At 47.5% G+C, this 128,644-nt stretch overlaps 5 protein-coding genes and 1 long non-coding RNA gene across 13 annotated transcripts; 3 read left to right on the plus strand and 3 right to left on the minus strand.

The window, feature by feature from the left end:
* Window positions 1-5,229: 5,229 nt before the first annotated feature.
* Window positions 5,230-36,562, minus strand: LOC144098819 (SRSF protein kinase 3-like). Of its 3 annotated transcripts, XM_077631708.1 has the most exons (14): window positions 36,507-36,562; window positions 36,317-36,401; window positions 33,106-33,209; window positions 31,485-31,593; window positions 28,527-28,614; window positions 28,339-28,426; window positions 27,601-27,707; window positions 25,512-25,674; window positions 24,642-24,950; window positions 20,980-21,183; window positions 20,406-20,500; window positions 17,534-17,641; window positions 16,995-17,157; window positions 5,230-7,805 (listed from the first exon to the last, which is right to left on the minus strand). In XM_077631708.1, the coding sequence occupies exons 1-14, from the start codon at window positions 36,529-36,531 to the stop codon at window positions 7,468-7,470; spliced, it is 1,986 nt and encodes a 661-aa protein (XP_077487834.1). In that variant the 5' UTR covers window positions 36,532-36,562; the 3' UTR covers window positions 5,230-7,467. The 3 variants fall into 3 exon arrangements, with proteins under 3 accessions (XP_077487834.1, XP_077487835.1, XP_077487836.1); XM_077631709.1 differs by lacking the exons at window positions 36,317-36,401; window positions 36,507-36,562 and adding an exon at window positions 35,952-35,986; XM_077631710.1 differs by lacking the exons at window positions 36,317-36,401; window positions 36,507-36,562 and adding an exon at window positions 35,490-35,915.
* A 230-nt stretch (window positions 36,563-36,792) lies between these two features.
* LOC144098821 (B-cell receptor-associated protein 31) lies at window positions 36,793-46,546 on the plus strand. Of its 4 annotated transcripts, none has more exons than XM_077631711.1 (9): window positions 36,793-36,925; window positions 37,493-37,598; window positions 37,763-37,863; window positions 38,762-38,921; window positions 39,673-39,787; window positions 41,348-41,368; window positions 43,166-43,265; window positions 44,805-44,908; window positions 45,826-46,546. In XM_077631711.1, exons 2-9 carry the CDS (start codon window positions 37,507-37,509, stop codon window positions 45,868-45,870), a joined length of 738 nt encoding a protein of 245 aa, XP_077487837.1. In that variant the 5' UTR covers window positions 36,793-36,925; window positions 37,493-37,506; the 3' UTR covers window positions 45,871-46,546. The 4 variants fall into 4 exon arrangements, with proteins under 4 accessions (XP_077487837.1, XP_077487840.1, XP_077487841.1 ...); XM_077631712.1 differs by having other exon boundaries at window positions 36,850-36,868; XM_077631714.1 differs by lacking the exon at window positions 41,348-41,368.
* Window positions 46,547-51,177: 4,631 nt separating this feature from the next.
* On the minus strand, window positions 51,178-78,112 carry Ifrd1 (Interferon-related developmental regulator 1). 3 transcript variants are annotated; one of them, XM_077631717.1, is made up of 13 exons: window positions 76,977-77,174; window positions 72,235-72,366; window positions 71,409-71,496; window positions 71,228-71,308; window positions 70,065-70,266; window positions 68,609-68,662; window positions 62,429-62,589; window positions 61,508-61,616; window positions 60,744-60,875; window positions 58,129-58,257; window positions 56,157-56,246; window positions 53,035-53,150; window positions 52,867-53,004 (listed from the first exon to the last, which is right to left on the minus strand). In XM_077631717.1, exons 1-12 carry the CDS (start codon window positions 77,005-77,007, stop codon window positions 53,067-53,069), a joined length of 1,293 nt encoding a protein of 430 aa, XP_077487843.1. In that variant the 5' UTR covers window positions 77,008-77,174; the 3' UTR covers window positions 52,867-53,004; window positions 53,035-53,066. The 3 variants fall into 3 exon arrangements, with proteins under 3 accessions (XP_077487842.1, XP_077487844.1, XP_077487843.1); XM_077631716.1 differs by having other exon boundaries at window positions 51,178-53,150; window positions 76,977-78,112; XM_077631718.1 differs by having other exon boundaries at window positions 51,178-53,150; window positions 61,508-61,613.
* On the minus strand, window positions 64,243-66,099 carry LOC144096798 (uncharacterized). The gene has a single exon (XM_077629676.1). It carries the CDS (start codon window positions 66,097-66,099, stop codon window positions 64,378-64,380), a length of 1,722 nt encoding a protein of 573 aa, XP_077485802.1. The 3' UTR covers window positions 64,243-64,377.
* A 168-nt stretch (window positions 78,113-78,280) lies between the features above and the next one.
* LOC144098824 (uncharacterized) lies at window positions 78,281-85,388 on the plus strand. Its single transcript, XR_013307252.1, has 3 exons — window positions 78,281-78,556; window positions 80,799-84,426; window positions 84,612-85,388. It is a non-coding gene; the product is annotated as an uncharacterized LOC144098824 (long non-coding RNA).
* Window positions 78,554-79,993, plus strand: LOC144098823 (uncharacterized). Its single transcript, XM_077631719.1, has one exon. The coding sequence runs from the start codon at window positions 78,719-78,721 to the stop codon at window positions 79,685-79,687; it is 969 nt and encodes a 322-aa protein (XP_077487845.1). The 5' UTR covers window positions 78,554-78,718; the 3' UTR covers window positions 79,688-79,993.
* Window positions 85,389-128,644: the final 43,256 nt, after the last annotated feature.

Consider the following 128,644-nt stretch of genomic DNA (forward strand, 5'->3'; position numbering starts at 1 on the left):
ACCGATGCCATGTTTGACAGGCACAACAGAACTTGGAAGAATTGAGGCCCCGAGACCGTCGGGCACGGTTGGCACAATTCAAAACAAATTGCCATGGAGAGTCTAGAGTACTTAGCCCTGCTATTGTCACCTTTAGCCTTGGTGTTTCTCAAACACAACTGCGTCTCCTCGTCTGGGTTGACTCAGTGCAAAGAGGAGAGTGCAATAATGTTACGCCAGAACAAGGGCGGTGCTATGAGCGAAGTCTATTTGCCCCGTTCTCTAGCACCAAGGCCAGTAACATCAAAGAATGTCCGAGGAGATGTTACAGAGCATGCTGTCTCATGCGCTCACTCTTTGCTTTCCATGTCACAGTGGGCAGGCACTCAATCAACCTACATATCGGTGCCTTTTCAACTTCCATCACTAAGAAAACTACGCACCTAGGCGGCCGTAAGCTGAGACAACTGCTGTTGGATATGGCATACTATAGGGTTGCCAGGGGCACTTGTTCTGCTTTCTACTACAGTTTCCCGGGAGCTGGTGAGCAGTTACGTTTTCCCGTCTGCTTGATGGTTTTTGGTTTATGGAGGTTTAACATCCCAAAGTGACTGAGGGACACCGCAGTGAAGGGCTGCGGAAATTTCGACCACCTGTAGTTCTTTACCATGCACTGACATTGCACAATACGCGGGCTTCTAGAATTTCGTCATCGAAATTCAACCGCCTCAGCCGGGATCAAACCCGCGCCTTTCTGGTCAGCAGCCGAGTGCCATAACCACTGAGCCACCGCGGCGGCTTCAGTCTGCTTAATGCTGATTGAAAGCAGCCCCGTGCCTGTGGTGCATGTGCTACGCCATGCTGCTGGCAGCCAAATGGTTTGCTTATTGAGGAAATCGCATGTATATGCACTGCCAATGCTGGTCTGGAGATGTTTACTGCAAAAGCAGTTTGAAGAAAACGGCGCCTACCATTTCACTGCTCGTGTCATTTAGCCACAGTGCCATGCCAGCCAAGCCCAGCTGTTGTCACATATATTAAGGAGCCTAAATTAAATTTTAAAGGAAAGATGTGTGAAGAAGACAACGTGGATTAACCGAAGAATAAAGAAGATGAAGAAGAAGCATTCGGTGAGGTGGAGAGAGATGATTGGTGGAGAAGCATTCGGTGAGGTGGAGATAGATCATTGGTGGAGAAGCATTCGGTGAGGTGGAGAGAGATGATTGGTGGAGAAGAGAAGAAGACAACGACGACAAGGTTTACGTGTACTAATGCGAAGGCTATAAAAGGGCGAGTGAGAGCGAGGCACTGGGGGAACAGCAGAGAAGCGGAGGCTCCGGCGGGTCAGGGACACATCGGCTGGAAGAGAGCGACGCCGGCTACTGCTCCGGTGAGCTCGCGTTCTACGGCTTCGCATCGTGGACTTCCTGCCGTGCCTGAGCCCCTTCCGGGGAGTCAACAGAGGACGCTACCACCTGCTACGGCCAGGGGTGTTTCCAGTGCTGTCGCCATCCATCCAGGTGGTGCCCCCAACGCCAACAACACCGGCATCACATCCACGGTCGCCTGGACCGGGAGCTTATACGACGCCGCCAGCGATGCCAGCCCAAGCACGTCGAAAACCGCCTCAATGCCGGCTACCGGATTTATACGACGCCGCAGCCGCACCGAACCAACCGTGAGCACGAACGCTGACCGCTCATAGTAGAACGCTAGTAGTAGACGCTGGTAGCAGTGTGCCCGGTTCGTGTGTATTTATAGTCTGTGTTTTGTGTTAGTTTTGTTAGTTTGTGTTCTAGTGTGTGTGTCACATAGGGTGTATTAAATGTGCGTCTGTGTGTGTACACCTGTCGCCTAGTCAATTCTTTCGGTCCGAGTGTTATTCGGGGAGATTTGAGACAGCTACCAAGGACACTGAACTTGGCTAGGACCAATGTGAGGCACTCTGGCCCTAGCCAAGGTATAGCGCAGTAGTACTTGGTGTCATGACTGTGCTATCGACCCTAATATTGTGCAGAAGGGAAACTGTGCACTTGAATCAAACTGCACAGTCGCCATGGTAGCATTACCAGCTGTGCTGTCCTCTGCGTGATACAGTACCCGAGCCAGTCTCAAGTCTCATGAAAATACCCTCTCATATAAACTACACACTTGCTCGATTATTACACACTGTTGGATCTTAATCTTGAAGAGACAGCTACCTTGCGACTAGGATTTCCTTACCTTCACAATATATGCTTAATTAAAGGGACACACAGGACAAACTGAAGCTGGCTTGCATCAATACAGTATACTGTTATATGAGAGAGACCACTCTCACCAAAAACAAAGCATTTTAGAGCGAGAGCTCTATTCCTCGGGTTGCAACTTCCAATTTCAATGTGGATGAGACAATGACCTTCAATTCTTCAAACGTCAAACCGAACTTAACTGCATGGTGGTATGGCCCAAGTTATGGTATTATGACCACGTGATCATACGACTGACCATTGGGTACCTGACCTTGACGTTGACGTTTGATTTCAGACAGTGGAGACCATGCAGAACAGAGCTTTTGCTTGTATAACTAGGTTCAAGCCACCTTGAACTCTAGCCATTTTTATAAGCTGGTTTAAAACACCAAAGAACAAAATACTGGTATCACCATCACAGGCTAATTTCAGAAGTGCAGAATGGATGTGTTGACACTTTTTTTTTCTTTTGCGAATCCCAGAGCCTACGCTACACCACCATTCACTTCAAAATTGTGGCAACCTATCTTTTCCAGCAAGGATGCCAAGAGTTTGAATTGCCTGGCACAGATTTTTAAATCATGTTTTCTTGCCAATAAATGAGTCTTATGCTTCTAGACAAATGTCAATGTATCCATAAAGAGCCAGAGAAAGTCCTGTGTCCCTTCAAGATAACTGGCACAGTATCATTATCTGAAATGACCTCAAAATTTCAGGCCAATTTATTCCCCCTGCTCCATGCATTGCGCTAAGTGGCATGTAGGCAGTTCCAACATGCTGGCAAGAGAGTGCCGCTCTTCACATTACCCAAACCGTTCACTCACAAAAAAGAACTATGCTTTACAGTAAGTTCACCTTTTTGTGAGAGGTTTTCCAATACATACCACTAAACGAACACATCATATAGAAGATAGCCAGCAGTCTAGAACAATTAAGAGAACCAGTTGTTTGGCAGTTAAGGCGGGAAGCTGGTCTCAGAAAAAGAATGTTTTTTAATAAAGCCACAGTTATGAAATCTTCAGGGAACATGTACTTTTGCGTGCTGATTCAAAATATGGAATTCAATTTAATATACAACAAGTCCTTGTGCACTTAATTGTAATATGTTATGTAACTTTTTGTGGGGAGCTTTAACGAAAATCTGCTGCAGGGAACTTGCTAGAATGTATGCTGTCCGCTTGTCTTGACATAAAGCTATGCAATAAGGGTAAAATTATTATCCTGCCTATCATAGAAGTTGAGTCACAGGGTTTTGAACTTGGTGCTTCACAAACGAGAAGAAAAATCTATATTCCTGTTTCTGAAGTGACAACTTCAAAATCCTGTAACTCAACTTCTATGACAGGCACGATGATAATTTTACCTTTATTGCATAGCTTAATGTCAAGAGAAACCAATGGCATGCATTCTAGCATGTTCCTTACAGCAGAATTTCTTGAGCTCTTCACAAAAAGTTACATAACATATTGCATAAGTGCTCAAGGAATTGTTGCACATGAAATTAACAGACATATTTGGAATCAGCATGCAAAAATACATGTTCACAGAAGATTTCATCACTGTGACTTCATTAACAAAAATTTTTTTCTAAGACCCTCTTCCCCACATAAGCTGTCCCATATCACAGCAGTCCTAGCAAATCTAGTTTCAGTATTTGGTTCTTCACTCGTAGCCAGAGTTTAGCAGCATGAAAGAACTCATTGGGTTAACCCCGGATCACGTTCAGGTAGATAGGGTGAAGTGAGATCGCTTAAAAAAAAAGTTCTGTTGCATCTACACAGGTTCAAAATATTGCACAGACATTAGCCACACTAACACAAAGTTTGATATTACTTCAGTATTGAAAGGCAATAAGTTCCACGGCATTAGTCATCCAGAAGAGGACAGTTTATAACAGAGAAGTGCTTTTCAAAGATACGTACGGAGCAGTCACAAGTGAATATGGTTGTCACTTTCATGTTGCGCCTACCTGTACACAATATGAAGACATACGTTGCCTTGAGCAGCAGGTATGCCCTTCAATCTTGGGGAAACTTTTCACGTAGCCAGAAGTGTCCAGTGCTGCTCCTGCCTGTATTCATTTTTTAGTGTGTGCACAATGCCAAAGCCAGTATGTCTATTCACCTTCCATTAAGTATGGTACAGCCCATAAAGTAGAGTATAAATTTAAAATTTTTTTAAAAATGCACAGGAAAAGCATATTGTCCTAGGAAAATTTATAGCTCGAGAGGAGCATATCGGAAAATGTGACTCAAGTACAAGTACAAAGGCAATTATTGACACTTTCACATCCTATAAGGGTGACTAGGCACCTGTCAGTAAACAATGAGAAATATTTTCTGGTGCTTGCAGACTTCTATCCTGATTTTACAATGTTCTTAGCACGAAGGAACTTCGCAACATATAGAGTCCACAGATGGAAAGGGCGGAAGTAGCCAGAATTTCATCTTTGACATTCTTTTTGGATGAGTCACCCCATTGCGCTCATGCACTGCAGAGAAGCCGACCAGCGGCTCAATGCCGTTGCGCATCAATCAGCTGGTCGCATACTCCCAGGCTCGGCCCAGGAATACATCCAGGAACGAATCAACCAGAAGCAAAACAATGCAACCTTAAGAGACTTTTTGACTGCTTAGAATTTTGAGTACATGAACCAGCAACACGTTGACATCATGCTGCAGTTCGCAAAGCGGAGAAGGAGTGTTTGAATGCCCAATTGTCTTGACAAATCTAGTCGTGACAATGTACAGGCACCACTGTTTGAAAAAGCCCGGCATGGTGACAGACCTTCTACACAGCTTCTGGTGTTTTGTACTAATAGTGAAACTGACTAGGAAGCTCACCACTCTCGTCCGGGACGGGCATGCATAGGTGAGAAACGCATACAACGCGTGGGCGAATAGCAAACTTTACTATACCCACACGCATGCATGCTGCTTATGAAGAACTTCGAACAGCCCACAGTACATGCTGCAGCGGTGTTTTTTCAAGACTACGATTAATTTCACCACTCATGCTATACTCTTTGGCGAGTTTTATTAGCATAACTTAAAAAGCACTTTCGAAAAAAAAAAAGAAAAAGGAGAAGTGCAACCCGTGAACTTCTTTCGGCAGATTTTACACAACCATACAGCATACATACCTTGATACATGTCATACCAAAGCAAGAACGCCTCTGGGAATAAAAATGCACACTGGGCCCTCTCAACACGCAGCTCATTTCACAGGGGTGCACAGACGCACCAGAAGGTACACATTGCATGCGAACTACGAAATAAATGTCCAAACTATCGGGGTGACAACTACTCTCCGCATCCACTCTTGCTAATGGTGGGGCCATGCTGGTGCAGCACTCGGAGTAGGGCTGGCCAAACTTGACGCAAAAAAATAGAACACGTCTACGACAGGCTCCTGCCACCAGGAGACGCAGATCCTTGCTTCGCAACTTCACACTATTCACAAGCTGCTGCCTGGGCACAACTTCGACAGACATCACTCTGAAGTGGCCCCCATGGCAACCCTCTAGAGAGTCTTACCGCTGCACTGCTGAGATTTTACTCTGGTGGCCTTCCTCGATGGCATGCAGCAAAATGGCCTTCTGAGTTCATTTCTTGAGCTGGGGGGTCAACAGTCATTCTCAAATGGGCGAGCTGCTGACAAGCAGGCCACAAATAAATGCAACCAAAACATGACCAGTAGGACTTCTGTAGCTGAAGTAAACCGTTTTACTGGCTAGCAGCACATTCTGAAGCAGCGCAGCTAAACGAAACATACACCGACACAACTACACTGCCAATTTAAACAATCGCACAAGCACAAACGGAAAAGCAGAAAACTAAAGCCAGGATTCATTACAGTGCAATCAGAAAAGAAAACTACAGCCAGAATTCATTACAACATACTTCAAAATCCACAAAAAAAAAAATACTGAATGTCTTGTACTAAACTGTTCTTCCGGTGTAAGATAAAAATTTACCCCGTCAAGAAAAAAAAAAACGCAATTCACTTACCACTTTGCCACACGACAAGCACTTCCAGAACGCTAAGCATTTTCCTGCACACACACATGTAAGAAAACGCACCCATGCCTTTGGAAAAGCAAGTAGCCACTGCCAACAGCTGCAGTTAGGAGGAACACGGCAATGTGCAACTCATTCTAAATTCAGTACATACGAAATGGGCAGTACTTTGCACAATGCAAGACCCGATTCCTGAAATCTGTGTGTACAAAAGCCTCGGGGGCCACAAGCTATATGCCTCGACATACCTCAAGATAACTACTAGGCTTCAAGATATGTCCACTGCCCTGCAAGCTTATACACATTTCCAACACGAGAAAAGTGCAATTTTTTTTTGTGTGTGTGCATATGATAAAGTGCAGCCAAATAAAGGAGAGGAACCACTGTTTACTTTTGCACACTTGTTTGATACGAGTTAAACAAAACAATTTGCACAACACAAATGCAAAGGGAAGTCGACAGGCTAGAAAACTTTCCCAAGGACAGCTATCAGAACCCAATGCGAGCACGAAGAAAAGTCACTTGTTGCACGAATTTACATTTAATTACAGAAAAGTCAGTGACTTTTACATCTGCGCACTATGTCTGCAACAATTTTTGTGGCATGAAGAAAAAAAAGAGCCGATATGCACACCCCTGCTGCAATTTCAGCCAAAATGTTATGTGGCATGTGGGGGAAACATGTCCATTTGTCAGGCCATTTTCACTGGTTCAAGATCAAGCAGTCATACGCGAGTCATGTCACAATGGCGACAGTCATGGCCCAATTTGTCCCTCCATTTCATTTTCCAAAGCCACAGGCAGCTAAGCAATGCTGGAACATAATGGAGCAAGAGAGGAGGCCAATAGTAGAAACAAAGGATCTTGCACTTCCGGCCGGGCATTCCACAAATCCATGCCTCAAGCCGGGCGGATCTGGGCCAATCGGAGCGTGCGAGCCGACAGGAGGTGCCCAGGCTTCCTAACATGGTTGCAGATGTGCAGCACGGCACCTGCTACAAACTGCCCGAAGTGCTCTCTAAAACCTCCGCACATATCACGAAAACCAGTGCCGCCACGCCCGCCTGCCAAGCCCCATTCTACCGGTAACGTTGCAGCGCACGCCGAGGGACATCACTCCGCAGCCCAGCTCGTGACTGCCGCTGCCGCCTCCCCGCACTTGCACCCCAAGCGCAGCAGATCCTTTTTCGGAACACGCCACAACACAATGACAACGAGCGGGAGGAACAGGGGCCTTCTCAGGAGGACGACGAAGATGGCGACGACGACGGGGGCCGACACTGGTTGGACGAGGGGGTGGGGGGACGTGGCACAGCTGCCATGGGCTCGTCTCGAGAGGAGACACGGGTGACGGTGGCGTTGTTTTCTGTGCCCGCAGCAGTGGCGGTGGGCTGTGCTGCCAGCCACGGGTGACGCAGGCAGTCGGAAGCCTTGGCTCGCTGTGCCGGGTCATAGGCCAGCATGGGGAGGAGAAAGTCTGCAAACGCCTGCGCCTCAGAGGGGGTCCAGTCGTACTTCTCTGTTAGCACCTCGTAAAGGCCCCAGGGCTTCAGGTTGCTGATGTGCCTCAGTTCCCCTGCACGTCACCAAGGCCACAAAAGTTGCAGACCAAACAAAAAAGCTTCAAAACAACCTCTCTTATTGCACAGTTCGAAAAGATTAATACCACATCAGCAATGAGGCATGCCATAGTGTAGGGCTTAATGCGCAATCACCCGCTGTTCATTAATATGCACCAACATCGCGCAGTACACAGGCATTTCTGCATTTACCTTCCATCAAGCGTGGCCGCCGCGGCCAGGATTCGATCCCACAAACTTAGGCTCAACAGCTAACACCAAAGCCACTGGAGCAGCCAAGGCAAAGGCAGGTGGTCCACTTTGAAATCAGCAAGCTGATACTCAATGTGGCACCAGTGTCAAATGTTCATTTCTGCCAAAAACCAAATAAACCAGAGAGAGATTTCCTTTGGTGTGCCTTGCTGCCTACTGTGAAGTCAAAGTTAAACTCCAATAGGACAGCGAAATATCATGCCCTTTTACCCACAAAGCATTACACAAAATACTAGTAAGAAGCAACTCCAGAAGAAAGCATCTTGTCACTTTTACTAAGATGGCAAACCTAGCAGCAGGGAAAAAAACTCGGCAGAGACATTTAAAAACTGCTTACGCGTGAGACGTCGCAAACCCGCTCGCTCACTTCATGAACACAGTCTCTGCTTGCTGCGGCGTGATGCAACTCGACACCACACAGCTGGCAATTCTACCTCTGCATGGCTCTACGTAGCCGCAGCACCCTTTTCGATCTGAGCGCTAACTTCGTGGAGGCAGTCGCCGCCCTACTGTGGCCCATGCTCCCCTCCCCCAGCAGCTGCCGTACCGGGTTACATTCGGATGCGCCAACCATCTGCATGAGGCCGTTATGACCTTTGCACTCATAGATCTCTGGGAGTCCTCATACCACTCCTGGCGCAGTGGTGCAGCGGTTAAGCATGCGCCACAGCCCTGCAATGGCAGATGCTGCCACCACTGAGGTTTGTGCAATCCAAGTTGCTCTTCCCGAGCACCTACCACGTTGCATGAGGATGCTATCTTTTATGGATACCATCAAGTGTTAGAGGGGGAGGTGCGGAACGGAGTGAAATTCCTTATTTTTCGTAGTAGAACAATGAAATTTGGCACCATTATTGGGAAGTGTGCTGAATGACTAATTACAAAGTTTCATTGATATACCGTATTTACTCGAATCTAGGCCGGCCACGATTCTAAGCCGAGACCCGAAAGTTGAAGGCCACAGAAAGAAAAAAACTTACCTCGATTGTAGGCCGGCCGAAAAAACAACACTGTTTATACCTCATTATCACAATTATTTTTATGACGCGACACGACTGTTCTTACGTCGCCGCGCACGTGAAAGTGCGTGGCGCGAAACGACTGCACCATGTGTCTGCGCATAGGCGACTTGGTGTAGAGAGAGGAACTCGAGTGAGACACAGCGGGAAGCATCGTGCCTGCATGCTCTGCCGAAGCGTGATTGATGGTCCCGAGAGGGACCGTTGAAAAAAAAAAGCTGCCAAAGGAGCTTTGAGAGAAGAGGAGGAGGAGAGGCGGCGTTGGGCGAGGAGACATATGCAACGCCAGCCCGGGATCAGCCCCCGCTCATTCGTCATCATCATCGCTGACTTCTTTATCGCTGGCCTCCTCGAACAGTGCACTATCTTCACTGCCATCAAGTGCATTAGAGATGCAGCACTTGCGGAATGAGCGTGCAACCAAGCTTTCTGGGATGTCATCCCAGGCTGCAGCTATCCAAGTGGCTACAACTCCCAGTGAGGCGCGCTTTATTCGGCCTGTTGGTGTAAGCTCGCGCCGCTCTTCACTAAGCCAGTCCACGTAGTACTTGCGCAGCCGATCCTTGAAAGGCTTATTGAGGCACATATCAAGAGGCTGCAGCTGGCCTGTCATGCCGCCGGGTATGATGGCGACGTCGGTACCGGCTTCGGAAAGCGCAGCTTTTACGCCGTCAGTGAGGTGTCCACGGTAAGAATCCAGGACGAGGAGGGAACGTTTGGCCAAGAGGGCCCCTGGACGCCGCTGCCAAACCATTCTGATCCACTGCTCAACCATATCGCTCGCCATCCATCCATTTTCGTTGGCGCGGACGATCACATTTCTTGGAAACACTTCCCGAGCTGGTAGAGTCTTCCTCTTAAAAATTATATACGCCGGCAGCTTGTGGCCATCCGCCGTGCAGGCCAGCATTACAGTCATGCGCTGCTTTTCGTATCCGGCTGAGCGCACTTTCACTTCCTTGGCACCATTTTCGTTCACGGTGCACGCCACTGGCATGTCAAACCATACCGGCGTCTGGTCAGCGTTTCCCATTTGTCCTACGGCGTAGCCGTGCTCTATCCTCTTCCTTATTACGAATCGCTGAAATGAGATCAGCTTCTCTTCGAAGTCGCCCGGCAGCTTTTGACAAATGGACGTGCGACGTCGGAGGCTGAAGCCAAAGCGCTTCATGAACTTCTGCAACCAACCCCGGCTGGCTTTGAACAGTTCCCGGGGGACGCCTCGCTCTCTCGCCAGCTCTCTTGCTTTGGCTTGCAGCACTTCCGTGGTCACTGGAAGTGCCGCTGACCTCTGCGTCTCCACAAACTCGGCCAGAGCTACCTCCACTTCTGGATGGCGGCCTTTCTTGGGGCCCGTGAAAGCCGTTCTCGTTGCCGCGCAAGCAAAAATTTCGTTACGCTGCCCCCTCCAACGGCGAACATTCTTCTCATCCATGCCGAAGTCCCGCCCGGCTTGAAGATTTGACGACTGCTCTGCAGCGACTATAACTTTCCGCTTGAAGGCGGCACTATAATGGCACCGCCTGTTTGGTGCCATGGTGTTGGTGATAAAAACTACGCACGAAACTTCACTGCTGCGAATGTGCTCACGCCACCGCACGAGAACAGAACAAGGCCAAAATGGCAGCCAGTGCTCATGTGTGCTTTGATCAGTATCGGCTACGGATAGCAACGGCTACAGTGCTGTCTTTCGTTGGCGTTTTGTGGGGGCGCCACCTGCGTGCTACATTTATTCGTATTTTACGAATACGAAACCTCGAAACGAAATCCTCGAATCTAAGCCGACATAAGAGTTCTACATCTCGTTTTTTTGAAAAAACTATCGGCCGAGATTCGAATAAATACGGTATATATTTTTATTTGCACCCAACTTTCAGAAAGCCTGGCGTGACAAAAAAACACGGTAGAAGCCAATAGTTGCTTTTATATTTTAGCCGAATGAACAGTTCATGCAGTGACATTCTTAAAATATTTTCACCGCCCTCATTTTTTTTTTTACACAGGAAATTATATCTATGTTTGAAAAATTCGGTCGTTACCAAGACGCCAATTTAGCTAAACGGTAAAAAAAAAAACAAGATACAGTCAAGCCCGCATATATCGAACTCGCAAAAAAACCGGAATTAGTTCAATATATCGTGTAATTCGATATAGAACGTTTAAAGAAATTGACAATGTACGAAGCGCACCTTATCAAGAAGTATTCTCTTATTCCTAAAGACATGTACGGCGTGCATATTAGCGCGAGAAATAGTAACCGATCAACTTCTGCTTTTTCGCTTTCAAAGAATTGTTTCGCATGCACATTTCAATGTTGTCGAGTGACTGGCAACAGCCGAGTCCACAGCCTTCTATGGATGCGCAGTGGCGACGAACAACGCTCAGCGCATGAAGTGCTTCAGAACACATGGGCGGGTTGCAACTCGTTGGGTCATCGCAGTTACCGTCACCGGCGAGATCCCTAGCCAGATCGGCAACAATATCTTCGTCAGCGAGCTCTCCGGTATTCGCAACATCGTCGTCAACGGAGACAAAGTCTGTAGCTGCAGTCCCATCACAAATGCCACCTGGGAACTCTGAAAACTGTGTTAACAAATCGTCAAGCTCCTCGAGTGGTTCATCGATGTCGAGGGGCTCATCGCAACTTTCAGTTGAGCTGGCACCAGCCTCGCCCGAAGCAGAGTCCACAGTGAAGGAAACAATTTCGAATTGTTTCTTTTTTGACATCGTTCCACGATGCATTCAACATTGTTATTGCGTACAGGAGGTCAATTTTCAACTCCCGGCCAGTGCGGAGATTTAGCAATAATCGTTGCACAAGGCGCTTTCTGTAGCCTGCCTTCAGTGCACGAATGACACCTTGATCCAAAGGCTGCAGCACCGACGTTGTGTTCGGTGGCAGGAAACGAAGCTCTATGTTGCTGACGCTGACCTTACAATGGTGAGAACAATTATCAACGAGTAAGCAGACCTTTCTGCCTTTGCTTACCAGGTCGTCGTCCCAGGACTTCAGCTACTTGCCAAAAACTTCGCTTTTCATCCAAGCTTTTCGGTTGGACACGTAGGTCACCAGAAGAGAGAGTGCATTCTTCAGGCACCGCAGCAATTTGCTCTTGCCAATCTCAAGTGGTTGAAACTTGCTCGATCCATTGACGCTGGTGGCGAGCAACACCGATATTCGAGCTTTGTTAACTTTCCCGCCGTGGGACTTACAGTTGAATCCCACTACAACGAAATCGACGGGACGCGCGAGAAATTTCGTCGCGAAATTTCGCTGTCGAGAAATTAACCAAAAATCCAAGGCAATAACTCCAGCAAAACATAGTTTTATTGCCAGAAAATCTGTGAGCTTAGCCTGCTTGCGTTTCACTGCCAGCAGTGGCGTCACGCGACTCTCGCACTCTGTTAACAGCGATCCTAATAACGTCGAAGGCATCCGGTACCTGCGATGAGGCTGCCGGGACAGGTAAATCTTGAGCGGAGTCGTCTTCATGATCGGACGGCTCTTCCGACTCGCGAACACTTGTGATGATGTCTTCATCGCTTCGTTCCTCATGGACAATCACGTCCGCGTCAGTGTCGAAGGAATTGTCCAGCGCTATGTCAGCAGGGACGTTTCCAGCTTCGTGGAGCAATTTCCAAGTAACGTCAATCGCCGGAGTCAATGACGATGGTACACTTTCCGCGGCTGCAGTCGTGCTGGACGCCTTGCTGTCGACAAACCCGGCGTGCTTGAAGCAGTTTCGGATCACGCTGCACTGTGTTGCTCTCCATGCCACAGGCTTTATTTCTAAAGCCATGAAAAGATCGGCTTTCGTCTCCCTACCAGTGTCGGTGTTCAGGAGAAGCCGCTGGATCAACCTCTCCCGGTAGGAAGACTTCATGCTCCGGATGATGCCTTGGTCCAGGGGTTGAATGACTGAGGTACAGTTCGGCGGGAAGAACCTCTGCTCCACACTTGACAGCTTGACGTCGTCAATGCGGTGCACTGAACAATTGTCCAAGAGCAAACAAACCTTTCAATTCTGTCTGCTCATGTCGCGGTCAAGTGTCACCACCAAGTCAGCAAAAATGGCACGGGTCATCCACGACCGGCTGTTTGCCACGTACCTGACAGGTAGGCTTCTGTTCCCCTTGAAGCAGCGCGGTTTTGCACTTTTGCCAATAACTAACGGGGAGGCTTTTGTCAGACCTACCCCATTTGTGCACAACAGCACAGTCACTCGTTTCTTGCTATGTTTGCCTCCGTGGCAACGCTGCCCTTTAAAATCAAGCGTCTTCGCTGGCAAGATCTCGTCGTAGAGGCCCGTCTTGTCTGCGTTAAATATCAGACGGAGTGTAACTGCTCATTACGATGTTATGCCTTTCTTTAAAGCGATTCAGCCATCCTATGCTTGCCTTAAATCGTTCAGCCCTAGCAAACAAGCATAATTTAGGGCCTTCTGCTGTACAGCTTTACCGCCCAGGGGCATGTTTGTTGCTCGCGTATCGACGAGCCAAGCATAGACATCCTTGTCGAGCTCTTCATACGTTGGTTGCGTCACTTTCTTGTGCTGCGCTGAAGTGCCCGATGAAAGTGCCTTCCTAATGCTGTCCTTCAAAATAGTCTATAGCGAACTCGGCGCGATGCCAAAGTCTGCGGCAATAATTGCCTTCTTCTTCCCGCTTTCCGCTTCGGCGATAATTCTATCCTTTTCTTCTAGCGAAAAAAACTTTCGCTTCTTCGTTGGCGGCGACATGGCAGAGGCGATCGACGAGATCAGACTGCAGCGAGAGATCGACGATCTACACACACCGACACACAAGAAAATGGCGGCAAGGGCTGCGGAGAAGGCGGGGAGGGGAGGCTGGCGACTGGATTTGGATTCGTCTTTGGCCCTCGTACGGGTGGTGGCCTTTTCACGGCACCAACAAGTCCCCTCGCTGCTTCCCTATGACGAATAAACGACTCCCAACCAAATTTTTTAATAAAGAATACATGAAAATGTAATAAACATACATTCCGTGCATTATTTAGCTGCTCCAAGCCACTGCTTTAGCAGGGAATAATCTCATACAGCACCCAACTTTTGAAGAAAGGCTCGCAAAAAATTCGTAGAAGCGAATACATGCTCACAAATTAATTCGTTTTCAAGAGAATTTTAATACATTAACTCCAATGGGGATTTCACGGGGAATGAAAAATACTTCGTTGTGGCGAAAATTTCGTTGAAGCGGCATTCGTTGTGCCGGGATTCAACTGTATCATCACAACACGCCAGCTTTTTGTTGGGCAGCATTTGCCAGAACAAGGCTGTCTCATCAGCATTAAATATATCGTGGGGATGATATCTTGCCGTGATGTCGCTCCAATTTCCGTCAATCCATTTGTGCACGCTGCTGACGTCCACCGCGTGGCTTTCACCGGCGACAGACCGGCCGACAATGCTGTGGCGCTCTTTGAAGCGCTGCAGCCAACCTGAACTGCCTTTGAAGTCGGGTCTGTTCAGCATGAAAGCGAGATCCTTCGCTTCCTGCTCAATTATGGGGCCAGAAACAGGGATGTTCCGTGACCTGACATCAAGGAACCACTTGTACACTGCTGCCTCCACGTCTTCATATGCAGCCGTGCGTATGCGGCGGGCGCCGGTAGCACCAGGCCTCTTGTCCGCCTTAGCCCTAATGTTGGCCTTATTTTTCAAGACCGTACTCAGTGTGCTTCTTGGGATGCTGTATGCTGCGGCGACATCAGACTTCTTTTCTCCGCGTTCAACTCTTTTGATAATCTCTATCTTTGCGGATATTGTCAAGTTCTGCCGTGAGCCATCTCGTTAAACAGAGCGGATAAGCACCACGTTCCGAGGACGCGACTTGCCTGAACTGTGTGCAGTCGCACTTGCCACGTGGCTGTGACAGAGCGAGAGATGGGTCGAACCACTTTTTCTAGGGGGTGGATGTCTGAGGGAGGGAGAGCCGCGCCGCACACATGCAGTTGGGCTAAACCACTTTGGGGGGGGGGGGGGGGGGGGGGGGGGGGGGGGGGGTCCCGCAGCCGGCTCGGCTGCCGCGCGAGAAAGCCAACTTCTGCAGAAATTTTGCGGCGTTGAAGTTTGATATATCACGTGCGGCTGCTATTTTTGTTCGATTTAACCATGCTTTTCCTATATGTTCTCACTGTAACATTACGGTGTTCAGAAATTGTTCGATATACGGGGTAATTCGATATAAACGGGTTCGACTGTAGTTATTAAAAATATAGGAATGTCACTGCATAGAGAATTTACTAAGAAATACAGTGCAACAAATCCCATGCAAATCCCAGAAGCCATAGTTGTTCTATGCTTCCTGCAAGCAGGACCATCGGCTCAAAGCTCATTTCTAAGAAAACTGGCGCGAAAGTTTTGCAAGCACTGCAGATTTTTTAAAAAGCACCAGAGCAGTAATATTTGGCACCACTGCTGTCAGGCATCTTCTTGCACTTTCGCCTTTTTGTTTGGTGGGCTTTGGGCGCCTTCTTCAGGTGTTCTTGGTCCTTTTCTTGAGCCCTCTGGACGGCAAGGGCACCATGATGCACACCCAAGGTGGCACACATTGCCGAGTAGGCTCCTTGGCTCCCTGAACTGCAATTCACGACTGCCTCATTTACTGCCATCCCTATCGCCGAAAGCAAGGCATGCTCGTCCTTTGACAGTGCTGACCAAACTTCCGTTCAGTTGTGGACGCTGCGCGTAGGGAGTCGCGAACGCTGCATGTCTGCGCTTCTGCCGACACTGCCGACAACACTAAACGCGGCTCGAGGCGCGCCTGAATGGTGCTAAATTCGGGCGACGATTCGTCCGGTGAATCTTCAGCTATCGCACTGTAGCTCGTCGACGGCTGGGGCTCACTCACAGGCTGCGTGTCCGTGTTGCACGATGCGCCAGAAACAGCACACCGTCTTTGCCGGCATAGCCTCCAACACTGCAATCTCGGCTAACAATTCGCGGTTTTTACGCAAACGTGCAAGAGACTCCGTTGGCGCGTCTTCCGTCGACAGGGTTATCGGCATCGATGGTACAGGGCGACTGTCGGCTTCGCTGCTGGAGTAACGCGGTGCAAGATAGCGCGGCATGTTTTCGTATGTTCAGTCGGGTGCTCCGCTTTTGCTGGCCGCCGTCTTTTCCTTGCCTTAGGAGGCTTTTTTTTTTATAGCGTTGTTTATTGCCTCTGGGCATAAGGGGAGTTGGGAAGAAAAGCCGTAGGAGGCTTGCGCTTTTGTTTTCCGAAGACGTGCTTCGTCAAAATTTTTTTTACAAATGAGCGACAATTCATTACTAACTTGGGGGGACTTCAGAAATCCGGATTCTGCGTGTAAAATGAAGACTCCAGCGTGGTTTGCAAAGCAGAAAACAGCGGTCCGTTGTGGTTGCCAGCTTGCCCACTGCCACAGCAGCAACCAATAGGGAGGCGCCTTTCAGACCGGCAGCCAATTGGAGGGCCCGTGTGACCACTCCTGGCATACCCGCGCTTCATTTGTGTTTGTGCAACTGTTACAAAATGGCGACGACTGAAGAATTTAGAAACAAAACGACGGAACTTTGAGCTTTCAAACCATACTAAGATGGCGGCGCTCGGTGGCGGGAAAGACGAGATATGGCTCCGCGAACTGCGGTGATTTTGCACGATTTATAACTCTTTTCACGCCCTGCGCACTGACACATTAAATTTTTTCGGGCACTTTTAGTGCGTTTTCAGCGACACCATTTTGATACAACGTAGATTAGGTGTTGCAGACACCGAAATGAGTGGTTTCCAAAAATCGATTTTTTTCTATGATTTTCGCGATCTGATTCCCACGTCCCCCCCTTAACACAAGCACGCACGTGCACGCATGGGTTTTCAATGAGGAAGTAAGGCTTATGCCGTAAAAAAAAAAAAAGGGAGAATTATACTGACCCCGCTTGTTGAAGAACTCCCTGGAGTATCGGCCCGAAAAGGCAATGTGCCTGGGGATGTCTCCGAGGAGTTCAATGATGTGGGCGAGGTGGTCTTCGTCCCGACTGTAGTCCTCGCCGGAGTGCGGCTCGAATAGGTAGTCACCAGTGGCCAGCTCAAAAGCCTACGCAAACAATAATTCAATAACTGTATCAAGCTCAAATTACCTTTCATCATTATTTACACAATAGCTTCAATTTATGCAGTATGTCCAAGTTAGTAGGCGATTTCTCTCACTGAAGCACACACCACATTTTGCTCATACTGAAACATCAATTCAAATAAACTAGCCATTATTAGAACTTTACTGTGTCACAATGCATAAGAAGTACAATTAATCGGTTAATTCAAGAACACAAACACTGTGCCTAATTCTGCACTGTTCCTCCAGCATTAGCTTGCGCACCAAGTAGTTGAGTCAAGCAATTATGCATCCATTGCACTGACTCATTGCAAAAGGTCACCATGGACATGTACCATGTGGAAAGAAAATTGTATACCATGCAGGCTGTGCTCCAAATGTCGGCAGGTGTGCCATAGCCAGCACCCAATAGGACCTCAAGGCACCGATACTGCCGCGTCTGTATGTCCTCTGTGAAGTGATGATGCTGCGACAGGAAAGAAAAACACTCCTGTGTGGCACACTCCGCCAGATGGCAGCTGCTTACCAGACATAAGGCCATTGCTACTAGAAATAATCCTCAAACTCCTCAATCCACTATGGAATAAGACGTGCAAACTTGGCTGGGACAAAACAACAACTGATGAGAAAAGGCATGAACATGAAACCGGGCACTATGATCAGACATCAACACAAGAACCAGTATTTCAAGTCCCTTCATGTTGAAACACAAATTACTCCAGTTGGTCCCATCGACAAGTACGGCAATGAAGCTGCGAATTTTCCTGCCTCATGTTAATTCCCCACATTTTATTGCAGTCCTATATCAGCAAAGATACTTCCGATTAGAGGCACCTTTGCATGCTATAATTCCATAACAATACCCAATCAGTGCTATCAAATGCCACTAGGTGCATTAAGCTTCTTTGCAATTCCACTTGAGTCTGCTGCCCTGCAGAAAAAAAGAGTACTCGAATGTGCCCACACTTCGTCAGCTTACAAGACACGCATTGACGCAGATATATACAGTCAAATCCCGATTCAACAAAATTTACGGGACCCGCGAAAAATTTTGTTCCATGCAGAAGCTTTGTTGTCGTGAAATCGGGCCACAACATTGACAGACTGGACTGGATTGTTCGTGAACAACGTTTATTTCACAAAAATTCGTCACTCTCGGTCTTTCACCGTTTCGAAATCGGCGTTGCGGAAATTTTATTGCCACTCCGAAAATCTCAGAATTGCGTAATAAATGCACCCGCTACATTTGCTATCAAAACTAATATTTCTTTCCGAGCCCGCTTTAAAAGTGCCCTTGCTTTTGTCGTTGAAGCAGAACCTCACTTCGAAAATTGTTCGTTGTGGGGGAAAATAATTGCATTGCCTTGTATAATAGTTTTCTGGGTATATAAGTTGCGTTTCTTTTCCTGGATTTTTTGCCGGTGTGACTTTGATACAGTGAAAAACGACGTGCCACTAAGCGCCTTCTCTTGCGCTTCCCAATAACCATGTTTGAAAGAAAAACTGACGTGTAAATGGGAAAAAGAATAGAGTTATTAGAGAGTTTAGTGCAGCTCAATCCGGTACCATATTATCCACTTCCATTATCCTGTAGAAGCACACATGAGCACTGGCTGCCATTCTGACCCCATTTTCCCTTGATGGGGGCGTGGGCACGCTCCACGGCAGTGCAAGTTTTTCAAACGCGGTTTCTCACCAACATCATGGTACCATGCAAAGGTGTCATTATAGTGCTGCCTTCAAGCGAAAAGTTGTGCTTGCTGCAGAGCAGTCTTCAGAACTGCTTCGGCATGAACGCAAACAATGTTCACCATTAGAGGGGGTAGAACGATGAACTTTTTTTCTTGCGTCGCATCGAGAAGGGCTTTCACGGGCCCGAAAAAGCCTACCGTCCAGGAGTGGAATCAGCACTGGCAGAGCTTGAGAAATCGCGGAGGTGAACAGCACATCCAGTGACCACAAGTGCACCACCGCACAAGTGATAAAAGGCCAAAGCAAGACTGCTGGCAAGCGAGCGAGGCTTTGCACAGGACCAGTAAAATGCACGAGATAGCTCCAACAGGCTGTATTAAGCACGCGTAGCTAGGAGTTGCTAGCTATCTGCATCGCTGCAGCCTGGGATGACATCCTGGAAAGCGTGGTTGTGCACTCATTCCGAAAGTGCAGCATTTCGTGCACTTGATGGCACAGAAGATTATGCACCGTACGAAGAGGACAGTGATGACGAGGACGAGTAAGTGGGAGCAGGTTTGTGGAAATAAATGCCGTTTGCCACGAGCAGCAGTGCAAGGACCGAGATATCACGCTTGGAAATGTGCCATTTTCAGGAAGATTTCAGCCATAGTTTTGCCACCTATGGCCACAAAATCACTTTATAAAAGTGACTTCTGGGCTTCTTTAGGGAAGATTTTGAGGATAAGGTTAGAAAGGCTTTATATATACCAAGCCTGATGTTTTCTAAAATCCCAATTTTTAAATCGAAAGCTTTACTGGCCCAGCAGGAGCGAGCAAACTCGGCTCTGAGAAACCAGCCTTACAACAGCTGGAGTGTGACGTCACAACCACGTGACGCCACTGCCACAGCAACACATCACGAGACTTTGCAGCGCCGAGTCTTCGCCGTCGCTGTGCCGAGGCTCCACAGCCATGGAGCGGCTGTTGCCTGACCAGATGATCTAGCTGAGCCTCAGGTGGATAAAAAAAAAAACTTCTGCTGAACCTGGTTAGCATGCGAAAGCTGTGGTGTATCGGGAAAGCAGACGCGGCTTGGCGCCTGTAACGTAGCGTGCGTTCCGCACACTGGACAGCCAGCGCACCCACCCTGCCACCCTGGCAGGTGGCAGTTTAATGGTTGATCGCGAGCGAGAGGTTGGTCACCCAATGAACACTGCGGCCCATTCCATTGCTGCAGTGCCGCATCTGCCACAACCTTGTCAGCGCCAATGCATCCAGCCCACATCTCTCTCTCTCACCACCGCCCATACCTTAAAAGCAGGATTGAGGCATCCACTGACCCAGGGAGCCAGTTATGCGCCCTTCTTTTCCTCGAAATCATCTGAGTCTAGAACGTTGTCACCGCCAATGCCAATGAACACAATGCACGCCAACAGCTTTCAATTTGTATATCCTGAATTACCCGAGCAAATCCACAGCCTAATTTTTTTTTTAGATTTCCATGATTTGATTCCTGCGTACCCCCTTAAAACAACAAGAAAAAAATTGAAACTTACCACCCAGCAGGCATTTCCAAGGTCAGCTATTTTTACAGATATATTACAAACTTCATGCACAGGATCTGCCATCTTCTCTGGTGTTTTTTGGTTTTCTAGAAAGAAAAAATAAAGGGGCAACAAATTACAATGGAGAATAAGATCAGTGCTGTTTCACAACAGCTAAGCAAGCATACTGCACACGGGACGTGACCCAGTCAATACTGGGGCAAGAACATGCAAGAAGAAAAGCTTCCTGGGACAGTACAGTGTGTTACGTATGTTTCAAACTTTCGGGACCAATAGTACACCAGGAACACCTAATCACTCAAAAAACTATTGCCACTAGACACTTGGCACACTTATCATGCAGATGATTTTTACCAAGGAGCAATAGACATTTTGAGGCATGCACAGATGCCTCAAAACACACCTTGCTGCGCTTTATGGCATGTCCTACAGTAAAGTACAAATGAGCCAGTCATTTACTTCAGCCAGGGGGTTCTTGATTTCTACTACACATTTTTGCTCCACAGAAAGTGAACATTAAAAGCACATAAAAGCATGCGGAACAAAAGGAAGGAAAGCAACGAACCGGGGCAGGAGGCCACCCTGCGCAGCTGCGCAGTGGGCGTGGGTGGTGCCAGGGTGCTCTCGGACCGCTCCAAGCGGCCACTCGTGGTTGTCCGTGCTGCTCCATCGCCACGGTGACCGTTGCAGACATCACCCCCAGCTCCCGTGAGTGCCCATGAAGGGTCACCACCCTCTGCACCCCGCGTCCAGTCCAGCATCGCACCCTCTGGACATGCACACAAGGGAGAACAGAAAAAAAAATTGGTGGTGGTTTAGCTCTGGTTAAACCTGGAGCGTTGCGATAGCTACAGCGGGCCGAGTGGAACTTGCTCAGTTGAATTGCAAAGTCAGTCTTTCGCCGCCCCGTTTCGCTGGGCGTTCCTTCTTCATCTTTGCCCTACTTGACACGACACATGCGTAGAGCTGTTGCAGCCCGATTTCGCCGGCGCGCCAGCTGTTCCGCATCACGTGACGAACCACATGATGAACCACGGCGCCGCGCTACCGGCAGCTGCTCCGCACCATGTGACAGCCACGGCGCCGCCACGCTGAAGGCGCGAAATGCTACCGTAATGTAGCTATCGCTACAAAAGAAATATGCCTGTCGAAGCAAAAGGTTGGTCCATGAGCCATGTCTGCCTGCTGCGTCACATGAGCAACTGAAGTTGCAGCTGAGTCAATGGCCTTCATAGCTATACCAAGCTCACCTGTCTCCTCTGTGGAGCAGAAGTTCAGGCTCTCACACGAAAAACTGGTTTGGTTTAGGGGGTTCAACGTCCCATAGTGACTGAGGCTTACGGGACGCTGTAGTGAAGGGCTCCGGAAATTTCGACCACCTGGGGTTCTTTAGCGTGTGCACTGACATCGCACAATACACGGGCCACTAGAATTTCCCCTCCATCGAAATTCGACCGCCGCAGTCGGGATCGAACCTGCGTCTTTCGGGTCAGCAGCAGAGTGTTATAACCACTGGGCCACCGCAGCAGCCCTCACACGAAAAACTTCCGATACAAATGGTGTAACCATAATATTTTTTCTCTTGCTTAGGGAGAGGTAGGGAAGGAAGAGAGTTGAAATGTGTTACCCAATGTTTCAGGGATCAGGCATTAAAGCTTGCTGATGGGCTAGCTGGTGCAACTTGAATAGTGGATTACAGCGCGAAGAAACATGGACGAAAGGAGAACTCTCCTGCCGTCTATGTTTATTTTAAACTGTGGTCCACCATTCAAGGCTGCCTTCGCACAAGGGTAAACATTCCAGCCCAGCCACACGTCCTTACGCTAACATCAATGATTTAAAATAATAAGGTCTACTGGTGTCATATCTTTTGCAACATCAGTATCTACAGGTCCTGTATTTGCACTGGGCTCTTTTCTAAAGAGCAAGGTTGGATTCCTGAAAGCTCTTGCAACAGCATTACCTGACAATGCAGACTGCCTGCAGACTGCCACAGGGATGATGCATCAGCATACAAGAAAGTAAAGCAGGGACATGGGTCTTTCGGACTGAAAAATCATGAAAAAATACGGTAGACTTCTTTTAAGACGAATTTGCAAGGCCACGAAAATTTATTCACATTATGGTTTGGTTTATGGGGGTTTAACGTCCCAAGGCGACTCAGGTTATGAGGGACGCCGTAGTGAAGGGCTCCGAAAGTCTTGACCACCCGGGGGTGCACTGACACCACACAGTAAGTACACGAACCTCTAGAATTTTGCCTCCATCGAAACTCGACCGCCGCGGCCAGGATCGAACCTGTCTTCTGGGTCAGCAGCCGAGCACCATAACCAACTAGGCATCCTCTTTGTTAATCTTATCGGAAGTGCCCCAAAAAGGCTATGCTAGTATGCAGGCTGCTCCATCCAAATATCTGTTACATAAGAACAATGAATAAAAAAACCTTGCAGTGAGGGCATAAAATAAGCTCATGTAATCCTACTTGAATACTGCATTGGTATAGTTTCTTTTTTCACAATCTTTCTCTCCCTTCCGCAGTGAGCATTACTTGTGTTCTCGTTTTTTGCTTTTCCCAATGGCTTCAAACGCACCACAGGTGTCCAGCTGGCTAGCCACACGGTACAGGCTGGCTCTGAAAGCATGCGACTATCTTTCTCTCTCTCGTCCCACTCCTTCTTGACCGGGGCTGTTATCAAATACCATATTTACTTGCATAACTTGCACACTTTTTTCCTTAAACTAAAGCTTCAAAAGTGAGGTGAGCAAATAACGCGAAATTTTGCGAACATGTCCTAAAACACCTTACAAAGGTGATAACTCGCAATATATTATGCATATTGCCGCCTATACGTAGACTCTCACCACTTGCTGCCCAAAATAAGTTGACCAAGTAAAAGACGCATACCCCCTGCCTGCCTTGCCCCACGTTATATAGTTCCCTGCGGGAAGGACCGACAGCACGTGCGCAGCTCAAAGCAGTAAATGTGCAACGATAAAATTGATGAAATTGCAGAGCCAGCACTCAGAGACAAATGGAGATAAAAGGCGATAATACAGTGCTCCCGTATGCGGCCTAGCTGGCTAGTGGCAAGCCGAACAGCAAACAGTTCGGCAGTATGTTTTCGGCGCATGCTGGTGGTTACGTTACTGCTAGTTTGCTCTCACAACTGTTTGTCCGGGAAAGCGACTGCCTGCGCAAGCGAGCCGGGTAAACAGTGCACAGTTTGAAGCCTTGCCACTCACACCTTTCACAGTCGCACATGGCAACGCAGCCGCGTTAATCTTCCCAAGTCTGCCTTATGTGTGCATGCTGGTGGTCTGGCACAACAGGAGGGAGTACAAAATATGTTAGTAAACGTTTTTTTTTTGTTTTGTTTTTTTATATACCCTGGTAATAAATTAGGGGTGTGCAAATTACGTGAGGGTGCAAATTACTGGAGTAAATATAATATATGAGCAGGTGGGTCTCACATCTTTCAATCCACCACAGACAACGTACACGTGGCGCTAATATCTGGTCACGTCAGATCTCTGCACTGTGAAAACTCTTGCGATGTCATGCCAGCTTAACAATTGGATTCCACCTACTAACTGCGAAAGCACTGTGCAACTAGCAGGTGCCCGCATGACTTTTCATATGACGCACATATGACGCACACAGGGCAGGAGCCCTGTCTTCCCTATCCGCACCTCGAAGAACGCTTCCACTCAAGTTCACACAAATTTTTCAGAAGTGCGTACTGCATGTGGGGAACATTCTTCCAACTGAATTTTTTTCTTCTCTTACCTGCCTCGAATGCCACACATGTGTTCCCTCAGTATCATTGAGTGGAGCCACCATGGGTCACTGTCACCGCAAGTTTGTTTTAACCGAAGCCTGGTCACGCAAAACAGTTTGTGTCAAGACTGTTTCACATGCAAGTGGAATCCTTCATAATTATTGCTGCCGTGGCACAAAAACCTGTTTCGAGTGGCCGCGGTGGCTTGAGCGGCCAGAGCAATGAGGTTCCAATGAGATTTAAATTTTTCACCACACCGCTCAGTCGCTTGCAGTTGCTAAGTAGATTTTTTTTTACCAGGTCTACGAGGAACGAACCCAATGTCCTCCCACTGTTTGCCTTATCCGAGAATTTATCTTAATCGAGTTCGTCTTAATGGGAGTCCTCTGAATTTCAAAATGCAAAAACATCTTCTTGCTCCCCACCCACCCCACCAAGAGTGCTCTACCTTGAGGCGGCATGTCGGGTGGGCTGCCCAAGGAAGGGGGGCCCCCACCGTTGAGGGTGGCCCCCTCCTGCTCGCCATGGCCCCCGTCCTCATCATCCTCCTCCATGTCCAGCTCCTCCAGTTGCTGCATCTGCCGCTCAAGCAGCTCCTGCTGCCGCTTGGCCTTCTTACGCAGCTTCTTCTTCTTGTTGCGCGACATTTTGGAGGCTGCCCCACCGCCACCACCGCTGGCCGCTCCTGCGGCCCCAGCAGCCCCCGCCTCGGGCAGCAGTGTGGGCACCGTGCGCAACTCCTTTGGTGCTGTGCTCACTGCGCAAACGGAGAGGGCGCGGCTCTGCACGACGTCCAAATTCGAGATCATCATCAGAAGGAAACACTGGTTTCACAGCCATTTCAGAACAAGGTGAATTAAACTAGCCTAACCCTCTAGAACTACGCCTTTGGCAAAAATTTGAAGAACACCACTGCTGTTGCGAAGCAAGTCAGTAAGCTCCCCACTGCAGCGGTTCAGCTGATATGTTCCACCACTTTTATAACCTCCCGTTTCCTACGCTACAACTGCTTAATCCCAGCAACATGCCCATTACATGATGCAATGATTGGCACCACCCCTGAACATTTAGCACAACTATGTAGAGAAAAATTCCAGAAAATGGTATTTTTAAGCAAAAACAGGCAATAAAGCTCCAAATGCAAAAATTTATGCATTATGGCTAAGGTCACAGCTGATCATCTGCACTGGTGCTGCTTCACTTTGCACACCAGCGTAAAAGTCCCACACAACACATCTCATCTTGACCGTACACCGTCAACGCCTTTCTCCAAGCTGTCCGATACAAACAAGGCTGAGATAAAGCCGGGCAAACTCACCTAGCGAGCCGGGAAGGCGCAGACCCATCTTCTGCCACTGAGTGGCCTCGTAGGCCAGCTTGCGCACATAGGCTTCGTCCACTGCTATCAAGATGTTCTCGGGCTTTATATCCGTATGAATGATCTGGCACTTGCTGTGCAGGTACTCCAAGCCTTCTAGCACCTGTACATGTAATGCCAGAGCTAAATGCAATGTCTGCAAGCATCGCACATTCAGTGGACACATATTCGTCAAGATATGACAACAAAACAAGAGACTACATTATTGGACCCGCACGGGTCCTTTGTTTACTGTGGGCACTAAATTACTTGATCATGGCAAAGGTTCCTAGGTTACCGCAATTCCACGAAAAATCTCAGATTTTAGCATTTTCCGTGGAATTGTGTTACTTTTTTTTTTATGACACTGTGTTAACAACAGTAGGAATGATCGAACGATGGAAATATGATTAATTTAGAAGTCTCAATTTTCTTACGTCGAATCTGGTAACGAATAAAGCCCTGGTGATGCCTTGATGTGCTCGCCCATTCCCGCATCCGTTAAAGCAACTGAGCTGGTGCATCAAGCACTACGGCTCTGACATAAGAGCACTCTCCTGGCACCTCTTGAAACAAACCATATTTGTGTTTTAGAGATCACCTCGCGTTGTATTTGGAACATAGCACACAGAGTGGCTGAAATTAATCCGGAGCCCTCTGGTACTAAGGCACCTTTTTCTCTCCTCCCCCTTCCACTCTCTCCTTTATCCCTTCCCTTATGGCATGGTTCAGGCGTTTGACGATAGTGACAGTTACTGCACTTTCCCTTTCCCAATAGCCAACCATTACTACTACAGTGAAACCTCGTTACAAGAGACACTCAAGGGACCCAAGAAAGATGTCTCTTGTAACCAAAAATTCTAAAAGTATTGAGTCGGACTAGATCAGTTAATTGCACATCAGGATACAAGTGCGTTTAATCACATTCACACACATTAACTGGAAATTGTTAATGTTACTTCATTTCAACATGACTTTTAGACATTCGAGTTTGTGTCTGATGCAAAACTAAAGCGGATAAATCGTCCAACAGACCTGTCCCATGCAGACATGGCAACAGCTCTTAAGTCCGACCGGTCCGACTACCGGTGTGCAAAGCAACCGGCACCGCGGAAGCTGGGACTGAAATCCAACCCAACGTAAATTTTGGTGCAGTGAGACAATAATCGCAACCATGTGATATGTGACATCCAGCTGAGGAATGGAACAGAATCGAGTCAAGGGAAAGAGAAGTGCAGCGCATACGAGTTAGTACGATATCAGCCGCATTGTTTGAACTTATATGGGTTGTGCCTCTTCTAAATAGTGAAAAATTTACTCTAGGGACCTGAAAAATATGCCCTTAGTAACAGAGTGTCTCTTGTAACCATGTCTCTTGCACATGATGTTGTAAACATGGTGAACAAAGAACCACCCATTCCCTTAAATTCCCTTTTAACCAAGTGTCTCTTGTAACCATGCCACTTGTGTAACAATATTTTATTATTATCCCTGCACAGTTTGACCTGTTCATAAGCCATGGCCAACCCACGCAGTGCCGACAGTGAACAAGAAACTGATTCAGGTTTTTATGTGTCCTAGCCTCATGCGCGGCTGCAGTATGCATAAAAATAAATAAAAAAGATAGAAATATCTTGGTGAGCGTTTACTACTTCCACAAAAAAAAAGACAGCACGCCACATATCAGCTAACTCAGACTGCATATGGCTGCAAGAGCCAAAGCCCGGTGCCAGTACCACAACATGCCCAAAGATCCAAGGTTACCAGCGGAAGACTGATCACTTATTGCTTTCTTCACAGAAGACATCATGTCCAAAAGAAATGATGCATGAAACCAGTCAGAAATATCTGCGGAGATGCAAGCAATACATAACATCCCAGGGGGAAGCGGACAACAGCTCACTGTAATCACGATGGCCAACATTATCTTTGAAATGAAACGTTAAGTTCTGAATTCTAGCCAAGGCATGTAAACCACCCCTTCCCAGCACAAGTCTTCAACAAGTTAAAGTCACAGCATAAGTGATGATCAAATGAAGCTCCCACCTACCTGCCTAATAATGGTTCGCACATTTTGAAGTGGAATGCCCTGGTAATTTGACCGAATGATCAGCTTGAGTAGGTTGTGTCCCAGCACTTCAAAAACCATGCACATATCTGGAAAGAGGCTCGTTCAGGAAACAACTTGCAGACAGCATAAAAAATCAAAAACAAACATAAAGCTGGAATTCCACTTGGAACTGTAGCTACTACAGGCAGTCATCTGCTGCAAGACTGAACTGCACCTCAGCTTACAATGCTCCTTCTACCTTTTGCAGTGCAAGCCGAGGCAGAATAAGTTTTTGTGCAGGAAACTTGATAAACCTAGAAGCACACCGGGTTTATTTCTAAACCATGCAGTGCAGCTCATTTTGAACCATTTCAATTCTAAATCTAAGAGGTGAGATGAGCAGTCACCCTCACCCTGCTGAAGTTTAGTACTTGCAGGGATGTTTTGACCCAACTACATACATGGTTTAGAATCAGACTCCTCGGGCTGCATATTTTTGACAAGCACACCAGCTGCAAGCCAGGCACCACACCTAGTGATGCACGCACTCATTGAAAGCACCATCAAGTGTTATCATCTGGCGACATGGCCTCATGCATTAGCAGTTGCAACCCAATTGCCCATCAAAGCCGCCCATCCGACATCCAAGAACACATGCCTCCACCCTCAATTAAATCCAATATGTGAGAGACGTGAAAGCTCTAGCGTCCACAGGCAGAACAACAATATACAGGATACGGGTCCCGTTGACGCCAGAGATCTTGAAGTCGTCGAGAAGCTGCACGACTCGCTCCCTGCATGTGTCGTCTGTGTCGCTGTCTCGAACCTAGAGTGCACAGGAAAAAGGAAAGCGAAACACGAACACCAGATGAGCCACCACATCTAGTTCCTTTCATCTTCAATCGAAGAACTCCAGCAAAACTCACCGCCTTCAGAAGTTTGATCTCATCCAGGGCAGTGTCCGTGTAATGCGAGGCACTCTTGACCACCTTGAGGGCCACAAACCGCTTGCCCCTGCCAGCGTAATAGAGGTTACTGTGAGCTGCACTCATCAAAAAATGCACACATAAAAGGCTCTTTTGTTTAAATGCTTTATAACCAGCACCTGCAATCTTTTTAGCCTCAAGGAACGCAAACGGTTTCCAAAGTTCCGTATGTCACGATTTCCACCCCATTCCTGACCAAGGTGCAAACACACACACAAAAAGAGCATGCAGACACAGCCCTCAGAAAAATGGCCGAATAATGACTGCCTGTATGGTGAAGCATTTTGATACAAGCAACCGCAGTGCAACCGCAGGTAGGGGTTGAATGCAAGAATTTAGGTGCTCCGGAAACCCGAAAAGCACACCAAGCTCAAGGATTCCATGTAAAAAAACCCTACTTTAAAAAAGAACCCCCGAAATACCTGGCCAACCTTTTGTTCTGTTTCATGCAAATGGCTTCTGCTGTGTCATGATAACAGTTGCCAAGAGTATGAAAGGTGAGAGAAAAGCTTGCTCATGAGCGCATAACAATCAAAGCACGTTACAAGGGACTCAAAAACTCTCTCTCTCTCTCACACACACACATGCATGCACGCAGGCGTGCGCATACACAAAAGTCTGCTATATCTGAAGTATGCTCTACGCAACACAAGAGGAGGGCACAAGGGTAAAAGAGGCTTTTGCAATGCAAACTCACAAAGGTTTACTTGTTATTCTGAAAGGAACTCATGTTCCAGCACTTTAGATATAGCCTAGCAATCGCTACAGACTCTTTGGTTAGTATAAAAGGAGCGTTGCCGCCGTTTCACAGCAGCAGCTGGCAGCAGTTATACTTGACTAAGCGACCTGAAAGTCATTCAAGCAGGCCGAGCTTAGCCAAGTATAACTACGCATAATCTTCAACTTTCACTTTGTCTACTACGTTTAACCGTGTTAAACCTTTACTGAATTTTTTCCCCAAGAACCCGATCTGGGCTTTTTTCTTGCTGTTTCATTCACTTTTGTATTTACTTTATTTTCATAGCTTCCAGAAGTCAGTTTTTTTTATTCAATGTCCATCTCCCTCTCATGCTCCAACCTCCAAACCAAATACAAAAACGCAGAAAACTATGGTCACAACAGAAACGTTGCCCCGCATTCACGCATTCGACTGGCTGAGCTGCGCACAGAATCACGTGATGCCTCGTCTGGCTTTCAATAGTTATCTGCCGCTCCCCGCTCCGACAACATCATTACGTCGGAATTTTTTTTGTTTCCTTGCGACACAAATGGGCTCGCTGGCTGCAAAACTCCACCACAGTGCTGCCAATGCCATCAAATCGCCCAGAAAAATGCCTAATGAGACGCGCACGCGTTTATTTTGTCTTTGCTATGCTTGGCTAACATGGCGGTGCGGGCCACACTGTCAGCTGCCACATGCACAAGTGCACTTAATACGCGTTGGCGCCATGCCCCTTCCACAACACCTTGCCGGTGTTCTAAACATACCTGCACTGGCACAGCAGTGTCATGGCACGCTGCCAATTTCACCGAACCACACCGCTGCTGGCGCTCCCGTCAAAACAAACTTGTTACTGGCACTCGGCACCTTGGCGTGCTGCCAAGGTCTGTGCTGCGGATTCCGACGGCAAGAAACTAAGCAAGAACTAAGAAGAGCTAATGCTGTGAAATGAGTTTTAACAGACCAAGTACTGTGTCTGCTTTGTGCATGCCTGCCAGAAGTATATCAGAAAGGGGGACAGGCCAGTGTGGCTGCTCGCGGAATCTACAAAAGCAGCCTGCCCTGGGTTCCGCAGAGCCAGTTTGAGAACCCTTGGTTTACACGGACCTGAAGTAAGTTTTCACTGCATTTCTTTGCCATTCAGAGACATCTTCGTTAGCACCGTTGCGTTCGCCGCAGATATGTACAAAGACAACACCAAGACAACCCTCTCGATGTTGTCATGGCCCAAAATGAAAGCAAGTTTTTAATGTGATGGCATCAGGGGAACCATGAAGACAAGAACCATCTAGCGGCATCAGCGTCTGTGTGAAGCCTCCACCTGCCACGCGGCAGGTGGTGCTCAGGGGACTTCTCCCCACCTGCCAACAGTCCCTCTCTCCCCACCCATCTTCACTCTCTCCCTGCCTGTAGGGAAGAGGAGAGAGAGATGCCGAAAGAATGACTCAGCAGAAATGAAAACGACCAAGAAGAAACTCCCTCGGCCAACAACAGGCCTATGTGCAAAATATACAGCCTCCCAAATAACTATCTGTGCAAAAAATTAGACTTGTAGACTTGCGGGAGCTATTCCTTCTGGCAATGCTCGGGATGAGCAATCTGGGTCTCACAAGCCCATGGGAGCTGTGTTTGAAAAGGACACTTGCCAGCGCAGGGACACATTGCTTAAACGCTGCGCCACATTGTTGGTCGTGGTATGGACTTGCCACAAGCTATCAATGCGACATATTTTGTGTAGTTGCGTAGTCGGAATTGAAATAGAATGAGAAGTTGAATAGGTTGGGGACTGAAAGACAATGGACTCGGAAACTGGAACGGAATCAGTGGGAATGGTAGAATAAGAATGTTATTGAATTTCCTCAGCATCAATCCAATTGATAACCCCTAATGCTATTTTTACACATTTTCTGAGGAGCTGTCCACAAGGATGTCGCACACACATGCATTGTGGCACTGATACTGTTTTCACAGTAAAAGCTCTTGAACCTTCCAGCTTCCCAAGTGCCAAGAAAGAGCAACATCTGTGCACCTCACCCCTTTCCACTTCGTCGTAGTCCCTAGGGACTATGCCCACATGTCATGAACACACATACAATGCTAAAGCCACACCTGAGAAAAAAAGAAAAAAGGAGAAACAAGACCCACCACACGAAATCTTATGTGTCTGGAAAACTCACACAAGGTCCCAGCAAAGCCAGACAGTTGAGAAGTGGCCCCAGCCCAATTTTCGGACCACGTGGTATCGGCTGTGAAAAAGGTCCCCGATCTTTACTGGGTGGTAGCCCCCTGCAGCAGCAGCACCAGACAGGTTACCATCATTCGCCGCAACCCCGTGAACACTTGCTATGAGCATATTTCACAGGAAAACATGCATGTAAAGCACTGTCTTATCAAGCAAGCTATCTCTGAGAAGAACACATTGTTTAGAGATATTTTACATCCCTTTTAGCCACATGCAATACAAGTATGCCCTGACTACTCAACAAAAGGGCACACTGGCTCCTTGTTAACCTTTGTTTTGGCAGTGCATGCTAAAAAGCATTGCACACCGAAACAATACTTGCAAGGTACAACTCCATGCTCCCGTACATTTCGAATGGTAAGCACGTGGTTGCTTCACAGGGTTTCCTACTGAGCCAGCCTTTCTTACCCACAGATAAAACCTCAAAAACGGCCGCTCTCATGCACTAATTTTATGCACTTTAAAAGAGCCCCATCTGATTGAACTAATTCTGAGCCCTCCATTACGGTGTCCCTCACTGCCCATAGTGTAGGCATAGTTTGGTATGCTGTACGAAGCTTAAAGTCCCAAAGCGACTCGGGCTATGAAGGACGCCGTAGTGGCGGGCTCCAGGCAATTTTGATCGCCTAGGGTTCTTTAACGTGCACTGACATCGCAGTTTACACAAGCCTCTAGCATTTAACCTTCATAGAAATGCAACCGCCACGGCCGGGATCGAACCCGCGTCTTTCAGGTCAGCAGCCAAGCACCACCATCACCACTGAGCAACCACGGTGGCTAATATTCTAATAATCTAATATTGTAACTAATCGAACCTCAAAAATATAATCACAGGTTTGTAATTTAGTTACAGACATTACAGTCAGCCGTGTTAACAAAAACCCTAGTTGGCCACTGAGATGGCACAGACATCAGTGTTGTCAAAGTGGTGCAGCACCCAGAAATAAATTTCTACCATTCACACTATTGAATCCGTGGAGGCTTTCGTATCCCGACATGATAACCTAACGGCAATATCAAAATTAATGATCACTGAAATGATACAGCACAAACTTCCAAGCAAACAATGCAGTAATTGTAACAGGCTGACACACTAGTGCATTTGTGGGCAGGTACTTGGAACACAGCGCCTCGCCCACATGTATATGCTGAGCTCATATCCAGGTTAACCTGTCACACATGATTATTTTGCATGCAGTAGATCAGCCCATTAGGACATATACAAGAAAACATATTAGTAAATCTTGAATTCCACATCCAGCTTTCTAGTCAGCGACAACATGCCACAGCTTTTCAAACTTGTCACATTATTAAAATGCTGCAGCCCTTGCAACTAAGTGATATGAGTGTTTTAGCACACTCTGGTGCCTAAAGAAGGACAAAAAGCTGGACGCGTCGGTTAGGGTTCATATTGGAATAGCGTGATAGACAGAAAAAAAATGAGGGAAGACAAACACTGCGCACTGTTCGTCTTGCCTCATTCTTTGTGTCAATCTTTCGTGCTGTTCCAGTACGAACACTAAAGAAAGAAAAAACAGCGCCAACTGCAAATGCACCTTTGCAATAGTCCCTAGGATCTTCCTGCTCGTCATCGTCGGAACCCAAGATCTCCTCTTCTTCCTCTTCGTCCTCACCAGCATAGTCATACTGAGACTCATTCCTGTTGGCAAAGCAGAGAGTGCAAAAATGCTGTTGGTACACAGGCTGAACAATCTCCAGCAGCAATGTGGGCATGGTAACTTAATTCAAGAGTTTCTGTCTGCTGTGCAAAGATGCCGAACACAAACTTCAAAGGTGACACAAAAGAGGCATAAACAGGTTAGTGCCATACATGTAACCTAGTGACAATATTATCGCTTTGAAGCTCAAAGAAAGAAGGGGGGGGGGGGGGGGGGAGGAAATAAAATCAATGTAGCACTATAACCGGTCATGTGCAGACCTCACAAACACACTGCACAAACGGCACACATGCAGGCCATAGTTATGGGGACTAAGTTGCAAGTTATGCTAGGAAACCTTTTCCAGACAACTAAGTTGTACAAATCAGGCCACAGGCAAGGTGGCCTTTGCATGGCGGCTAAAATTCCTGCGCTCCTATGAAGGAGGCACCGAAACCATTCGAACATTCGCACAATACGAACCTCTTTAGCAAACGTCGCATAAAGTACCGCGACTAAATTTTTGAAAAAAAGAAACACTGCTCCCTAACGACGGCGGATGGATGGATGGATACGGCTGAACCCTTTAAATCGGGCGGTGGCTCGAGCCACCTAGCCATGACTTGTGAAATTTTACTCTTCTCTTGATTTTAGCCACCAATCAGATAACCTTCGCTTGGTTACTTCTACCCGCTTAAAATCTCTTTTCCCTTCACTGTCCTTAAACCCCAATGCCTTGGGAAAAATCAGCTCCGCTGCTTTCCACTGTAGGGTGAAGCGCTTCACAGAAAAGTATCAAGTGTTCAGCCATTTCCTCCTCCTCTCCTCACGCAACGCACAACGTGTCTATCTCATGGTAGCTGACTCTATACGTCTTAGTCCGCAAAACTCCAGTCCTGGCCTCAAACAACAAAGAGCTTCCCCTACAATTATCATAGATATTTTATTTGGCAATTTCCTGCTTAAAAATTCTGTATGTTCCCAGTGCTGATTTGGTCAGCGTCCCTGTTTTCCACAGAGCTCTAGTTTCTTTAACCTTTTTCTTAACCGATAATTGCTGATTTTCCCCCCTACTGCTGTCCAGATATTTGCTTGTCAATTTTCTAGTTCGCTTTTTCGTATCAACATTCCTTATATACAGGTATCTGAAAACTTCCCTAGCCTACTGCTTTTCCACCATTTTTCTCGGTCGCTCCTCAAACGCTATTGGAATTTCTCGCAGTGCGCGACGACTGCAGGAGGAACCTGGCAATAAATCATTAGCGGTCCTTCACCGGTATTAAACGAGCGGGCAGGAACGAAACCGGAGGGGGGAGCCAGATAGCGCGCACTCGCGCGGCCGGCTTCCGGCACAACCCGTCGCGATAAGCGCGGCTTCACCGCACTGCACGTCCAGAACCATCGCGCCGAGCTGCCGCCTTCGCCCGAAGTTCATCGACCACCACAAAAGCGCGAGAATTATTCGTCGCTGACCTGGGTGCCCTGTGATAGAACACGGAAGCATGTCGCACGCGCTGGAAATCCGAGCGAACACGGGCTGAGGCCGCCTTGTTCGCAAATGAAAAACAAAAGCTCGGCACGGAAACCGAAAGACGGCCGAACGGCGAGAACTTCCGTCACGAGCAAAGTACCGCGTCACTACGCTTACTTCTGCTTCTTGCCCTTAGGGTCGCGAAGTGGTGAGTGAATTCTACTCCACCGGAACGAATTGGAACGGGTAACAAAATTGAGAACCTCCGAACATATCCATCGCCGAACGCAATTGAACCCAAAGGATCAGCGTAGGATCGATCTTTTAGAAAAGGTTGCTACCTCGAGCGGTTACCTGACAGCAGTCCAGGCGCAACAGAAATCCAAATAACGGGGCGCCAAGTGACATAGCACAACCCCATGAATTACGCTCGTGCATAACACAAGCAACGCTCGTAAAAGACGCTTCCGTCAGGACGGCTCCCCGCCCCACTGACGATGCGAGCAATACGCATTTTTTCCCCGTGACGACAGTCAAATCGATTCAATCAATACAGAGCGGACCGGCTATATTAGGGTCCGACGAAAAGGCCACGCTAGCGAACAATGCCGAATGACAATAAAAGGTGACGAAAATCCGGCACACTTTCTGCGCCGCAGCGCGTTCTACGGTGGCAAACATGTCGCTGCCCGAGAAAACGAACATGGGTCGCGGCGACACAGTCGACGCCACGAAAGTACGACTCGCGAGGGCACGACCATCTAGCCACGCGTTGACTACGGGAACGAGGGAAAAACGAGCAATAATGAACCTGAGTTCATGAACCGGTGCAGGAGCGAGCATGGTCGAGTTGGATGACCGGACTGGACGTCTCTCGGCGGCCACCGGTTCGCTAGTGTCCACAGCGCGCGCGGCCCACGAAGCAACGAAAAAGAACACCGATACCGGAAAACGTGCAGCACCGATACCGCCGGTTGAGGAACGTGACGACGACGTAGAAGATGACGAAGAACGAAGTAGATCAGCAGCTATTGTTTGTCACCCGCTCACGCACGCACGGTTTCGAGCGCTTTTCTTCGCGGAAGCACGAGCACGAGCGCCAAAGGAGCGCTTCTGGGTCCTCCACCAGCAGATTTTGCGCATCCGGCCGCCAAATACTTGCGCTTGGTACCATCAAATACTCCCAGCCGGAGATCTGCTTCCTTCGTTCGTACACTAGAGCAACTCAGCCTAATTTAGGCTTACATCCAGGTAGCTGTAATACTCCACTTGCCTTTCACATCGACGCTCCATCAAGTGAGCGCACAGTCGCCGCGCACGAGGAAGTGGCATGTGATCGCTTTGAAATGTACGGGCACGTCGATGTCAACTCAGCGCGGACGCTTCGGAAGGTGATTCAAGCGCACACGCACAGTGCGCGCATCGGACGGCAGTCACAGAAGTGTCACAAAAACTTAGCGGCGGCTACGATGACGTAGCTGTGAACTTTTTCCCGTCGGTTTCGTATACTGTTAGTGGCCGTTACAATGGCGTACAGGCACGCGGCCAGAAGGGACAGGCACCCCGACAAGCGTGAGACGCTGCCAGGAGACTGGAACGCGGTAATAAAGCAGACTAAATGGAAAAGCCTAGGCCTACCGCTTCTTGTCAGATGCGTCGGAGCGACCCTTGAGCTTGGACTTGGGACCTTTGGAACGCTTCTTTTTTGCCTGGATGGCCATAACTGCGCCAGGAAAAAAATTTTGTACGTTTTGGCGCAGACCCCATGGCAAGTTGGCAAAGCATAAACTCGATAAATCCGCCGGGTTTCTCAAAAAACTGATCTTACCTTTTCGGTTCACATCGGCGTTCATCTTGCAGCGGGGGCTTACAACCGATACAAGTTTAGAATGGACTTCAACTCTAACATTATAGTTGATGCTAAAGAGGACGCTAGTAGTAAATAAAAATTTAACGATGTACATATACATTACAAAGCAGTAATTAATAAAGTTTTCGAAACGTATTTATGTTTAAAGCGTTCAATTTATTCGCATAGGTTTTTGATAAACACAAACTTAGTTTCGTTGTTAGTCACGTGATTGCGCGTGATTGCTTGCGGTTGTCCAAGCTCTGCCGTCTGCTGTGGCCACCATACCTGTTTTGGGTTGTCGGAGTGCGGGATAACGTTGAGGGACGGTCACAGAACGGGTGAGGCGGAGCAAGCGTGATTCACTATTTGCTGAGTTTCGTCTAGGTCGAGACAACGTGAGTTCCTCAGTTTAATGAACATCACGTCTAAAGCAAAGACGCCCTTAGCGTTCTGGTTCTAGTACTACAGTCGGCTGTCATATTTATGCATGCATGACCGGTTTTTGTAACATAAAATATATTTGTAGCCGCTGAAATGTTGGGCGTTTTGCCTCATAACAAATACGTAGTTCTCATGGTCAGAAGCGACAGCTTTTAGAAACGTAGAGGGGATCAACAGGTGCGAAATCAAATTGGTTGGACTTTTCTTAGCTTCGTGTTTCCTTGTTCTGCCGGTCACGCTGGGTCACATAGTTTCCTCCTATTTGTTTTATTTTAACACGTCGGTGGCTGCGTGTGGGTTTTATATACTTAGCCGATGCATTCATAAATGATAAAACCGCCTTGGGCAGCGTGTCATTTGTTAATTATCGCCAATTTATTTTGTAAGCATCAAAAGTGGGTGGGAGCTGATATGCTTAGGAATGCGTTGCATCTCCACGCTTGCAAATGCCGGCTGTCTCTCGCACAGTCTGCGGGAAGTAATTCACAGTGAAGTGAAATCTTTCTTTTCCTTGCTTCCAGAGAGGAGAAGAACAATGAGTATTCAGTGGACAATAGTAGCGGCCTTCCTTTATGCGGAAATTGCCGTAGTCCTGCTTCTTATGATCCCGTTCATTTCGCCGAGATCGTAAGTGTTCACTTTGCTGCAGCCTTCCTATGCCGAGTAGTTCCATGCTATTTTTGCATACTGGAAGATAGGATTTAAAAAACTACTGACAACGCCCTAACCTTTGATGCTCAGAAACTTATCTGTTGTACTGCTTCTTCCTTGACTCCGCCGTTCTTAACAAGATGGAACAAAATATTCAAGTCCCGGTTCTTCAAAAGTCTCGGCGCCCAAGCGGACATATACTTCACGGTCATGATAGTTGTCCTCGTCCTCTTCTTCTTTGGTAAGTCTTCAACCTGTCTTCAACGTGGCCTTGCCCATTGCCCCAGCAGTGGCAGCTGGCCTGTCACCATAAATGTGTGCCCGAGTCTTCTTGCTGCTAACTAACTCTAGCCCCAGAAGCAATGAATTTTCATGCATTTTTTAATGTTGAAACTTTAAATTTCTTGCACCATTAAAATGGTGTGTGTGTCATTGCAGCTTCTTCATCCAATTTCAAAACGCTATGAAAGCAGTGCCTCTTGGATGCTATAACAAAAATTTTGTGTTGTGGACATATTACTCTGAGCCGCCGTGGTGGCTCAGTAGTTATGGCGCTCGGCTGCTGACCCGAAAGACGCGGTTTCGATTCCGGCCGTGGCGCTCAAATTTCGATGGAGGCGAAATTCTAGAGGTCTGTGTACTGTGCGATGTCAGTGCACGTTAAAGAGCCTCAGGTCGTCAGAATTATTCGGAGGCCTCCACTACGGTATCTCTCAAAAGCCTGAGTAGTTTTGGGATGCTAAACCCCTTAAACCATAAACCAATTCAACAGGAGTTCACTGTGTTCTGAGCCATTTTTTGCAACCCTGACTCAGCCTCACTTAAAAATGCCATCACCAGGCGATTTCGCTATGAGCTGTGGACATTGACAGCTTTCTGGGCACCGATCCCCGAGGCTAGCTTACACAATCATTCACTTCGCAGTGGTGGTCACAAGTAATTTTCGATTTGGACATCACGAGTTTGAACCGAGTGTCGGGAAAAATTTTTTAATGCAATTTTCTCTGCAATAAATGTGTCTTTTGGTGCCAGCTTAGCCATAAAATCGATATTTTACAGGCAAAAATTTGATAGTGGTGCCCTTAGTGTCCCTTTAATGCAAGCTCCAAAGGAGTCCTAAGTGGCGATCTGTGTTGCAGATTCCATCCGCGAGATGCGCAAGTACGGAGCCCATCGTGACGAGGCACAGTCAGAGTACCACCACCACGGCAACCTGGACGTCGAGATGCAGCAGAGCATGAAGATGTTCCGAGCCCAGCGCAATTTTTACATTGCAGGCTTTGCACTGTTCCTGTGGCTGTAAGTTCCTTGCCTGCCAATGCAAGCTGAATTATCTCCCTTCAAATGCTGCGAATCCTCATTCCTCACCGCGTCAATGCTTGGGTACCATTGTCATTAATTAACATGAGTTTGATCCTGCCGCACATTTCCTTTACTTTATGGAATTTTCAAGGGCATAGTAACTGTCATTTGCACCTTCTTTGTGAATGCTATTCAGTTCTGTTTTTCATTGCATGTTTTCTTATTGTGTTCGTTAAAAGGTCATTGTTTGCAAAGATCTTTCACTTGCATGAGCATCTGGTGCTGGAGTATTACTGACTAATACTTAGTGTACAAGATACTGTAGATCTTGTAGGAATCTGCGGGCTCCATTTGTCATACCAACTATCCTAACTTCACGATTTAGTGGCGGAGGTTACACAAGAAGCCAAGTGGAGCACTCCTCTTGTTCATATTGTTCAGCTTATCATGCCAAAAGCCTACATCTAACATTCCTATGGTGTACACTCCTGAAGATGCTTGTCTTCTCTTGTATTTGGTTAAGATAGCTTTTTGTCCTTATTGGCATAATAAAAGCGACAGCAGCCATGAACAAGAGCCAATGCATCAGAAGGGTGGGAGGGGACTGAAGGAAATGTAGAAAAAGGCTGAAAATAATGCTTCAGAACATTCTTCAAAGAACGTGAATTTCAAACTGTTCCTTCGTTTCTGCCCTCTGGTGTTTCAAGCCAGTGACACACCCTGCTGTGACCACCTTTTTGTTCTTCAGTGTAATCCGCAGACTGATCACCCTGATCAGCGCCCAGGCTGTCCTTCTGGCTGTCAACGAAGCATCCATGAAGCAAGCACAGTCGGCCACCGAAGCTGCCCAGAATCTCTTGAAGGTTGGCTTTTTTTTTTTTTTGGTGCCTGAGCACTAGAGCTTCCACTCAACTGCTTAGCTGTGGCTGTGAGGTCCCTCTGTGTGCCCAACAGGTTGTGGGCAGTCTGCCCTTGGTGGTGCCTCTGTGTCCAGTGAGCCACTTAGGTCATGTGACCTTGTGACATCATTGCAAAGGTCCCACTGGATTGTGAGCAAACTGCCCACCCTGGCAGGTGGCAGTCCATTTAATGATTGGTCGCGAGAGGTTGCTCGGGCAGAGAAGCCAGAGTCTCGCAAGACCCATCAGTGGCAGCACCTGTCATTGTAGGGCAGTGGCACATTGTTTAACTGCTGCACCACTGCACAGGAGCGGCATGAGAATTCCCAGCGATCTATGAATGTAACATAGAGAGTGACCTATTCCGCATATATGGGCATTAACCCATTAACGCTATCGCATCATACCCTTAAGGCGGAGCTTTTAAATAGGACTAAGCACAGTGCACGGCATAGAGAGGGCTATTTTTGTTAGGAAAGCTCCAGGTGCCTTTTTTTTTTCTGGAAGTTACTCAGTTTCTTGCATAGTTTAACCTTGCTTTCTTTATCTCGAGATGTTTTGAAAGGGCTGACTGCCACCAAGCTCACTGCAGTGCTGCCACCAGCCAAAAAACGGTTGCGCATGTATGTAATATATATCTCCAGTGTTATTTGTGTATATTTTTTAAAACAACCATACTGTTTTGCACCATAGTTCTAACGAAACAGTGTGCACCTCAGTTAATGTCACTTCCGTTATTGCCTAATCAGCTGGCAGTTGTTTGCATCTGTATTGACAGGGTTTTCAGATGTCAACTGGAAAGAGACATTTCTATATCAAAAAGTTGCATTTTAAATTGTATTTCTCAGCTGCACAGCCGGGCATGCGTTCATCGGATCAAGGAGCTTTCAATTGCCGCACGAAAGAAAAAAAAAATGGTTAATAGCAGCCAGTACGCTGTCCCTTTAAGGTATCTTTTGTGTCACTACCACTAACGTGCTTTTAGTGTTGCACAAGCAAGGTGGAAACAAACTAAGTGCCCAAAATGAGACAAAGCAAGTCGATGACACTTGGCGTCATTGTCAGCATAACGGACTTGTATCGGAGTGGCGGGACAAAAAAAAAATTCCAACCTCAACTCCAAATTTGTGAACAACAGAATCGCGAAAGGTACCTATCCAGCTTCTGGCCCTTCAGTAAATGTGTAGGGAAGCATACCGTACAGTGGAGCGCTTGATGCAACGTCTTAGGAATGTTTTGCTGTTAGATGAAGCCGTGGTCTCACTGGTTCCTTCTTTTAAAAGCAACATCTACACATGTGCGGTCAGGATTGACAATGTCCATATCACTTTGCTCAGTCATGCTAACTATAACAAATGATAAAACCAAGATGCGCTGAACAGTGTAAGGAGGGTTGGGCATCGCAGTGCACGTGGCTTCTCAGTTCATGCCATGGCTTGCATCGTGGTTCCTTTGCTTGTATTTATTTATTTTTTAAATTAAAGTTGGGAACACTGCTTGCATCAGGTCTTGCATATTTTACAGCGGCGTGCTGATGAAAGTGAAGTAAGTACTAACTGTCTTGCTGATTCTGCATGGTGGTTTGGATGCGGTAGTCTCTGACTGATACTTATAGTGCTCTCACTTTTGGTTGTCATCATCATGTGCACATGTACATTCGTAGCTTGTTATAGCAAACAGGCAAAATATCGCAACGTTGTTTGATATAGCCGAAACTCATAATATAAAATTTTGTCAAAAATGCACTCAAGAGTGGCGCAGCTTTGAAGAAGTGGCAACTCGGGTGATCCTTGCTAGAGAAACGGGAATACTTTCCCCGAAGTTTGCACCCCATTTCTTGGAAACTCCAGAGGCCACAAAAAAATATATATATAGGTTGGCTTCTCCGCACGGCGTGCAACGACGACAGGTTATGAGCCAGCTAGAATGACTTCTGTGCATCGCAGCCGTGTCACGTGTAAAATAATATGTCAGAGCCAAATCTATTGCCATTTTCATCACCTTTATGACAGCAGACTCGAGCGCAGGATGGTGGCACCAGTACTGTGCAGTGTGGTGAAGCCTGTAGCCTGTCTTCCAAGTGGGCACCATTATGTGCTGGGGAGATGGGTATATCCATTTTGTGGAAAACTGTGTTCGATGTATAATGTAAAAGTTCAATGTTTGTTAAAATATTTAGGAAGTTTTCGATATAGCCAGTAATTTGTAATATCTGTGTTTTATTGAGGTTCGCAGTGTGAGCTCCCCTTCATGCCAGCCCCGTCTTCAACAAATGGTTTTGTTTACCGAGGCAGAGCGTTTGCAGCTGGGAGGTCTGCATTCACAGAACCATCATAAGGGTAGACTTCTGCATTGAATAAATCACTCAGTATAAGTGTATTTGCAAAGTTAAAAAACAAAGGTATAAGAAATCCTACGCCCTCGTGAAAAAGTGGGAGCACTAGCTAAGTCTGGCGGAATGAGTGACAAGCACAATTACCTTACTGTATTGTTTTGCACTCTTTTGTCACACTATGCATGTTGTTCTGTGTTTCAGGGATTAGTGTTGTGATGTGTGTGTTCAGCCCATCATCGGGAAATTCTTTTGCACAGAATATGTTTGCGTTGTGGTCATTGGTTTTACTATAGCATCCTTTTTCATTTAGTGGGGCGTGCATAAATGAGGGAACTTTCTTATAGGATTCCAAAGAGTCCTCAATGATTTTTGGATATAAATTGCCATAGGTGTAGCATCCATGGTTCAAAGAGTAATTAATGAAGATTAAATTTTCCTGTACGTCTTTCACCTGTGGTGTCGACTTAGTGTCTGGGACCACAGCCTGCTGAACCAAAAGTTCGTAGACTTAATCCTAGCTGCGGTGGCCACATTTTGATGAAAGCAGAATTCTAAAACACCAAGGTGCTGAGATCTCGGTGAATTTCAGAGCATCATGTTGCACCATGTTTCAGAGAAAAGTTGCGGTCTGGCTTGGTAGGATCTATTTATAAATTAAAAATCAGTCTTTTGCGGTTTTCTTTTTGCTTTCAGCATTGTACTGTTAGCTCATAAGTGTTGTACTGATTTTTAATTTCTTTATTATGGAACAAGCAAAGATTCCAGTCTAAATTAACTGTAGGCTGCACAGCTTGTCTGTGGATATGGATCATTTATGGAGTTGACCGTGAAATTGACCTTGAGAAATTGGGGTTCAGCTTCTGCCCCATTTTTTTTTTCAATGCAGTGTATGAATGTGGAAGGATATATAGTTATCCAGCTGTCACCTTGGTTTTGTTAAACTTTTGTAGAATTTTACTCTACGTGTGGACACCATTATTTTCCTCGCTCTGTTTGTCTCTCCTTAGAAGAGTGATAACTCGAAGCAGAACGCAGGCAATGTCAAGACTGAAACCCTGGAGAAGCAGGTTGAGGAGCTGAAGACTGAGCTGGAAAAGGCCCGTAAAGGTAACATTGCTGCACAGTACGTCGGCAGAACCAGCCGCAAATTGTGCACCTTAGAGCTCTCTAGGAAAAAGGAGAGAAAAAAAATATGCTGCTTTGTATTGCGAGTAGACTATAAAGTCCTTTCTCCATGGTCATTCAGATATGCTGTGAATAGCCATGCCACTACAGCAGCAACCTTACTGATGCCTGGTTTGGTTTGGTATTGATTGTTCGTGTAGTAGTGATTGGCTTCTCTGGGAACTGCTTCTGAAAATTCCGGTCTTTCGTTGCTGTGAAAGTTGTGTGACTGCAACGGGCATACGCTGTTGGCACATACCATTGCATTAGTGTTTGCCTGGTTTTGTCACTCACACTGTATTATTTTCTGTATTATTTTCTTTTTTTTTCTGCTTCTCCTCTTTTGATCATAAAGCATGCATTTTCAAGTTTAATGTCACAGTTATCTGTTGGCACTGTTTGTTTTTTTCGCAGGTATCTGCACAATTTTCACAGAAGTTGCACGCCTCTTCATTAGAACTTGGAGCACTAGCCTTGTACCATTAGGAGGCAAATGAAATCAGTTGAACCTGCATATATCAAACTCGGAAAAAAGAACTCCTATGATTTTGGCATAAAGTGCACTAATTCGATATTTATTTTATTTTATTTAAGTACCCTAAGGGCCGGGCTGGGCATTACATATGGGGGGAAAGCAAATAACAAAAATGCACAAGGGTTCACTGCATACTAATACAAATAGAGGAAAAACAAGAATCAAAGAACAAAGCGTAAATTATCAAACTGGGTCGGTGTTATACATGGTGGGCATGGTGAAGTGTGCAGTAAACAAAAATATGTACATATACAACGCAAAGCACAGGTACAAGGCGGCACTTCGTGACAACGCGGGCACAACTGGCGCAATGCGCTAAAAGCGCATATTCTGGTTGGCTGGGTACGCATCCGCTTCCTACGTCATGTAAAATCTGTCTCATCATTGGTCTGCGCGCACTGCACAGCACCATATCACCCGCAAGTTCGTGCAGGAAAGCTAACCTTCGGAGATGTGCAGAGGGAAAGCCAGCTTGGAGTCAACTGGTATTGCCCGAAGTTTGACCAATCCATCGGATGTGACGGCTAATCTTTGTACAATATAGCCATACATTTTCGTATACATTCTTATTGTAGTTTTACAGTGCTTAGAAATTATTCGATATAAGGGATAATTCGATCGCACAGATTGATATAATCGGGTTTGATTGTAGTTCTACAGTTTCAAACTTCTTTTGGCCTTCCATAGGTTTTCTTTATTTAGGCTGAATGCCTTTGAGTTATGCACTGTGCGATCACTTAAAAAAAATGCAAATACGCATGTGATATGCTGGGTGAAACTTCTGCTGAAATGCATTGTTGCCGATTGCCCATAGAAGCCCCCCTCCCCCCCCCCCCCCCCCCCCCCCTGTATTCTATCAAGGCTGCTTTCTTCTTCCTGTTCTTTCTATTCATTGAAGCTCACCTACATAACGTGGATAACCTAAGAGCATTTTTGCATCCCTGCAGATGTGGCCCACCTGACCAAAGATCGGGATGCCGTGAAGAATCAGGCAGAGAACTTGAGCAAGGAGTATGAACGACTCTGTGAGGAGCACTCCAAGGCACAGCAGGTACAGGTTGCTCTATAGGTACACCGTGGCAGGTTCAACGGACTCACTCTGTGCATCATGAGTCTAGTTCGCAGCAGCAAAACATTAAGGTGTCATCAGTTAATTCTTAACATGTCAGAGTGTCCCTTTACCTCTGAACATGAAATATTGCAGTTAATACTTGTCTGGACACAAAAAAAAAATGTGAAGGTGTGTGTACTTAGTTGTATTTGCATTGGTCTATGTCATTGGAATTCATATTTATGTTACTCATGATATAAGTGGGCATGCGCCTGTCAGCTGTGGTGCTGATTGGCTTTTGTGCAAGTGACATGTACTGTTGTTTGGCATTGCAGACTGTGGTTAAAAGCATCCACTGAACTGTTTTGACCATTGTTTTGAGCTTGATGTCCATGATGATTAAGGACATCAAGCCTCGAATATTCAATAATATCCTTTGCATCTTGATGCATCTACTGCGGAACTGTGGTTGCAACGTTTCTTTACGTGCTAGTTTTGGTTTTATTAACAGCAGTTCACTTGTTGCAACTGTTATTGTTGTATGGGTTTTCGTGAAGCGAGGACGTAGTTCGTTTTGGCAAATTAATGCTACCTCTGGTTGCTAGGACAATTCAAGTTGTTGCCTGCAAACATTGGACAAATGTTGTTTCAGGGTCATGGTGAAAAGAGAAAATTTTATTCTATTTCCCGATATACGAGAGAAAACTTTGTCATTTAATCTTAGATATAAACATTCCTGAATCATCCAGTAAGATGCACCTTTCATCTCCTCTTCCAATGTCAAGAACAAGGCTGAGGTTCCTGTATTAAAACTTTTTATGCCGCGATGTTTGTTGGTCGAAATTGCACTAGTAGTTTATTAGTTCACATTCATTTCCTCTTGCTCCTTTCATATTTGCTCTCAATTTTGTTCCCAGGCGGTGGCTGCAAGCGGTGAGCCATCAAACAAGAAGGACAACTAGGAAACGGCAAGAATCATGTTAAACCAGCGAGACTCGCTGCTCGAATGAAAATTGTGCCCACCCTCGTATTTCTTCCTTGCACCGAAAATCCGTTCCAAGAGAGAGAGAGCATGCTGAAAACCCAATGTTTGAACTTGGAAGTGTGTGCATGTGTTGTGTGCTAGTTTTACCGTTACTGCGCTTTTAAGTGGCAGTCTCCCCGTGTTTTGATGGTTGTTTGGCATTACATTTGCACTGTGGTTGCAGGGAGTGAGCGATTAATTTTATTTGATTACATTGCACATTGTACAATAATGTCCTCGGTTTTTTTTATATATATATATATGGTATATATACATATAGCAAGGCTACTTTATCAGCTCGCCAGCCTCATTTTTGTATTTGTATTAACAAATATGGTGAATCCATCATTCAAATACAGTGTCTGTAACACTACTATTCTCAGCAAGTTGCACTGTATTGGGGCTTGCTATTTCCCAAGACATCTGCATGTACGTTACTCTCCTAACGCCAAGACTAGTGCAACTTCAAGCCTATGTTTCCAGACACTACTGTACCGAATAATGGTGGACTTAAAAATGCTGTTTTTATGTAATGTGCAAAAATGTTTTGTTGCCCGCTTTTCCTTGGCAAGTTTCATTTTTGTTCTGAATCGAATAAAAATCTGTTCACTCTGCTTGCTTAGCATTTTTATTCAGCCCTACTTACCTTATTGGGATGGGCGCACATTGTCGGCATGGAATGCGAGCCCATTCAATAGCATTTTGATGGCACATATTCTTATGCAGTACAATGCCTTGCAAATGCGGTTTCCAAGTAAAACAAAAAAAGCTAGCTGGTCTTGCCACTATGCTATTTCTCCCAAGGTCCTCCGCTACCTTTCTCTTCGTCATGGAGAGGCTTATTCCTGAACTCATTTTGGGGGCTTAGTGGCCATGGCATTCAGGTGCCCAGCCAAGGGTGGCTGGATTAAATCTTGGCCATGGCAACCAAGTTGCAAAGGAGGCTAAATGCAAAGATGCCATTATTCTGTGCAATGTTGACGCACGTTAAATACCCCCAGTTAGTCTCAACCAATGCAAGCCTTCTACACTCCACAACAACTTGGCAATCAAGCCAAGGTTTCAGAGCCAAAACTCTCCTTACCTTCCTACTCAGTGAATGTTATCCCCTCATGCATTTATGATACTAGCAAATAGTCTCCATTTTGGTCAAGTTTTCAATTTTTTTTTTCGAAAACCTTGGGTTTTCATCTGTCTCATGGTGGAAAATTGTAATAAAATATGCAGTGAATATTTAGGAAATGACCCTTTTTGTGTGTGGTCGTCAAAAATTGCGAGTGAATCGTGCTATCACTGGTCTCCGGGTGCATCGCAACTTATGTGGGTTTGTGATGATGGAACACCACCGTAGTATCGCTGTGAAGGGAGATCAGAGCTTCCGCGGACTACAATGCCACATTTCTGTGCTGAAAAGCAAAAGCATAGGAGGCGAGAAATGAGGTTAACGGAGTAAACATCAAGGTTGATCTCTGCTTTCACTTTTCCTCAGATTGCTATCACTCGTATTCCTTTGACATAGCGTAACAAATGACGGTAGAACTATTTTTTGCACAAGAATCCAGAGATTTTTCTAGCTACATGAGCAATACTTTTGAAAGTTTGTAAGAAATATTTTCATGTAAATATGCATGCTTTTACTATCATTAGTACTGGGCATCTAAAATAGCTTTATTGCACAGAGCAGGGATTTGTGAACATGCAGACAAAAACCTTTTGTCTTAAATTATTGAACGCCCCGTGGACGACTTTCAAAGGGTGTTAACTGTAAGTACACAATATCAGCTAGCTTACAATAAAAAATAAATCTGAAATTTGTATAAAAAGTTTTATATCTATGCCAGATTTCGTTAAATTTCATGCATAAATAACGAATAATTTGAATTGACATGTCCCCCTTAAAGCATTATGTACTGGTAATACTCGTTAAGGCACATTTTTAACAAATTTGCATTTTCAGTGTTACAGGGTCACGCAAAACAATTTTTTTTTATTACAAGTTATTTAAGGCCGCCACGGTGGCTCAGTGGTTATGGCGCCTGGCTGCTGACCCGAAAGACGCAGGTTCAATCCCGGCCGCGAAGGTCGAATTTCCATGAAGGCAAAATTCTCGAGGCCCGTGTACTGTGCGATGTCAGTGCACGCTAAAGAACTCCAGGTGGTCGAAATTTTCGGAGCCCTTCACTACGGCGTCCCTCATAGCCCGAGTTCCTTTGGGACGTTAAACCCCAATAAAACAAAAGTTATTTAAGAGCACCACTTTCCTAGAAGCTTCCATTGATGCCGCCCACTACAAAGGCAAGAGGTCATCACCATCACAAAGCAAAAAACCGTGCAGCAAACACTGTGCGAGACAGCTGTTCTGTGGCCTAGCTATTGGCAGAATGACACAGCTACAGAGGCTATGCCCGTTCTTTTCCGTTCATTGTAAAGAAAACTTGTCACTCAGCATCACGTGGCCTCCCTCAGAGCCCACATGCAGCTGTATCCTAAATACTTTATAGGGATACTTTGCCCCTATTTCCCCATTGTATCCCCTTTTTCTCAATGGTGATGAGCCAGTCCTTTCTATGCATGCACATCTGCAGCTTTTGTACTACGTCTCGAGACGTCTAGTGCTCGACACACAACACGGTTGTCGCATGAAAAAAGTTCTACTGTGGAAGCGCCAACTTTCTGCAGGTGCCAGTAGATCACGCAGTATAATGTGGCTATAACCCTTCGCTGCACGGCATCTACAATAGTGCATGTAACTTTTAAAACTTTTTTTTAAGCGTCTAGAGTTGTTTTCATGAGGTCACCGATGTCGACATTTGAAATCCCTCCTGGACAGCATGGCAGGGCGATTTCGAGTCTAGAAAGGTCAGGTTTTCAAAAACAATAAGGATGGACATAACGAATTTCTATGGTGCGCCCAGGAAGTGCCTGTCTGGAGCTGCAAATTTTTGCTTCTCTTATGTGATGGAACATTTTATAAAGGACTCTTTCGCTGATTTTTCATTGAGAAAGCTGCTTCGGATGATACAGAAAGCAGTTCATTAGACTAATACAGTATTTGGAAAATAGGGCTGAAAAGTGTTTTGAAAGTGTGTGCTGTGCATTAATTCTTAGCGATGTTTTTGAGCCATTCATGTATTTTTGTGAAATAAGTGGTTGGAAATATAGACAAATTTCCACATTTTTTGCAACAGAACATAATGTTTGAGAGGAACAATCTACATAGCACAGTAAACATGAATGTTCAGTGCCATCACACCAAAATTCCAAGACAATGAGCAGTCTCTACATGCTACACCAGTTTATTTAACTGCCATGTCATGATAGTACCTCATGACATTACTTGCTGCCCTTGCCTACTGAAGAAGTAGAGCAGTAGTCATTCTTTGCAGTGAATGCATAAAGCTTTTACTATGCCATGTTTGAAACCACACTGCAGATTTGGTCTCACTTCTGTGTAGCATGAATGTGTTAAAACAGTGCAACAAAGTTCATAAGTAAAACTCTGCATCAACGGCTCATAATTCACAATGGCTGCATTCACAGACTAAGTGAAATAGATTAAATCACCCATGGTAAAGGTTCATAGCCAAATTTCTGTCGTTTTCAGAGCTTGCTACTCAGTACTAGACCTTTCCTACCCATAGTGACAATTGCACATAAACCGGCACAGTAACTGAAAGGATTTGGCTGCTGACAGCATAATGTAGCGGGTGTTCCAAATGTAAGAAATCTTAAATCTGGGCAACATTTTGGACAATATTTTGAGAGGACCAGGTTAACTGGAGAGATATGGGAGAGGCCTTTATCCTACAATTGGTGTATTCGGGCTGCTGATGATTCACAATTCATTCTTATTTCTTGCCGCTGTCACACCCCACCTTTGATTCTGCAGCTGTCAACCAGCGCTGCCTGGCTGAGCTGTCAATCACGTCACAGATCCCAACTACCAATAGTAAAAGGGGGAAAATGAACCGAAAAAGATATTCCTTACAAAATATGGCCCCAGGTTACTATGAAAGTTGGCACATAAGTGCATGCGGTGCGCTGAAAGACTAGTCCGGAGACTAAAATAGAATTTCTGCCTACTGGGTAAGTTCCCTTTTCATGTCAAATTTGCAAATGTGGAAGTCCAACCAAGTATATTGGTTTAGGCCGGCTGGCAAAACATAGGAGTGCACAGTGTATGGAGAAGCAAAAGGCACAATATGATCATCGTCGAGGCCCTGCACATGCACACACTGCATCTCAACAGATATAAAATTCATAAGCCTTCCACTGTACTGCGCCACTGCTTGAACACTGGCACATATCTCGCGCAACCTCTTTCATCTCCAGTTCCCTAGTGCAAAGTATCGGGCCATCTAAATATTCCTCAGACTGATCAATGCCTTTCTCTACATAAACTCCTCTCACATCCGGTGACCTTGTGTGTGGAGACTTAACACGTTGGAGCGTTCAGAATGCGAAGACCCCATTCAAGCAGTACAGGGCCTTAGCCTGTGACACCAAACCTGGCAAAAGCTTCTATGAAAAAGCACCAAAATATCATAAGCTGCACATAATACGAGGTATTTTTCCACGGAGTTTAGCAAGTCAAATTTTCACCTCGTATTAAATACAGACGCAAATAATGTTCGGCCCAAATCCAGTTTCATTTCATTACTATTCAGCGCTATCAACATCAGGCTTTCAGCAAAAGGAGCCACTACTCTAGTAGTGGTTCCAGTTGGTTTAGATTTCTACTCATTTCACCACACTGACCTTGCTACGGCCATGCTATCAGAGGCAGGACTATTGCACCTCGCATGATGTCAGGACTGCAAAAATGGTACTCAGCTGCTTTTAAAAGGAAGGTAGACATGCATGATATAGGGAGAGCCTAGAGTTACTGCTGTCGTACAGCTTAAATAGGCCTCTCCAGTCATGCTGTGCAGTTGAATTACAGGCCCTTGGACCAGCATTCCCAAGGAGATCATTGGTCGTGCTTTCAAGAAATGATATTAAACGCACTAAATGGTGTCAAATATGTGTTTCATGGAAAGATATCTCCAACAAGGGAGTCTTCAAAGAGTACACTCGATGACAATGATCATTAAAGCGCGAAATGCAGTGCAAATAAATGCAATTGGTGAGCTTTCCTCACTCGCATTATATCGCCTATCTCCAAATTGCATTTCTTAATAGTATGTGGGTATGTATTATGTGGTGTTTTATGGTACCACTACGGAAAAGGTGTAACCACGAAAAGTGATATTTTAGAGTTTATTATTGACAAGTTTTTCTTCACAAACATGTACAACATCTGATCTGCATAGCAAGGCAATGCAAGAGCATTTCATTAGCCGCCTGTGCAGACAAACAAAATGGCATTAAAACCTCTAAACAAGCGTCATTATAAGCAGTATAGTATACAACAAGCATCTTAAAAATAACAAAACAATTTTTTACTCAAACATTCTGTACACAATTAAGTCATCAGAAATAAAATGAGAGTACATGCACACACCGCAGAATATTTTCCGACGCTTCAAACTTTGTGACAGCTAATAAGACAAATTTTGTGCACAGTCATAGTCAGAACGGTTTCGTGCTTGATATGAGCACACGCATCACGCTAGCGTACTAGTACACTAGTATGCCTGGATAAGCAAGTGGTCTGGCTGATGAATTGATTGAAATGTGCCCTATTTTTGAACAACTAGCCAGATGTGCTTTGTGCGATACAAAATGCACTTTCACACTAAGCATTTGAGCTGTCTTTTGTTCGTAAATTTTTACAATGACTGTACATTCGTTGCTCCCAGAATTTTTTTTATTTTTTTACCTAGTCAATTTGAAAGATTCAAATGCATTGCATAGAATTGCAGTTTTCAAAAATAGTCGAGCTCCCCTCAAGACTAGATACACAAACAAGGAAAGATGGTATCAAAAGGTATCTCTGAACACCATGCAAAGTGTGTCCATCTTTGCTAAAGGCTCGAAAATTTACCCCCAGCCAGGAGAACAATGCAGGAAATTCAACTCTGCTACATTTCAGGCTAAGCAACCACAAACCGCTGGGGCTTTTGCTGCTTTTTGTCCTTTTATTTTTGCAAAAATATTTTAAAAGCTTCCAGCCTTAAAATATGAGTTGAGATCCTATTTATTTATTTATTTTTAATTTTAAGTGCTCCCTAATGCAAATGAGCTCATGGAAAAAATTTTGTGACTAAAATAGCACCAATGCCCTGTTGTCTTCGATGAAAAAGCTAAACAAGGTCCTTTTCCTGACGATGGAAAGGAAAAAATAATGATAAAAGGCGAGCCCACTGCAACAAAAGGAGACTTGCAAAGACACAGTTTCCTCAAGCAGGCTACACGATTCAGAAGTCTCTCGTCACTCTTAACTTCGATTGCAAACACAGTATGGTACTCTTCACAATGTGTTCCTTTCTGTACAAACAGCCAGCTGCTCTGAACAAAGCACACCTGACATGTGCATGAACTGCAGCAATGCTTACTGACTTACACTTTACGCCATCAGAGTCTATCACAGAACTACCGGCCACCTGTTAAGCCAGTCCACCACACCTTTCCCACATGTAGAATCCTTACACTTTGCCAAAAATGACATCATGACTGGCAAAAAAAAAAAAAAACTGCGTGTGTGCTTTCCTTCCTCACAATCGGCACGAACCTGTCACCGGCAATTAACATGAAACTGGGTCTTCAAACCGACACTTCTCACAAGAGTCACTACATGTGCAGAGCTAGTAACGCGGCCGCTTGTTGCTCGGACCAGACTCTCACCTTGTTAGAGCAGTGCAATGTCCGCTGTCCTAACATCTAACATGACAAGCACAGCACCATACAATGGCTCTCATTTTGCAATGCCAAACAAAAAAACTCATGCCGCAAAGGAATGCAAGAAAAAGCACGCGTCGACAATCGCTGTCAGGGAGCACTGGCCGCCGCGAGTAGAAGCCCTGAGAAAAGGGTTCATCCATATCTCGCATTTGCAGGCAATTTTGACACGCCCTCACGGGGTACGAATTTTTGTGGCTTGATAAGGGTCAGCGCCACGGAACCAATTCTGCGATGCTGCTGCTGGGAAGTCGCATTCCTCCTTTCCCACCCTCAACCCCTCCATAGCTGCCGTCAGGCATAGACGTCCGCTCTCTTGTCACGCAGCCGGTTTCGGGTCTTTGTCCGTGCACGACAACTTGCCAGGTTCACCATGTGCTGCGGCGGGAGAAAAAAAAAAAAGGACAATCGTAGCACGATTACTTGTGAAGACGGTGCTGAATCTCTAACCATCCATAAAATGCGGATGCCGGCCGACAATACCTCTAGAGCACATACAAGGCCAAATGAAGCTCATAAAACTAACTGGCTTTCACTAAAAAGTGAACGACGGAATGGTTCACTGCAACCTAACAAACATGTTAGATAAAAAAAATACAAACATGTCAGGCTAAGCTTCCAGTGCAGCTGTCTAATGCAAGGACCGATTCAAATGCCCAGGGGAAACACAAGCATTGCCTCTAAAACAGCTGTTAGCACCAGACCTCTTTGCTGACTTAGTGGCAGTACATTTACCATAAATTACCGTATGTACTCGTGTAAGGGTCGCACCCCCAAATTGGCAACTAGCAATTGGAAAAAGAAAAAAGAAAAACGTCAGCCAAAAGAATTGCTTCATGAGTACATAACTTTGTCCAGGTGATACGTTACACAGGGAGCTGACAGATAATAAGTGCCTGCGACACTCGATACGACTATGCACGTGTCGTCCCGAACACTAGTCTCTGCATGGAACCATGAGCACGCGCTGCCTTAGCGTTGCTAACTTGTCTTATGCACCCAGCATTTGCACCAAAAGGAACAAAACTTTATGCTGCATAAAAAACTAGAATGGGGAGTACCCACGCGAGTGGCGCATTTCCCTGCAAAGACGCGTTGCCCATCAGGCTCCGGCAGTACACACAGTAGTAGCACGGCGTTTGTCCATTATCGCTACGTCTAGTGTGCTTTGCATCAAAGCCACAGCGAATGCACTTTGAATCTGGTCACGGTCTACTATAAAAGGTCTAACGTTGTTACTATGGTTGTGCGAATATTCGAATGCTTCGAATATCGAAGTGAATTAATGTGGTATTTGATTCGAAGTGAACAGCAATATTCAAAAACCACAAATATTTTCGAAGTGTTTCAAGTTTTTGAACTCTGAAAAATAAGTAGCTGGATGAAGCAGTCAAAGGCCTTGTGTATATTCTGATGCTTCCGTGCGATCGCACCGCTCTGGATGTCTGCACGCATGATACACACAGCGCAGCGGCTGCATCCAGAAATTCAGCTTTCTACAGCTGCACAGTTCAGCACGTCACCGATGAGCGCGCGTGATGGAACAAAAGATGCGAAAGAGAACACACCGCAGTGGGAACTGTGCTGTGCTGGTGCACCGAAGGACCGAAAGGCGAATATGACAAAAAAGATAAGAACACAGAACTACCAACATGACCGAGGTGAGCACTCCATCAGCATTGCCTTTCGTATTTGCGGTGTCACGTGCTGCAGGACACCAACTTCGAAGCCGGCGATACCTTACTGTGTACAGCCTTCAACAGTTGAAATTAGATGAGAGGTGAACCGACAGTTATTTTAAGTAGCACAATGAGAAAGCCGGCACTGCAAAGTGCTTTCATCAGCGTTCGCTTCATACAGCATCGCCATTTTCCTGCGGTCACAATATTGGCGTAGTGGTACGCCACCCGTGCACTTCTCTGGTACATTTCCGTGTGTTTAATAAAATGAATGTACTCGCCTCAGAAAAATTTCCATTTAAACCTTCTCACCAAGGATAGGGGCACCCCACGCATTCACACAGCGGCGCATCTGGCAGTGCAACAGGGTGTGCTCGCATCTTCATGCACTTCATGCTAGCCAATGCCGACGATGCACCTCCATAAGGAGCAGCACAACGCGCAATGATGTGAGGTTGGTTTATGCAAGGACCCATCACAGAACTCGTGGGTACCACGTCCTCAGATTGCTGTACGACGGCGTGCGGCGTGCCACTTACACGATGCCGTCACTGACATCTTTCAACTTTCGTGTAACCCTACGGACGACTCAGGCCATAGCCTTATCCGGCAGCAGTACGAACGCACGATCACGCGTGCACAGTGCGGTCCCGTGACTGCATGCCATGCAAATGAGGCCGGAGAAATTGCAGCATCAGGTGCGACACGTCCGAAATTTAAGCGTCTGGTAAATCTGTGAGCAACTTTTACATTTAAAATCAGCAGCACGTAAAGAATCGCATGGTAAAAGTTTGATTATGGTGCTTAGTGCACTTTGGCTTTCTGCTGTTTGAACATTGCTCAATACAAGTTTGAAAGCATTTATTTTTATTTTGTTTAATTCTTTTTATTTCAGCTGCCTTAGTGAATTCTGCAAACCTTGTCCTTTGGCAGATGCAAACTCTTGTGAACTGCATGTTTTTTTTTTACTACTACATTTCGAATCACAAACTATTCACATCAATTCGAAAATATTCACTTCGCTTCGGATAGTATCCGAACAAAATAACTATTCACTTCGAACTGAAAGTTCATTATTCGCACATGCATACTTGTCGCCAGTCTACCATCACAGTAAAATGAACATATAATTGATATCAGCAAGGCTTTCGACAGTGAAGTGCGTGGAAAAGCAGACCAAGCGAACGCCGCCTAACACAAATGGCCACGGGTCGCACACATCATGCACCACTCCGAATGGTCGCACTGCCAGTCGAGCACCAGACCTTCAGAGGGTCTAGATCTTAACTTAAATTCACATAACGTTTGCCAATAAACTGATCTAGTGACCTGTTTTACTACCTACATGCGATTAATTTGCATCCTCATCAGGCATGCACCCTATCACCCATACATACAATGCAAAATGTATTTGAAGGATTGTCCAAAACTGTAGTAATTCATCATAAATGTGCACTGCAGCGTAAAAAAGGGACGCATATCTGGGATCTCCGCCGTAGTCAAAAATTTTACAAAAAAATGCTCGTCCCGTGTAAGGGGGCCGCACACTGTCAAAACTGCGGAAAAAATGTGCAGCCCTTGCACGAGGGTGTACTGTAATGCAGGACAGGGTTTTTGCACTGAGTGCCAAACAACCCGTGGGCGCCCTACCTCATTCACACAGAGTACCAACCAGCAAGCAGAACATTGCAAACACTTCACTTACCCGCTCAAACTTTGTCACTTTCGAAATGATGTGGTCATCAGCAGCTATGACAGGGCCCAATTCAAAAATGTCCCTCAGCAGCTCATTAGCCTGGAAAAGCAAGACATCAGGGGGGGACACTTGTCTTAAAACCAGAAAACCGAAACTGGGTTTTGACCAAAGTATGACATCACAGTTATTGTCACTTAACGTTTTGTGCACAGATTGATTGACTAGAATGGCAACTGAAAGTGACAGTTTCAACCATTATTTGTCTCAACAGATCAAAAACAAGCTCGAAATTTTTTCTCTCCAGCAAATATAGTGAATACTGAATGGCATGCAGCTACTGACCTCAAACACGAAAGTTCGCTATAGAAATTGCCCCGAGTGAGGCCGCAAAACAGGAAAATTTTATATCATTTGAACTGAAACCAAACATCGCCCGGCAACGAAATTTGGTAAAAAGATTGGAAGACCCTGGGGAACCCACCCTGGAAGTTTCAGTAAAACATATTTAGGTTAAAAAAGCTCCAGAGTTACCCTTACGAAGCACCAAGCCCGATATGACAAACTTCCTGAACACTCGCACTGTCCAGGAACTGAGTCAATGTCTAGTGCAGTGTGTGGGCCAGATATTAAACCAGCTTAGGGCTTCTCAAACTGGGCTACACAGAAACACTGGGTCCCCTGGAATGCCTTTTTGGTTCCCCGGCCACCTAAATCTGCGTGCTTCAAGCCCACCATTTCTTTTACCCACCTTACCTTGCGAATAATTGCGCTGTGATCGCTTATAACAGGCTGTTTCCCTATATACCGTATTTACTCGCATACCACCCAGCCCTGCGTATAACCCGCACCCCCAACTTTGAACTCCACAAAAAAAAAAAAAAAACTCGTGCATAACCCGCACGTTTACCTGAAAGAAAAAAAAAGTGCTAGAAAGATAGAACTGCACACTCGGTGATCATTTCGTTTTCAGAACATTTATTCAAACGACTACCACCACGTCACTGGTTATCCGATTCTCAATCGTCGCCGCTCTCACTGCTGCCATCCGAGGCTTCATCACCACTCTCAAAGAAGTAGTTGTCCTCGGAACCATCCAAGATGTTACTGATGGCACATTTCTTGAAGCTTTTAAGCACCATGCCGGCCGGTATCGCTTTTCACGCATCCACGATCCACTGGCACAGCAATGGAATATCAGGCCTTCGCACGCGGAACGCCCCGTCGGTGTGAGGGCATAAAGGCAGTCTGACATCGACTGGGCGTACAGCTGCCTCACGTGTGCCTTGCAACGGCTTGTTCAGGCACACGTTGAGTGGCTGTAGCATGGACGTCATGCCGCCAGGTATTATAACGAGGCAGGTGCAGGCCTCAGCGAGGCGAGCCTTCACCGCATCAGTGCAGCGGCCTCGGAAGGAATCCAGTATGAGCATTGACCGGCTTGGTAGCAAGGCGCTAGGCTGAACAACGCTGGCTAAGAAAACGTGGCCAATGGCGCGGGGAAGAATAAACAGACCATGTGGATTTGGCTATGCCTTTCGTTGGCCCCTCATCGGTTTGACAAGCGTCGATGACGTTAGGGATGGCGGACTACACGGGGGAGGCCGCTGCACACTGCCACATTGCCATGAAGCCGACCCCCTCCCCCCCAAAAAAAATTCGCAGATAACCCTCACCCCCACTTTTTAAATGAGTTTTTTTTTTTTCAAATTTTGGAGCGGGTTATATGCGAGTAAATACGGTACAGCCAGTCTTAAATTGATTTTGGCCATTTTTTGAGGGGCCGTAGTCTGCATGCTTCTTTACGCACTTGTTATTGATAAGCATGAAGGGAAAAAATAAAAAACGTGCAGGGTTTCTTGGCATCTTTTGAAAGCTACTGGGGTTCCCCGATGCTTAAATAAAGACTGTGAACTAGGTCACTCATACTGAAGCAACCACTATAAGATAGTGGTGAACGAACAGCCAAAGGCAGCCCACTCACAGCCAAGTGGAGGTTCATTCCCGAGCCAAGCAGCTGACAGAAGGCATCGTACTGCAGCTTGCGACTCCAGGTGTCCAGCTCGAGCACCTCACGGCCAAACTTGACAGTGATGTCCGGCGAAGTGCCTTCCTGCTTGCACGACAGAAACAGGGATGCATTGCATGGAGCATCATAACAACTCGTCTGCGCAACCAAAGCTCAACAGTAACTAATAACAATATGAGACCTGTTTCATCAGCAACATTAACAACACTGCATCAGGATCAGTTCAGCATACAGGCTAAAAGTGCAAGCTGCATGAAAAAGTAATGGTTACAGCCAAAATTCTATTTTTTCTTTATTGCTAAACCGGCAACTGAAAGTGACACTTTCGATGATTGTTTGTCTCAATAGACAGAAAAAAAAAAAGGGTCAACAACACATTAGGACAGACTTCTCTAACCTAGAGAATACCAAAACCAGACACTATCTAGTCTAAGTAGGTGCCATTCTAACATTAGTTACCTGGTTCCTTATTTCCTTGGCCACTTTCGTGCCACTATTCAACACATTCTTCCACTCTGATGCCAAGAAATCATGCTCTGTTTTACAGCAGCATCCTGATGTTACGTTCCCAAGTACTGCATTTTCCCAGCTGCTATGTTATCATGAGCCAGTCCAGTCCAAGCTCCCATAGAATCTCATGCAATACAGACTCTGCTATTATGTCGCAACCGTGGCAGCGTTCCCGTATGCTATGTTGAGAGTGTCATTTCACGATAATGCTTTCATGATAGTGCCATGATGGCATTTTGACTGGCTGTGTTTAGCGTGCACGGAAATACGACAGAGACCAGCCAAAACGGGACTGTACAGTCAGAACTTAAGTCTGCAATAAAACTCTGCCCACATCCAGGAACGCTGAATGGAACTCCTCCGTGCCAAGAAGTAGACCGTAGTTAAAGCTTTTCTTGTTATCTAAACAAAAAACTAATCAAGAGAAGAAATTATAAGCTGGAAATTTTGGTGCCTCTGGCTTGTTTTATAGAGTCAAACAATAAAAATCTGATTTTGTTTACTGTTGTAACTGGTCTGAGGCATAATACAGGACGTCGCAGACAATGGCCAGTGCTCGCAACTGCTGTTTACTCAAGTTGTATCCTTAGACTCTATCGGCACATGGCCACCACCGTGTTCAGCAGCTTGGGGCATGTTGCACTCATGCCAATGCCAAGCACACTTACGGGCGGCATGAGTGTTGTCGCAGCTGCTATGCAGTTCCATCATCACTGCAGGGCGAACGTCCCAAGGCAAGAAAAAGAAACTACAATAGAGTCACGTTCACACCAATTTCACGGGGTCACGAAAAATATTCGTATCATCCCCAAAACGAACGAAATTCCCAAGCAGAATTTAAGCAGAGCTGTTTTTGTCTGACAAGGTTTACTTACGGCCAAACGCCTACGCTGACTAGCAACATCAGCGCTGGGCTGGTTGCGTGCCGTCGCTCACTGCTCGCGGTGCGCACTGTGCGACTGGCGATCGCGGCAATGTATGGGCCGTGCGCCGACCTCACTGTTCACGATGCGCACCGTACGACTGGGAATCATGGCATCGGCAATGTACGGGCCGCGTGCCACCGCTCACTGCTCGCAACGGGTACCGTACGACTGGTGACCGCGGCATCAGCGATGTACGGGCAGCAAGTAATTGGTACTCAAGGGTGCGGTCGTGGCTTGCACATTCTTATCATATGCAGCGGGGCGGGGGGATGGTTCGTAACATCCGAATTAATGCACTCTAGCCAGGGCATTTTACGAATTCATATCATCCTGAAATAGGGCATTTTACGATTTCTTATCACCCAGAAATTTATATCAACCGGGATTGTGCATTGAGATTCTACTGTATGCCGCGGAAGACGGCAAGTGGATAGCGCTACAGTTTAGCAGGTCAGGGTCAAGGCATGTTTCCTAAAAACGCAATTTCGAGGTTGCAATAGACGAGGATTGTGTAGGAAGGCGGCTGATGCGGAACCAACACAAAAGCATGCACGCATGCCTATACTTCACCCAGTCCGTGTGCTTTCTTTGTTGCTGCCTCCCTTCCACCAACAGCTGCTCAGGCAGACTAACAGCCAACTTTTTAACGGCTTTTAATAAAAAGCACAACATAAATTTCAACCTAACCTAAGCAGCTCCGTCACAAAATTACTAAACATTTTTTTCTTTTCTGCCACATATTGGCAGCAAATTTGTCAACTTCCAGGTTCAAGAGCCCCAACAACTGCTAGTACTAACCAGGCTCAGCAAGACACAGCAAGACATGATTTATCCCATGTATATGGCTGCCTGTACTGCAAAATGTTATGAAGATACATCATAACAATGTGTACTGTAACAGCAGAAAATGAAACTTCGTTCTGTGCTTTTGTCTTGCTCCACTAATACATTACGCCAGTCTGCACCGGCATAATGTAGCAGACTTTAGCAGTAAATCGGTGCCTTCCTCCAGTGACCCCCGCCTGCTATGCACTGGACTCCCATGACTGTTACATTTCTTTATCACAACATCCCATCACAGCGTCTGTCAACACGACAAGGAATGAGCAAGGGCATGGAGCCAAGGCTGCTCACATGGACGGCCCGGTAGACATCCCGGAACGTGGAACGCTGTTGGCGGCGCTCCTTCTTGGCTCGGAATTTCTGGCTGTCGGTGGCAAGTTGTCGTAACTGGTTGCAGAGGGCATCTGGTGGTTCTTCAAAATTCTGAAAAGTTAAAGAGAGTTAGGAACTTTATAGTAGAAACAAAGCTGCAGCTTATGCAGGTCAGTGGCCTGGAAGAACTCCTGTCAGTGCTTGCAGGTATGAGACACATTGTGCCGCAACTGCAAGAAGCACCACATTTACCTGCATAGTGAATGCATCCCCCATTCTGTTTGTCAAATTTTAACTCTTTTTTAAAGTATTCAATGCACCCGACAAATTTTCATAGATGTTGGGGAAAAAAGTGCCTTCTTTAGGAAAATAACAATAACTTTTGCGAGCAGACTTGTTACAATCATTGAGTGCAGGGAGGCAATAAGCTATGCTTCAGGACAGCTTTACAAATGCCCGATGGAAATGTAAGCATACACGTAGCTTCAAAGCACCAAGAGCTCAATCGCAAAAGAATTTGGTTGACTGCTACTACAGTGCTGCTCTAAGCAAAAAAAAAAAAATGAAGTCCACACTTTGTCTACCAACAGGCATACAGCCCAATGGTTGATGCACTACCAATGCAACCATTTTTCCATGACCCTTCATGTCAGCCCAAGAGAGGCCCTTCGATATATTGAGATCCCACATTACTAGGCGACGCATGTACATTCAATGCTTGAGTAGGGGGGGGGGAAACGCACATCGTCATAGTCTCTGGCCACTTCATATATGATGGCAATCACTTCTCCAGCAGCAATGCGCAGGTCCAGGTCTGGGCTCTCCAACAGCTCTTGAAGGCGCCCCATGCTACTGCACAGTTCAAATGTAAGCCCAATAAGCACCTCCATCAAAGAAACAGACAAAAAATCATAACAAACAAGAAGCACGACATCTAAATATCCTCCAAGGGCCTGTGTCATGCATTGAATGTTTGCAATTGGGTAGCTCACAGCACAATGGAACACTGTTAAAATATATCTGCCATCAAACCAACATTCTCATCAAAGCTTTCACAGATGTTGCCTGAGGCTCAACCACCTAGAGCGGCCATAGTTCTCGTATCACAAGCACCAGGTCCGATAGTATAGCTTGGTTTTCCATTGCATAATATTTGTGGCTTCAGGAAAAAAAAAAAACAACCTCAAGCCCTACTAAATCATTTTACTCCAGTCTCGTGAGAAGTAAACCGTGAGATGCCCTCCCTAGCCCATTCCTAGATTCCTTTCACCACTTGCTGGTTTTCATGGCTTCTGTTCTCTCTTAATAGCTTTTTTTTGCAAAAAAAAAAGAACTATCCCCCACCCACCCCTTTTTTTATCCTTCCTGATCCAAGACAAGACATGAGATCCCATTCCCAACAGCACCATGAAGACATTCGACACAAAGGTCACAGCACAATGACATGACTGGATGATGAATGCGAGCACTGCCCACGCTGGTCTGGCCAACCCATAGCTCCCAGCATGCTAGCACAGTTTCAAGAGGCAGAAAGCTCCAGGGACAAAGAAGCTACAAGAGGGCTGCCCCTCCAATTAGCCCCTGAAAACCTAGAGAACATTATCTCTTAACACTTTCCACAATCTATGCAAAGAGGAAGAAAAAGGAGGGGGGGGAGCTCTCACCTTTTGGCCAGCGCCAGCAGTCTGTCCACAGGTGCCACAGTGAGCAGCAGGCCCCAGGCCAGGAGGGAAGCGCCATGAAGCACACTGGCTGGTGTGCTGCCAGTCGATGGCTTAGCCCCCGACAACGCCTGCCACAGGGACTCCATGCAGCTCTGCACCACCTGTACAAGCCAAGGTGAAACATGCACATGCTCGCGTCGGCCTGTGAGACCAGACTGCACGCCTTTGTCACACGTGTCACCACCCAGCACAAGGGTTGGATGAATGGTTTCATGCATACCTCTTTCAAGTGCGCTGAACCTTCACAAAAATCTCGCGCACTACCCCCAAAATATAAGCATATTCCCCTTCCGCTCTCAAGCTTCTCCATTCCTCAGTGAATAAAAGATCCCTCACGGCGTCACACTGCTGATCCACAGCAGACATGACAATGCTGTCAAAAAGCAAATATTTCTTGCTAGGCTTCTGTCACGACGCAGCTGGCGTACGTCGTGGTAAGGCGTGAGGACGGCCGCCGAAGGGGAGCAGGGGAACGCGCCGACAAAAGGGAAAGGCTCTCAAGGCGGCGGCGCGCGCGAGTGTCGGGAGCCTTGGCCTAAGCGAGGGGGAATGGTCCGATCAGACGCATGTGTCATAAAGGGTTTCTCTCCGCTCGTTGTGGCATTTTTCTAGTTAGCCACGGCAACTTGCTCGATGGGCCAGCGCCGGAGGCGAGCGGGTATCCGGGCACCCTAGGCCAGAGCGGCTAACAGGACGCATGTGTCGTAAATGGTTTCTCCCCCCTCGTGGCATTTTTCTAGTTAGCCACGGCAGCTTGCAGCGAGCCGTGTGTTCGATATTTTGTGCTTTTCTTTTGTGTTGCAAGGCGTGTGTTTTATATTGTGTGCTTTTCTTTTGTGTTGTGATATGCTGCATCCAAAATGTGGCGGGAAAGTCACCTATTGGCTGAGGGTGTAGTTTTGGCGGGAGGACAAGGAGATGGGTGCGCGCTAAGGAGAGCGCGGGAGGTTGGTTGGTGGCAGCCAGACAGATCGGTCGTGTGCGGCCGGTGGTGGTCCTGGGGTCGCAGAGTTGGAGAAGCGAGTTGCTTGAGCGGCGGCCGGGCGGGTTGGCCGTGTGGTGGCCGACGGTGGTCCGGAGTCGTGAGAGTGTTGGAGTTTTGCCTTTTTTTTAGTTAAAGTGGAGAGGCCGAAATCTGTCAGCATATGTAAATAAGTTTTGTAACTATTGTAATAAATAATTTTTTTGAGGGAAGCCTTCTCAAGTGCCAACGTCAGAATACCTCCACGCCTGTCTCAAACTCACCAGTCGCGAAGTACGTCCCCCGGGTCACTCACGAGACCCACCCTCTACCACTCCACGTTAAGGGGGGACACTGGTCTTAGAGCTATTTTCCTTATTTTGAAGCCTATCCTGATGAAATCATACAAATTTGTTCAGTTTTTTATGCTGGTTTCAAATATGTAATTTTTTTCTTTCGAAGTCAATTAGTCAATGAAATAATTAATTTTCATTGTTCATTAATTAGTACCTCCGTGCAGAAAAATTGGCTCTATAAAAAATTATTTCTAATGCATGGCAACGTAGTACAATGACCAGAGAGTGCAACGATCGAAGCAGTTTTTTCATTTTACCCTTATTAGCAATTTTGCAGCACTTGGAATACCATCCTTCAAGTTCTGCCTATCATGCTTCAATGAACTTTGCAAAATAAAAAAAGTTTTGAAGGTTAATTAAAGAGTTCTGCTTCGATCATTGCACTCACTGCACTTCCAGCTTTCTTTAGCAAAAAAAAAATACATCTCTGCCCATCATAGGTGCAGAGATATCGACAAACTAAAACAAGCAGGTGTCCAAAATTTGCGTTTTGAGAAAATTGAGAAAAACAAACTAGACATAATTTATTCAAAATTTCATGAAGATATATACATATTTACATTTCTTAAGGGCTAATAAGCACCAGGCATGTAGTCAGACTGCTTGGTTTGACTAGAATGGCGCTTTTTCAGTGCCTGATGCATGGTTTCAGTAGAGGCACGCTTGCGTGCAGATTCTGCTGTCCGGCGCCTGTCTTTCTCGGTCATCCTCCTGATATTATGTTGGCCAGGGTTCATACTGAGCTCGCTCAGTATTTGGAAAGATGCCTTCAGGTTTCCCGCATTGAAGCGGACAACAGCCTCTGCAACGGCTGCTTGAACTGAAAACAGTGAAGCATGTCTCTCCTTTGGTGCAAGCGACCATATCAGCGAGTGCAGGCTTTCATTATTATTTTGAGTTTTGCCACGCAAGCAACGCTGCAGTAGCTTTGGGTCTCCCAAGCGCTCATATATGGGGAAAAGTGCTTTGCACACATGTGGCGGCAAATTATACCTGTGCTTGGGAGCGGGCTCGCCCTTGGCTGCAGCAGCGTTCTGGCGGCACCATGAGTTTGGGCCTGTTGGGCACAAAGTGTGGTTCGCTGCACTATCATTTGATGTTACATGATAGTATGTCGCCATCACGGCCTTGTGCATGGCTCCAATATCTCCAGCATGGGATTTCAGGGCCCAGCTGTAATATGATGTCAACTTAGTGACAAGGTCGCCTGTTAGCTTTCCTTTGCCACTAAGGCTCTCTTTTGCATTGCCTTTATGCTTGGCAATTGCATTGCGCAGAGCCGTGCCCATTCGCTTCTGCACATGGTTCGTGCAGTCTTCTTTTTGTATTTTTATATAGCCATACACAGACGATTCTTGCAGTGCAAGAAATGTGCGGCTATCGCCATCTGAAAGGACAGTTGTGTATCTAAGGCCATGTTTTTCCCATGACCTTTCGAATAACACAAGTCCTGCCTGTACTTCCATTTCACCGGACTTTTTGTCCGTGTTTTTTTGGCACAAGTGGCTGTCACTCCATGCTTGATAGGACGGGTCGTCGTCCTTAGGCCCGCGCTCGCACCCGGCACAGAAATTGCTAAACACAACGTAATCCAGGACGAGCCCAGTAAAAAGTTCAATCACTGCACCGACACCGATGCGGGATGAATGACCCCGAGTCATCCACGAACCATCAAAAGAGACGGAAATGTTTCCGGGGTTGTCAAGGTTCAGCTCGCGGTAGAGCTGCCGAACAGAATTTGCGCTGTCCTTCAACACTTTTTCGGCTGCGCGTGTTGCTGCGGGCGTCAGCTTGCTTTTCACATAGCTCTGCCACGTTTTCGTGTGCAGGCCACGATGCGATATATTCATCGCAGCAAACACATCATTTAGCGCGGTTCGCCTATTTCCAGTACTTTGCATCGCGCGTGCAGCAAGAATGTTTACGGCAAACGGATTTATCTTTTGGCTGCCTTCCGCGCGTGGCGAGCTCCATGCCGACGCAGTGTCTCCGCAATTCACACACACGAGGGACAATTTCACCGCTAAACCATACTCGCGATTCCCTTTAGAAACGTGCACATCTCCGCCACACACTCTACACTTCACGGCACGCAACAGTTCGTTGAAGGAGTCTAAACTCACAATAGAGAAAGCACTATCGTCCGCACGGCGACCGTCTGTACCGTCAAGGGGACAGTCGTCACAGCTTCCGATGAAATCAAGCTTTTTCTTCGTCGCTGCAGTCGATTCCAGCTCCTGTAGAATTCCTTCCGCTTTTCGCTTATTTTCAAGCAAGTCCGAAGGCTGCAGCATCGTTGTGTCGCAGCGGACGCGGCCACTGTGCGTAGACGTCGCTGAGCTCGTTAGGCCTATTTCGTCCGCGGGGACTTCACTTGCCACTGGCTCCTGCACGTTCTCAGAGCATTCGGGTGACGCAGGACGTTTTCGGAAGTTGTCACCGCGTGCGGACTTCTTCTTTTTGCCGAATTTATGGCGCGAACGAAATTTATTGAGAGGCATCGTTGGACCTCGGTCTCGACTGTCAACAAAATGGCGTCTTCGACGCTTCCAACGCTGGCTCAAGCAGACGATGCATGGCGGAATCCGCCAATCGGATGGCTCGATTCAGTCACGTGTGCTCAGCAGCGAATCAGACCCAGCATTTTTTTCTTTTTTGTGGCTCTTTTTCTTGGTGGCCACTGAGGGCTTGCAGCCAGCAATGGCGGGAAATTGAAGCCTAGAGAGCGCTCTTTCAAACGAGCCCAACATGGCCGCGATCGGTACGGTGGAACGCCGGCTCCGCACGATGAAAAATGTGCCGTTTTTTCGTCTGCTCCTGCGCAAATTCAGACCGCGCGGTGATCTAAACTCAATAATACCCTGAAACTACTGACTTCTGGAAGAAGAGAACTGGTGAACTTGGAGAATAATAGCTGAAGATTCCGAAAATGCTATTTTCAGAAAATCGGTTTTTTGGCCATTTTTTGGTCTCAAAGACCCGTGTCCCCCCTTAACATCTGGATGCAACAACAACATCGCACAAGAGAGAGAGGGAAAATCAATATCGTGACTGCTTCTTTCAGGCTTCCTTCTCGGCGTCCAACTTTTTATGTTTTGCTGACCATAGTTGGCAGTCACCTGTAGCAGTACGCTTCGATACGGCATGCTACTTCACTATGTACCATACTCAAAGCACATGATGCACCGTCGTCTGGCAAAGCCAGTCTCCGAACTGCATGACAAATTCGTACCACTGTGGCTGCAAACAGCGCAAATAGAAAACAAAGGCTCACAAGAGTTTTCCTTGTGTTGACTTTTCCAATTATTTAGGTCTCTTCCATATTACCATGAACATGCACCACGGTTCAGGCAGTTCAAGCATAGCTTCACACTAGCACTCAGCATTTATCTACCTTAACTGCTTCTGAATAGTGCTTATATACAGTAAAACCTCGTATATACGTCTTTTTATTCAATAGCAGGAAAAAACGTATTATCCGGGAAAACGTACGATCAAAACTGCCTGATTTTTAGAAATGTAACTGTTGAATGAGGTAAAGAGACATTTAGTGACAATTTCACTTTATAAAAATGTCGATTGGCATTCCTTGACACAAGAGCTGAACAGATTCTACTCCAGTGCTCGCTGAATTCAGTCCGCGTTCGCGCTGTCTTTAGCGCGGCGGGAAGTTCGTAACGCATCCGGTCCGTCGACAGCAGTGACGAAAGTAACCAAAATCTCTTCCTTGTCGTTTTCGGATGCTTCGCCCCTTTGCACCCAAGTACTGTGGGAAAGCTGAGAGTCGTGTTTTTGCTTTTTAGGCTGAGTTTCCCAGACCAGGCCTGTTTGTATATAAGCGCGTCGCTGTAGTTCGTAGAAGCTTCGCCTCCTTTCCTTTATGCACTGTGAAGAAACCTCAGCGTTCTTCATCTTCATATCGTGTCACCACAGAAACGGCCGTCACGAATGCTGGCGCGCGTTTTTTTTTTTTGTTCTTGATGGTATTGCTTCGCCTCAATGTATTGAGGCATTGCACAGAAGCCATCACAGCAAGTGACCGCCACAAAAAATATGTCTCGTTCGGCCCACTTGTATGTTTGCACATGTGCGGTTGGTCAATAAATGTATTATACGGCCATAATTCGTCGAAAATTTAAACGTACTAGCCAGGAAATGGTGTTTTCCTAGAACGTATTAACCGGGAAAAATACAGTGCAACTCTGTGGGACATCTTTAATGTCCACGATTTTGAGCGTACGAACCGGGAAATCATATGAACCGGGAACGTATCAACAGGGTTTTACTGTATCTCACCATTTCTGATGCTGAAGACTTAATCACAAAACTACAAGCAAGAGCTTGCTTCAAAATTTACAGAACTCCATGCAAGTAAATTTTGCTGGCCTCTAGCAAATACCTCAAGCTCAAGAAGCATCTTAAAAATTTCCATGTAAATCAGCAAATGTGCTTCGTAATTGCTTGCAATATAATATGACACTTTCCGTATTTATTGCATGCTCATTTTTTACATTGCACGATCCAACAAGAAATGACAACTGGTCGACAGCAATGATATCTTTTGGAGCACCGAGAGGTGTGCTTATGCCAAATAGCTTTCAAAAATCTTGAGTCTCCACAGATATTATGAAACAAAACATACTGCCACAATTTCAGCGTACTTTCCACGATGTCCCTTCTGTTGTAAACCACAACACCACGCACACACATGCACGCACAGAAGAAAAGACCACACTTTCAACCTTACAACTTTCACTACTTCATCAAGCAAAAACGTCAGGTCAACAACAAAAGCTCACTCACTGGATAGTTGTCTGACTCTGCCACAAAGCAGCATAGGCCAATGGCTGTTGCGCACTGGAAGGAAGGTGAGCAGTAGAAAAAAAATGTCAAACTTCAAGGCACTTTCAGAAGGCAACCAAAGTAATGGTCTTCAAAGTTCTCATTACAGTGTCTCAAAAAAAGTGCCACTCCCACACTGTGTAGCTATCAACCCTCAAAAGCGAAGAAAAGTTTTCCTTTTAATTACATATAATTCAGCATTAATAATAACACTGAAAGGCACTGCTGAAACAAGAACTTATTTTGTGATCTTAAAGCAATAAAAGAAAAATGTATAATTTATCTTGCTCTTTTCTCATTCTCAGTTTCCTTGCTGCAAGAAATTAAGTTTCAAGCCAAACACAGCACTACCACTGCTATGGTTTACCCTTACCGAAACCAACTGGCCCATACAGTAATTTTCATCTAGAGAGGTGGGAATGAATTGGCGACCATGTTCGAAACATTTCTGTTCTGCTATTAAATCAACGTTCCCTTCTTCTAAAGATAAAGTAGAACCTTGACGATACGAATTTCACAGGGTCAAAAAAAATATTCATGTCATCCAAAACGAACAAAATTCATGGGCAGAATTCACGCGAATCTGTTTTCAGCTGACAGGTTTACTTACGGCTGTACGGGCCGCGCACCATCGCTCGTAGTGCGTACCGTAGGACTGTCGATCGCGGCATAGGTCGCACACCCCTGCTCACTGCTCGCGGTGCACATCGCAAGACTAGCAGTGGTGGCGTTGGCGATTTTTGGGCCATGCACCACCGCTCATAATGCACACCATGCGTAGGACTGGCGATCGCGGCATAGGCCGCGAAACCCCGGCTCACTGCTCACAGCACGAGACTAGCAATTGTGGCACTGGCGATGTACGGGCCACACGCCACCGCTCACTGCTCGCAGTGTACGTCGCGTGACTAGCAATTGCGGCGTAGGCAATGTACGGGCCATGCGACTGCCGATTGCAGCATCGGCAATGTACGGACAGCGAGTACTTGGTGCTCGAGGGTGCGGTCGCAGCTCGCGCGTTTGTACCATCCGCAGTGGGGCGGCGAATTGTTTGTAACATCCAAATTTCTGCACACTGCACACAATGCACTCTGGCCAGGGCGTTTTACGAATTCGTATTATCCCCTAATTCATATCAACCGGGCTTGTACTATTGAGATTCCAATGTATAATGTAATTGCGCCCATGAGATTTCACGCTGATTGGTGTTCAGAATGCAACTACTTCCAAGCCTCGCACTACTATCGATGGCAGTGAGTTGAACCTGTGCCTCTCCACAGAGTTATTTTAAGGGCCTGTACACAAACCTGAATTGTTTATGTATTTCCATTTCAAATGAAGACTTCATAAAGACAGTACTCTCAGGCATGAATTTCGAAGATGAGTGTCTTTGCTCAACCTAGACTCAAATGCATACCTTCGCTCGCACAGGCGGGGCCTGCGCTGCATCCAGGAGCAAGGTGGTCAGTGGCTGTCGCAAGGTTTGAAAAAGGCCGGCCGACTCCTCCCCTGCTCCGTAGTGGACGCAGGCCAGTGCTGCCAGCGTTGCCGACACACCCTGCTCCTCACCCCGACCCTTGCGTAGGCCACGCTCCACAAGGTCACACACTGTCGTCGGCCTGCAACAAAGACAGCAGCAGTCTTTAAGGTGAAAGCTTTATATGGCTCATAAGCAACAAAACCTGGCGACATCGTCGGCATCCAGATAAGTGGTCCAGAAAACCCCCAATGATGTAATCACCAAAGAAAAAAATTTCTTCTGAAAGTGCGGGGAATTGAATCAAGGACATTCAGAGTGCGATGTGAGCCCACAGACCATAGGCCTTGAAACCACGTTGCTTCTTGGCAAATAAAGGTGAACCTAGCGTATGCACTGCCTTACGACTATATGCTAATGAGTAGGTGTCAGTAGAAAGAAAGCAAAAACATATATGAAAAAATTAATGTTTTCGCCTTCAAAAAATGTAAGCAGTCTAAGTGCTCTCCACAATTTTTGGCCCCTTACTGAAAGAACACACTTTGTTGACTGGCAGACTACAAAATTACTCACCGAGAGCAGCTTCACAAAAAGATCATGCAGTAGCTTGCCACCGGAAAGCCACTTGGTGTGACAGCATTAATGCCGCAACCATTTGAAAATGACCAACCTGCTGTGGCATCTCAATGGCTACAGCGTTTGGCTGCTAAGCCCAAGTCGGCACAATTGAATCCCAGCCGAAGCAGCTGCAATTCATAATGCACACACATATGCCTCCTACACCTTGAATAATGTTGCAGAAAAGGTGCTGCTCAATCTTTCAACTGAGCTGAGGTGAAAGCACAGCTTGCGTGTGATAGGATTCCTTTCAGTTCTGTTGCAGTTTACTTTGGTCATTAAATTTACTTTGGCAAGCCCACGGAATCACCAATTTATGGTTGTCAAAGGTAGCGCATGAAATGTGGCCTACATGTGCTTATAGGAAATACACAAGCAGAATTTTTATGCTTACATAAGCAGGCTGAATATGGTTTCTCAATATTTCTCTTAACCTCTGAATTGGTAAAGGTCACAGCAAATGTTCAAGAACAGACTTTACCAACCTGTCGATGAGAAAGTCGTACAGATATCTGTTGGACAGAGCTTTGCGAATGGCTTCCAGGCATGAGAGGCGTCCTTTGGCACTGCAAAAATGAAACCAGAAAAACATTAAAACATTCAGTGGTTCAACAGACCTCGTGCACTCGTGCAAATCATTCATGCTGCCTGAAATGCAATAAACACCTTTTCTGAGATGTCCCATCAATGGCTTCCTTTAGTTTGTCTTCAAAATCATCGTGAAGCACACCTTCCTCCACATCAGCATCACCAACTAGGAGAAAAGAAATAGCGCAGGCGTTATAAAAAAGAGAGGCGAGGCTGCAAATACAATACACAGTGAGCTTCCTTCAAGCAATGAATAGTTACAATACCAAATCAAGTTCTTCCCAACTACAGAGTGAGGAATAGTTCACCCACGCTAAGCAGTGAAGAGTCCTGTCCAAGACTAGAACAAACACCCCAACAGCCACATCAAATATCACAAATCAGGTGCATTGTCTCATTACATATCTGTAGTCCAAACCTCCCTGCACACAGGTGGACTCAGCCGCTCAGCATACACTACACAGGTACAGAGCCCCTCCTCTTGCCTGCACTGTTGCGCTCTGCAACATTAAAGACAGTGGCATTGGTCACCATGGCCTGTTTCATGTTGACGCCATATGACATCATCATGGGAAGAAAAACGCCTCTGACATCAGCTCCCACTATCTGTAACCAACAGTTCAAAGAAAAAGTGTCCACAACTCGAACCGGGACACTTTTGCCAAACAGCACACCACATTGCACAGCTCTGGGACAACTACAACGAAATTTATTTTGCCCGCACTGTGAATTTAACAACTATTTCGAATTTCCAACAAGTTCAGCACTACACCTGCACCTTGCCAACACATCATTTCAGAGGGTTCTCAATGGCATGTCTGCTGCAGGTACTATGCGGCCACAACACTCCTGAAAGACTGCACACCACAAGCTAAGGCAGCTAAATGAATTCAGCCGAAATTACCAGTGCCGTCGCTGCCGCACCGGGACTCCGATGCACAGCTGAGCACACTGGCAGTGTCGGCATTGGACTCATCATCGCTGCTCGACGGCGCCAGGCTGGCCTCAAGCCTGGATGATCCCCGAAAGGTGCCACCTGCAACAGGGTAGAACAACGCAAATTCGACCTGCCTGAGCTCCACGGTCCTCCAACCACCTTGAGCTACACTAGCAATTTAACCCACTGTTGACCTCGACAGCTGAGGTATATTGCTTATCAATTGGCTATTTCGCAGCACAGCCTCCTTAAATAACATTAAGGAGGAATCCGAGGCTTGTTAAATAATATATGCAAGCCTAATCTCCTTTTTAACACTGAAATGTATTCGGCTTCCACCTTGCTATAATCAGACATGTAAAAGGCATTTCAGCCAGAATCGTCACTATGGCTCTGGCTGGTAACACGAGAGGTCACGAATCAAGTGATACGACTGGTGAATATAAGTTTTAAAGATGATGCTCTAGTTTTATTTTCAAAAAGGTTACCTCATTCTGATGCATACTAAGGGGCAGAAAGTAAGCAATAATGAATGCACGCTTTGTGCAAAGTCGTCCTCTGAAGGCTAACAGCTCCCACCCGGTTCAGCATGTGCCAAATCATGGTTTGGCACTGTTTGATAGATGACCTAGGGCCCCTGCGGCGATGAACACACTGCAGAGCACACTGGCCAAATTTTCACATAACTGTCATTTGCACCAGTTATGCGGCAAACATGAAATCTGCAGCCTAAAGCCCACTTTGAATCATGAACGCAACAAGTGAACTTGTTAATCACAGCAACTTTGTTAGAAGGTAAACGACACCTGCCAGCGGTACCCCAGTGTCAACCTCTATTGCCATGGAAGTGAATGTGGGATGCACGGTGAGGGGCCTCCTTTAATGGAAGTGAGAAAGCCATCCTCATTTTCACCTACTATAAACGGCTTGTTTTCACGAAGGAATAATTTGTGCGTTTTTCGTGAATCACATAACCTCGCAAAAAATTGTTCCCAAGAATAAATTGGGAAAATCGAGCGCTAAGTGGCCTTTCTTCTGTGCTTTGCAAAATTAAGTGCTCACGAAATACTAAGATTTTTCAACCTTGCCTGAATTCACGATATACTGAGCTTGCAAAAATGAGTCATTTACAATATTTAGCAGGGACCATATAAGTGCGCAACCAAGACCTCTGTACCTTCAGTAAGGTGGCCACTTGGAAAGGCAACTTTCGTCGTCTGCGGAAACTTAAAAAGCCGATGCAGTTGCCAAAAGACAGAGGTGTATAAAAAAAGGTGCTGCTGACTTGTTAAGTAATGTCAAGAGATTTTCGATGTCGCTGTGGCTAAATAAGCATAATTTCGCACAATATTCATGCGAAGCAAAGCATTTCACAGAACATAGCAGCTTCGCACAATATGTTGCCAGAATCCATTTCTACATCAGCACACTTCAGGGGAGCAGTAATTTCTGTGGTAGTCCTGCATACGCTCTAAACGAAGAAAGCACTGAGCCAACACAATTCAGGACAGCTGCATCTGGTTTTAGTACTCACCGATCAGTTCATCTGCTACTGTTTTGAATGTTTACAGGCCTAAACAGAGCTATACGGGGCTTACATAATATGGGCTGTGTATTCGTGTCTACCCTCACTAGGACAGGACGCCACACACTACACCGTTGTCCGTGCGTATTGTTTTGCAGTTTGCCAGTCACACACATACACCCACGCTCCATGCTCCAGCGTATGTTTCTACAGTTGGATGCAACTCGAGAGCAAAGCTATGAATGATCGTCACATAAGGCCCTCCAACCAATCGAATGGACTCATTTTCATGACGTCGCAGTAGATCACCTTGCATTTATGCAAGCTTCTAATGGCCAAAGCAGGTGCAAGACAGCTGACTGTGATGTCATGACAATAGGTCAGTCCAAACGGCTGGGAGGGGGAGGAGGGGCTTTTAGGGTAGTTGCTGTTTCATTCTATAGTTGTATCCAACTGTAGTGTACAGACCTTTCAGACTTCAGCTATATTAGAATAGAATAAAAAAGGGTTGTATCCTTTCTTCAAGGAATTAAGGAGTGTTCCTACTTCCCAAGGATTTAAATACCCTGAATATTTCAGGAAACCAGGAGTTCAATGATCCAATTGGCTATCCGAACGCAACTTTCCCAGAATATAATATCGATACAATAAAATGTTCAAAATGTTCATACTGGAAGAGGGAAGTTAACAGGTTTTCACAAGTCAAAAGCATGCCATTTTGGAGATATGCGCATGAATATTGCATAGCCTGAATGTTAAAAATTTGCTATTTAAACCATGCTGAAACCTGCTCGCATTGACAACTCAGTTGCATGGACCTACACTTGAGTAAATGGTTAAAACACTGCACAGCTGCTTAGTATTATTTTTCCACGTTCCTGTGTGTATGTTTTTTTGTTGTTGTTTTTTTGCCCAGGTTGTTCATGAGCCGCTATGTCTTCTATGTTGATGTTTTATGTTAATGTTTTGTTTGTAGAATAGTTGTAACATAAACCCAGTAATTTCTATTTCTGCTTGTTATTATTGACCAATGTATTATGTCTCGGCTGCTCCCCTTTTGTAATGCCCTAACCCAAGGGCCTTTAAGGGTAAATAAATGATGATGTCCAACTGAGCTGAGGAAACAGCTGCCTTGGAAACTAAAGCAATGTCTCAGTGCCTACATTTTATATATTGCTCCTTAACACTTTTTATCTCATGCACTCAGAAAGTGACAGTACAGTAACACTGGCCAAACATCTTATTCCTCTTGGGGTACATATTTCTTTTTTAAAAGAGCATCAATCTTAGGTCCTGGATTTGCTCAGATAAATTATATTTCGAGATGATCATTCCATTTGCACTCAAAAGTTTCAGCTTGAATTTCCTAATAGCAGCACTCAAAGACATGTGACGTAGAACAAAAACTAGGAGGCAAACAAAAGTTACGATGATAGTTCAGCGATACCCACTCTAGTTTACATGTAGTGCACACAGATCAGTCCAGGCTGAAGGCCTTCGAAATAAAATGTTTCTTTACCCTAATATGATTTCTGACACTTGGCTGCAGCAAACTTTGTAGGAATGGGAGGCTTACATTACAGATGGCTTGATGTCACAGAAGACTAGAGGTGAACATCTGCGCATCAGCCTCAGTTCCCTCACTACTCGTCAACCAGCAAGTTTTCACAGTGCTGACAAAATATAGTTAGCAGGCTGTGCTTTAACAGAGAGCATGCAGTTGCAGAGGTTTCTATTATGCCATTCTGTTGCATTCTGTTACCTACACTGCAAGAAAAGCTGCCACTCATCATTTTCAGAAGGCCTTATTGCTGTGGACTCCAGGTACGTTAGAGCGATAACGGAAATTCTGACACTGCACAAATGGACCTGAATTACATCTTACGCTGCCACATTGGCAATGGTTACCCTCCGCCAGCTGCAACTCAAGGAAGCTGTTTACTCTAACGGTTCCTCTGCACCTGCTTACGTCTAGAAATGTCCTGAACTATTTTTGTTGACCAGTGCACTGATTCACAACACAGCACTCCCACAGAACACCAAACTGAAGAGGAATGCTGCTTCAAATGGTGCAGTTAGAAAGTGATATGGCTAAAGTGTCTCTACTGTGCCTGTTTCTGCTGTCTGTCCTGTATTGTTACACCTAGGTCTATACATATAACACCTAGGTCACTGGTATGACATTGCGTACACTCAAAGAAACCTAGTTCCAAGCAGGTAGAACTATGCGACTCATGCTCATGGGAACAAATCTTACTGCCTCAAAAATCTTGCATTAATTTTTAAGTTTCTGCAATTCAATTGTTTTCACACACAGGTTTTACGTACAGCACAGAATGACGCATTCATAGTACGATATACTCCTGACTGAGAAGATCTGCATGTATACTAAAGTTAGTGTGAACAGGCGCGAATTCGAGCTTCGCAGTACGCATGAATAAAAAAAAAAGTAGGGTAAGGGACATGCCATCGCACACGGATGCCAAGATAACCAGAATTACAATAAAAATCTGGCCATCTGCGAAGCATTTTTTTACCTGGTTACCAGTTGCCTTCGCACACTCTACCTACATACGTCATATTACAGCGCACTTAATCGGGATGCTCAGCGTCAGCAATTAATGAATGGCTAAAACTCCAGTTCCGCGGTCGACTTTAGCAGCGGAATGAAGCACTACGTCGTCTGCAGCCGTTGAAACTTCATTACGACCGACGCCACGACAGCTTTTAAGTTCTACGGGGAAAAGGCTCGCACGACACAACGCAAGAGCGAAAGTAGCTCAGCGACCTTGAATGCACAGCTACCCGTGTTTCCACACGTTAAAGCCGTTGTCACTCGGCACTGTCTGCGCAGCCTGGACTCAAGCGATTTACCAAGCCTCACAGGACCGAAGATATGAGCGAAAATTTAACCCCGCGACACGAAAGTCGAGTCAGACTCGCCAACATATGGGAGCCACTTTCATTCAAACTCAAGCTACAAGGTCGGCTGGCACCCGCGGCGACCCGCGCGCACAGTTCAGCTCTGGAATTGAATCTGACGCTTAGGCTAGCTCAGCACTTCTTTGATTCCTGCAAATGACGAAGCGAAGACGATGGCGACAGTTAGGCGAGCGTCGTCAAACCCCGAACGTGACATAACGCTGCGTGACTAGCACTAAGATTAGGCTTGATCGCCACTTACCTCCCTTGGATTTCTTCTTTCCTTTCGGCATCCTGTCCAATATCCTAGCCTAAAGATCCTAGAAAGCCCCTTAATCAAGAAGGGCAACACACAAATATCGATCTAAATATGTAACCTTTCTCAAAGAAGCAATATTTGTTTACAAATGTGAGAGGCTGTATCCACATGGTGAGATGAACGACTGATGTGACAAATTCCGAGAACGTCCCCTATCACTTCTTTTTACATGGCGCTGCTAGTGAGACTATACATTTTTAAAGCAAACACTTTTGGTTTAAAAACAAAACTTAATACACATTACTAACATTAAGAATTTGTTTTTATTACAAATTAAAAAATTATCAAGCAAAGCTAGTCAACCGCTAGAGGACCCGGCAAGCAGCTCACGCGTCAAATGTATTCAACCCTGTCGTCCTTGTCTCATTTTACTGGCTCTGTATGTTTAGTTGTTGCGTTATTTTTATTCACACAAGCCTACCTGCCCTGCGCATCGCGCCCTAAACCTTCTGATATTCTGCTGAGCTGCACATTTGGACCTGGTAAAACATGCGGACATATTTTTTGAAGCAACCTTTAACTAGTTTACCTCACTTGGCAAAATGCGAAAGAGGGCAAGGCTTGGGCGTGTCAGTCTGCCGCCCGCAGCCCCAGGGTTTTGAGCGAAAAATGACACGCTGGCAGTGCATAATATCTCCTGGGTGGCTGACTGTGCGCACATTCCCCCTAATGGGAAGCTGATAGGTTGCACTGGATCTAAAACCGAGCAGCACCCGCTGCACTGTTCCCGCGTCATTACGTTCACATACAAGCTTTTTGTTTACCGCTCATTTCAGTTGCCTAACTTGCTGCTGGTGTTCGCAGAGGCAGCATGAGCGGCGAAGCAAAACTCTCGGCCTATGAAAACGAAAAGAAATACAGTCACCCTCGTTAAAGCATTTGGTGCCAACCGTCGCCCTACAGCACTACCGTGGCCAACACAAGCACAAAGGGACGCAAAGCACAACAAAATAGAAGTAAATATGTGGAAAAAGGACGAAACGCCAAACGCTCTGTTCAAAGCGCCAAATTCGCAGCGTCGGTTGTATTTACAACGCCTGCGTTGGCTTCGTGGCACTCACGAGGCGCGAAAGAGAAAGAAGTTCGAGTATAATAAACAACAAAAAGCAGCGCTCTCCGCCCTTTTTCTTTATTATACCGCCCCCTCGAAGAGCCCAATATATCTAGCGCTCGGTGATTGGCCGGCAAAACCTCCGTAGCGGTGACGTAACAGAGGGTATAAATACGACGTCACCCACGCAAAAAGCGTCAGTTGAACGTTTTCCACTGGCTTGGGCATGTCGCAGCAGCATTCCGCATCACGTTTTTCGTTTCTCGTGCGTTTTCTGTCAACGGACTGCTTCAAAGACAATTCACGGTGGCAGGAAGGCTGATCGGCGCCGAGGGAAGTGCCGCGTCCTTTGGATCGAACCACAGCGCTGAAGAGTGACAAAATCAGGACCGAGGTACATCGGCGAGTTTGCCATCGGCGAAGCGACTGGGATAGAGATCGGCCCGGCAACTTCACACCAAGTCACACCAAGGTGATACGCCTTTCTCTCTCGTGTTGCCTTTGTAGGTTGCTCGCGTGACCACTGCTGGATTCGCGTACCCGCTAAAGCAGCTGGTCGGAATACAGTGTGTGCATTTAGTGACCTGTCCGTTAACGCTTTGCGATCCGCTGGGAAAAATAGCGTAAGCGCCGAATGATCGCTAGCATTGCGAGTGCTCCGTCACTGCCCGCGAACGGATCGGCGGACCAACCGATGACATTAGACAAGGACATGACGGTCGCTGCCGAGCCCGTCGGAAACGAAGCGTTCCTCGTGCCCCCGGGCAAACATCGCAAGAGACGGCGCGGCAAGAAGCGCCGCCAAGGCCGCGACGATTCCGACGCCGTGCTCTCGTCGTCCGACGCGGCTAGCCCGATCAAAAGGAGTCCCACCAAGCGGCGGAAGAAGCAGGTCATGATACGTCCCCGCGAAGTGCCCAAGGCTCCGGCCAACTTCACGCAGTTCATTATCGACGACCACGAGAACTGCGCCCTGTACCAGAGCTTCGAGGCGGCGTACCCGAACGGCCAAACGGACGAAGCAGACGACACCGACTGCCGGCCAACGGATCTCGGGATGCAGACGACGCCGCTCGGTGTTTCGCAGACGGACGAGTCGGGCGAAGAGGAGCCGCTCTCGTGGTTTCCGGCCGATGACCACTACGAGTCCCTCGACTACGGCAACATGATGGAGTTTTATGAGAAGGACTTCGAGGCGGTGTACAGCAGCGCGCGCATGGACGAACTCATGCGGCTGTCTCGTTGTGAGGTGGTCGACATGTACACGGCGCTAGAGCGCCGCGCGGCCGAGCTGTACGACGAGCTGCACAGACTGGACCCGCAGAACTGTCTCGACGAGCTTCAGCGGCAGCTGCTGCGGTTGCAGGACGAGAACCAGGCGCTGCTGAAGCTGAACTCGACGCTACGCTCCGCGGCGACTTCGAGTTTGACGACGTCTTCCTCGTCCTCGGGACACGACGCGGACGACAGTGACCACTGTGGCGACCAGCGCGATGAGGAGGAGAGTGATAACGACGAGTCGGACTACAGTGGTCACGAAGAGGACAGCTGTGACGACGACGGTGTTGTTGAAGTTGTCGACGAAGACTGCAGCAGGCCCTAGTTCGCGTTTTTTTTTTCTTTTTTCTTCAGAGGGCCGCGTTCACTGTAGATACCTGCCCTGAGGGGACACCGTCAACTTTTTTTAATTTAATTTAAAGCTTTTTTTTTTGTTTGGCTGCTGCAGTTTTTTGGCAGTCAGCGGTACGCGATAGCCGCCATCGCGGTCTAGTCCTGTATATATTTTCGAGTTCCCGGCAGCGCACCCGTCACTGAAGATGCTACATCGCTCATTAAAAGAAAAAAAAATGAAGCGATAAACTCGGTGAAAAGAAAAAAAACTTGTGGACCAAATTGCCACCAAACAGCACTCGACCTTGTCTTATTTTGTTTCCAAAATTATTTCTACAAACGGAGCAAAATTTTGCCCGTTTTCTTCTCCCCTTATACACTTGGTATTTCATTCAGTTCTCTGAATTGTAGCGTTGACATCACTACCTAGATAATATAATCCAAGTACAAGGGTGCAAATCAACGTTAATGACTATTAACTAGCTTACAGTAAGCCTTAAGCATGCCGAAGCCTTGAATTTTCCCAAGGAGGTGACCACGGTGAGTCAGCAAAGCTATAGGCTCGGCGAGTTAATTGCTCGTAATACGGCATTGCGTGCCGGATATTAGGACATGAGCAACACATTCCACTGGAGGTTTCTCCGCCTTAAAGAGCACTTGAGATTTGAACACGAGGGAAGAATTTGGGGCCTTCGCATTTGTGGCGGGGTAGTATCTCGCGGGTGCAGTTTTCCTGGCAGCAACTCTTAATCAGCGTTGTCACAGAATTGTTAACCAAGGACATGTGCTTGGCCGCACGTGACTTGTACATTACGCAGCACGTTGCTGAAACCATGGCCAGGTTCGGAAAGTATGCATAGACTGCCGTTAGGAGCACTCATTGCATAGCTTTCTATAGTTCTGTGTGCCAGTAGGGTAGTAAATAGTACCCTCGACGTTTAGTTCACTTAAGCTTGAAAAGTGCGCTAACTGGTCAGTATGATGCTGTTGGTAGGTGGAAGTGTGTGCGTGTGAGAGAGCACGTGGCCGAAGTTACAAAAGTGAGAAGGCGTACTAGGGCAGTGCTGATGCCCCTCCCCCACTGCTGTCTTTGCTGCTGCCAGGTGCGGGGAGGAGGAGTGCAGCCTGGTGTGTGGGGTCCTTGCGGCGATGGCGGCGGCGGACACCAGCCCGGGGCCGGCCACAGCAGCTTCCTGCAGGGGCAGCAGGGTCACAACACTTGCTCGAGGGTCGCAACACTCGACCACGGCCCACCGCCTAAAAAGGGAAGGGGGCCTGCAACGTTCGCTTATACGCGGGGCTCTGTGGCCCCGCAGAAAAAAAAAAGAAAAAACACAATGGTGGTTGGCACAGAAAAGCACATTTTCACACACAACGCGCAACAAATTGCGTAGCGGCCCTGTTATAACATGGTTCCCTCGAGAGCAAGCAGATAGTTACCCAGGTGATATGGGCGGCTTGTGACATTCTAGCCGCTAACTTCGATACAGCCGTCAATTCCTATAATTGAGAGGAGTGCACGCAGCCATTGGCCTATTGTTCTGTTCACATTAGTTAACCATCGGCTGAGTAATACAAGTTAACTGCAAAAAAGTAAGCCAAAGACTGTGTAGGGCGAAAAAAAATGTAATGACGACGTGTAATGTATAAGCATATAACAGCACTGGTTGCTGAAAACCTGCTGTGCATCTATGCACAGCTGTTCCGCTTTTGAACGTGCACTATTGTAAGGCCATTTTAAAGCACAGCTGTGGCTGTTGTGCAGTATCCTGAATTTAGGAACGCTGCCCCCTTAAAGCTCACGTATCACGTAACGACAATACCACTCTCAAAAACACTGTGATGAATCTTGGTTAACACCTGCCTCTGGTACAGGCCTTTGGACGGGTTGGGTATCGACTCGAATGCCTATTGACTGCTGCTTTCCGGGCGGCCCGTGAAAGGCTACGATACAGTCCCTGAAAACGGCGGACTCGCAAGCAGCTGGCAACTGAGCGCGGACGAACGTTTGAGGCAAGATAAGCTCATGTGATTCACATTCACTCGTAAACAAGGAAAAATGCGGACAATGTTATGCGAGTTTTGCAAAGGTCCGATCGCAGTCGCTTCCGAAAATTCGAGGGTGCAGTTGTTGAACGGCCATGCAAAGGACAGTTTGCTAACGATTCACAAAACGTAAATTATGTAATAATTTATTTGTTAGGGTGAATTGTATGATCTGGCTATGAAAAGAGTTCGGCGTACTGATAATCGTGGAAGCGCGCAATGACCAAGTAGCAACAGCGATGAAATTCAAATACAGTTAAGGATTCATTGAATGTGCATTGAAATACACTACAAGCCTACTTGCATGTTCCGTACGCTGGAGTTATTTATATGCCGAGCAGAAGAGACAGCACGACACTGCAGTTTTTTATAACCGATACAGTTTCAACCCGTAAGATGCAGCGAAGCAGGCATGTCATATTAATGAGCGTCCGTTTATGTGCCAGATACCGACCCTCGGAGCTTTCGGCGTTAAAGAATAGTAACCGCCTGAAAATTGATCTGTCCCTGTTTCCGACTAGCAACGCAGTTGTACGCATTGGTTTGTTAGAAGGAATAAAAAAAAACGGGTCGTTGGACCTCATTCTCATTCAGTGAAAGTCGCCTCGATGGTGACACCAGCGAAGACGAGGCGCTCGCGCGATGTCCCAATCTCGTGCACGACGCTTAAAGAAAAGGCCCCATTTCGGTGGAAGTTCTCGAGTCGCTTAACTTGACGCTGAAGGCTTTCGTAACGGTTGTCTGTCGTTTCCGTTGAAAGACAATGGGTTCGGTTGAGGGTAGCCCGCTGGAAACCTAATGCCCCCGTCACGTTATGCACACACAATGGTGCGCTTCGCGGCCGGATGGTACACGGAGCCAGAAAGAGGACCCGCCTTTTGTTGCAAAGCGCTACGCGGATACTACACTACGGCGAGGCTCTCGCTACGGCGCGAGGGGGGAAAAAAAATCAAGCATTTCGCCGTCTGCTAGCTGTCGCGTCGCTGGTTCGAGGATGGGATGCTATGCCTTTTTAGGCGACGCTATGACCGCTACCACGCGAGGCTGTCTCGGGCCGAGATAAGCTTTCGTAACGTGTGTGTGTGTGTGTGTGTGTGGGAAGGATTACCGACTGCTGTGAATCTTCGGACTTCCAATGGCGTACAGTTTGTTGCGTTAAGAAAATGAAAAGGCAAATGTGTGGTTGAAGCGGCAAAGAAAGATGGGCTCGCGGTTTAAATATTATTACGTAGGAATTTCGCGGCAGCAGTCTGAGGCATAAATTGCCAGCGAGGAGGCGTTGTGTGACTAATGCGAAATATAATATGTGCGTTTTTCGAAAGATCTCTGTGTAGCATTTCGAAAGTCGGTTGCTTGATCCGATTTCAAAACGCTTTTGATGAAAACACAGAAAAGAAAGGTGTTCCGAGCGTGTGCTTCCGTAATTGGCTCCTTAGTTTTTCTTGGAATTTAAGCCATGTGCGGTAGAGCGTCACTCACTGTTCTTTTTTTACGTTTTTTTTCGTACTGCCGGAGGTATTGAAAACGACTCCAGTTTGAACTTCACGAGTTTATTACGTTATCTCAAGCCGAAGCTTCTGAGCAAACAGGCACGCACTCACAAATTAAAAAATCCGTATGACCGCGCTGCGCTTGCAACCCGTCTGATGGCGCGCGTTTCAAGTTTAAAATGTAGGCCGACGAAGATAGCAGTAAAGTATTGCGAAAGAACGGCGTACGCCTTCCTTACAAACCAGCTAATTCGTGTGTAACAGGATAGTGCATAGGAGACGGGGCAGTGATCGAGGAGGGTTCAAACGATATCGCGCAGACTGGGGTAGAGGGGGGGGGGGGGGGGGGGGTTGCGTCCGCCATGAGTGGAGTTTGGAAGCAAGGGCGTCGCGACTGGCGGGCAGGCACCGCAGCAGGGGGTCGCGCGCCGAGGAAGAAGCGGAGTCGTCGGTGGCGGAGCCGGATCGCCGCCGGCCAGAGGCGCTCGGTCGAAGTCGACGCGTTCCGCTACCTCCTGCGTTCAGTCTGCGCGGGCTTCCTGTTACAGCGTCGCGCTCAGGTTTTTGCTTGCTCGATAACCGCTTTCCGTGTTCATGGCGCCTTTTGCCGCCGCTGCCTTTCCTGGGGTTGTCGTGTACGGGGCTTGCCGCCGCTGCTTGTAATATATAGGAGCGGCGTTATAGATCACCTTGTTTTCAGCTTTTTTTTTTGTTTTCTCTCCAGTAAGTTTGGATCGAAGCTCGAATTTGCGCAGTTTGGCAGCGGTGACATTGGACCAGGAACAATCGCGAGCGAAGAAGGAGGAAAAGCAATAGACGTATGGGGGGAACAGCAGCATGAGGTCACCTTCCTCTGGTTACAATAGCAAGGTGATCCCTCGAAACAGCTGGTTAATTTTTTTTTTTTTGCGGATGCAGTGCGCTGTGGATCAGAATATTCCTGGTATATATGCAGCCTTACTCAGTATAATGGAGCTAATCCTGCGAGTCGCTAGTTTAAATGTGTTGCGATCCCTGTAGCTGGCGATTCCAAGCGAAATACTGATTTCAGTCTGGCGACGAAGGGCAGCTAATTTCGTCTCCCGACCAAAAAAAAAGATAAAATGTCTAACCTTAAATGGACTCTGCTCTTTTCAATCGAAACGCAAAGGCGCCCGTGCGCTGTGCGATGTCAGTGCACGTTAAAGATCCCCAGGTGGTCAAAATTATTCCGGAGCCTTCCACTACAGCCTCGCCGCGGTGGCTCAGTGGTTAGGGAGCTCGACTACTGATCCAGAGTTCCCGGGTTCGAACCCGACCGCGGCGGCTGCGTTTTTATGGAGGAAAAACGCCAAGGCGCCCGTGTGCTGTGCGATGTCAGTGCACGTTAAAGATCCCCAGGTGGTCGAAAATATTCCGGAGCCCTCCACTACGGCGCCTCTTTCTTTCTTCCTTCCTTTCCTTAGTCCCTCCTTTATCCCTTAGCATACGGCGCGGTTCAGGTGTCCGCCGAGGTGCGAGACAAATAAAATACTGCGCCATTTCCTTTCCCCGAACAACCACCTTTTAAGTTTAGCGTCATGTGTTGCCAGACGTGGGCCCGTGCGGGCGGAAATTTTAGCCTATTGTTCCAGATTCAGCGTTTCCAGTGTGCTCGACTTAGCGTTGTCTTTTCAAGGGGCTTTCTCGGCCGTAGTCGTCATACAAGGTCCACGCGGGCATGCGCTTGTTTCCACGGCGCTTCGGATCGTAAAATATATATGCACCTCGCAAGATATGAAAGCAACAACAATAGCAGCAAAAAGTAACCATGCGAAGTGTTTGAATATATCTTGTTCTAGCTTGAAGTTGTGCAGTTGAATATATCTTGTTCTAGCTTGAAGTTGTGCTTCTATATTTATTCATGCTAAATGACAGTTGTACCCTTTGATCGTATGTTAAGCGAAGGGAATCATCAAAAAGATTTCTCGTCACGGCATAGCGCTGTTTCTGGCAGCTGCCTCGCAAGTTGGACACGGGGTAGAGATTGCTCCCTAAGGATGAAAAATATTAAAGGCCACATTTTTGCGTTCACGCGTCAGCATGCACATGCGCGGCTGGTCGTGTTTCAATCACTTGCGGCTGCTGTTCACGCCTGCGATTCCTTATGCAGTTGAATGACCTCTCCGAATTGATATGAAAGAAAAATAAGCTGCCGGTCTGCTTCGTCGCCGAAAGCAAGCGTAAGTGTGGAATACTCCTGTTTGCGCTGCAAAGCGCTCAATTCACAACCTCGCGTTCCGACATTGACGGGTGTTAGTTGGGGTGTCATGTACTATAGCAGGCGCACCAGCAGTCTTCGAGAAAGCAGTTCAGTTCAGAATAACATTATTGTTTCATACCCCCCCCCCCCACCTGCCCTCTCCGGCACGGCACACAGGCCTCCGGGAGAGGAGTAGGGGGTTTATTTACTACTAGACTTTTAAGTGATGCTGCAGCTGCCAGTTGGGTCAGTTACTTTTGCACCCTAGAGTCTGGGCTTCTTAATTCTTCATTGCATACTCAATCATCTTCATACTTGCTTTTTTCCTGGAGCTTAGTCGCATTTTGTGATGATGTGATCCATGTTGGCCACTCCTCCGCAAAAGATGCATTTTTCTTCCTGGCTTCCATGCCCTCCATCTTGGGGAGGGGTAGTTTCCCGCCGGCAGTCCTCCATCTAGCTTGCACTCTCTGTAGCTTAGCTCCTTCTTGTGTGGAACGGGCATCCTTCTTCTATCCTCCCTTAGCTTGGCCATCCTCTCCCTTGGAGGGGAGTATTCCTCTTCCACTATCTTGTTTGCTCCATCGCAGTATAGCGCTCGTCTTGATAACACTAGACGAGCAGTTCTGTCCGCGGTTTCACTGCCTGAATCCTTCGATTAGTTGTGGCTAGCCAACAGCAAGTCGTTCTCTTCAGCTGTAATGCAGTGTATAAAGGAACGGCGAAATTCTCATAGCCTGAGTCGCTTAGGGATGCTAAACCCCATAAATAAAAACCAAACCAAATTATTACCGGATACCTCCACTACGGCACCTCTTTCTTTCACTCCCTCCTTCCTCCCTTCCCTTACGGCGCGGTTCGGGTTTCCACCACCCGCCGCGGTGGCTCAGTGGTTAGTTAGGGCGCTCGACTACTGAGCCGGAGTTCCCGGGTTCGAACCCGACCGCGGCGGCTGCGTTTTTATGGAGGAAAAACGCTATGGCGCCCGTGTGCTGTGCGATGTCAGTGCACGTTAAAGATCCCCAGGTGGTCGAAATTAATCCGGAGCCCTCCACTACGGCACCTATTTCTTCCTTTCTTCTTTCACTCCCTCCTTTATCCCTTCCCTTACGGCGCGGTTCAGGTGTCCAACGATATATGAGACAGATACTGCGCCATTTCCTTTCCCCCAAAAAACCAATTATTATTATTATTCTTTCACTCCCTTCCTTTGTCCCTTCCTTTACGGCGCGGTTCAGGTGTCCAACGATATATGAGACAAATACTGCGCCATTTCCTTCCCCCCCCCCCCCCAGAAAAAAAAACCAAAACCAATTTCCACCAAGATACCTGAGACAGTTACTGTGCCATTTCCTTCCCTCAAAAACCAATTTCAGTTTCAAGGAACGGCACCCGAGAGTATACGCTTGAAGCGCGGCTACTGCAGGTCTTGAGCTGTGTGCCGAAATTGTATATAACGTATGGTTGGTCGTAAATAAAATACCGGCGTTTGCTGGTGTCACGAAGTGCAGACAGCAGTCAGTTTAGTGATTTCGGGCCGCAGGTTTTACATTTTGTCTCTCTAGGCCATTGCCGTGCACGGGGAATTCTACGCAATCAAAAATTCACCGCCATTGGCTGCCGGAAGGGCGGAGGCGTTTCGACGCTTGAGTTCGAAAGGGAATCCGGCATAAATTTCTGAGGGCGCTAGCACTGAAAACATTACTGATTGATTGTTCGATTGACGAACGTTGTTTTCTGTTCGGGTTAAAGCAGCGCTGTGGGCTTCGACTTACTGCGTATTGAATGGTTCCGGGTTAATTTCAACCACATTATGGTTACGTACTGTGCACGGAAATCCGAGTTAGCGGGCAGTTTCATATCGCCTCCTTCGAATAGGATACCTCGTTCTAAAGAGAAATAGACTGTTTCCACTGCAAACGGAGGTTTTTTTTTTTTTGAGCTGGAAAAGAGCCATAATGGATCGCAGCTCTGTGATCTTACCGTTTGTGAAACTTCCCGTATGGCTCATATTATAAAATTGCAGTTTGATTGGGCCGAAATTTGGGGTGTTTACTAATTGTCGCGACGCCCGTGGGCACTAACGTAAACTGTCTCCAAGTTGCAAACTTTGAGAATTAACGCGCAACCGCCTGGTAACGAAATCAGTGAAACAGATGTGCAGTAGCAAAAATCCATAGATATTAAATTGAGAGGCAAAACAGAATAAAAGAGCCAGAATAAATCGGAGCTCTTTCACCTTACCAGTCGCGAAGCTTCCCGCTTGAGTAAACGTCTATTGAAGAGTACGGTGGCTTTAGTGCATGGGTGGGCCCTCAGTCCAGGGCTCCGGAGGCTTCTGGCGATGAGAAGGAGAACCCGACCGCGGCGGCTGCGTTTTTATGGAGGAAAAACGCTAAGGCGCCCGTGTGCTGTGCGATGTCAGTGCACGTTAAAGATCCCCAGGTGGTCGAAATTATTCCGGAGCCCTCCACTACGGCACCTCTTCTTCCTTTCTTCTTTCGCTCCCTCCTTTATCCCTTCCCTTGCGGCGCGGTTCAGGTGTCCAACGATATATGAGACAGATACTGCGCCATTTTCCTTTCCCCAAAATATATATATATATATATATATATATATATATATATATATATATATATATATATATATATATATATATATATATATATATATATATATATATATATAAGAAGGAGCGCCGTCTGGTCGTCGAGGCGTGCGCTGGTCAGTTTCACCTCCCATAGTTCCAGGGCCGCTTTACGCGGCTTTAGATATATGTGTTAGGGTTTGGGTGTCGACGCACCACGGACATTTGTCTTCGTAAAGTATTGGGTGTAGGCGATGTAAATAGTGTAGGTTGGGATAGGTGTTTGTCTGAAGACGCCGTAGGAGGCAGGAGTCTTCAGAGGAAAGGGAGGGATGAGGGAGCTCCGTAGAGCGTAGAGGCGTCGGGAACTTGCGCTGAAGTTTGCGGTGCCGATTGCAGCGCCATAACACACTGCCTAGCGAGAAGAGCAAGCAGTTTTAGGCAGTACCCTTAGTACTTTTCCGCGCCACCTTCAGGCGGTTTTTGGCGTGAGCCTCCGTGCTCTGTCGAAGGCGCACATGTCGTGCATCAGCTATCTGGGCTACGCCGAGAGAAGCTAGGCAATGAATGCTGTCAGCCAAACGCGGGTATCTAATCGCGCAGAATGTGTTCTCGCGTTCGCAGCGGCCCAAGCGGCTGACAAAAGCAGTCTTGAGTCACCGAATGGAACAAATTGCAGTGCCACATTGGCAGCGCAGGTTCCCCATTAAGGCGCTGGGTTTCTAGCCGGGTGGCGAAGTGGGAGGATAGGGGTATAGGGCAGGAGGGGATGGCCCCGCTCGGTGAGTGTATTCTGGAGCTAAAATGCCCGTCCTGACGTTGCCATCAATGCTCTCGTGGCCGGGGACCCAGGTGATGACGTGGTCTTGACGGAGGGCGATGTCCCAGGATGCGTAGCGCCTGTCGTGAGACACGCCCGCTTGTATACGCTCGACAGGCGGCTTGAGAGTCTGTGAATATTAGTGTTCCTGTATACGCTCGCGCAGGGCATATATAGGAACACTAGCGAATATGTGAGCGCTGTTAGCGTGGGTGTCACTCATTTTTATGGCGAGGGCGATGTCGATCGCTTCAGCGGCGGTTGGGTCTGGGGCTCGGACAGAGGCTGCCAGAAGTGGAGTGTTGGTGCTGTCACGGCAACACAAGCGAATGTCTGTAGGTGGGCATAGGAGGCGGTGTAGTTCATGGTGCGTGTGTCCCGTGGTGCTTATATTCAAAAGGGGTGGTCTGATTGGGCCGAAATTCGGGTGTTTACTAGTTGTCGCGACGCCCGTGGTCAGGAATGTAAACTGTGTCCCAATTGCAAACTTGTGAGTGTGTTGATAAACCGCCTGGCAACAAAATCAGTGAAACAAATGCAGTAGCTAAAACCCGTTGATATAACAATCCGGGAGGTGAATGAAGAGGTGAAACAAGCAATAGAGAAAAAAGTAGTAGAAAGGAGCAGCCATCGGTGCTCCTGCTGCGATGGCTGCTGGCACGGCGGCCACTTGAACGAGAAACCCGGTCGGCCGCCGCGCCGGCGCGATGATTAGGGCAGGTCAGCGAGAGGGGGAAGTGGGATCGACCGCCGCGCTCTCTGTGAACAGGGAGCGGAGCAACAACAAAAGAGAGACAGCTGGCCTTGGTTGTCGAAGAGGAAAAACGCGGCCGGGGTACAGTGTTCTAGGGGGGAGGCTTCGCCCGAGTGGGGCCGTTTTTCCACCGAGACAAATAGGAAAAAGAAAGGAAAACAAGAATCGGCGTCCGCTATTGCAGCGCTAAGGTCAAGCGCGATAGTAACTGACCGCATAACGTGCACGTCATACGGTGCTATAGGTAATAACCGGGTCGGCTGCAATGGGGGAAAAAAAAAATACGGACTTGAATGTCCGCTGCTCCTCTGCCGTGCGGGATACCGGCCGCATTGGAACTCTTGCACTTTGTTCCAAGTGCTCACTTTCAGGAAGCTGATTTCAGTTAGCGAAGATGACATTCAAGCTGCTTCGTGTTCCTTGAGGACAGAAAAAGTGTTTTGATGGATTTAAAAGGGGAAGCAAAAAAAAAATGAGTACCTGGTCGACCATCTAGTGCGACATATACAAGTCAATGCTTATTACAACGAACTCGCTTTATTAGAAGCTTGGTTTGGTTTATTGGGGTTTAACGTCCCAAAGCAACTCAGGCTATGAGGGACGCCGTAGTGAAGGGCCCCGGAAATTTCGACCACTTGCGGTTCTTTAACGTGCACTGACATCGCACAGTACACGGGCAGGCCTCTAGCATTTCGCCTCCATCGAAATGCGACCCCCGTGGCTGGGATCGAACCCGCGTCTTTCGGGTCAGCAGCCGAGCGCCATAAACACTGAGCCACCGCGGCGGCTTTATTGGAAGCCTTCTCGCCGTCTGAGATCGGGGGTATGTGACGTCAGCGCTTGTATTCATTTGCCCTTTTTTAATATTAGTAGTTTGTTAACGTCTCATAGGTTGGTTAGTTTTTGTTCGAGGCCTGGAGAAGAAAACCTTTTATGTTTGGAACGCCACTTGCGTCTTCGCATCGCACCCAGTATCTGTGAACTTACTAAGTTATGAGGAATGTCTGCCATTAATGAAGTTCTGCCAAGTTGACTTCAAGGCCTTGTTAAGAAGTGCGAGGCATGATCTTGCATATAAATGCGTCCACCATTATGCTAAACTCTCTTTAATTGACGCTTTTATGCGGGGTAAAACTGTGTAGTAAGCATGTAGTTATGTAGATACTGTCTTCGAAAAATTTATATTTGTGGGCGTACCGTGAAGAGATCGTTTAATTGTAGTGCTGATACTCGCGTAACTGCATCCGCTGAAAATTGGTTTTTGGGGAAAGGAAATGGCGCAGTATCGGTCTCACATCTCGGCGACACCTGAACCCTGTTGCCGAAAGGGAAGGGATAAAGGAGGGACTAATACGAGAAGAAAGGAAGAAAGAGGTGTCGTAGTGGGGTGCTCCGGAATAATTTCGACCACCTGGGTATCTTTAACGTGCACTGACATCGCACGGCACACGGGCGCCCGTGTGCTGTGCGATGTCAGTGCACGTTAAAGATCCCCAAGTGGTTTAAATTATTCCGGAGCCCTCCACTACGGCACGTCTTTCTTCTTTCACTCCCTCCTTTATTCCTTCCCTTACGGCGCGGTTCAGGTGTCCGCCGAGATGTGAGACAGATACTGCGCCATTTCCTTTCCCCAACAACCAATTTTTTACTTTGCAGTATGGCGCTAACGGAAACACGCGCCTGTAAGACGGTCACTAGGTATTCGGCGTGAAAACACATGGTAGTGGCGGAGGTTGCGGCGTACAACCCCTGGGCGTAGCGGCGAGGCACGTGTTGTAATACACCCGCGCAAGGGCTTGTTACGCAGTTCTCGGGGCCGCGTCAGCTCGGCGCTCGTGGAGATGCGGGCGAAAGCTCGGACAGATGAACCTTGGAAGGAGGGTCGCGTCCGCGACGTGCTCGTCTCCCGCCCCCCATAATAAAAGCGCATACGTCGTCTTCGCCCTAATCTCGGTGCGGTGCGCGTCCCCGAATTATGGGACCTGCTGCTGCTGCTTCGCTAGTCGTGGTGCGGCTCGCGTCAAGAGGTTCGTCGTTGCGGTGAAAGAACCGGGCTGGGCGCGGCGCCAGCGGCAGCATTCGAGGAGGCTTGCGCCAGAAAAACATCTCCGCGAGGGTAAGCCTAGCTCGCTGCTAGCGCCCTCCCTCCTCCTCTTGCGTTGCCCTCCTCTCCTGTCGCTCTCGTCGCGAGGCTTCTTTCCTCTCGGCTCCTCTGGCGGCTCGATGCAGGCTGGCGGCGGCTGCGGTGGTGGCCAATGAAGAATTGAAGTGCGTTCGGTCGCTGGAAGCGCACGCATGCGCACACGTCACGCGTGTAGCAAAAATGAAAATGAAAATTGGTTTCTGGGAAAAGGAAATGGCGCAGTATGTCTCATATATCGTTGGACACCCGAACCGCGGCGTAAGGGAAGGGATAAAGGAGGGAGTGAAAGAAGAAAGGGAGAGAGGACGTAGTGGAGGGCTCCGGAATAATTTCGACCACCTGGGGATCTTTAACGCGCACTGACATCCCACAGCACACGAGTGCCTTTGCGTTTCGCCTCCATCGAAACGCGGACGCCGCGGTCGAGTTCGAACACGGGTACTCCGATCAGTAGCCGAGTGCCCTACCCACCGAGCCACCGCGGCAGGTACTCGTGTAGTTAGGTCATAGTTTTAGAATGGTGCAGGTCACCTTCCGACCCAGGGGGCAGCACTTACCGGCACGGAGGGTTCGCGGCATACGACGTTTGCGTATGGCAGAATTTAAGTGGGAATTTTTCGCTGAATATCCGCTCTGGGTCATAGGTAGACCGTCGCATAATAGTCCTTCGAGCATTTGTGCGTTTCGAATCGTGTAACTCCGAGAAACATTCACCTGGAATATTTTAATCGTTCGTGTCACGTACCATGGAAGCTCTTCTATCCCATTTTTCTCTCAGCTGACATAGCCGTATATTTTTTTATCGTTGTACGTTATCGCTATCTTGTTGTCAACCGCGTTAACTGCACTGCAGGAACAAACACCGCTCTCGGTGATCTGCTATCAACCCCTGTATCGCACGCCACCGTATGTATCCTGGCAGGCTTCCTAATCTCTGCTGTCCCTGCCTGACCCTCTGCCGGCAGCGCGGCTGCGTTTTCCTTCACCTTTTACATCCTCTGTGTGTAAGGCTATGAACCTGATTGCTGGTTATCTCTTCATCAGCGCATTGCATGCTCCAGGCAAAGTCAATTACATTGTCTGAATTTCTCTTAGGATATCATAAACCCTTGATTGTTCTACAATCTACGTTTGCCCCCCCTTTTGCCTCTAAGTTTTGGTCCATAATGAGTACCTGACAGGATGCAGCTGTAGTGTAGGAACAAAATATGTACCATGCACAAAAACCAAATATCAGCAGCGTTTTGTTTTTATTCGCCAGTGCATTCATAACGACAAGACAGCGCGCTACTTGCGGGTGTACTATGAAGCTGGAATTACAAATATGTGAACTAAAATGTAAAGCCCTTCGCTTTTCTGTCTCCATTCGTGTGAGCAAATGGTCCAAGTCGTGTTTCAGAGGTAATAGGTCGTGTCTAATTCACGTAGAGCAACTTAGTACGAACGACTATCGCACCATGTAGGGATTCGATTAATTGAGAATTTGCGTTATGCTGCTGCGTACGAGCAGTCTGCTAACTCCGAAAAAGAAATAGTCATGGAACACCACCTTACTTTCTAAGCTTATGACTGGGGCTTTGCAGAACGCGTGTAGTCACACTGCGCACAGAGTAATTGGGAGAGGAGGACTTGCTACGTCGATTTCTGCTTGTGCCATCGCCGGGGCTTCGTAACGAATTCGGAATCTATTACGATCCTCAAAAAGCGAATACGGCAGCCAGCAAAAGACAGCGCGGGTACAAGTCGGCACTCCGCATTCGCAAATGCCTCAGCCGGGCAAAATGCCATATAACAGCAAACGCGGGGAGCATATTCAACGTGTCTTTGATAACGCCCGCAGTAAGCGACTTCAGACGAGATTCAAAATACGCTTGCGGCATTGCAACACCAAGCCATATTGGTGCGGCACTGCATCATGCAGTCGCCTTGTAACGGAGCACATATTCTTCCCTAACACGTAGCGCGTTGCTTTTTTGTTTGTTTGTTTGTTTTTAGTTTTTCCAGATTTATTCGACGTTGTTGTGGTCGACCCTGGTGCTTGACTTCGCGCCTGTTGCCCCTGCACGAGCCCTTCCCTCTCGCGTTTGCCGCTCTAAGTGATAATTCAAGCTCAGGCAAACCGCGCTACGTCGAGTGCTTAGTGCTTGCATATGACGTTAGGGAACGCCGGGATCAAAGTGCGCTGCCCTTCATTCTGGCGCGCTCAGCAGCAGCTGGATTCTCGCGCCTTTTGTCGCTGACGCACGCCGCTCGCTGACTGCGAATCGCGCCCCCAGGTCGCGCGTTCGACGGTGGGAGTCGCGGTGGGACCGTCGAAGGCAGTCAGGCTGAGTACAAAATGCCGCAAGGCCGCGCATAGTCGAGTCTTGTCCTCCGACGGAAAATGGAGCGCGCTCTCAACTCTGCTGGTGGGTATTCGTGGTCAAAATGCCGCGTTTATCCCACCCATATGATTCAGCGCGATTCTGCTACGCCTCGAGAACAGGAGAGGGAGGAAGAAGGTACAGGGGGGTGGGGGGGGGGGGTTGCGTTGGAGGGTTGTTAGAAGGTAGAGGGGGGGGGGGTGCCCCCCAACGTTTGTCAAAGCCGCTTTACTGCTGCTGCAGTCACCGCCACCGCTGCCGTGGATGCGTCTTTTCAGAAAGCGAACTCCCTCCTTGTTTGGTCCGTTTCGCCCTCCTCATTCGCGGCCCGACCTTCCTTCCCCTTTCAGGCTCTTGCTGGCGTTCTTTTCTTTCCGTTCTTTTTAGGCTCGCTCGCGCTTGCGTGTGGCTGCGTGGTCTGTGTGTGCGTTCGTGTTTTCGGTTCCCCTCTCTCTCTCTCTCTTTTTTCTTTATTTCTTTATCTCTTTCCTCCATCGTGCAAAGGCGGCCATGGCATGGCAGGCTCTTCAACGTTGTGGCGGCTGGACTGAGCTCGGAGAAGTTGCAAGTTGCCTGTCGGGTTGGTTCGTCCGTGGCGTGGCGGCAGAGCGGTGTGCCTCGCCGGATTTCTTTTTTTTTTTTTCTGCTGCGCCGCTCCTCTTTCCGTCGCTCTCTTTCTCTCTCTCTCTCTCCATCTCTTGTCTTTCTGGGAGCGCACGCAGCGCAGCCGACCTCGGCGTATCGGCTGTCCCCCTCTCTCTCTCCCTCCATGTTCTTGCGTGTGTTTGCTGGGGCTCTGCTCTTCCCCACGCCTCCTCCTCCTCCTCCGCTGCCTTTGCTGCTGCTGTTGGAAGCCCCGTTGCCATGCGGAGTGAGCTCGCTTCGCTCGGCGGGGCCAGCTGACCGGCGACGCGCGAGTGGATTGGTTCGTTTGCGTTATTTTTGCGTGGCCTGCTTGTTGCTTTTTGTGCGAAACGACGAACGGGGGACCCCCCTGGTAGCGTGCAACTTCGAACGGGGTTCAAACTCTTGTCCCGCCTTCGTCGCCCGTGTGGTGATGCGCCGACGAGTCGACGACAAACGAGAGTTGGCGGGGGAGGGACGGATGCGGTAATCAACAAGGTTGCAAAAGCTAGGGTGTAGGAGCGAGCTACAAAAATAGTAAAATAGGAAGAAGTGCGCATCAATTGGATTTAGAGAGCGAACCCAATGGGCACTGAACCTTCCTTGGACGTCCTGCAGACGCCCCGCAGACATCCTGAACGTCCACAGGACGTCCAAGGGAGTTTAAATTTAAGCCCATTGGGAAGGGTTCGCACGGAAGCCCTTCTAGATCGCTTTATCCAATATGACGGTCAACAAATCGCGTCAATTGGAGGAGCTCGCATTTTTTTTTTTTTTTTTTTACAGCGACTGGTGGGCGGGCGCTCCTCCTTTTTTGGGGGGAGCTCAACTTTTCAAGGGGACGCGTGGTCCCTATTTTGGAGAAGCTCAGCGGTTTGCGGCGACATGCGGTCGATATTACTTACATACGACGCGCGAATACGGTGACCTGCCATCCTCTCCCGACATTTGCTGAGCATCAGGACGGCGTAGGCGTGAACCTCAACTCCGAGCTCTTGAAACGTTGTCGCAGCGCGAATCTGCCGCTCTCGCTTTACAGCGTGTGCGTCTCAGTGTATGCGTGTGTGTCTTGGCGCAGCTGTCGGTGCGCGCGATGAGATAGGATACAAGGAGGGGCCGAGACGGAAACGCAGCAAGCGTCGACGACAGATGGTCCGCGTTTTGTTATTCCTTCCGCTGTTGTGTCTCTGGGCGTTCTCCTCCCCTTCCAAACTCCCTCCCTCTATGGAGGGTCCTTTTCTACTCATTAATTTCATTCCTTTCCGCCGCAGTCGTAATCACGTCCTACCATCCTGCGATGGGACCTCATTTGCCTTTCTTTTCAGCGCTACGCTGCGGCTTCTAGACGGAACGAGTCCGCTATCGTGCATCCTGCAGCGATGGTTTATTCATTTTTTTTTTCTTGCTCGCTGGATTCACGCCGGAGTCACGCGTTGCTCGCACGTCTAGCCGGCCTCGCGGTATGTATATTCGACGATTGGCAGCTAGGAGCGCTGCGGCGGTAGGTTACATCGTTCTCAAAGGCGTGAGCTAGACTACTGGGGCAGCGCGCATCGATTTTCGCGTCGGTGGCTCGCTTGGCCTGCGGGTTGTGGGCACTGGCATTCCGTTTGCGTCGCACTGCCCGCTTGCCTGGGTGTCCGATCGTTGCACAACCTTTGTCGGGGCCACTGACTGCCGAGTTTTCGCAGGCGTTTTTAATGCCAGAGCTGTGATGAAACAAGATTCGGCGAGATGGGCTCTCGATCGAGGGCACCGTGCAAAGGTAAGTGTCCCTTCGGTGCTCGCCTAATAGACCTCTACTTGGCGGCGCCGAAGGCAGGTTTGGCAATTAAGGGTTTCAATTATGTAGCGGACGCAGGCTTCGCATTGAGGGAGGTTAAAGGGTGGGGGGAGTTTCCGTGAAGCTGGGACTAATCTCCAGCCGCAGGCGTGGTGTTTAGGAGCTGACGTCGGCGTTGTATTTGCGATTGGGTGGTTAAAGGCACTGTTGCTTTCATCGGACAATTTGATTGCGTCCCTGGGGTGTACGCGGCCTAGGCTTCTGCTGTTCATGTATTCACTGACGAAGATTCTCTTGAGGTTCTAATCCGCGATGTTGTGTTTGCTTGCGTGGGCTGGGAAGATGAGGGGGGGGGGGGTGCAATAAAGTGATGTACGTTCATTTGGTCGGGGTGTTTGTGTCTGTGGTGTCATCACATCTATGTTTTGCGTTGTTGGATGGGAATACTTTTCTTGCTATATTTTGTTATATGCCGAGTGTTTCCGTCGCTTTGCGATACTGGTGGAACAAGGTCGGGCAAGGTCCTTGTTTATCCGGGGCCGGTTTGAGCTGGATAACTTGCGCCGTTACGACGAATGTGGTAAGTACGGTTTTCCTTTTGCATTCGGTACTCACAGCGTGCCGTTAGTTATCCTACAGTGTCAGCAGCGCCGTCAGCTTTTCGGTTTTCAAATAAAAGTAGACTGATGGTGTACTCACTTGCGTCTGTCGTTCACAGGGTTTCAGCACAGCCGTATACGGCTCGTTAAAGCGCTGCCGTTGAGAGGCTTGCCCACAGGCTCATATGCCGTACGGTCGCAGTTACCGTGTTTGCCGTATACGGCGGCGCTAAAACTCTAATGTCACCCTTTGTGTTATCTGCATTTGTGTGTATAAAAGCCGCACAGCACATGATCGAAACGCAGGACCAAATGACACTTAATTACTGAGGTGTGGCTAAAGGGATAACATCGCACGACGTGTAATAAAACACGCCAGCTGTTACCGTACTGCTAATCTTCGGTTCTTAAGAGTGTCTTTTTTTGCGCATTTCCCTTGCTTAAATATGTAAGACCGACTCGCCCAACAACGTGCGCTAGTCTCAATGGGCACTGAAGCTCCGTTGGACGTCCTGTGGATGTTTAGGACATCCATGGGACGTCCAAGAGAGTTCCAGTGTCCATTGGGTAGCTAGCTCTTAAATAAATTGTGTACCGAAATATTCCTAGCGGTGTGCTCTTTCGCCAGCGTTGTGGGGAGAAATGTATGCGAAAACGTATGTCGCCCAATGTATTATCGCGATCTATTAAAGATAAGATACGATGGAAGCGTTGTTGCCCGATGGAAACTGGGTCACATTCTACATTTGCCTTGGCAGCATTTACGAACCCTTGAGCGAGACTGTGACATACGCTGTGAACGGCGTGCTGCGTATGAAGCGACGATGGGACACCGCGTTCTTTTTTTTTCGTTGAGCCTGGATGCAAAGGATGCCAGGCGCTCTACAAAAAACCGGTAACCAGCTGACGGGACAGATAAGCAGAAAAGGCAAAAACTCTGGCGCTACGACGACAGGTCTGGGAGCGTGGGTTTCGCGTTGCCTTTATCAAAAGAATGGTTTACCTTGGGGCGGATAGACCGAGACAGTGGCAATAATTTTAGGCTCCGCTTTTTCTGTGCGACGTGAGTGTTTTATTTGATGTCCTTCGCATAGCTTTGCTGCTTTCGATGCCACCAGCTGTTGTAGTGTTACGTCAGTTCAATAAAATTCAACCTGCAATCTGCGCCACGTCTGCGTGTTGTGTGTTCTTTGTTTTCCTGTGTTTTCTTGCCGCATGCATTCGGCAGACAAGATGTAGTGACGCCATCTGCTGGAGGCTGCTTTGTAATACAGTCATTATATACGAGACACGACGCTTCGATTGGCGATATGTATATTAACGATGAGTAAATGGTTTCTCGGTCCCCTGCGCAACGCATGCATCCTGATGCTTAAGTTTGAATAAATATTCCTCACCGGGCTTAGTTTCGCGCGTTGTACACGCGGTTAATAATAGCGCAACATCGTTAATGCGATGTGCATGCACGGGCATTAATGAGTGCCGAGTCCACCGCCCGGTATAGCCCAGTCGGAGCCTTGACAGCCGAGCGCTTCGATCATCGATTGCAACAGCTGTTTGGGTCGCGTCGCATTGGGAGCATGATCTGAGCGGAGTTAGTGCATGAGAGCTCGCACGCTTTGACGCATTGAGAAGAAGCTCGTCGCAAAGGTTTCCTTCGCATGACGCAGCAAAACCGTGTTTTGTCTCGATCGCTGCGGTTCCTGCAAGATGGCTTCACGTGTTGTCTATTTCATGGAAGGACGCGAACCACTGGAGTTAGGCGGTAGCGACATCTCGATAGCTTTGCTAAGAGTTCTAGCACAGCCCAGTCGCACTAGCGTAGACTTGCGTACCGGTTGGTCCAGGACGCATTTAAAAACGTCCCGTAAACGTCTACACGCTGAGCTAAAACTGTTACCGTCGCTAGAGAACCGCTGCACGTGACAATAACAGATTTCCAAGGTGGACTGAAAGGCAGCACAATGCAAGTACTTATTTTTTTGCTCTTTTTACTCCTGCCGGTCCTGCACAAGTCCTGCCGGTCAATGCACAGTTTTTTTTTTATCATCATTATTGTGGTTATTATTATTATTGATGGCCGTGACGATGACAGATTTCCAAGGTGGATAGAAAGGCAGTGCAATGAAAGTACTTTTTTTTAGCTCTTAAATCCTGCCGACCATTGCACAAAGTTTTCTTTTTTTTTTCCTATATTATTGTGGTTATTATTATTATTGACGGCTTTTCACCTCAAACCAACGCTGTGAGGAGCGTCATTTAATGCAGTGCTTCCGATCAATTTCGACCACATGCACAGTGATCTTTAACCTGCGCCAAAATCTCGTTATACGGGCGTTTCTTCATTGCGCTGCCGTCGATATCTGGCTGGGACTCGAACCCGCGACCACTACGCCTCAGGCCGAACGGCATGACTGCTGAGCACCGGGGTTGTATACGCTGGAAGCTCTGCCGCCGGACAGGACATCTGACCTGAACTCGATATTTAGAAACAATATTTCCAATACTAGTCTTGTATACAGCTGGCTTCCACTCTCGCAGAGATGACTGATTTTTCCCGTTCGAGCGAACAATCATAAGCGCCAGTGCGTTAAAATGAATATATTACAACGACGCGACACAATAGCGGCCCACCCATGCACGTCAGTCACTTCCATTTATCAGCTGCACACATACCTACCTATACGTTTCCATTCGCCGCGGCGCGCAGTCGATGCGGAGCGTGGCACGAGAAAACATTGTTGTCAGCATGGCTGACTGCTTTTGTTTCAGGCTCGATGTTGGGACGCGGCAACATGGCGCGCAGCCAGAAGGTGTGTAAACGAAGCGTGGTTGCGTGACGCATGCAGTGACGTATGCCTCGGAAGCGCCGGTACATTACAAACACACACCCTGCCGGGCAGACCGCGTGTTTGCTTCACTAACAAGCTTGCCTCAATGGGCGTACTGCAAAATGAGGAACTCGCTTCTTTTTCTTTGACAGAGAACTTCGCGTCCAGTTTTTAGAGCGCCCAACAGGGGACTCGGAACTGGGGGTGTTGTTAGTGATCGTGCAAATTGCGATAGTTGAGGCTGGAGGGCGGGTTGAGTAGCTGTTCTTGCGATGCAGCGTGTTTTGTAGCTACGGTTGAAACTCGTTACAACGAAGCTGAAGGAGCCTGGCGATTACTTCATTATATCCGTAGCTTCGTTATAGCCCGTGTTGACCGAGCTTCCAAGGAGAATCGACATTCATTTCGTTATATCCATTACTTCGTTACAAACCGTTTCGTTATAACGAGGTTCGACTGTATATTTCGTAGCAGTTCTTCGAACAGTTTTCCACTGAGCCCCTTAATCGCGTTCTTTCGAAAGTTTGCAAAAGCTTTTCCCGGGGGTAAAAGCACGTTGCCTGTAGAGATTGAGCTCTTCTTCTTCTAAGAACAACGTTTGTGTACGTACTCCGTGCATCTTCCTGCCAAGCGAGGCAGAGCGCGTGCATGTTGTCATTTCGTACGTATGTAGGCCAACTTCTTTTTTTTTTTTAACGCTGCCGGTTCTTCCTCCCGTTTCACTCTGCTGGCCTCTAAAAGCGTGTTGTTTTTTCGTGCGTGTAGACCAATTTTTTTTCGGCGCCGAACGCGCAAGCTTGCTGCGTTTTCCGTGCAATAAAAGAGCGAGTGATACGTGGGCATTGCCTCCGTGCGTGCCCAAGAGCGTGAATTATAATTCGTCGGCCTTTTTTTCGCCACAGCGCGCGTATAAATGATGGACGCGTCACTGCTGCTGCATAAATTTCTGCCGTGGCGGGCGTATACGCGTGCGTCCATCGTGCGAATTATATATATATATATATAGCTTGCGTGTGCTTAAGCTGTGAAAAATAAGAGCGGTGCTCACACACACACACACACGCACACACACACACACACACACACACACACACACACACACACACACACACACACACACACACACACACACACACACACACACACACACACACACACACACACACACACACACGGCGAAGTTGTAGCTCGCCGAATTTAAGGGCTGCTACTTCAGAACTCTGACTTGAGAGCAAAAATAGGTGAATGCCATTTTTCTTCGTTTTTATTTTTTCTAAGCCAGCGCAGTTTTCGTTTTATCGGCTGTTTTTTTGTCATGTCTACCGACGCATTCATTCTCACGCCCAAAAGTTGCGGGCTCTAAAAGAGCAGACGACGACGAGTTAACTTCACCCATCTGAGCTTCGTCGTAACGCACGCCGAATCCAAATACGCAAGCGTTTCAGATTTACTGTTCGACCGACATGCGCTCTAGCTTTTCGGTCCGGTATCGAGCTATTGACCTCGAGCAGAGCGTTTGCAGAAGGCCCATGCATTAGCCAAAAAGCCGCATCGAGTTCCAGTCGGTCGTTCTTGCCAACACAACGCAAAAACGAGGAAGATATCGTTCTCGGGATTTCATCTATGGACACACTTTTTCATCTGTCGCTACTTGTGCAGCTTGTGTGCTTCGCGTATTTCTGATAGCATTGTGTATTTTCTGTAATATCACTGCGTATTGTTCGTTGCCAACTCTGGCCTAGTTTTTTTTTCTCCACATTTTTTTCCCCAGTTTAATGAATCTCGAAAGAGCCAGTGTTGGAGTTTGAAAACTGCGTCAGCATTCTTGCTTCGCTGCAAATCGCGTTAAAAGAAATTAAAAAATTCGCACCTAGAAAAAGCTCTACACGTAGCTCGAAGGGATGCGTGTGTGCAACATTGACTAGCTCTTTCCGTGTTGAATCCGGTTGTTTGGTGAGCTAGCAGGAAAACGCAAAGGGCTATTTTGTTCTTCGTGAGTTAAATGGATTCAGCGGTTGTATAGTCGTTCATTGTTACAATGCTGCAATGCATAAATTTGGGTAGGTCAGCATGAACGATGGGACGCGGCCTACCCAAACGGAATCGCAGCAACCGTATAGCCTTCCGGAACATGCCATTCTAAAATGCATAAAGGCAGAAAAGCAGGACAGAGATGGGAGGCAAGGTATATTCGCCAGTGTTACAACACATGCATAGGCATCTTTTTAATCGCCCTGGTCATTAGAATTGATCTTGAAGAATGGCATGACGTCTCCCGCATTCGCAGTTGATATGAAAGTCCTCCCCTCCTGCTAACTCTGCCAATATGCGAGCCCTGGCCTGAATCATGTTCTCGATCTTCGTATTTGGGAAGAGGGCCAATTTTCAGTGATTGCTACACAACCGAAACGTTATAAATAACGATATTTATTTGAGTCATGCGTAAAGACTATGTTCTTGATGTCATTTCTGATAACGTTCCTGAAAAGTTACACAAATGTCAGTGCACGTTAAAGATCCCCAGGTGGTCGAAATTATTCCGGAGCCCTCCACTACGGAACCTCTCTCTTCCTTTCTTCTTTCACTCCCTCCTTTATCCCTTCCCTTACGGCGCGGTTCAGGTGTCCAACGATGTATGAGACAGATACTGCGCCATTTCCTTTCCCCAAAAACCAATTATATAACTTAGCATTACAGATCTTTACAGCGCAAGTACTTATCTGTCACCTAGGTTATGCCCACATGCCCATGTGTGCGGCATTGGTCATTTAACGTTCATAACAAACAAATAGCGTTATTTTACCGTTTTGTGCTACCTGCGTGGAAGCGATGGCTCAGGCTACGAACAGGTGGCGCCTTCTGTTGCAAACTCCCGTGGAGCTGCTTTATTGCATTTTGCTTGCGCCAGTGAGCATCATTGCATGACTACATGCAACTATATATACTCTTGTCACACTAAAAGATGTGCGCCATTCTGGCAAGTATAAATTGAGGCGGCGTAAGCTGATCAGGAGCCGGATTCACCAAGATGGCCTCCTCAAGAAAGGACAAGAATTGACCGGTACTGTCTTGTAATACTACCTGTCATGATGTGCCGATCAGTCACAAAACTGCCCTAATATGAGCGCAGCTTCCCGAATTCGGTACAAAGCCAGCTGACGACTGTAGCTTCCACTGAACTGCACTGTTTTGAACGAGACGAGGTACACATGCTCGCTGGGCGCCAGCTTGCATGGCACGTCGTGCCATCTATCGTCATAGCAGCGTAACTAAAGCCCGCGCTCGCTTGAAGGAGGCCGTGTACCGTGTTTACCCTATTTTAATATGCGCCATTTTTTTGTGGGGGACGGAGGGGGGGGGGGGGGGGAATTGAGTTTGAAAACTGCTTACGCCTCACAATTAGTTACGAAACCGAAACCAAGCCAAGTCATTGAAAGATTGTGTTCGGGGCGCTGTGCAACGAGTTGTTGATTAATGGCACGCACCGATTCACGCTGAGCTGCAGGCTCTAGCATTCGGCAGTGGATTGAATGGCGTCATGCATGGAGTGACGGCATGCATGATAGAGGCACTATCCCATTTACTACGGATCTGCGAGGTTTCAAGAAATGTGGCAGTGAGAATCAGATAGATAGCAGAGAGGACGAAACGCTATGACGCTCAGGCAGCGAAAAAAATTAAAAGGTTGCACAAGAACGACAAGCACTGACGCTGAATCAGCAATATATGTCACAATTCAGGCTTTTGTGCAAATTTAGTTTTGTTTTCCTTTGCAAAACACCCGCGATGGCAGCTTTCCGAGTACGATAGGCACTAACCTGGATGCTGTATTAACGGTCACTTCAGATCCATGCACAATTCGTGATATCGTGGGCGTTCAGCTACTGAACAGTAGTACCCGGGTTCCAACGCGACCGCGGCAGCCACGTTTCGATGAAGGTGAAACGCAAAAGGTGCCCGTGTGCTGTGTGATGTCAGAGAGAGTTAAAAGATCCCCAGGTGGCTGAAATTATTCCGGAGACCTCCACTACGGCACTTTTTTCTTTCTTTTTCACTCCCACCTCCCTCCCTTGTGGTGGAGGCGACCGTTATTGCGTCATTTCCTTTCCTGAGAAACCAATTTTTTTCTTTTTTCGCGCACATGAAACTCAGGGGTGGCTTAGACTAAGGTAATTACGGTACGTAGCCCAAGTCAGTGGCCTGTCGTCGGGGCTCTGTGTCAGCTGGACAGGCGTTTCTGCGACTGGCTGCTTAAGGCTGATTAATCAGGTTTTCACTTGCCAAAACAAAGCTGCGATTTATATATAATGGACACCGAAGCGCAGGTTTCCCGACTGATTCGATCCCGCGAGGTTCTTAAGCGTACACCAAAATCTGAACGCACTGGAGTTCTCGAGTTTCGCTTCCAAAAAGTCGAAAGTGCGAACTCCTTCCTGCTCAGCAGCTGAACTCCATAGGCAAAGAGACACCGCGGCACGTGCTTGTTAAAGATGGAACATCTATAGAAGTGCGGAATATCTGGACAGTCATCGCACTTACGTTTCATGCATATTAAGGCGCCGTTACATAGTTATACTGTGTGGACATGTTTCTTTTCGCGGCGGACTGTGACAAAAAAGAGAAAAGTTATAATACATAGGTTAGTATATAGGTAGTTCCTAACAGAGAAGGCTCAAGTGGCACCAGTACCGTCTTTGCACGTACACAACGTATACCGCACGGCGAAGGGGTGCCCTTACCTCTCCGACGTGCCCAGGTTTCAAACAGGACGTCGTTTCAGGCATTAATATATACGCGACGCATTTCTGGTGCGAAGTGCGCTTTTCTCTTTCTTTTTTGCTTACGTCATCGCCTACTAGTTCACCGGTATGTTCCGCCTCCATATCAACCACCTAGTCACCATGAAGCCTTGGACAGATGGAAAGGTCGCAGTACGCTGTAATGTAAGGCCTTTGTCAAAGGTACAGAGCCCCAAGAGGTTCGCTTCTAAGCCGTGTAATAGGGTTCTTGTAGCAACCGTGGACTTCCTAACTATCAGGGGGATGAGGACGAGGGTTCATGCCATCTAGCAACCGATACAGCAAGGCCCAGAAGCAAGCCCCTTGGACTGTATACTTTCGACAAAGGCTGTACATGTATTTTAGCGAGAGAAAAGCTTGCGCGTTAGTAGTGCCGTGTTTGCCCGCCTTTAGCGCACTGCTTATGGAAGGACGAACTCGCGCATGCATGCGGGGCTTCCGACAGCTGGAGAATCGGATTATTTCCCTGCAGTACACGACGTAGCTTCTATACGTAGCATGTCGCTCGATGAGCGCGCTAAATGGCAAATGCGTGCCCTTTTACTATTTATCTTCCTGCTGAGCCGAGCGCTGTCTAGATCGACCGTTCACGCGCTATTGAGCGCCTTGGCGGGCACGAAATTGCTCCTGTATTGTGTCGGACGCGTTGTGAAGGAAGGAGGTTATTGAGAACCAAGGCGATTTTTAATAAAACCACACAACGACACTGATGTAGCTATGCAGTTTCACAGGCAAGAGGTTGCTGACCATGACATGGCGGCTAATGCCGTACAAGACCTCTGATGGCTGACAATCGCCGTTGTCGTACGAGAAATGCTCCGTTCAAGCCAGGTTCTTGAAACAAGAGACAAAAGGTTCGTAACATTTGTTTAAGCTCACATTGTATAATTCCTTCTTTACGAGATTGGCAACGCTTTCTTCTTCCATCCCTTCTGTTTTCGGAAATAAAGATTTATTTATTTATTTATTTATTTATTTATTTATTTATTTATTTATTTATTTATTTATTTATTGTATTTTCTCGTCTTGCCGAGACACACGAAGCTGGCAGGATGAACCTGCCGCAAATGTAGGGGGAATATGGTGATATAGTCGAGCCTCTCTGTAACGAAACGGTTTACAACGCAATAATAGATATAACGAAGGATTGACGATTCCCCTTGGAAACTCGGTCAACGCGGGCTATAACGAAGTCACGGCTATAACGAAGTAATTATCGGGCCCCTTCAACTTCGTTATAACGAGGTTCAACTGTATGAAATAAGCGCAGTCGGGGGGAATTGGCGGCAAGGGGGAATAGATGCCAAATTTAACCAGGTTTTTCACTGCGGTTATGCTTGCGTTGCAAGACAGCAAGCTTCGCGGAGGAAGAGAATTTCCCTTGCTTCGCTGTTCCCGGTGCTCGTTTATATTACTTTACGCCGCCAGGCAGCGCCTTAAAGGAGTCATTACTTCTCGTCGGTTTCAATATTTAAGAGGCGGAAATCACCGGCCCTCCCCTCCCCTCCCTTTCTCTTTCTCCCTCCTTCTCACCATCTTCTGCCGCGGCGCTCGCTCGCTCGCTGCTCCATCGATTTCGCAGCGAGGCTCATTGTCCGCGGAGAAGGCGAGAGGCCGAGCCTGTTTACTTGCCGACAACGTTGCCCTGAGCGCTGCGACTGCTGCGCGATGTGTGGTCGCTGCCGCAGCCTTTCTCGACAATGGGACGTGATTATGGGGACACGCCGTCGCATGGCGCGCCTTTGTGTGCTTAGGGTGAGAGGTGACGTTTTGAAATGAGCGAAACTGAGGAGATGTCATAGCTGTCCGTCGCTGTCATTTTTTGCCTTGGCACCGCCGAAGGACAGAGAGAAATAGAATCAGTTAGGCTTCGCTTTTAATCCCCATTTCCTTTATGACCTGTTTGATACCGTCATTTTCTGCCAGGTCGAAATTGAAGTACTTCAGTTGAACTTCGTTATAAAGAAGTTATAACGGCGATTACTTCGTTATAGCCCGGGCTTACCGAGCTTCCAAGGGGAAATCATCATTCCTTCGTCATATGCATTATATCGTTATAAACCGTTTCTTTGTAACTAGGTTCGAATGTATTACGTTCTATCTCTATATCCCTGTAGCTCACCCAACATTTCTTTTTTTTTTTTTTTGGGGGGGGGGGGGGGGGGGGGTAGGGGGTTAAATGAAACTCAGTGTTGTTTTTGCATGCAAAACCTCTCTGTGAGGGAGAGGGGAAAGAGTGGTCGCCTTGTCTTTTCCCTCGAGCCTTTTTTTGCATGCGAAAACAACACAGAGCATGCCTCATAATTCGTCTACCCCCACCTCCCCACCCCCAAGTCAACCGTCATTTTGCTACAAACCTCCTGCCTGTGAGACCTCGCCTCGCTATGGTCGCATCGTGACGTTATCGAAACTATACATAAAGCGCCCTGTCCACGAAGGAAATATATTTTCGGTAAAACAACGAAGAAAAATACTGCACGACGTATAACCCACTTTGATATTTCCTATCTTGCTCTCCAACACATCTCCTCAAAAACGGAGCATATAAGAGGCGTAGTCAGTTCAAAATTATGCGTGTGCGTTTTTTGAAAGCAATGTGACATAAAGAAGTCCGATAAAAATGACCTTGCTTGAAAAGCGAGCTCTCATATTCACATAAATAAGGAAACCGCTGAAGGTAAGAGAAAATAAAGTAAGAAAGAGGGAAAGTACAAAAGAAAGAAAGACTGAAGGATAAACTTTATTTTGGCGGAGTCCTAAGCAGGGGCCCATTTATGGGGGGACGGGGGAAGTTTTCCCCTCCGACCGAGAAACTTTACAGAGGAAGAGCATGCTGAACCCCATTTTTTTTTTTCACCGAAAAAAAATACCCATGATATACATAGTTCAAATGGGACCGCCCCTTCCAGGAGTGATCCATAAATTCACCCCTGTGACAGGGTTGGGGTGAGGTGCTAAGAAACCGTTGACGGCTGGAAGCGACTGATACGTACGCTGAAACGTTATGCAACCCGACAGCTCTAAACTGACAGCCAAGTAAACACGCTTCCGGAGAAGCCCGTGCAAGGCGGGTACCAGCGTCACTGCCACGATGTCTCGCTCGGGTTTGTGCGACCTCTCAAATTTCCTTCTTTTTTTTTGTAATCCATCTAGATTCCAACAGCTGCTGCGTCATTAGCGCGTTTCTCGATAGTCGTCTAAAAGCACACACGGCACATCTTAGTGATCTTACTACATCAGCCACCAGGTACAGCTGGCGGTACTTATTTAACACTTCTCTTTTTTCAGAAATATTCCATGCGTACACAGGGGCTAAGAGCTGCTATAAACAGCTTATAGAGGCTCAAGAGACAGCTTACGAATCTCATCAACACAACAAAAGAAATGTACAGTTTGATACTGCTACCAGCAATCGATACGACAACTGAAAAAAAAAAAGAAGTTTCACATGCCTATTTGCAGTTAATATAATTTAGTTCGAACATACGTAAATGCGCAGTTAGGAAAACAAGAAGGCCATACCCATGGGGAGCACACCACCCTGCATAAACATAACATAACGGTATTAAACATACATTGCAGGCTATTCGATGCATATATATAAGACGACATAGGTGACATTTATTGCAGGCTGACGAAATACCTGTTTATTTCGTGATTGTCGTGAACTGTCCACTATTGATTACGCACAGATGCTGAATTAATACGTGCATTATGGCAAATAGCAACCGTAATTTAAAATTCTAATAAAATTGCAATCCCTGTTACATATTTATAATTGCAATTTATAACTGCTGCGGAATATAGAAATATATGAAAAGATCGGCAAGGTGAGTTGGTGACGGTACTCCATGGCTACAGCACGACGAATGGGGCATGGAAGAAAGGAACACGCTGGGACCACACCGCAGAGTTGCTATGGCAGCAAACACCGGACAACAGATCCACTCCGCTGAGAACGTGTGTTTCCCTGTAAACGTCAGGCAAGTACCGAGCCTGGGGTCCAAGTTTGCGGCCGAGCCAAAGCAATCCAGACCGGAACTCTTGGCCACGGTGAGGCAAGTCTCTCGGCAGGCCGACAAAACTGAGCCGGAACGGTGCTTATCCGAAGGTGCAGACGTATTGACGAGGTACGGGTGTTCCGGCAAGAAGCTACCGCTGCAGATGACGGTTAGGTGGCTGAAAGAAACAAACAGCACTGTGTTGTGCCTCTGCATGTTCCTTTCTTCTATGCCCCGTTCGTCGCGATGTCGTCAAGGAATATGAAAAGCGAAATTCATACGAGGGAAGTTTCTCATCTGAATGCGGGAAGCACCTTATTTTAAGATAAATGTCGCATTCGAGCGCAGTGATAAAAGCCCTGGCAGCCCGTCGTTGGCCGTGAAAACATTCTTCGCTCATTCTTTAAGACATAGGAGAAAAAATTACAGATTTTTAACGCCGCTAAGCCGAGTATGACGTTCGAAGACTCTCGATTTCGAATTAGCTCGAGTATTGCCTAAACATTGCCTTACATTGTCTTCCAAGACAATTTCTTTTAAACTTTCGTATCACGTGACCTTCCCCAAGCCACACCGTGTCCAAGACATTTCATCTCAAAGGTTAAGGCTCAATGGTCGAGGCCTCAGAGACCCATTGACTTTTTCAGGATTGCTAGCGAAGTAGTGCTCCTGCAATAAAAAACCAGCTGACGGTTACCACCGCATAACGTGAAATTAAGCGGCAGCTGTTGGGGTATCTTGAGGTATCTGGGGTATGGGTTGAGGTAAAGGATTTGAGAGCGACATGCATATATGTACAGTTACAGAGCACTCTTTTTAGTTTCCCACAGATGCTGGTTCTTAGACTAGCACTCTTCTTCAATCCCCCGTTCCAGCATCGTCTCTGAGCCTCTCGAACCGTGCTAACCACCCTCCGGTTATACAGATGGCTATTACTACTACTACTCCTATTACTACAGTGACGCGAAACCTTGGGAACGGGCCTTCAACAGTTGTCGCTGTAAAAGAACTCGAAACGCTATAGGGAGCGCTTTAGTCGCGAATTTAAACTGCTCGGCGCCATTTGGGATTCATGCGCGCAACTACTGCGGAAGAGTTGTTAGTTTATGCTTTCTCCAGCAGGCACTGCAAATAAGCTAGGGTACAAATTTCTCACAAAAGTTCCGGTTGGGAACCAAATTCTTCGTCCACACAATGCGGATCGTACGGTTGCGCCACACGCAGACAACGAAAGAGGAACACAAGCGAAACGATTTTCACTGGGATGCAGTTGTCGAAAAGCTCATTTGGCACCTGCCGGGACCAATGAACGGTCTCGAGGCGTCGCACAATGTGAGCTACGGACAACAAAATGAGGCTGAAAGTGCTACAATCATCATCATCATCAGTTTAACTAAGCCCACCGAAGGACAAATGCTTCTCATATGTATCTCCAATTAACTCTGTCCTGTGCCAGCAGCTGCTACCTTATCCCTGCGAATTTCTTGATCCTATGTCCGCCCACGTGATTTTCTGCCACCATCTAATCGGTACCCAGTCTTATATCTTCGCGCGGATTTGCTGCAAAACTTATCAGAGACAACGTGTAGCGGCGCTGGCATCGCCAGCGGCGTTGATGAAGATGAAGTTGGTGCGACCTGCCTCGCACTGACCAGAAGCTCTCGCTCGTGCGACAGAGAACGCTTTCGGCAACCGGCCTGGCCAGCAACGTCAACAGCCCGCTCCGCCGGCTCACCAGCCGCGGCTACCGGGACTCCAATTAAATGTGGACCCCCTATCACCACAAACGATCCAATCGAGATGCGTAGGAAGCCGTTTACGGACTTCACCGGATGACAGTATAGTGCGCATCGTTAAGACTTCTCCGGCTAGTTGGTTCCTTGCTGCGGCGTGATCAAACAGAGCAAGAACTCCTGCACGTATAAAGAAAATACGCCATTCGACACGGGGGACACGCTGCACCTATGTGGAATGGACTTGTTTTCTCCAGCGGCTGTTTTTGCGCAGTTCGACCTTCTTTCGATGGTGGGCGGTCGCCCAAGATTGCTCGGTGTGTTCCCATCGCCGACTCGGCTCAGAAAGTATGTACGAGTATAAACCTCTTCTCGTCGGTCACTTATCCGCTGTCCCTCCTTCGGGCGTGTTTGCTGCCCAGTGGCGGCTTGGGCGATGATCCCTCCCACAGAGAGCCGAGCTGCGCGAAGAGAAATTCAATCGATTCCAATCGCCGCGTGGCGCCCGTTTTCCCGCCCGTCCTCTTTTCCCCATTTCCCTCTTATTCGCCTCCGCCTCTTTTCCCTGCGGGAGATCGAGCTCTCCCACTCGTCCGTTCACCCTCCCCCTGGACAGCCCGGCGCTCGGGCCAAGGCTCCGGCCGTCTTGTTGCCGAGACCGCTCTCGTGTGCCGCTCTCTCACCCGTTCTCATCGCTGTCACGTCCTTGCTGCAAGACAATGGCTCCATCGACTGTTCAAACCTTTCCCTATCTGTAAGGCAGCCAACCGGACGTTATGGCCGGTTAACCTGTATTTCTTTTTCTGTCGTCCTCTTCCCTTCCAGCCTTTCTCATCGATCGCGTAAAAGGAAAATATCATTGCGGGGCGGTATTCACAAAATTTGACAACCAACACCCCGAGAGAAGAAAGAAGTCACACAAGCAGGCGCTGAAAGTATGCCGTCGTCTTATGCACCTGGATTGTATAGCCACATTATCGGCATGTAGGAGCTGCGTACCGTAACTGTATGATAGTTATAGCGATGGAGATAAAGGGCGTTATGGCAGGAAGTTAGACGCTGGGCACTAACTGAAGTTAGCCGTGCTCTGTGGGTTATTGCATTTTGATGACAAAGATACAACTTTATTAGAAAACGGAGCCCTTATATGAGCTGGAAAAGAGTGTGAGATGTAAGACTGGCACCCGCCGCCAACGACCGCTTCCACAAGTACACTGCGGTGACATCAAGGGAGGTTGTTTACAGCGAGAGCCGTTACGGGACCACACCCCAAGTGGTTGTGTAATTGAAGCCCGTAGTAGCTGTAAACTTGTAGTCGCAGTAGAAATCCGCAAGCCTGGGCAAACCAAGCCAAAGGAGAGAAGTAGAGAAAGAAAAAGAGGAGAGAAAGGTAAAAATGGGGAGATGATTATGATGATGATGAAACCATTTTAAATGGAACTAATATTGGTGGTCGGTGCCCCTCTTCCGGGAGTCCATTGGACCTTGCAGCGGCTCTTGCCCTTTTTGTCACCTCCTGCGGAACTTTCGGGTCTGAGCTGGACGGCACTTCCTACCACCGCTCAGTCGTCGGTTCTTTTATCCTTTATGTTAATGTGCTGGGTTGGCAGGCCCACACAGAGTTGTGTAGCTCCGCCTCTATGCCATAGTGTGCGCATTGCGGCTCGTAGTCTTCTGGGATTGCATGAAGTCTTTTTGGGTTTGAGCAAGTGTTTGTATTCTTCTCAGTGTTGTTTACTGTTCCTCGTCTAGTTCTTCATCAGGTGGCACGTATTCCTTTCTGTCTAGCCTATACAGTTGTAGGCTTTTCTGAGGATGTGGTCAGCATGTCTAAGTAGCTGTGCTCGTCCTTGTGTTGGGGTGCCCAAGGTAGCAGTCCTCGGTCTGCGGCGTGTGCGCCTTTGTTCCCCTATACGGACTGATGCGCCGGTGCCCATTGGAGTTTTGCTTGCTTTCCGGCTTCCTTTATGTCCCTCAGGATCCTGATGGCTGCCTGCCCTATGTTGCTCCTGATATGGTTCCTGCACGCTTCTTGAGAATCCGTGATTACATTCGTTCTTTCCTGAGTGGCTATTGCGAGCACAATGGCTGCCCTCCTCCGCTTGGGTTGGGTCTCTCCAACTGCATGGTGTACCGGGTGCATGTTCCTTGGTATTGAAATGGGGATACGTCTATCCCAAAAATGACTCCGTGATCACCGTTTCGAAGTAAATGGCGGTGCAACTTAGGCTCTGGGATCCGCGATAAAAAAAGGTCGACGCGCGCAGTTTACTTGTGAAACAGGCCTGCGAAACGATATTTTTTGCTGGATTTTCTCTTGAAGTTAAGTTTTTATCGTTATGATTTTGGTAATGTATCGAAAGAGGTACGCTTAAATTTGTACTCATTGTCCCTTCAAGTAGAAAAAACGCCGTTGAAAAACAGGCCGTGACGGTGCAGGTGGGACGGCGCTGGTAGAATAGAAGGGTCGAGGAAGTGCGCAGGAGAGGCGGCGCTTGGGATAAAATGTCCATTTGGACCGGATGCAAAATGCTAAAGAGATCGCTTGCCAGTAAAAAAAAATGGTATAGAAGGGAAGCAGGGAGGCGGCTGCAAGAACACGCCATAAAGGCCGGGTTAAATTCAATTCAATTTTCTTTATTGTGTGTCCATTTTTTTACAACAAAAAATAGTAATCACTATCCGGATCTATAGCCAAAGGCTAGTTATAGTCCAATGAAATAAAAGCAAGAAAATAAACTTGGGGCAGTAGTGGAGAGACGGAGAAAAGAAGACGACAAAACGTGGAATTGAAAAAAAAGAGGGAATATAATAATTTAAGAAACAAAAATGAAGTAACAGAAAACTACAAAAAAATACCGAAAGGTGTTACGCTGGGGGAGTTAATTCATGATGAACGTTGTTGAGCAACGCGAAAATCACGAACGCGCACAAACGGATACACGAACGATGACCGTCGAATGAGTTGCTTTGTGCAATGCGGTACAGTGTAGGAGGAAAGAGTGCAAAGTGGCAACGACACTAAATCACAGGTTGCCGTTGAGTCTGAAACGTCAAACATCTACCGACACTTTGATTGCTACTCTCCCGTCGTGTCGCTGCGGACGAGAAAGCCCCATTTTCTGATTTCGCCGCTGACGGTGATGAGCTGACGCAAGCGGGGCCTTTCCCGTTTGTCAGGCCCGCTTCAAAATCTACCTTCTTGCGGCTATTGTTGAGTCGCAAAAGTGGTTCCTAGCTGAAGACGATCCTGAGACCGACGCTGGCGAATCTTATGCACACCTTTTGTGACACTCAATGAACCTGCTGATGATGATTATGGATTTTTATGGCGCAAGGACATCGGTGGCCAAAGAGCGCCATGCCACAAGGTATTTTCCACTTCTCAAGGTGGGGTCAAAGACCCATTTCCCAAGCATTTCACCCTAAAGAAGCCGAGCACCGGACCAGGGGAAAGCTGGTACCCAATCGTATCACCGGTGGGTACCCGGCGGCACTGGGGATCGAGCCCCGCACCTCCCGCATGCGAGGCGGAATGAATCTACTGAATCCGCTTATTTTGCATTAAATCCGCTGTACAAACTCGCTCTTATGACCAACGCAAATTTCTGCAAGCAGGCTTTTCGGCGTAGACTTCAAGAAAAGTCGCCACGAACAGCTTTTGTTGCTTAGCTTGGAAGCTTTCGCCTATCCGATTATTTATTTTTATTTATTTTATTTATTTATTTATTTATACATACTGCTAATCCCATTTGGGATTGTTGCAGGAGGGCAAAATAGGGTTAGTAATAACAGTTCAAAAAATACATCATTTTGGCGAAGATCGTAAAATTATTTATTGATTAAGCTTCATTAAGCTCCATTAAGCTTCGTTCGAGATTCATTAAGTTAAGCGAGTGACCGAAGGTAAGAAAGCTTTTTCCGCACAAAGGACTTAGCTCCAGGTGGCGTGGTCTGTATGTGTAACCTGCAGGCTGGGACCCAGGAAGTGTACGTGATGAGTTTCAACCGATTTTCTCGTCAACATGAAAGAACAGCAGACGGAAGTAAGAGTTCCGAAAATCGATTGTATTTGCGCTTGAGTGCCACTGTTGCAGTTGTGCACAGAACCTGTAAGTCATTTACGCACAGCGAAATGCTCCCCAAACACGCCTGCCTTCGAATGGCGTTTCGAGCACCGGTCAAGTTCCGCAAGCGAGTCGCCCAGCATCGAATTCAGGCGCGAACCGATCCGCGCGCAAACGCATTTAATTGGACCTGAAGATCTCTTATCCGTCTAGCGTGTGCTCATTAACATATCAGCGGACTGTTCAAGTACGTGCACGTGTTCTCGTAACTTGATGAGCAGAGCAGCTTACAACAACGAGGAGGAAAGAATCGCCACAGAGAGACCGGTTTCTTCGTATGCCGTACATTTAACCTTACACGCCGGGCTGCGTATAAATGTCTGCCTAAAGCAGAAAAGTTGCAGCGGATTACGGACGCCATTTGCGCGTCTTAAAAGCTTACTTGTTCTTTCTGCAAAGACATTTTGGAAAATGTGGACGAGGAAAGGTGAAACGGCAGCAAAAATACGCCGATACGTTGCGGCGACTTTTAACGTTAAGAGCTTATCCGCTGGACGAAATTCTTAAAATCCATCCAAGTTGAGTACTTGGTCAAAGAAATGAAAAAAAAAGTAGCAAGGTGATGGCCTTCTAAAGCATGCTTTCTTCGGCCCCAGATAATCTGTTGAAGATTACGACTCGAAACTCGACTTTCGAGCTCGTTTGCTTTTATAGTATATAGGCTACCTTTAGAGATAAGCAATGGCAGTGTCTCGGGAAGTATACTTAAGCTGAAGCACGTGTCGTCCGCCAATCTAGCCAAGCTTAGCCAAAGACTTTCCTGTTGTCTATCAGAACAAAATGAAAAAAGACTTGTCTAAGAATCTCACTTGTGTACTTATTACCCCCCCCCCCCCCCCCCCCCCCAATTCCTACGGAACATTTCATGGAAAGACCACTGCAATATCATTTGACAATTCTGACAAAACTGCACTGCACTTTCGATGAAATGACATTGAGGACTTTGAACCGCTGGAGTTTGAAATTTCGTTCAGCGCTGTTGTGTTGACATATTTTTGCGTTAGCATTTATATTCCACTGAGCATGGAAACCCTTTATTGAAATACTCTTGACGCTATATCGAGTTGGTGTTGAGATCATGCCATTCACGACGTTTTGGCACATGGCATGAATGCGCCCTATGTGCTTTGGTTTTTTCTTTATTTTAGCAACAAGGAAAACACGACAGGCACTTATACAGGAACCCGCCGCGGTGTCTCAGTCGTTAGGGCGCTCGGCTACTGATCCGGAGTTCCCGGGTTCGAACCCGACCGCGGCGGCTGCGTTTATATGGAGGCAAAACGCTAAGGCGCCCGTGTGCTGTACGATGTCAGTGCACGTTAAAGATCCCCAGGAGGTCGAAATTATTCCGGAGCCCTCCACTACGGCACCTCTTTCCTTTCTTCTTTCACTCCCTCCTTTATCCCTTCCCTTACGGCGCGGTTGAGGTGTTCAACGATATATGAGACAGATACTGAGCCATTTCCGTTCCACAAAAACCAATTATTATTATTATTATACAGGAGAGTAATTTTGTTTCAAAGAAAACAAATTTGGGCATTACACTAAAAGGTACAATAACTCAAGGCTTTATTGTTTTTATCTCGTGGCATCGGAGCACAGGTGAAATTTTATTTATTATGTGGTACTTACTGGGTCAATAATGCGCAGGTCGGCTGAAAAATAAAGAAAACAATACAGGCCATTAACGCCGTCTGCTTTCGTATTACCCGGCACCAATCACTCGAAGCAGCACCGTCGACTGCCCAACATGGTGGTGGTGAAAGACTTCTATTGCCTCGAGAAAAAAAAAAAAGGCGCAGGGAGGTATGATTGGACCGACTTTTAAGGGGCTGGCCCTCACAAACACTAGGGGGAGGTCCTTAGTACGGGACCTCAGTGGCGTCAGCCGCTGCCCGGGCGCGCTCAACCGGGACCCTTTGGGAGCGCTTGTGGCAAACAAGGTTTTTCTCTGCTCAAACAGAGCGCGGTAGCTGATATGACATGCCACGTGCTCTCGTAGGTATGTGCGTAGAGCACGCGAAATCACAGAAACACACATACACAAACACACACACAGCCGCGCACACAAACACACGCACGCACGAACACAAACACATAAACATAGGCACAAACACACTACACACACACCTTGATCGAAGTTTCGCATCGCTAACCTACTCGAAAGCAGCATTGCGAAACCACCGCCGCCAGAGCGCTGTCGTCCTCGCGCAACCCGCAGCTCCCCGGGCACCCGACATCAAAGCAGGACCCAGCTCTTCTTTTTCCGGCTAGCCGAGATCGGTTGAGGTAATATTATGCAGATGGAGCGCGCCCGGCCGCTCGGCTTCTGAGAACGAGCTTATATATGCGCCGTAACTGCGCATACCGCAAGCGGAGTCTTTGATTTTCATGATGTTTTTTTTTTATTGAGAGAGAACGCTTTATACAGAAACCGTGGATGGTTCAGTGTGTAGGTGTGTATGCGGTGTGCACGATGGAGTCGACGGATACGTGTTCGCTTATCTGGACGGCGCTTCCTCCGAAATTCTCAAAGTAATTTGTTAGCCACGAAGTTCAACGATATGGAATACGTAATAACAGCACCCTTGTAATTTCTTTTCTTTCCGGGGATATATGCGAGCTCACTAACGTGAGTAATAGCTGCAAGGGGGTGGGGGTTCTACGTAGAACGGAGTCGGTTCGTATAGTTGAGGTCTCGGTTCAGAGAAACGCTTTTGCCGCAGTATCTGTCTCATATATCGTTGGACACCTGAACCGCGCCGCAAGGGAAGGGATAAAGGAGGGAGTGAAAAAAGCACGGAAGAAAGAGGTGCCCGTAGTGGAGGGCTCCGGAATAATTTCGACCACCTGGGGATCTTTAACGTGCACTGACATCGCACAGCAAACGGGCGCTTTAGCGTTTTTCCTCCATAAAAACGCAGCCGCCGCGGTCGGGTTCGAACCCGGGAACTCCGGATCAGTAGTCGAGCGACCTAACCACTGAGCCACCGCGGCGGGGCAGAGCAGTTTGGTGGAATTCCTTGTTTCAGAACGCAGTTCCTAACCCGAACTCTGGTGCAGAGTGTATACGGTTCCCCTCGGACTACTGCTGCTATTTTGTATATATAATTTAACGTTTAGTAGGACTCATTGAAACACTCGCATAACATAAACACAGTTCCCGCTGCGTCATGGGCGAAGTCAACATTGTTTAAATAATTTCGTGAACCAGCTATAGCGCTGATCGCTCGCCGTATACCCCTAGTTAAGCGGCTTCTATTTGGTTGTTTTTCTGTATGGTATATATATAGTTGTTGGCTAACCGTTTCTACGTGTGTGTTTCAGTACTGCTTCTTTACACAGTACAAGAAGAAAGCTTAGACGGGCTGGTTCGTGCATGTCGATGGAAACGACTGAACAGCGCCAACAGACGGGACGGAATAGAAGAAGACAGAGACATCTCTGAAGAGCAACCAAATAATTTGGTTACTATTCAGAGCATTTGACTGTGTTCCTCTCTCTCGTCCCGTCTGTTCAGGGCGCTGTTAAGTCGTTTCCCTTACACAGTGCCTTCCTTGAGTGCCACGAGGAACAAGCAAACAAAACTAACAAACAAGCAAAGATTTTTTTCGGAGGAATTCGTACAGCAGGCGACGGTTCATTATGTTCTCGCACCTGGCATTAGAACAAAAAACGCAACATCAACGTCGATTTCGAGCGACATTATGCGAACGCGGGAAAGCTCTTACCTTGGTTCGTAACGTGTGCACAACAGCGCCAGTGATACAGCAGAAATTGGCGCTGCGAGCGCGACCTCCTGCAAGGCCCTGCGACGAAGCTGTCGGCGGAGGGCCAGCGCCAAGGCCGAGTCCAAGGATGTTCGCGCGCGAACCGGCGGGCGCTGAGCGCTGCCTTGGCCTCGACGGAAAGCGGACGTAACGGGCTGACTGCAGCAGCACGCATGCCCGGGTGAATTCCTCCGATTTGGTGGAGCGCGGGAGCCGCGGTACAGGACGCCGCGCCATCACTCGAGCGTACCTCGACGAGCATGTTTTATTTATTTTTTCGCGCATTTTTACTGCACATTTGTACACGCACGCAGACTACTCACAAGGGAACGTGGGTGACCACTGCAACAAGAACAAGCTAGAACTTTACATGCACACCGTTCAGACACCACATGCATAATCCATGGTTCCCTGCAGAGCCAGCTTCAAGAAAATGGTAGGGTTTTAACGCATTTAAACCGAGTAGACGTGCAAAAACATTTGTTCATTCTCCGCCTCTTCTTTCTGGCATCTGCATGTGCACGCAACCGCATTTCTGATTCTTCATCGTCACACCCTCTTTCCACTCGGCTGCAGCTGGCGCGACGCTAGTCCGAACTTTCCCGAGGTTCCTCCCATTGGTTGCAGCCTGAACGACGTTCCTCCGAACTTTCCAGAGGTTCGTCCCATTAGCTGCAGCCTGAGCGACGCTCCTCCGACCTTTCCAGAGGTTCCTCCCATTGGCTGCAGCCTGAGCGACGCTCCTCCGAACTTTCCCGAGGTTCCTTCCATTGGCTGCAGCCTGAGCGACGCTCCTCCGGACTTTCCAGAGGTTCCTCCCATTGGCTGCAGCCTGAGCGACGTTCCTCCGAACTTTCCAGAGGTTCCTCCTATTGGCTGCAGCCTGAGCGAGGCTCCTCCGAACTTTCCCGAGGTTCCTCCGATTGGCTGCAGCCTGAGCGAGGTTCCTCCAAACTTTCCAGAGGTTCCTCCCATTGGCTGCAGCCTGAGCGACGCTCCTCCGAACTTTCCAGAGGTTCCTCCCATTGGCTGCAGCCTGGGCGACGCTCCTCCGAACTTTCCAGAGGTTCCTCCCATTGGCTGCAGCCTGAGCGACGCTCCTCCGAACTTTCCAGAGGTTCCTCCCATTTGCTGCAGCCTGAGCGACGTTCCTCCGAACTTTCCAGAGGTTCCTCCCATTGGTTGCAGCCTGAGCGACGCTCCTCCGAACTTTCCCGAGGTTCCTCCGATTGGCTGCAGCCTGAGCGAGGTTCCTCCAAACTTTCCAGAGGTTCCTCCCATTGGCTGCAGCCTGGGCGACGCTCCTCCGAACTTTCCAGAGGTTCCTCCCATTGGCTGCAGCCTGAGCGACGCTCCTCCGAACTTTCCCGAGGTTCCTCCCATTTGCTGCAGCCTGAGCGACGTTCCTCCTAACTTTCCCGAGGTTCCTCCCATTGGCTGCAGCCTGAGCGACGCTCCTCCGAACTTTCCCGAGGTTCTTTCCATTGGCTGCAGCCTGAGTGACGCTCCTCCGAACTTTCCCGAGGTTCCTCCCATTGGCTGCAGCCTGAGCGACGCTCCTCCGAACTTTCCCGAGGTTCCTCCCATTGGCTGCAGCCTGAGCGACGTTCCTCCGAACTTACCCGAGCTTCCTCCAATTGGCTGCAGCCTGAGCGACGCTCCTCCGAACTTTCCCGAGGTTCCTCCCATTGGCTGCAGCCTGAGCGACGTTCCTCCGAACTTACCCGAGCTTCCTCCCATTGGCTGCAGCCTGAGCAACGCTCCTCCGGACTTTCACGAGGTTTCTCCCATTGGCTGTAGCCTGAGCGACGCTCCTCCGAACTTTCCCGAGGTTCCTCCCATTGGCTGCAGCCTGAGCGACGTTCCTCCGAACTTACCCGAGCTTCCTCCCATTGGCTGCAGCCTGAGCAACGCTCCTCCGGACTTTCACGAGGTTTCTCCCATTGGCTGCAGCCTGAGCGACGCTCCTCCGAACTTTCCCGAGGTTCCTTCCATTTGCTGCGGCCTGAGCGACGCTCCTCCGAAGCTTCCCGAGCTAACCCAAGTTACGCCGATGGCAAGACAAGAAGTACATTGGTTTGGGCTTGTTGGTGCATAGCTTTTTGATGATGTCAGGACGGCGCGAAAATAACAAGGACAAAAGAGGCAACAGGACGCGCCTTTCCTGTTGTGTTCGTGTGCCTCTTTTGTCCTTGTTATTTTCGCGCCGTCCTGACATCATCAAAAAGGCAAGACAAGATTCTCGCTTGGTGCTGGTACACCTGGAGTAGAGCTTCTGCTCTAAAATGTAAATTTTTGCCATGACTTAGCTACTGTGCTCCTCATATATCTTTGCAGCCACAGGAACTCTCCATCTGCCATCTCTAGCCATAAGCTCGAGGAGAACACCTAATGTTAGTCTAAACATATAAAGCAAGCGTTCGGTACTACACCGGGACTATGGAATAAAGGACAAAGATGCTGGAGACAGATGCTCGCACAATATCGTCGACTATTTCTAGCAAACCTTTCTTCTTTTGCGAAAGCCAGAAAAGAGCGGCGCAGGAGAATGAGAAGGCGGCGAGCTTGTTTATTTCCGACGGTCAGTGCCATCGCCAAGATTGCTGCTCATTATACACGAGCGATTAAGAGGGGCTCGGTACAGCGGACACGATCAACAGTGAGCAGCGTGAATCTTGCTTTAGTACAGCACTGAAGGCGAATCAAAGAGCTCCCCTTTCCCTATCCCACGAAAAATAAAAGAAAAATCACCTGGACACCTAATTATATCGGCGTTCATAATGCGATAACACTGGAAGTCATTGATGCCTTACCAGCCGTGACGGCGCTTCCGGTATAATGATGTCACTCCCCACAGCCGAAGGGCGAATATTACGACCGACGACAAATTTTTTTTTTCGGCAATGAGGCTTTTAATGCTGCCGCATGAATAGATGCGATAGGTTTTCTTACGCTTCGGAGCGAGAAGTGATAATGGAATGCAGCTGTAGATTATGGAATGTAGAAGTGATAATGGGCGCTAGCTAGTGGGTAGCAGTAAAGCTGTCTGCATTCTCATCGCCGCGGAAAATTTCTCTTCCTCAATGAGCCTGCCCCGCGCCAGGAGTACCAGCTTTTCTAAGCGCACGCCGGGGATGCACGATGGGCCCGTCACTTTTTTTTCATACGAGGTATTTATTGCAATATGTCAAGGCATGCTCACAAAAATGAGTGCGCCTCATTTAAATACACAGGTTACTTACTGAGTAGGCAAATAGTGGCTTCCTGCGAAAGAAGGAAAATAGGGCCCCTTGATTCAGACAGTATGCAGCGTCGAGGTCTTGGAACTGTAGGATCGACGGTTCGATTCCCAGATCGGCAAATGCTTCGCAGATTCTCTCGATGCACCGTGTCTGTGAGAACACTCTGCTGCACTATATGAAGACTTATTTTTTTATATCATATAGATGTCCCCTTGAGGATTTCTCTGCTTCTGACCGTTCATTCCCCGATCACATCCGGCCTCGTGCATTGTTCCTCTGTAGCGACAGCGAAATAACACGTCTCTCTTCATTTACTGAAAAAAAAAAAAAACGCGCCGATGTTCTTCTCCTGACTCTATAGGAACACGTACGTCACAATGGACGCCATGTTGTGGGTCATGCAGCTCGGCGAAAGGGTGTAGGCGTATCTAATCGGCTTATCGCCACCTGCTCCCGTTTGCACTGATGACGCTGGGCGCTTAGCCTCAAAATGGCAGCTGTGACTTGACGTGGATACCTGCTCTGGCTCGCAGTTCTTTTGACAACGAAGTGGAATCTACACCTAAAGCGAGCCAATCGAGGACTGGTCCTAATGCGCCAGGTTATCGGGATTGGTCCTGGGACGGATTCTAGCCAATTATGCTAGCCAATCATCTTTGATGACCTTGGTATAGTTCACATATACGTATGAAAACGCTTACAACGAGGCAAACACTTTCAGAACGCTCGCACTATCACTATCTTGATCACTTGAGCCCATGCTTGCAGTCTGATGCACACAACAATTCAGCGAGCAATGTACGGCTACGCGCTGGGAGTGCCCTTTGATCGATTTTCGTTTAGAAACGCGTGCAATGCGGACGCAAGGCTGGTCATGAAAAAAAAAATGAAGTCCAGTCAGAAGTGCAACACTCGCGCATGTGCCCACTCTGTTGTCGTTGCACGATAACAGAGAGCTCAGGTTAAACACGTCAAAGCAACGGACTTCCTATTTCAATAAGGACGCTCTCTATTTTTGTTATCGTGTTTGTGCGCCTTGCGTTCTGCAATTCCAAGCTGACAGATCTGCAGCTGACGGCCTTTGCCTTAAAAGCGCCAGCTGTAGGCAGCTTCCGTTCTAGAGCGACCGAATTGTGAGACTGCTTTCACGTAAACTCGCATACCTATTACGCTCGCGGGCGGTCACTGATGCGGTTTTCATTAATGTCCCGCCGACTCGGAGCCTGTGGCGCACGGCGCCGCAACAGCAACGTAGCCAGCTCCCTCCCAGCTCTCGCAGGGCCTCCTCCGCCGCACGCGTGCAGCTGGCAGGCTTTCTGACGGATGCGGCGCGAACGCGTGGACAATTCAACACTATCCCACTCTCTACCTTCTTCCCAGGCCTCGCGCCATTACCATTTCCCGCCATTTCCCTTCGCTTGCCACCCACGCCGAGCGCGTCCTCCTTCCCCTCGTCTTCCCTCTATCGACCGTTCCGCGAGACTCGACCCACCCCCAGCGCGTAAAGCACTCGCGGTGACCACGACGCAGCGAGTTCTCGACGCAAGAGCGCAGGGCCGAGAGGCGAGGGCCGTTTTCTATTACACGGGGACTGCGCAACTTGAGTTGTCGCAAGAACGCCGGTCATTGCTGCCCGTTTACAGCCGGATGGCGTTGTAGGGGCTGGGGAGGAGGGAAGCTGAGAATACGGCTCTAAAAACACGCTACCTCTGCAGCGAAGTTTAGGCCAGCTGTGGTTGGACGCACAACGTGCTTGCGTCGTGGTCGTTGATGCAACGATGTGGACGCGACAGTTGCGCGTTCGTAACGCTTTCGCTTGCAGCTGTGGGAAAAGGACCTGGTCGACATTTTATTGTGGCGAGTTTATTCGCGGAAAAAGATAAAGTCAACGGCCCATTGAGTTTAACGAGGAAACTTTTTTAGCTTCCTCATATCGTTAAGAAGTTTCGTGGCAGGTGTCGGCTTGCACAACTTTAGGCGCTCGTGAGTCGAGGATATTTCTTCGCAACAGATTGTCGCACGTACGTTCGCAGCGTCTAAAACTGGTGTCGTCTCACGGTCAGCACGAAGGTCTTCTGGAAAACTGCCGCTGCTTTAATTTGTTGTCGATTCACGAAAGGATACTAAATGCCACATTTTATTTTCTCCAAGTATTAGCAGCACACTTGAAGGCGGTATTGCCCAGACATAAAGGAGTTCGTTACAGTGCTTTAGCTAAGCTAAGTATAGTTTAGCGTACCCGAAGGGTCGCTGCTTTGACAGATTGCACCACGCGTGGAGAAAACACCACGGAAAGGAATGTAGAGAGAGATAGTGAGACAACATGAACGCTGATTACCAAGGTAGGTTTAATCTTAGCCCGGAGATATAATGGAAGAGGGAAAGCAAGGCTTCCCTTTCACATATAGTCCAGTAGGGCTTTCCTGCTGAGTCTCATACAAACAGTGACAGGTGCATCCGCAGGAAGCTTACTAAGTGCTTTGGGAATGTGAAGATACGTTGCACATGTGCAGGCAAGTTAGGCGCAACCTAATGATAAGCATTCAAGGCACCTGGGAGGTGGCTGAGGGAGAACGCTTGGTTAAGTATTGGGGGGAGGGAGAACCGCCGAGAAGGAGGAGGGATTAATGGAGAGAGGGTTGAGGTGGTGATACTATACTGTGTTTATTCTCCTCGCCCTCATCTCTCGCAACAGCTGTTTACAGAGATAAAGAGTCATGTAGGGGCTGCTATGAGGGCTGTGGGTGTATAGGAAGTGAATGGAAGAAGTAGAAACGTAATAAGAAAGATACTTTAAAAAGTGGTAGAGCAGAAAGCATCACAAAAAAGGAAAAGATAACGAAAACTATATCGAAACTAGAACATTGGTGGGGGTGTCTGGCAACTACAGGGCAGTATGAAGAGACTCAAATATAGAAATTAGGCTTTGTTTAGCGGAAGTTTAATTTATAAAACTTCGTTTAGAGGAAAGTTAATCTATAAGAACTAGGGGTGCGCGGACATTCGCAATTTTTCAATACAGAATCGAATATCCTTCAATTCGGTTCGTTGAACGTATCAATTCAATATCGATCTCAACTTTTCGAATACATTTAGAATTACTGGCACGAAGTTCGAGTAGGGCGCGCTGCACTTTTTGTCGTAGACAGTTTCAAAACCAGGGCCCACTCCGACGCTGCATGGCATGTGGCCTTCAAGAATGGCAGACGCGACAGTGTTGAGCCAGGTTTATCAAATCCGGCCTTCACTTTTGATTCCGGAGGCCATGGCTAATACTCTCGTCCCTCTAATTGGCTAAGATTTGGCGATCATTAGCAAAAGGTAATTTTTCTGCACGGCACGGTCGTAGAGTTGATATCCTGACTTCATGGTGCGCGTCCACCAATAGAGACCGGTGTTGCGTCTTTTGACAGCTCAAGCCCCCCCCCCCCCCCCCCCCCTTTTATGACTTACAGCGCCCGCCCTTAGAGCTTCGCTGTTCCGCAGGAATGTTCGCTTTGTACGAATATTAGCGCAAGTAGCGAATAATCACACATTTTATTCGTATTCGGGTTCGGTTTCTAACTCGAATTTCATGCGATTTCGAAAAAGTACTATGCGCACACCCCTTGACACTAGAACAGGATAATCCAATATTAACTCTTCTCCATTATGAAACCTTGAACGATCCACTTGGTCCGACCTGAGGCGACTGTTGCAATCCTTCTTTGCGTTAACTTTATGAAATAAAGCAATGCACCCTCATGCATAGCCTCCTACATATTTTATAAAAATATAGGAGGCTATGCCTCGCAAGACACGGTGTGTCGACAAATTACTGTAATTGCAACAATTCTATAATTGCAACAAAGCAACTAAAATTTAGACGTTAATTACCATGGTAATCAACTTCTCAGAGTAGTTTTATGACGTCAGCGAATACTGTCGCTATGATCACGAAGAAATTATTCTTTTATCTCGAAAAACAACTTTTGAAAATTGCTAAAGCCTTCCCGCGAACACCCTGTATATATCTGGCCATGCATACAGCATACACTACAATCGGATACAACATCGTTAGGAAAGTTCAGCGCTGCTATCGAGAGCTCGGTACTTAATTATGAAATATTTTTGTGTGTGTGTTTTCTGTGTTGCTAATATTGTTTCCTATTCTGTGTGGCTTTTTAATGTTAACTTTGTTCAGGTATGCACAGACTACCAGTATTGTTTTCGGAACTATTGCGATGTAACTTCTGTCATGACGCATATTGTGAGGTTAATTTGCCTTGTTTCGATATGGTTATGATACAGTTTGTTGTATTTTTATTCTGCGTTGTTGTATTTTTGGTTGTATTTCCATAGTTAATTCCAGTGCCTTTGCTTTACCCTTACTATTAGCTGTCTATTTTACGATCTTCACCAAAATGATGTATTTTTTGAACTGTTTTTACTAACCCTATTTTGCCCTCCTGCAACAATCCAAAATGGGATTAGCAGTATGTATAAATAAATAAATTAATTAAATAAATAAATAAATAAATAAATAAATAAATAAATAAATAAATAAACATGAAGTCCGCAGTGGCCGCCACTCAGAATTCCTCCGTGACAAATGTAGTCCGCTGTTAAAGCTTCTCGTGTTACCTTAACAAAAAGCTAATCACCGGACGAAATTATAAGCTCAAGAATTTTGATGCCTCTGAGTCAATTGAATCCAAAAGATGACTGTGTTTACTGTTACGATTGCTCAGCGGAGTAATACAGGACGCCGCGGATCATGGCCCATTGTTAGCAATTGCTGTTCTTTTTTCAAATTGTATCCTACTATAATAAGGTCACTGGTGTTCTTTGCCAACCTGCGCGCATGTGCTCGATCATGATTGCCGTTATGCTCTGACAAACTATATATATATAGGCCGCCGAAAACCGCAAATGAGGGGGTTCCGTTGCGTCTCTGTATTAAAGGGGCAATTTTATGGGCGCGAGTACGCAGTTTGAATGCTGGGTAACGAAAAGCTTTCTTGTCTCGAAGTCTGGCAATCACTGTGTACACGTATAGACTTGTGACCCCGCATGTCAAGACGGTTTTCGTTCTGGGCATCTCTCTTCTTCCGGGATGGCCGGACTCGCTTCGAGTGTCTGTGTTCAATAGACGCGTGTCGAGTAGAGGAAAAAATAACGACGCGGACTCCTTCCTGAAGACGTGCCGTGGCCTTTCAATTGCTCCGTGGCGTTTGGGGCGGGGGGGGGGGGGGGGGGGGGGGGGGGGGGGGGGGGAGAGAGAGAGAGAGAGAGAGCAGCGAGTGGTCAATTTCCCGTCGAGGCTCGAGCAAGCCAACGTACGTGTCCGCGGCGGGAAAGTCATTGGAAGCCGGGTCGAGAAGTGATCGCCTCCTGCGAAGGCGCCTCCGAACTAAAGGCTTTCTTAATGGTGTTTCCTCCTCCTCTCCTACTCCTCCTCCTCCTCCACAGTGAGCTCACGTGTTTGAGACTCTGACAGGGCACTTTCCCCCGCCGTGTTGTTCTCATTTTACTTGTGCGAGTGCGATTGTGTGACCGTGTACAGGCTGCAAATACAGTTGAACCTCGTTATAACGAAGTTGAAGGGCCCGGCGGTTACTTCGTTATAGCCAAAGCTTCGTTATAGCCCGTGTTGACCGAGCTTCCAAGGGGAATCGTCATTTCTTCGTTATATCCATTAGTTCGTTGTAAACAGTTTCGTTATAACGAGGTTCGACTGTAGTTCCTATACTTCTCCCACTGCCCTTCTTCCTTCACTTAATGTCTTTCCTTCCTGCTGCGCCTCTACCCTATCCCTCATATTTCTGTCGGCCGTAGATCAGGTGTCCGGTCAGCATGTCTGCAGTTTGCGCTGCACATGCTCATCTTCCCTCATCTTCCAGCAGCCAACGTTCTTATTTTTTTCTTATAATTTCAATAGAACCACTATACCACCACTAACTGTGCGGAGCATATTGCATCACGCTGAATCATAGGTGTCATGCAAGGATTCTCCTGGGGAACCCAATTATCTTCTTGGCGCGATGGAGCGAGGCGCAAGCTGGCGGCAATCGAAGAAAAACCCGCGAATCGGTTCGTTCGGGCGCTGGTTGCAGCAGCTGGCGGCCGCACGGCAAGCAAGAACGGACTGCGCCGAGTCTTACGCCACGAGTGCTCAAGGTGACCGCTGTCCACCTATCGCTCTGCTTCTTCGCAGCGAACCTTGCCACATCGGCCAGCCAGGGCGAGACGTAATGGAATGTGTGTTCAGAGCGAAGACGAAGACTTGCTGCACGTCATCGGCGCATTTCTGACTTCGCATAAAATGTGATATGGCCAGCAACCACTGCTTTCACAATTTTTTCTGGTTGGCTGCAACGTTCAGTGCTATGCACCGACAAGTTATTAATAGCACCGTAGAAAGCGGGAATCGAAAGTCAACTCTTAAACGTTTTTGTACCGACACTGCAAAACTTAATATTGATCAAGAAGATGTGAGCCTCCATGCAGTTATGAAATCGTTTCAGTGGACGGTGGTGCTTTAGTCTATTCCAAGATAATCGCATTAGAAAGGCAGTTACAGCTGTTTTTCAGGCCTGGGGCCTGTGCTTTAGAAATCACAGCTTTCTTTGTTTTCAAATCACAATAATTAATCAACTTTATTTCGAGCAATCTAAATCTGAAAATAATAAGACACAAGGATGCGCTGAGAACAGCGCGGAAACCTTAGTGTTTTACTATAATGTACTTAGTATCTTTTGTAAAACAGCGCGAACAACATCGGACAAGAACAAAAAGGACACGGGACGAACGCTGACTCTCAACTAAGGTTTTATTAGCAACACCTGGTGCTTATAAAGGAAAAAAACACACAAAGTACATCAACATGTTACGCTAAAATCGATAAAACATGAGGCAGAGAAGCACGCGACGCTCAAAGGCCACTGTTGCATTTGGGTTGTAAGCCCAAGGGTAGCGTTGGCCTGGCGGCCTGGGGCAAAGCTGCGAAACATCCGAAGGTCCCGGCAAAGGATGAC

This window comes from Amblyomma americanum, chromosome 7 (genome assembly GCF_052857255.1).
Source record: "Amblyomma americanum isolate KBUSLIRL-KWMA chromosome 7, ASM5285725v1, whole genome shotgun sequence".
Lineage (NCBI taxonomy): Eukaryota > Metazoa > Arthropoda > Arachnida > Ixodida > Ixodidae > Amblyomma > Amblyomma americanum.

Excerpts from the sequence above, each read along its gene's own strand:
- LOC144098819 (XM_077631708.1), bottom strand. The coding sequence starts at position 36,531 with ATGAACGCCGATGTGAACCGAAAAG. Across the intron at positions 17,642-20,405 it reads TTGGAAATGCCTGCTGGGTG|CATCATCACTTCACAGAGGA; the intron begins GTAAGTTTCAAT and ends TTCCTGTCGCAG. Across the intron at positions 7,806-16,994 it reads GGAGTTCTTCAACAAGCGGG|GGGAACTGAGGCACATCAGC; the intron begins GTCAGTATAATT and ends GGTGACGTGCAG.
- LOC144098821 (XM_077631711.1), top strand. The coding sequence starts at position 37,507 with ATGAGTATTCAGTGGACAATAGTAGCGGCCTTCCTTTATGCGGAAATT. Across the intron at positions 37,864-38,761 it reads CCTCGTCCTCTTCTTCTTTG|ATTCCATCCGCGAGATGCGC; the intron begins GTAAGTCTTCAA and ends TCTGTGTTGCAG. Across the intron at positions 41,369-43,165 it reads GGCGTGCTGATGAAAGTGAA|AAGAGTGATAACTCGAAGCA; the intron begins GTAAGTACTAAC and ends GTCTCTCCTTAG.
- LOC144096798 (XM_077629676.1), bottom strand. The coding sequence starts at position 66,099 with ATGCTGCAGCCTTCGGACTTGCTTGAAAATAAGCGAAAAGCGGAAGGA.
- Ifrd1 (XM_077631716.1), bottom strand. The coding sequence starts at position 77,007 with ATGCCGAAAGGAAAGAAGAAATCCAAGGGAG. Across the intron at positions 72,367-76,976 it reads AAAGAAGAAATCCAAGGGAG|GTGGCACCTTTCGGGGATCA; the intron begins GTAAGTGGCGAT and ends ACCCTGTTGCAG. Across the intron at positions 60,876-61,507 it reads TGGCCAGAGACTATGACGAT|AATTTTGAAGAACCACCAGA; the intron begins GTGCGTTTCCCC and ends TTAACTTTTCAG.
- LOC144098823 (XM_077631719.1), top strand. The coding sequence starts at position 78,719 with ATGATCGCTAGCATTGCGAGTGCTCCGTCACTGCCCGCGAACGGATCG.